At 41.0% G+C, this 144,179-nt stretch overlaps 1 protein-coding gene across 1 annotated transcript; it reads right to left on the bottom strand.

The window, feature by feature from the left end:
* Positions 1-70,518: 70,518 nt before the first annotated feature.
* On the bottom strand, positions 70,519-122,583 carry LOC131234500 (5'-3' exoribonuclease 3-like). The gene is made up of 20 exons (XM_058231430.1): positions 122,159-122,583; positions 119,509-119,571; positions 118,651-118,803; positions 117,652-117,822; positions 116,593-116,670; positions 116,125-116,235; positions 93,001-93,066; positions 92,825-92,905; positions 92,600-92,665; positions 92,191-92,286; positions 90,015-90,085; positions 89,794-89,922; positions 89,644-89,720; positions 88,906-88,934; positions 88,705-88,779; positions 88,448-88,605; positions 88,220-88,324; positions 87,880-87,955; positions 71,378-71,451; positions 70,519-71,282 (listed from the first exon to the last, which is right to left on the bottom strand). Exons 1-20 carry the CDS (start codon positions 122,228-122,230, stop codon positions 70,769-70,771), a joined length of 2,265 nt encoding a protein of 754 aa, XP_058087413.1. The 5' UTR covers positions 122,231-122,583; the 3' UTR covers positions 70,519-70,768.
* Between the last annotated feature and the right edge of the window lie 21,596 nt (positions 122,584-144,179).

The raw sequence follows: 144,179 nt of genomic DNA, 5'->3' as shown, positions 1-144,179 counted from the left end.
TTTTAATTGATAAACCAGATACTTCATCAAATCAAACTAACTCTGAATTAAGGACTGTCAAAGATCATCCAACCACTTAAATTCTTGGAAACCCTCTCACTAGTGTGAGCACTCGCAGTCAACTAGAAGATATATGTAATTACATGTGTTTTATATCCCAGATAGAACTGGCTAATGTAAAAGAAGCTCTTACTGACGAACACTGGATTGTTGTGATGCAAGAAGAGCTTAATCGATTTGTTACAAATGATGTTTGGAACTTAGTTCCTAGACCTAAAGATAAACATATTATCGAAACTAAGTGGATTTTCAAAAATAAGCCTGATGAACTTGGTAATATAATTCGAAACAAGGCTAAACTGGTCATACAAGGGTACACTCAAATTGAAGGCATCAATTATGATGAAACTTTTACCCCAATAGCTCATCTTGAATCAATCAAACTATTTATATCCATTGCTTGCTTTAGAAAATTTAAAATTTATCAAATGGATGTAAAAAGTGCCTTCTTAAATAACGATCTGCATGAAGAAGTTTATGTTGAACAACCAACGGGTTTTGAAGACCCTAAGAATGCTGATCATGTCTATCGCCTAAAAAAGGCTCTCTACGGTTTGAAACAAGCTCCCAGGGCATGGTACGAAGAATTGACTAAGTTTCTACTAAGTCATAATTTTCAAATAGGTAGTGTTGAAAAGACTCTTTTTGTTAAGAAACATAATGATCTATCTTAATAGTGCAAATCTATATTGATGATATTATTTATGGATTTACCTGTACTAACGTGACTATTGAGTTTGCAGATTTAATGAAATCTAAGTTCGAAATGAGCATGGTTGGGGAATTGAATTATTCCTAAGGTTACAAGTAAAACAACAACCTAATGGTATTTTTATTTCTCAAACCAAATATGCTCTGAACTTAACTAAAAAGTTCGGATTTAAGAATGGAAAAATTTTTAATACTCCTATGAGTACAACTTTAAGACTCTCAAAAGACTCTATAGGTAAAAATGTGGATCCTAAATTATATCGTAGTATGATTGACAGTTTACTTTATTTAACTACAAGTAGACCTGATATTGCTTTTAGTGTTGGTATTTACGCTAGATATCAATCTAACCCTAAAGAATCTCATCTAACTACTGTTAAGCAGATTATACGATATGTTGCAAGTTCAGCTAATTTGGTCTCTGGTATCCATATGATACTAGTGTTCAGTTGGCAGGGTACACTGATGCTGATTGGGCTAGAAATATCAATGATAAGAAATCAACTAGTGGTGATTGTTTATATATCAGAAATTGCTTAGTTTCTTGGTTTAACAAGAAGCAAAGTTCTGTATTGCTCTCAACTGCTGAGGTTGAATACATCGCAGCTGGAAATACATGTACTCAGCTTGTATGGATGAATAGAATGTTAAGTGATTACAGAATTGTACAGGATTCAATGGTTTTATATTGTGATAATTCCAGTACGATAAATATATCTAAAAATCCAATCCAGCATTCACGAACCAAGCACATTGACATTAGATATCATTACATTCGTGAATTAGTGAAATAAAAAATAATTTCTTTGGATTACATTCCAACCGAGACTCAACTTGCTGACATTTTCACTAAACTGCTCGACAAAAGCAGGTTTAATAAATTAAAATTTGATCTTGGTATGTGTAATTTAAATTGATTATTCATGCATTTCTGTATTATAGTTTATATATTTATTAAATTATAATTTTAAATTTCAGAATTATGTGAAAAATGCATGTTTTTGTCTTTGCACGACTAGTCGAGGACGTACTCGACCAGTTGTGGCACGATCGATCAAGGACGACCCACGACCAGTCGTGTAGCGCGCTGGACCTTTTAATTTAAGAAAAACCCCTTTCTTCCTCATTTCCTCTTTCTTCTCCAACGGGCCGTAGTACGACTAGTCGTACCCAACTGTTTGATTCATCAAGGTTAGTGCATTATTTCAGTTATTCTTGTAGATTCAAGCTCTAATCTCTTCATTTTCTTCCTTAGAGTGCTTGATTTCAAGTTTCCTTGAAGATTTTAGGGTTTTCTTCACTTAAATCTATTTTTGAGAAAATTCATTCCACATCTTTTGCAACTCCTTGCTTCTTTGATTTTCTTGTTGCACATGGATGCCAGAGGGAAAAAGAAAACTTCCCATGGTGCTTCCTCATCTAGATTGACTCCTTTAATAAGGCGCCATCTTCAGTCACTCGAAGATGATCCCTCATATGTACGAGATTTAAGAATGCGCAATGTTATTGTTGAGCGACCTGTTGATCTTGAACACATTGCTTCTTTTGGTCTCCTTCCACTTCTCCAATCTATAGATTGGGGGTGGGCCAGCATACCAATCTATTGCACAGGCTATGTTTGCTTGCATTTCTGATTTTTTGACTAATAATTTAACGTTTAAAATAGCTACTAGAGAAGTTCCATTTGATATAGACTGTCATCTGATTTCGGCTCTAATGGACATACTTGTTAATGACGAGGGTATTCCTATTCATACTTTAGTTGAGAAACCCTCTGAATCAGAAAAACATGTACTAACTAGAGCATTATGTAACATGGATGTGCAATGGACTCATAAAGGGAATACGCTTGCTTCCAAGTACTTGTTACCCAAATACAGGGTTCTTCATCAAATATTTATTTCAAATCTGTATCCACGTTCTGGTAATAAAATAGAATTGACTTCCTTTATGGTTCGGGTTTTGCATTCCATCGTCTCTGGTACTCAAGTTTGTATTCCATCTTTGATCTATCATTTTATCATTCAATTTTATCTTCATCCTGGACACAATGATATTCCATTTGCCTATCTCATGGCTGTGTTAGCTACTCACATGCTACTTGCTATGCCTGTTGGAGAGGCTCCTATTCATCATCTTATTTTCAGCAATTCAAATATAAACAAGATGAAATTGGAATTGGCACCTAGACAAGTGGATGTGGGTGATGGTTGAGCTGAAGCAGGGAATGTAGAAGAAGGTGACGATCTTCCCCCTGATGATATAAATATTAATGACATTTTTTATGAAATTGAATCAGACTCTGCAAATGATCTTGACTATGAGCCATCCAATTTTGATGCTCGTTTTTGTGCACTTGAGGAGAAGGTAGAGAACATGAATGTTGCCCACGATTTACAATTTAAATATATGCGCAAGTATCTTAGGCGCTTAAACAAGGGCCTTCATCAACTTGATCCTACCATACCTGTCACGCCCCAAACCCGGAAATCGGATTCACAGGAATCCCGATCGCCGAATCTGGTGCCGACAGCCTCCGTAGTACCCCATTGTCGGCTCCTAGTGTCCATGCACCAGATTCCGATCGTGGGATCCTACAAGGAGGATTTTATATATATATATATATATATATATATACATTTAACTCATAATAAGCATAACCACAAGATTACCCAATTCACAAAGACAACATCATCATCACATATCCACTAATATAAACATTTGAATACAATACTGAAAGGGAAATACGTAAATTGAAAGTCAAGCTCCAGAAGATCGCTGCACGCTCCAAGCTCAACACTACTGCAACCTATCATCATTTGCACGCATCTATCGTGCATAAGCTTATAGAAAGCTTAGAGGGTGGTGTAAGTGTGTGCATAAGGTAAGTACCAGGTATTCAATATAATGTTATTGTTATATAATACCGAAAATACTGGTAATCCATAAATCGTACAATGTCGAAATGAGCAGGAATACTGACAAGATCATGAATTATCAGAGTAAATAGAAATGCTGACAATGCCACGAATCATAAGATAACAGAATAAGCAAAACTATCGACAAGTCCATAAGTCATACAATATTAGAATACGTAATACGAATCAACTATGCGAATGAGAAGTCATGAAGAGTCAAATATCAGATGCCGCCTCTAAACTATATAAATACACAAACACAGTTAACACAAAATGCCATATGCCGCGGATGTAATGCAATATGCGGTGCGAATGGAATGATCATGCTGGAGTGTGAAGTTGGGATGATAGTACGTAGTATTGCAGGCTATGGGGTCCATCACAAGGGACTTCTATCCAAACCAGTCCCATACCTAAATTTGGATAGTCAGACTCAATGTGGTAAACTCCCGATCTCAGGTTAGTCGCGCGCCCCACCGAAATCTTGGCCATTGCGAAGGCACACGTAACAAATAGTTGCGCACCACCAACCCAAGTGGATAGTGAATAAATGAATGCATGAATGAGTATGCAACTCCTACTCACTAAATCCACATATCAGTATAGTTCATCTCTAGGATCATCACCGGGGTTTAATACACTCCAAATGGCACTGTCGCTCTCCTAGCCGCACAGTCCAAGTGAGCATAAGAAACCTCACTATCCGCCTTGCCAATAGTCTGCCAATACCTATCCGGCACGTCAATAGCGGACCTATTCAAGAGCTGGTCAAACTCAGCCTAGTATTGCCCCCTACCCTCGGGCGAGTAAGGCCACACCCCCTCCCAACCAACCACGACACAGTGGGAGACGCGACCTCCTGGTATTTGGCACTCGGGAGCTCATGTATCCACTCGGTCTCGACATTGGGGCGTCTCTTGGCCATGGAGGTTTAGGGATTTTCACCCAGGGACATCTATGACGCCCGTATGCTAGAACCAAACATTTCCGGTGTCCTATTTGGCCATCCACAATATGCCTGTGGAGGCTACGGCCCTGATGTCGCTAGGGCATACAGTAATCATAATGCGAGATGCATGAGTCATACAATCCAGTCATGCATCAGTCCTGCACATACCGCATGCTCATGTGAGATAACCTCCACCTATCAGGGAGTCTCGTAACAACATGCTCAATGACATATGCAATGATCAACCACCTCTCATAACAAACATGCAGATGATGCGTATGGGCATGTATCATGATGCTATGCTGTCACATACTCATAACCGGTATCCACAACCAGCCTCGTCAATCGACCTCGACAATGTGGACATTTAACCAACATTGCCCCTAAGGAATGGCCCACATAAAGCTAAACATATAATGGGTCCACGGTCTCACACAAAGGCCCGATATACAACACAGTGGGCCTTACTCAAGGGACACATATACACAATAGGCTGGCCCTGCTCATGGGCCTCACATACATCACATCGAGCTCCATACAAGGGCCTGGAATGTATTACAATGGGCTACGCCCACGGAACTCGAATACATTACAATGGGCCTTGCCCATATACCACGAATACATCACAATGGGCCTTGCCCATGAGCCTCAAATACATCACAATGGGCCTCAACTACGGGTCGCATATGCATCATGTAGGCATCAATAATAGGCCTTGACAATTGAAATTGGCCTTAACAATCAGGTTCAACACTCGGAACCGGCCTCGATACTTGGCCTCGGCAATCAGAATCGGCCTATACAATTGGCCTTGACAAATCAGAATCGATCGATAATCGGAATCGGCAAATCGGTCACGTCAATCGACAATCGGTCATAACAATCGGGGTCGATCGATAGTCAGAATCGGCAAATCGGTCATGTCAATCGGTAATCAGTCACAACAATCGGGGTCGATCGATAGTCAGATCGGCAAATCGGTCATGTCAATCAGATCGATCAATAATCAGAATCGGCAGATCGATCGATAATCAAATCTGCAAATCGGTCACGACAATCGGGATTGATCGATAAGCAAAATCAGCAAATCGGTCATGATAATCGGATCGATCAATAATCAGAATCGGCAAATCGGTCACGATAATCGGATCGATCGATAATCAAAATCGGCAAGTCGGTCATGATAATCGGGATCGATCGATAAGCAGAATCAGCAAATCGGTCATGACAATCGGATCGATCAATAATCAGAATCGACAAATCGGTCGCGATTATTGGATCGATCGATAATCAAATCGGCAAATCGGTCACAACAATCGGGATTGATTGATAATTAAATCGGCAAATCGGTCACGGCAATCAAAATTAGCAATCGATCATGACAACGTGGACATTAAACCATCATTGCCCAACAATGTGGCCATTTAACCAACATTGCTCCCAAGGAGTGGCCCACTTAGAGCCAAACGATGGTGGGCCCATGGCCTCACACAAGGGCCTAATATATAATATCATGGGTCTCATACACAACAGGTGGGCCCTGATCATGGGCCTCAAAAACATAACATGTGGGCCCTATACGTGGGTCTCATATGTATCAAATGGGCCACGTATTTGGACCTCGAATACATCACAATGGACCTCACTCGTGGGCCTTATATACACAGATGGCCCTGCACGTGGCCCTCAAATATATATCGATGACCTTCATTACATCATGTGGGCCGCATCTCATGGGCCTAATTATATCATATTGGGTGGGCCCTGCACAACCAGTAGGTGGGCCTGTACCTTCCAAATGGGCCCACCAAATGAACAGCATGGATGCACAACACATATATCATGATGTCCCATGAGGCTGAGTACGACGCAGATGAAATAGATGTACAACGTGGCTTAAATACATGCATCAAGGTGGGCCATACGTCCATCAAAATGGACAGACGGTGGGGATATATCCATACATCATGGTGGTCCTCACCGCACTGTCTAGAATGGATTGTGTGGAGACATGATACATACATCAAGGTGGATCCATGTGGTGGCCCACAAGATTTTTAAATCAGTCAGGTATTTGTAATTTCCCTCCATCAGTAGACATATACAGTACACATACCATCTGGGCTCCACATCCAAGCCATGGACGGTGTGGATGTTGTTCGTAAAACATACATTATGTGGGATCCAGAATTTGTTGACGTCAATTAGCATGGTGGGTCCCACGGGATGGACGGCTTGGATTCCATACCTACATCAAGGGTGGCTTCCAACGGCCAAGCATCTGGATGTGTGGCTACAAAAAAATACATCACGGAGGTCCTCACCATCCAGATCACTAGACGGTGCGGATTCAACACATACCTAATGCATGGGTCCCGCAGGACCGTCCAGGCACATATGGACGGCTTAGATATGAAACACATATATCATGGTGGTCCCTACCAACTTGCTGATGTCAATACATCAGCCAATCGGCTTTCTCATAGGTGGGGTCCACTGCACGGTGGACCAACATGCACATCATAGTGTAAACCCACCGTCCAAATAACATCCAGCACCGTCCAAACATTGTGGACGGTGTGGATCAAGACATACATCATCAGGTGCCCACAGCACCATCCAACCATAGTCCAGCACTGTCCAAATGTTGTGGACGAGGTGGATGAACTACGTGCGTCACGTGGGCCCTAGCTGCCATCTCAAAATGGCTGGACAGTGAAGGTATAAAGATACATTAAGGTGGGCCACGTCAGAGTGGATGGACGTTGCATATACATCACATACAACCAAGGTGGGACCTCACCGTCCAGGAATGCTGGACGGTGTGGATGAGACCCAAACGTCATACAAGGAGGGCCCCGCGAGCTGCAACACGGCGGCTGTATGACTGGTGTGCGGCAGATCATCCAGTCCGTTGCCATGCAAGGTGGGCCCCATGTCCCTAAGATGGATGGTTGGATGTAAGGTCCATACATCAAGGTAGGCCCCACGGAACTTGGTGACGTCAGCTGCTGATGGGACCCGTGGAGCTTGCTGCGTCAAAGCAGCAGCTGCAGCTGCTGGAACACCGCCAAGTGGATGGATGGGAGGTAACATATACGTCCGGGTGTGGCCCACCGTCCAGATCTGATGGACGGGGAGGATCTACACATACATCACAGTTTGGCCCACCGTCCAGCCATCTGGACGGTGGGGATTGCAAAACAGGTGGCGGTGTGGAGTAAAGCAGATGGACAGCGTTGATACAACGCATGCACCACGTGGTTTTCCACGTGCGCGTGGGTCCCACGGCTGTAGTGCAGCCTTGATAAATGAATATATCACAGTGTGGTGCCACGTGGGTGGCCTACCAGCGTCCAACCCATGTCCAGCACCGTCCAGCTTGTTGGACGGTTTGGATATAGGCAGACAGTCAGTGGGTCCCATATCCTGATGGACGATGGTGGTGCACCATATCATGGTGCGTCCCTCAAGAACGGACAGTCCAAGTAAATCACATACAACATGGTGGTTTCACGTAGTGGCCCACCCGAGCCTAGATCAAGCTGGTACTTATGTTTTTCTCCCATCAATCCAGGCACTAGATGTCCAGCGGACGGGCAGCCAGGATGGAATAGTACAACATGGTGGGCCACGTCCAGGGGCTGGGTGGACGGACTGGATACATTTGTATTTGGTGGGCCACACATCAAGAGAGAGAGAGGGGGAGAGAGAGAGAGAGAAAAGTCGGATGGTGGAGGGACCCCGCCACTATGGGTCCCTCAATACAATACACACATCAAGATGGGTCCCACCACAAGTAGGCCCTTAAATCATCAAATCATACAAATCAAGCCTTAAGAAACACCCACCTCAAGATTTCTTCTTCCTTCTTCCATCAACGCGTTATATAGCTCCAAAGAACGTTATCCATCGGTTGAGATGAGACTTTGATGGTAGAGATGAGAGGTAGGAAGGTGGGCCACACATGGCATTCTCTCATGGAGGTGGACGTGAGTTGCTTGGGAGGAAAAATGAGAGAGAGAGAATGGAAGAGAGAGAGAGAGAGTGATGGGATGAGTGATGGGGGTGTGTAAGAGATGGGATGGGAAAGTTGACTTTGGAGATGGTGTTGTGTACTTGGGAATGGGATAGGGTACTTGGTTTGATGAGTTGTGTACTTTGATTGATTGATGGGATTGATTTGACATTTGGTGAGATTCTCTTGAAGTTCGCAACGTGCGGTGTTTTCCTCGAATTGAACGCAGGCCAACATCTTCTAGCCTTGGTATCGGGTCGGTGCATGAGTCGCAGCGTCAGAACCGTGGCGACGGTGCGGTCACACTAGTATAAGTCTTGGGTCAAGCCGACTCTGGAATACAAAATACGAATCGAGGTCGTGCGCAACTGCCGATAAAAGATCGCGGGTCGCTGAAATTTGACCGGAAAGACCGCGGAAGCCTACGGAACGGTACGAGCTAGGACACGGGTCTTACAATACCTGCTCCTCCTTTAGGATCTGATTAAGTGTTTTTATCTTATGATCTGTAATAACTCTTATATAACTTTGGTTTCTTTCAGTTTGTGAGACTGACTTTGGTTGACTTTGGTTACTGATATGTGATCTCTGAATTTGCTTATAGATCTTTCATATCTTGCCTAATTAACTCCTTTATTACTCTCTTGTTAAGTCTTCCTCTTCCATTTCTTCTTTGCTTCCTTTGTCATATTGTGACAAAAAGGGGAAGAAATATTTCTTTGGATTGATTCTTTATGGATATGGAATGGATATGGATGTGGGGTAGTAGCATAGCATAATTTGCATAATTTTTATAGATTTATGTGTGCTATTTTTATAGATTTATGTGTGCTATTCAGGGGGATTAAGTAAGGAGGTGTTTTGCCTACTTCATGATGATGTGTGCTAGTTGATGATAACTGGTGCATGATTCTTTAACCAGGCTGTAACTAGTTTTCTTTTATAACCGAGGCATGATTCTTTATTGAGATGCTTCTCTTATTTTGAGTGTGTTTTGTCACAAATTTGACAAAGTGAGAGATTGTAAGTGCTATGGTTATTTGCTCATTTGATTGTCAAATTTTGTTGTGCCAAAACCACAATCTGTGTCTTGTGTAGCACGTTGATATATATGTTCAAGGCAATGCATCTCATGCTCAAGGACAATGCTTCAAGTCAAGTATAATGATCTACTTCAAGAATTGTAAGATCAAGTACATTATTCTCTTCTCTAAAGCTTCAGAGTTTTTAAGCTACGAGATCTTATTTAAGACTCAAGGTGAAGCACAACACAAGAACTATAAGTTCAAGCTTCCAAAGATCTCTAAAGTACAACTCAAGAACTACAAGTTCAAGCTTTCAAGCTTCATCAAGCGTCGAGATCTCAAGCTTCATGATCTTCAAAGATCATCCATCATCTAAAGAAAAGAATGTTCAATGTTCATACTTCATGTCTTAGGTATAAATGACCTTAGATTGACCTTAGGGTAGGTCATTTTGTATACATAATTCAAATTGAATTATTTTATAAGTATTTGGTCTGTTCTTAGACTAGTCCTAAGTTGTTGTAAAATTTTTAGAATTTTTTGATTGAGCTATGACCAATCCTGGAGTCTGCTCGACAGGTCCTGTGAACAGTGCCGACTCGTTCACAACCAGTCCTGCAGCTACGACTCAAACTCCAACAATGAATTCTGGCTTCTCACGACCAATCGTGGGCAAGTCACGACCAGTCGTGGAGGATTCACGACCAGTCGTGGAACAGTTTTATCCGATTGCGCTCAAAATTTCAAAATGTTATTGGTCCTACAACCAGTCGTAGTGTCCACAGGACCAGTCGAAGATGTGATTTCTACAACTATAAATAGAGCATAAATTTCAGAGTTTTATATCCAATTAAAGTAAAATTAAGGCATCACTCTGAGAGATAAGTTTGTGTTCTTTTTAAGCTACATTGTGCATATTTAATATTCTCTTTTGTTAGTTTTTTATATTGGATTTTGTTTTTGCATTCCAATCTGATTTGAAAGAGGAATTTTGATATTCCACTTTTTGGAATCAAAATCAAATAGAGCTAGCCCAACTTGATTTAATTTAAAATCAATTAGAACTTAGAACCATTTCAAAGTGAGTATTGGACATTAAACTTCTCTATTCAAACTTCTACTCCGATTTGGTTCTTTCGGGCTGCTACAAAAGGAGAAATACAGGTATTTTACATTTGCGGAAATCTTCTATGTTTTTGGTTTCTTTAAGATTAAGCCAAAAAAATCTCTAAGTGTTGGTTATCTGAGAGAGCTAGAAAACTCTGAGTGTGGGGTTTTTGAATTGTGTAAGCCCATTTGAAAGACGCAATTGTGAGGGTTTTAGGTGAACCTGAGAAAAACCTATTTTCATAGTGAATGCTAATATCCCTTGTGTGAGGATATTAGGAGTGGAGTAGCAAGCTGTGTGGCTGATGTTTAACAGTTGATGAACACACAGGTAAACCACTATAATTCTTTGTGTCTTGTGATTTGAATGTTTGTTTATTTGTTATATCTTTTATCATTCAAAGTTGTGGGATGTATGTATGGATGTGAATGTTGTAATATTTACATTTCAAGCATTGTGGGAATGATATAATAGTTTAGACTTCCATTCTTGCTATTTACTTTTTATTCCTCTTCAGTTTAAGATATTGATACTTAAACCGTTCTAGTAAGGTTGTCCTACCATAAACCTTTGGTTTTTATGGTGCAAGGTTGTCCTTAGAACAACATTTGTATCAACCTCTCAAGACTTGAATTTTGAGGTTGCTTTACATTTCCATACTGTGATTTGTTTAAAGTGCTATCTTTCCTTTATTCATTTAAATTCCGCTATTAAAGATTTAATTTGGCATAGTCCTATTCACACCCCCCCCCCCTCTAGGACATATAGCTTGACCTTTTCATTGTGATGTAGTAATAATCTCGATAAGACTGACGTCGAATCCATAGGGACTGAACCTTGTACGTATTCTGAAAGTAACTAGAACTAGAACTAGAAAAAGATGTAATGTAAATCAGAAAAAAATTAAGAGAATAATGGTGAATTATTAACTAAAACTTGAAAAATATAAAGGTAGGAAACTAGGGATTCCAAGGATCCACTTGTAGATATCAAGGAGATTTAAGCTTGATTCATAAACACAACTAGAATCAGAGTCCTATCTTCATCCAGTTTGAAGATATTTCATTAAAACCAATCTGAACTTTCTTTGATCTAGCTTTCAAGAGATGAGAGATATATGAATTAGAATTAATTTCATCACAAAACCATGCCCATGAGACAAAGCAAACAACAGAATTTAGCTAATCCACATCCGATCTAAGGGAGTTATGAATGTTAGGAAGGGTTTCATCATCCAACCATGCCCAAGAGACGATCATGAACAACATGGCTTCTTAACTTCACAACCTCTATAATGAAAGAACATACCCAAAGCTATTGCAGATCTACTTGTTGAGGCACAAAATAAAGAGAAAAGGTAGAAGAATCATTGTGCGCAAACTGTTGTGCACAAACTGTTGTGCGCAAACAGTTGTGCACAAAGTACTGTGCGCAAAATGTTATGAGCCAATCATTGTGCGTGAATCATGCTGCAGAAATAGATCTTGAAATGCAGATGACCGCACAATAGCATCTGCATAAAAGATTTCGCACAAGGAGTTTCGCGCAATAGTTTGCGCACAAAAGGTTCCGCACAAAGGAGGATCACACAAATGGTTCCGAACAAAGGAGGCTCGAGTAAAGAGGACCGCACAACGATGACGTGGCATGTTCACACGTGTGAGAAGGCTATAAATACCCTCGACCCATCAGTAAGGGGTCATTGGCAACCAATCGCAGAGAGAGAAGAAACTGCAGAAGAAGAAAGGTAGAGTCCGCAACTGTTGTGCGGAACAGGCGTTGTGCGGTGCACAACACTGCTGGCGCACAACAGAAGCCAGCGTATAACAGAAGCTAGTGCACAATACAAGGCAGTGCACAATGGTCTCCTCCAGCGCACAATGGTTTCCTCTAGTGCACAATGGTTTCCTCCGACGCACAACGGCTTCTATCAGCACACAACAGCTTCTGTCAACGCACAATGGCTTTTGACAGTGCACAATGACTTCTAGCACAATGTTCAACATTAGGTTTTAATGTTTTATACATTTATGCATGCTTTGGGAGCTAAGTACTAGATGTATATTATAATTCATAAGTATTCTATTTAGAATCAAAGGAGAAAGGGATGTGAAGAACTTAAAATATATAAATAAAGTGACTGTCTTTCTTTTCTTCTTCTGGTAATCAATCCAATGAATGAAATTTCCCAAACGAAATGCATTTGTTTCTTGTTCGAAACACTACTGTAATTTAAGTTACAATAAACCATTAAAAACTGAAAGCATATCCCCATAATCAAATTAGAATCAAAAGAGAGTTCATAAACACGAATCAAAGTCATAGAAACTACCCATCCCGCAACAAGCTTCACTAAGAGGTTTAGTTGATCATCACCATGATCAAACTAAAGATCTCAGAAAACATTAATAGGAAAGAAGAAACTAAAGAAGAAGAGGAAAAAAAAACTCAATGGAGACGGCCTGCTCCACGACTCTCCTTCTCTCTCTCTCTCTCTCTCTCTCTCTCTCTCTCTCTCTTTGCTCTTTCTTACCAGGTACACGGCCTCCATGACTGCTTGTATCTAATCAAAAGATGCCCTCTCTCTCTTTCTCTCTCCCTTTTACAATGGCAGCAAGGATAGGTCGGTCGGTCGGAGTCAGTGGTGCGTGCATAAATCCTCTCCTTTCGCAGTGAAACCGCGAAACTTCTTTGCACAACAAGAATGCAGCAATGTCTTGGATGGCCTTCTGATTTTTCTTCCAAATCTGTCTCCATGTTTGGGGTAAATGGCCCCTTTCTGAGCTTCTGGACGGTCCAGATCAACCATGTGACTGTGATCGTGATCACATAACCGGCCCACAGCATCTGGTCGTGCAGACTGCATAACCAATGTAAGGGAGCTGCACTATGATGCTCGATGGGCCCCACATTGATGTTTTTGGTGAAATCCACCCCATCCATTGGATTCCTAGCGAAATTTCAATTGGGAAGGAGTGGTTTTGGTCAAGTTTTGGTGCAGTCCATTGTATCAACTCACTTCGTCATTCAGCCTACGTTTTCTGACGATCCACGTGTGTATGTGCACAAGGGGACCAAAAGCCCACCATGGCGAGGGTCTTGCCTCTCCTCTGGAGCATATGGAAGGTTCGGATCATTCGTTTGGATGATGGGTGGGGCTCACTATCAAAACCCAACCGGACGTGGTGCGTCCACTGGCTTTTTTTGAAGATTTGAGGAAGTAGTCGGTCAGCGTGCGTTGACCGACTTTGGGTTTAATAGTGCATGGCCGGTGCACTTTAAGTGGTGTTCATGCAGATCCCCATGTGGGGTCCATCATGATGTCTATGTAAAATATGCTCCGCCCATTCGTTGTGCCTTCTAATTTGAAGGGTTGAGACCAAATTCGATGCATATCGAGATATTAAGCAGGCCCCAAATCAGAGATTTGGTGGTTGATCTGTCCATTGGATCACTTCCACAAGGATTTAATGGCTGAAATTTGACGTGTACGGTTAATTTATGGTCCTCAGGTCGGATATAAAGTTTTAAGCCGAACGGATGGTGGGAACCCTGTAATCTTGCATTCTTGATGATTTTCAAGCCTCTTTAACCTAAATGACTTGATTTTCTCGGATCTCTGGCGTGTAAATTCAATGATCTCGGTCCCCGGGTTTCGTGCCTTGCCTTGGTGATTTTTGAGTGTTAAATCCATGCATTTATTACCCATTTTCAGTCCAGGCTCTTAAATTCACCTTGCAATAAAAACATGATTAAAATAAGACATTAAACATTATCATGTTCGTAAATTTAGGTAATAACTGGGACCTAATATGCAATATTTGACCCTCAACACTTATAGGCATGATCATTGCTCATAAGAACCAAGCCACCATCATACTTTTTGTATGTAGTGAACCAACTCTGATGAGGACACATATGATACTATGTTCCCGTATCCAAAATCTACTCATTTTATGTAAGACCCGTAACCGCGCGAGACCTTTCGTACACTTCTACTTAAAAAATTATATGTTCCCAGTAGACCAGATCAATGAGTTTTGATCGTTACCCTACTTTTATATAGCGATACCCCTGAGACTTGTACCCTAGTGACCGCATGGGCGTTACGATTCCAACGCCACGTGGCTATAACATCCTAAAAAAATTTGTACAATGACCCATGTACAACCTCAGGCAGAACAACCCAAGGACGGCATCTTGTCGTATAATGTAGACGAGATTTTGGTAAGTACTAAATAATCAGTGGATTAAGCTTGGGCCATCATTTTCACAAATGGGAAGGTCTAGAACCAGGAATACCACTGGCTCAATGTCATCTTAAGACCTAGAAGAAATCCCAAGGGCCTGTCGCCCTCGGGAGTATATTGAAACTCGATAATGGACCTAGACCGCACGTCGAGGGTCCGATGATCGCAAAATTATAGGAAGATGTTCGTCCTGCTGGGCTTCACAACCATCTTGGGAATCAAGCCCAGATAGTGTCTAGAAATGCCCCAACTTGAGCCGTGAGTTAAGTGCATGGGAAACGCAAATACCTTAAGAAAATGAACTGAAACTTAAGTGAATTAGGTTGTTCGCTCTTACACAAAGTTGAGGATTTCTGATCGTTGGTTTGTGACCAAACTTCACACATGGAGAAAGGAAATTTTCCTGCACACATCCATATAACCATGCCCCCGATTAAACACGTATGACTGTTGATCTGACACGGGCTCTTCACGGTCGATTGGCTCATCCGATTGCACCGAAATCATGTCCTATCATGGATCCATTGTTAGGGAGTGTACCCCATGACGTAGATGAGTAGTGGGCCTCCCTAAGAGCCCTGTTCGTCAAAAACGGCCGCCCACAGGGTAGAAACATAGTATAAAGTGGCCCTAGGGCCATTTACACCACATCTGGGGCTATAAATGCTCTCATTTCACCCTCTCTCTCTCATATACGAATTTTGCAAACCCTAGGGGAAAAGAGAAGAGAAAAGAGGAAGGGAAACTTGGGGAGATCACTGCAACTGTGGAAAATCTTCTCACACGCATCCACATGCCTAAGCACTGCCTCCTTTCACTACCCAAACCTCTTCCGACTACGATTTTGGATAAGAAATACCAACCCTAATGTCAATGTAGAGCTCCTGGATAGTTTTTCACCAACCTATCTAACCAGTTTCATCGTTTAAGTGCCTGATGTTTCATTTTTGGAAATGTAGAATTTGGACCGAGTCCGAATCGAGCATACTAACGAAAGGTGCAGACTATAAATGCTTAGGTTACAGTTTATCAGTGCTTTCATGTCAGCTAATGATTTATCCTTGTCATGATTGCTACCGTATTGTCTTAAATACGTTAATTTTTGTATGAGATACGCCTATGAATTGTGATAAGTAAATGATGGAACCTATGTGTTTGTTGAAATGTCTAAATGGGAAATAGAGAATGATTAGTGCTTGCTATGATTACTAATCTAGGATTCATCATTGTCATATGCATATAGATTTCTCTATATAAAGAGTTGATAAAACATATGTTGTAACTAACATAGTCTATGTGTTCGATAAATTGTCTAAATGAGAAATTGTTGATGATTTGTATTTACTACGAGTATTAAGGTAGGATTCTTTATTGTCTTATGCATATGTATATTTTCCTCTATGAAATCAATTGATAAAATGCAAGTTGTATTTAACATGGTCTATGTGTTTAATGAAATGCCCAAATGAGAAATCCACTTGGATTGTATGTTGAATGCTAGGATAGATATTACACGTGGTTGTAGCAGCATTTGGATAGGATTGGGACTACAATTGTAGTCCAGGCAATCGGTAAATGTCAATGTTTGGGTGGCCGAATTAGTTAAGCCACCTTGGGCAAACTCAATGAATACGAGTCGTATGACAACTGCCGGCAGTGGTTAGGCCACGAGGGGCGCTTATGCGCTCCATGTTGATTAAGTCAATGTACGCCCGTACCAATCGAGCTTGCCTAACGAACCAGTTATTGTGTGTTTATCATGTACGGATGCGACTGTTCGAATCTAAGGTACCCCTCACCAATGTAAAGACTCACCTTTAACCATGGTACCATGATCCTTAAGACGCGTGAGCCGGACATGGTGGTATGTGACACCATGCTCGTGCTGTCGGCCTAAGCTGGGGTGACGAGTCTCCCTGTAATGACCACGAGCACAACTTCTTGCAACTTACCTTTCATATGTGTTTAACTAGGAGTGACGAACCTAAATGGATCCAAAACATAGGAGTAGGACCACTGCGGTTGTTCGATGCCTAATGTTCGATTTGTGTCAATGTAAAAAAAGGGAGGTACCCTAGCTTCCCAAACTTGCTGTGTGAATGAGCATAATTAATCACTTGGCTAACATGACCATGCATCACACTACATTAGTTTGGATGTGGTAAAAGGCGTTGGAGTTGCACATTTGAGGAAGTGTTGTCATATGCGAAATAGGCTGTCGGAGTCGCGTTTTAAGGGAGCATCGATGGGTGAGGGGATGCATCATTGCTTACACTCCATTCCTACATTAAAAAGAATAATTAGGAAGTGATTGTTATGATTGTCTTATCATTACTACTTTGATTGACTTGATAACATGTGTAACTTTTGCCTTATAGAACCACTAAGTTGATCACTCACTCCCACTTTGGGACGGTGTTTTAAAACACCAACCAGATGCTGATTTAGATGCAAGTATAGATGACATCTATGCTCTGGAGCAGGACTTCTTGGATGAGGAGGAGAAATTTTCCTACTTCCAACTCTCGGGCGGGTCGATGTAGACCACGTACCATTACGCAAGGATCACTGGGCATCTGGGCTTAGTTAAACACATTTATATTTCCACATTTTGTTCATTTTAAAATTATACATGTATATATTGAACCCAGTTACGTACTCATACTCTGGAAGAAATTTGGTGAAACATCTGTATAATTACATAGACATGTTTTAGAATTCCGCGCAGCTTAATTTCATTAAATCCGGAGTATAATGTGTTGTTTAGTATAATCCCATGCATGCTTAATTCATGAATATGAAAGAAATCTAAATATCATTATCCATACAACATAAGTGATGTTCAGAATCTCGGGAGTCGAGCTTTGCTCGACCCTCAAAATTCAGGGCGTTACAAGTTGGTATCAGAGCATGAATTAGATTAAACTGGACCTAGGGTAATAGGTTACCATGACACACTCTGACGCACTCTGACTTAGAATCTCAAGGTTTCACCGATAAACGAGACCGAGCACTGTAGCTTCTGAGGGACTTAGATCATGAGTAGTGACCTAAGTTGCCTCTGGGTCGTCAATTGACGAATTTCGAACCAGAGACGGATCTAAAAGACGTGAATAAACGCCCATTGGACCACGATAAGTGGACCCAACCCGCTTAAAACTCAAACCAATGAGTGTCGAGGGGCCCAGGGGACCCACAGAGTGTAAACACCCACCAGAGGTGGGTGGCCACCACCGGAATGGCCAAAGGGACGCGGTGACACAGCGGGATCGGCGGCACACTGCCGATGGTTCCAAATGGGTGCGGCAGCACCGCGGGATCGGCGCCGTGCCACCGCCGGTCCGAGTGTGTGGGCCCCTCTCACGTGTGGGGGTCCACTTATACGACCCCACCTCCCCTCCCTTGTTCATTTCTACCCATTTCCAAACCCTCTACCCTTCCTAAGCCCCTCCAAACCCCATTTTCACTCTCAAATCCTCATTCCCAAACTCTTAAATCCCATCTCTTCATTACATTTCCTATTCACTACACCCCTCCACCTCTATATCTCCAAATCATCCTTTTTCATTTCTCCCTTTTTGCTCATTTGAGCACAGATCCATCACCCAGGGCTCCCAAAATACTCATTATCTCAAAAATCCCTTCTTTCTATGTCCCTTCCACCTCCATGGCCCTTTTCGAGATAGTGGCTGCCATTTTCTCCATTTCTACACTCCTTTCCCTTATAGGGAAGAAGTGAATAGCCCCGGACGAGGCCGGGCCAAGCCATCTGACCCGTTCTAAGAAGAAGGCTAGTGTCGGAGCATGTTCGAGTGCCGAACGGAGGTCGAAGCGGGACCTTGACCCTCAAATCCCAATAGAGAAGTCTCTATTGGTGGGCATTGAACTTGGTAAGTTCTACCATCGTCGAGTTGTTTTTGAACCTCACGTGGATGAGAAATTGTTTGGGATGTATCCAGTGATCGACCACCTCCTGGAGAACAGATGGGGCCCCATATTTGAAGGAAAGACACATGCTAGTGAGGGCACCGTGGGGGCCTTCTACGCACACATAAGGGACCCAACTCTTGATCCTCACCAATTTACCATCCCTTTGGGGAGAACAGAAACCAGGGTTGATGTGGACATCATGGCCTGCATCATGGGAGTGGAACGCGGTGTTGTGCATGCCAGTGAGACTAATCTCACTGATGGGTGAGAGAGAAATCGCCGCACTCGCTTCCTTTGTGGCCAACTTGTTAATTGGAGGTGAGAGAACAACCTCAAAATGATGCGCATGATGGATGATTACCGCCTACTCCACCATATATGCACATACAACATGTATCCCAGATGGAGCAACCGCACGGAGTGCACGAGATTCATGGTTAACTTCCTGTACCGTGTAGGATAGGGAGATAAGGTGTGCCCGCCAACTCTTGTCTTAACCCAGATAGTTAAGGCAGCACAATCCGCTCGGGGAGACTCGTCCCTCCCATTCGGCAAACTAGTTTGCAAGATTGCCCGTAACTTTAGATTCAGACTCCACATCGATAATCTCGCCCCTGTCCATTTCATCAACGAGACTACCCTCAACAACATGAAAATAGGTCCCAGACAACGCCAGGCTAGACTTGAGGAATTCGGGGACGAGATTGAGGAGGAGACAGAAGAAGAGGAAGAAAGTGAAGAAGAGGAACAGGAGGAAGAAGTGGAGGCTCAGGACTCCGACTGGGAGCCTCCCACTACTTATGACGACCGCTAGGACTGGGCCACCCACGACGCCCGCCTGGCCAAGGTTGAGGAAAACTAAGAATATTTGAAGAAGAAATTCAAAAGGATGTCCCATACTCTGAAGGCCCTCCTGTGCTACATGCAGGATAAGGGAGCACCTCCGCCTTCAACAAAATCGGAGGATTAGAGTGTAGTTTGTAGTTGTTTTTTTGTAATAGCCTTGGATAGGCTTAGTTTAGATGCTAGGAAGGTAAATGTTGAAGTCTTTTATTAGTCAGCTGTCATGTGTTCTCTATCATAATACATGTAATGCCATACCATGTGTAACTGTGACAAATTTTGTTTAATGAAATGCATGGAGCTCCTTTTGTTTAGTAATGTGTGGAAGTTTGGGAAGAGCTGATGATGTTACCCTAACTCTATAAATACTGTACCCTATGTTGTATATAGGGAATGCCTCCTAAAACCACTCGGAACATGGCACGTCTCCCACCTGGCAAGTTGGTTGACGGAGCCCCTTTTCCGAATGATAGCCAACAGGGCCCTAGTTTGGGTCCAGGTAGTGAGACAATGCTGGACTCACAACCGGCCACCAGCCCCACAAATGGGACAATGCCAAGCGCGCCATCGGTTCTAGGTCAGAACCATGCTTCTTTGTCAGTGCCACATATACCTCAGATAGCCCCTCCCCCAGATAGATTGGAGCAGATGATGCTCTTGATGCAACAACAACAACATGTCCTAACGACTATAGTGGGGGCCATCACACAAAATATGAATGTGGCCCTGCTGATGCAACACATGCAGGCCACCAGGGCAACGGCTACATGAGGGCTTTTTGAGCGTTTTCAACGCCTCCGTCCTCCCACATTCATGGGTACCCATAGACCCGAGGAGGCCGAGTATTGGTTGGATAGAATATCCAAGATGTTAAGGCCATTACACTGCTCTGAAGTAGAATAGGTTGAGCTTGTTACATACATGTTCAAGAAGGAAGCTAGCCTATGGTGGGACAGTGTCCTACGAACCGTCCCTGTGGGGTTTGTGTGGATGTGGGACGGGTTCGAGGTATGCTTCCACGAGAAATACTTTCCCCTCACCTATTGCAATGAGAAAGAGGGCGAATTCCTCTGCCTCAGGCAAGGGGGAATGACGGTAGCAGAGTATAAGAACCGCTTCACGGAGCTAGCTAGATATGCTTCCCTGATTTTGGCTAATGTGCCGATAAGAATGCGGCGATTCTCGGAAGGGTTACGGGCTGACATCTGCACCAAGATGTGTTGTGCTAGCATTCACATGTATGTTGAATTGGTGAACATGTCCCTGTGAGCTGAGCAGGATGTCACGCCCCGAACTCGGAAACCGGGCTAAGGCTTAGGCCCGAATTACAAACCCGGCCGTTCCTCAGTAAGAGGCTGCGTATGAACTCGCCTCCAAGACCAATGGCTCCGCCGACTCAGCAAAGGTGTTCTAATCTTATGTGCACCTATTATGATAGAGCGGGCCACACTAACCCCTTCTGCTTTACCAAGATGAGGGATAACGGCTACACACCGCCTCAGAGGGTTAACCGCCAGCCATCGCATACTATTTCAGCCCCACCTCTACGAGTCGTGGCACCGGCGCAACCATACAATTGACCTCCTACATCTTAAAATAGACTGCCTCAACTGCCTATGACAGCGCTGCTTAACTGCCCGCAACAAGCTCGAGTACATGCACTTGCCGCCGAAGCAACTGAATCAGCGGTTATAGTACTGCTAGCATTTGAAGTCACTGCCCACGTCCAAGGTATACCTGTATTCCTTTTAGTGGACACTGGGTCCACTATTTCTATGGTAGCATGCTATACAGTCAAGCGATTAGGGTTGCACACTACCCCTATGATTGGGGTGAGAGTCATCGTCGTAGCAGGAACCTTCTCAGACGTCACTAAGCTTTATAAGAGTTGCCCGATAGACTTAGGGAGCAGAGTAGTGTACATTAACTTGATTGTAACCAAGATATATCATTACGACGCCATCCTCGACATGAATTGGCTCACCAAAATGAAGGCAGAGATTGACTGTGAAACCAGATTGGTGACAACCCATGAGCTTGATGGCACGACCTTCACCTTCCCAGTTCAGGTCAGTTGTCCCTACCGCATTCGTTGTTACGCTTCCTTATTGGAAAATTGTGATGGTCCATCACTTGGGGACATGACAGTGGTCTAAGATTTCATGGATGTATTCTGAACGATCCCTAGACTACCTCCTCAGCACGAGATCGATTTTACCATCGACCTTGTGCCAGGTGCGACACCTATCTCCTTACCGACGTACCACATGCCTCCGTGTGAAATGGAAGAATTGAGGAAGCATATTGATGATTTATTGGACTCGGGTTTTATACAGCCGAGCGTATCTCCTTGGGGAGCTTCTGTGTTAATTATGAAAAAGAAGGATGGATCGTTGCAGTTGTGTATAGACTACTACAAGCTAAATCACGTTAAAGTAAAGAACAAGTATCCTCTGCCCAGGATAGAAGACCTGTTCGACCAATTGAAGGGGGCTCAGTATTTTTCTAAGATAGACTTATAGTCTGGGTATCATCAGTTGCGTGTCAGGAATGAAGACGTGCAGAAAACAGCTTTCAGAACCAGCTTCGGGCACTACGAATTCCTCGTGATGCCGTTTGGACTCACTAATGCACTGGCCGTATTCATATATCTCATGAAGCGGGTGTTTTCAGCTGTATCTTTACTAATTCATCATCGTATTCATAGACGACATTTTGATATACTAAAGAGTTGGAAAGATCACGAAGAACACCTGCAAGTAATCCTTGATACTCTTAGGCAGAATCAGTTGTTTGCACAGTACCGAAAATACAACTTCTGGAAGGAAGAAGTCAAGTTCTTAGGACACGTGATTTTCAAAGAAGGAATCACCGTAGACCTTGCCAAGGTGATCACGGTACAAGACTAGGAGTAGCCCGGCTCAGTTACAGAAGTGAGGAGTTTCCTCAGACTTATCGGATATTATCGTCGATTCATTAAAGATTTCTCCAAGATAGCCTGACCATTGTCCCAACTTACTCAGAAAGATCTTAAATTTGCTTGGAATGAGAAAGCAGAGACAGCCTTTCAAGAATTAAAGGACAAGCTAACATCTGGGCCGTGCTAGTGCTGCTAGAGCAAGGGGTTAAATATATTATTTACATCGACGCCTCTCGAGTCGGTTTAGGGTGTGTACTTATGCAGAAAGATAGGGTGATCACCTATGCCTCATGACAGTTGAGAAAACATAAGAAAATTACCCCACTCATGACCTAGAGTTGGCGGCAGTCATTTTCGCATTAAAGCTTTGGAGACATTACCTTTACAATGAGGAGTTTGAGCTCTTTTGCGACCATAAGAGCCTTAAGTACATCTTTACACAGTGGGGCCTGAATATGAGGCAGCGCCATTGGATGGAAATATTGAAAGACTTCAAGTTTGAAGTCTCTTACCATCCTGGCAAGGCCAACCTTATAGCTGATGCGTTAAGCAGCAAGAAAACTATGGAATTTGTAGCCCCACTGTTGGTAGGAGAGTGGAATATGGTGGAGTTCGTACGAGATTTTGAATAGAGGCTAACAATAGAAGAACCATTCGAGAGCGTCGCACACCTCCATGTACAACCACTTATTAATGATCGAATCATTATGGCTTAGAAAGAAGATGAGCTGTTGTTAAAGATGAGAGAGCATGCAAGCGACAGTGAAGAATCAGAATGGAGGATTGGCTTAAATGGAGGTTTACGATATCATGGCCGCCTATGCGTCCTGAACCTTCATGACTTGAGGAGAGAAGTTTTAGAGGTCACTCACAATTCAAAGTTGGCGATGCATCCGGGTAGTACAAAAATGTATCAGGACGTGAAGCGTTCGTACTGGAGGGACAACATGAAGGCTCAAATAGCAGACTTTGTCTCCTGATGCCTCACGTGCCAGCAAGTCAAGGCCGAGCATCGCCAACCCCCTAGTTTACTCCAACCCATGCCCATAGCCGAGTGGAAGTGGGATTTCATATCTATGGATTTCATTTTCAGGTTATAAAAGATGAGAAAGGGGCATGACTCCATTTGGGTGATTATGGACCAGTTGACAAAGTCAGCCCATTTCCTCCCGATTCGGGTTTCCAATTCGGCAAACGACCTGGCCAAGCTATACATTAAGGAGATAGTATGGCTACATGGAGTTCCTCTAAAGATTGTTTTGAACCGAGACACAGATTTACGTCTATGTTCTGGACTCAAATCCAAGAGGCGATGGGGGTGAAGCTGAAATTTAGTACCATGTTCCACCCATAGACTGATGGACAGATGGAACGGGTAAATTAAATACTCGAGGACATGTTCGAGCATGCATACTTGACTTCAAGGACAGCTGGGATGATTGTCTCCCTTATGCTGAATTTGCATATAACAACAGTTTCCAAGCAAGCATTGGCATGGCTCCTTACGAAGCCTTGTATGGATGCCCATGTCGAGCTCTGCATTGTTGGGCGGAAGTTGGCGAGAAGAGCTTGGTTGGCCCAGATCTGGTTCAGGTGACCTCAGAAAAGATCGATATTATCAGGTGTCGACTCCTTACGGCCCAAAGTAGGCAGAAGAGCTACGCTGATACGAGATGGAGACAGTTAGAATTCGAAGTTGGGGTCCATGTTTTCCTTAAAGTTTCCCCAACGAACGAAGTACTTCGTTTTGGCAGGAAAGTGAAACACATGTCAAGGTTCATTGGGCCTTTCCCGATTTTAGACCGAGTGGGTGTGGTGGCATACCATCTCGCCTTGCCCAAACTACTCACAAGTATACACAACGTGTTTCATGTGTCAATGCTAAAGAAATATGTTCCTGACCCCACTCATATTATCAGGTGGGAGCAAGTACAACTAAGGGAAGACGCTACCTATGTATTGCAGCCTACGCGTGTTCTAGATAGGAAAGAGCAAGTATTGCACAGCAAGGTCATCCCACTCGTGAAAGTGTTATGGACACACCACACCGAGGAGGAGGCTACTTGGAAAACAGAAGCTGAAGTCCGTAAGAACTACCCACAAATCCTCAAGTACGAAAAGGTACAAATTTTGAGGATGAAATTTTTCTTTAAAGGGGGTAGATTGTAACATACCGAAAAAATTCGTACAAAGACCCAAGTACAACCTCAGACAGAACAACCCAAGGACCGCATCCTGTCGTATAATTTAGACGGGATTTAGTTAAGTACTAAATAATCGATGGATTAAGCTTGGGCCACCATTTTCACAAACGGGAAGGTCTAGAACTAGGAATACCACTGGCTCAATATCATCTTAAGACCTAGAAGAAATCCCAAGGGCCTATCGCCCTCGGGAGTACATTGAAACTCGGTAACGGACCTAGACCGCATGTCGAGGGTTCGATGACTGTAAAATTATAGGAAGATGTCTGTCCTGCTGGGCTTGAAAATCATGAGAATTAAGCCTAAATAGTGTCCAAAAACGCCCCAACTTGAGCCTTGAGTTAAGTGCATGAGAAACGCAAATACCTTAAGAAAATGAACTGAAACTTAAGTGAATTGGGTCGTTCGCTCTTATACAAAGTTGAGGATTTCTGACCATTGGCTTGTGACCAAACTTCACATATGGAGAAAGGAAATTTTCCTACACACATCCATATAACTGTGACCCTGATTGGACATGTATGACCGTTGATCTGACACGGGCTCTCCATGGTCGATCGGCTCATCCGATCGCACTGAAATCATGTCCTGGCATGGATCCATTGTAAGGGAGTGTACCCGTGATGTAGATGAGCAGTGGACCTCCTTAAGAGCCCTGTTCGTCAGAAACGGCCGCCCACAGGGTAGAAACATAGTATAAAGTGGCCCTGGGGCCATTTACACCACATCTGAGGCTATAAATAGGTCTCATTTCACCCTCTCTCTCTCTCATATATGAATTTTGCAAACCCTAGGGGAAGGGAGAAGAGAAAAGAGAGAAAAGAGGAAGGGAAACTTGGGGAGATCGATGCAACTGTGGGAAATCTTCTCACATGCATCCACGTGCCTAATCACCGCCTCCTTTCACTACCCAAACCTCTTTCGGCTACGATTTCAGATAAGAAATACCAACCCTAATGTCGATGTAGAGCTCCCGGATAGTTTTTCGCCAACCTATCTAACCAGTTTCATCGTTTAGCTGCCCGACATTTCATTTTTGGAAATGTAGAATTTGGACCGAGTCCAAGTCGAGCATACTAACAAAAGGTGCGGACTATAAACGCTTAGGTTACGGTTTATCAGTGCTTTCACGTCAGCTAATGATTTATGCTTGTCATGATTGCTACCGTATTGTCTTAAATACATTGATTTTTGTATGAGATACGCCTATGAACTGTTATAAGTAATTGATGCAACCTATGTGTTTGTTGAAATGTCTAAATAGGAAATAGAGAATGATTAGTGCTTGCTATGATTACTAATCTAGGATTCATCATTGTCATATGCATATAGATTTCTCTATATAAAGAGTTGATAAAACATAAGTTGTAATTAACGTAGTCTATGTGTTTGATAAATTGTTTAAATGAGAAATTGTTGATGATTTATATTTACTACGAGTATTACGGTAGGATTCTTTATTGTCTTATGCATATGTATATTTTCCTCTAAGAAATCAATTGATAAAATGCAAGTTATATTTGACATGGTCTATGTGTTTGATGAAATGCCCAAATGAGAAATCCACTTGGATTGTTTGTTGAATGCTGGGATACATATTACATGTAGTTGTAGCAGCATTTGGATAGGATTGGGGCTAAATGTCCATGTTTGGGTGGCCGAACTAGTTTGTCATCTCGGGTAAACTCAAAAGATTCGAGTCGTACGATGGCTACTAGCAGTGGCTAGGCCACGAGGGGCGCTTATGCGCTCCATGTCGATTAGGTCAGCGTGCACTTGAACCAATCGAGCTTATCTAATAAACCGGTTGACCTATTGTGTGTTTACCATGTATGGATGCGACTGTTTGCATCTAAGGTACCCCTCACCGATGTAGAGACTCACCTTTAACCACGGTACCACGATCCTCAAAACTCGTGAGTCAGGCATGGTAGTATAGGACATCGTGTTCGTGCTGTCGGCCTACGCTGAGGTGTCGAGCCTCCCCGTGGTGACCGCGAGCACCACTTCTTACAACTTGCCTATCGTATGTGTTTCTCTAGGAGTAACAAACCTAGATGAATCTAGAAGATAGGAGTAGGACCACTGCAGTTGTCTGAGGCCTAATGTTCGATTTGGGTCCATATTAAAAAGGAAGGTACCCTGGCTTCCCGAACTTACTGAATGAATAAGCATAATTAATCACTTGGCTAATATGACCATGCATCACATCGCATTAGTTAGAATGTGACAAAAAGGTGTTGGAGTTATACAATTGAGGAAGTGTCGTCATATGCGAAACAAGCAGTCGGAGTCACATATTGAGGGAGCATCGATGGGTGAGGGCATGCATCATTGCTTACACTTCATTCCTACATTAAAAAGAATAGTTAGGAAGTGATTGTTATGATTGCCTTATCATTACTGCTTTGATTGACTTGATAACATGTGTAACTTTTGCCTTATAGAACCACTGAGTTGATCACTTACTCCCACTCAGGGACGGTGTCTTAAAACACCAACCAGACGCTGATTTAGATGCAGGTACAGATGGTGTTTATGCTTTGGAGCAGGACTTCTTGGATGAGGAGGTGGAATTCTCCTACTTCCAACTCTCGGGTGGGTCGATGTAGACTACATACCATTACGCAGGGATCACTGGGCATCTGGGCTTAGTTAAACACATTTACATTTCCACATTTTGTTTGTTTTGAAATTATACATGTATTTATTGAACCCAGCTACATACTCATACTTTGGAAGAAATTTGGTGAAAGATCTGCATACTTACATAGACATGTTTTAGAATTCCACATTGGCTTAATTTCATTAAATCCGAAGTATGATGCCTTGTTTAGTATAATTTCATGCATGCTTAATTCATGAATATGAAAGAAATCTGAATATCATCATTTATAAGACATAAGTGATGTTTGGAATCTCGGGAATAGAGCTTTGCTCGACCCTCAAAATTCAGGGCGTTACAGTGGCACACCCCATTTTGACCCTTAGATTAGAAGTTACAATTTTGGCACAATTTGAGATGAGCCACACAATACACGCAGGCTCCACTTGCACAAATCCCCATGTTGTCAAATCAATCAATCCATCAATCCATTAACCTATCCATCAATCAAATCATCTATCACTCATGTCACTCTCTCCCCATTAGTCAAACAAACTCATGCCATTCCCATGCAACCCATACCCCTACTTATGCTAGCTATCTTTCTTTTCTTCTTTTTCTCCCCATTTTACCCCTCCATCTTCCCCTTATTCCCTCCCTCTCCTAAAATCTCTACCATAAAAACTCCCTAACTCTCTCTCATTTTTACCATTTCCTAGCAAGAGTAGAGAGGGATTAAGAGAGAGAGAGATAGAGAGAGAGAAATATTAAAAATATTAGGGAGAAATGTAACGTCTCGGATTTTTGCCTACTTGGAGTTAGACGTCCTTAAGCAATGGGTCGATTATAACCCGTTATTGACTTCTCAGAACTCAATCCCAAAGTCTTAAATTCCCTTTCAACCCATTTCCTTTAAAATCTCACCTTTCACCACCTTATTCTTTAAATTTTTCTAAGTACTTTTATATTAGACACAAATCTTAAAGTTTAAATGATGAAGAACAATACTTAAACTAAAATTTACTATAAATAGTAAATATATAAATAAAATAAGTTTTTAACCATTAAAATTTTGTTATATCATGAAATAAATAGGTTATTTGGATAGAACAACTTCTCCTACCCCAAAATCATATATTATACGTCGAATAACTCATTTCGGTTTGTAAAATATACTCATTTCAAATATCAGATGGCCAAACCACCACCGGACAACACAACCGACCTTGATGCCATCGCGCCGACCACGATGCATCGCCAGTGTACCGAAATTCTGTGGACCCTCGCTGCAGTTTTCTACAGTTTTAGACCGACTTCAAAAAATCATATCTCCCTTAATATAATTCCGATTTAGGTGATTCACAATCCAGATTGAAGCTTGATAAGTTTAAGTTTATATAAAAATAAGTAAAAAATATAATAAAAATTTTAATATAGTTAAATCTAAGTTGGTGTGACAACTATCCAAAAATTATTAGTTCAGACAACTGCTACTTTTAGATTTTTTAGAACTTTTTTATAATACGAAATCTAGTGAAATTTGGTAGAGATAAAGTAGACTTAATGATAAACTATTAGAAAAATAATTAAAATAATATACAAACTAAAAGTGTCAAAAAGGGGAATAGAACTACTTTAGGAGCTTATTCTGTCGTAATTAGGGCGAAATTTAGTTAAGTACTAAACTAAACAATCGATGGATTTGGCTTGAACCACTTTCTATACAAACTACAAGACTTAAAACTATTAAAATCACTAACTCAATATTACTTAAAAACCTAGGAGCAACTCAAAACCCAGTTGATCTCGGGAGCACATTGAAACTCCATATCGGACCTGGACCACGCGTCGAAAGTTCAATTATCGCAAAACTATAAGGTTATGACCACCATACTGGGCTTGACAAGTAATGTGGGAGTTTAGTCTAAATAGTATCTAAAAATGCACAACTTGAGCTTAGAGCGAAGTGTATGAGAAACGCGCATATCTTTAGAAAATGAACTCAAACTTAAGTAAATTAGGCCGTTCGCTTGCAGGCCAAATTTAAAGTTTCAGATCGTCTGATTCTGACCCAACTGCACCCTTAGATCAAGGAAATTTCCCTGCACCCATTAGTACACTTGTGGCCCTGATCGAGCAACAATGACCATTGAACTGAAATGGATCCTCCATGATCGATCCACTAATCCGATCAGAACGAAATCTTAACTTGATGTAGATCCATTATCAGGAAACTTTCTTCAGACCGTATGTGAGTAATGGACCTCCAAATGAGTCCTGTTTGCCCGAAACAAACATCCTTTGGCTATAACCTAAGTATACCATGGCCCTAGGGCCATTGACATCAGTTCTGGGCCAATATAATGCCCTTAAACCACCCCTCTCTCATTCCATATGATTTTCTCAAACCCTAGGTGAGAGAAGAGTGAAAAGAGGAGGAAAGAGTGAGGAGAAGAGAGAGAGATAGGGAGATCATTGCTGGGATTCACTCCCACGACTCCATACGTCGAATCACCACCCCACCATCGTTACACCGTCGATTCCAACTTCAATTTGGGTAAGAAATCCTAACCCTAATCTTGATTTAGGAATTTAAATAAAGTAATCGACATAATAGCTAACCTATTTCGTGAATTAGGTACTCGTTGTTCTGTATACGGGAGTGTAGGATTCGAATCGAGTTCGAAACAAGTTAACCGACGAAAGGTGCAGACTATAAATGTTTAGGTTATGGTTTTCAAGGCTTTCAATGTCAACTAATGATTTATGTCTGACTTAATTTCTTCTATATGATCTTAGTTACGACGCTTTCCATGAATTATACATGTGTAAACTATGTTGAATATATTATGCATTCCACGTGTTTGTTGAAATGTTTGTATGAACATGTAAATATGATTTGTGTTTGCTATGACTATTAAACTATGATTCATCATTGTCTTATGCATGCTAACCTCTCTGTCTAAGAATTTGCTAAGATATGTGTTGTAACTAACCTAATCTATATATTAGGTAAAAGGGTAGCCTAAGTGTTTGATAAATTGTTTGAATGAGTGTGAAATCTTGATTTGTGCTTGTCATGACTATTAATCTAGGATTCATGTTTGTTATATGTATGACAATCCCCTTATGAAAGGATTTGCCATAATATATGTCGTAACTAATTTAGTCTATGTATAAAGTAATGTGTAGTCTAAGTCTTTGATAAAATGTCTAAATGAGAAATTGCTTGATGAATTGTATTTAGTAAGGGTGTTGAGATGGGATTCTCAACCACCTTATCAGTATTTATAGTTTCCTTCATGTAATCTAAATTGCTACTACGCGATTTATGGATGAAATGCATATGTATAATAATATGTTCAATGTGTCTGTTAAAATGCTTAAATCGGATTTATATTTGAATTGTTTGGTAAATCCTGTTATGACTATCACATGTGAATACCTATTGTAATTGAGTATGATTAGGACTACTACGTAATCCAGGTAATCGGTAACAATTCCTGTTTGAGTGGCCGATTTAGTCTCACCACATTTGATGCGTTCGGTGAATGTGAATTGTACGATGATTATTGACAGTGGTTAGCCCACGTGGAGTGCTTATGCGCTCCATGTTGATTAATTCAGCGTACGCTCGTACTAGTCGAACTTGTCTAATAAACTTATTGGCCTATTGTGTGTTTACCATGTATAGACGCTACTGCTTGAATCTAAGGTACCACTTACCAATGTAAAGCCTATTCAACCATGGTACCACGATCCGCTAAGACTCATGAGCTGGGCATGGTGGTATGGGACACCGTGGTCGAGCTGTCAGCCTACGCTGGGGTGACAAGCCTCCCCGTAGTGACCAGTGAGCAACTCAAACTCGTGAACTGAATACGGTGATATGGGACACTGTATTCGAGCTGTGAGCAACCCAAACTCGTGAGCCGAATACGGTTGTATGGGATACTGTATTCGAGCTGTCGGCGTACGCTGAGGTGACAAGACTCCCCGTAGTGATCTCAAGTATAATCAATTGAACTTGCCTATCCACTGCTTTCATTAGGGGTGATGCCCTACAACTTGCCTATCGTATGTGATTAACTAGGATTGATGACCCTAAATAGATCCCCGTTGGGTTAATGATATAAAAGGAGGTACCTTAGCTTCCCGAATCTGCTGTATGAATAAGCCTAACTAAGTACTTGGCTAACACTATCATGCACCGCACTGCATGTGTTTTGGCGAGGAAGTGCACAGTGGGAGTTGCCATACACGACCGTGAGATGGTGTCGCTGAGGGAGTACAGGAGAGGGCATACATCATTTTTGCATATCATCCCTACATTAATAAGCGTAGTTAGGATTGTTTAATGTATTGCTTTATCATTACTGCTTGACTGAATTGATAACATGTTAACCTTTGCTTTATAGCTCCACTGAATTAGCTACTCATTGCTATCTAGGATGGTGTTTTAAAACACTAACTAGACTCTATTGTAGATGTAGGTAATGACGAAGTCTATGCAACTGAAATGGACGTCATGGATGAGGAGGATGAATTCTCCTATGTTTAGCTATCAGGCGGGTCTTTGTAGACCTTGTTCTGATTGGGCGGGATTTTAGGGTTACATGGATTAGTTGGACAGTTACATTTTGATATTTTGTAAATTTTGGAATCATACATGTATGTATTCAGCCCTGTTACATTATCATACTCTAGAGGCAGATAACCGCTTACTTAACTCAATACATATATTTCAGTCTTTCGCTTGCTAAATTACATTATCTCTGGAGTATGATATGTTGTTTTAGTGTAATCCCACTCATGTTTAATGCACTAATGTGGACAACATGTAAACATCAATATCTATGTTACATAAGTGATGCGTTGGAACTCGGGAGTTGAGCTTTGCTCGACCCCCGATTTTCGGGGCGTTACAAGAAATTAAGAGAAAGAGAGAAAAGAAAGAAAGAAAGAATAGGGAGAGATTAAGAGAAAAGAAAGAGAGATTGTGAGAGTATTAGGAAAGATTAAGAGAGTAAGAGTAAGAGAATAGAGAAAAGTGAGATTAAAGAAGATTAAGGGTGAAGAAGAGCTTGGTGTGACATCCGATCGCCGATCCGAGACGATCCAACCGTCCATCCTTCTAAGTGAGTGCATGAGAGGGTCAAAACCCTCCCCTTCTTTGTGATTTCTCTATTTTGTTGGGCCCATAAGGGTGGGACCCACCTTGATCATGTATTGAGTATGTGGTAGACCCCATAGTAGCGGGGGGCCACCCCGATGGCTGGATATGTTTCCCTTCCTTTCCATTTCTTTTCTTATTCTCATGGTGTTATGGGACCCACAAGTGGGCCATGCTATTGGAGAGTGTGTCCCGCATGTTATCATAGCGTAGACTACCTTGTGTGGCCCACCATGATGTTTAATTTCTATTTAAACCAGTTGATTGTGTAAGCACACTTGGATGGTGAAAATACACTTAAAATGGTTGTGATCTAAAGCTTCTTCGCCCCACCATGAGTTGGACATTCAAATGGATGAAGTGGATTTCTTAGGTGGGCCCTACCTCAACCTTAAAATACAAGAGATGAGAGGGGTAGTGGCACCATCTTCGGTGGACACAACAATGTCCAAAGACATGTCTCTGTCTTTGCCACCATTCACCTTCCAAAGCATGTGGGCTTCTCTCGTGGGCCCCATCACGATGTATATATATATATATCATCCACACTGTACGTCCATCCAATTTCCCTTCTCATTTTAGGCGTTGAGCTAAAAAATAAAGCTAATATGAATTCCAGGTGGGGCCATACCACAAATACCAGAGGAGTTGGGTTACCCACGTCATTTCTTACTTTAAATGGGAGGTTTGGAGTGAGTTTTCACTCGTGGGAACCATATTGATGTATTTCTTAGATCTACACCATCCATCCATTTGCTGGCTCATTTTAGCCGTGGAGCCCAAAAATCTAACCGATCCAACAATCAGGTGGACCACACCACAACCGATGGTGGGAGTGGGAGCACCCCCTCACGTCAACCATGCAGAGGTGGGGTGGGGGTGTCCCAACCATGGACCCACCTTGATGTATTTGTTTAATCCACGCCGTCCACCACCTTTTCCATGTCATTTTATGTTATGAGATGAAAACTGAGACATATCTGAGTTCCTAATGGACCGCACTAAGGGAAACAAAGTCACACTGTTGGAACTTTCTAAGGCCAACTGTTGTCTGTGTAGGTGGTGGACCTACCCATCATTGGACTTCTTTGGTCCATAGGGAGCTGACCAATATGATGGACAGAATGAATTATCCACTAGTTGACCCCACATATTAGAAAATTTAAAAAAAAGAAATAGAAAGAAAGAAATAGAAAAAAGAACAAAAGATGTCACTGGGAGGACAGAGACCATTTGGGCTGCCCCCACATGTGGACCCCACTATGATTAATTTGTTTAATCCACACCGTCCACTATCTTCTCTGTCACATCCCAAACTCAGAAAACGAGCTCACAAAATTTTCGATCGCCAAATCCGGCGCCAACAGCCTCCGTCGTGCCCCATTATCGGCTCCCGGCATTCATATGCCAAGTTTCAATCCTGGGATCCTACAAGGAGGATTTTCAGTACGATTTTTTTTTGTAATGGAGCATAACCACAAGCATAACCAAGTCATAAAACAACATCACCACATATCCACTATATCAAAAGCTTTAAGTACAATACAGAAAGAGAAATACAAGGTGATCAAAAAGCTCCAAAATAATCCGATACGCACTCCTGCCTCAGCGCTGCTGTGATCCAATAACACCTGCATGCAACGGTCGTGCATAAGCTTACAAAAGCTGAGAGGATGGTGTAAGTGTGTGCGCAAGGCGAGTACCAAGTATACAATATCAGACTAATGCGGAAATATGCGGATAAGTCCATGAATACTATCAGGCGTACCAAGGCTATGTGATGCAAGGCATGAATGCTATCGGCCATACCAAGGCGATGCGATGCGAGGCCTATGTAGCCAAATGTCATATGCGAGATGCAAAACAAGCATGTCAGTCCTTATCAAGTACACATATCAGTACAATTTCTCTCTGGGGTATCACCGGGGTCTAGTACACTTCACATTGACTGCCGCCTCCCTAGTTACACAGCCAGCGAGTGGAATAGACCTCACTATCCGCCTGACCAGTAGTCTACCAATACCTATCCGGCTCGTCGATAGCGGACTCATTTGTGAGCTGGTCAAACTCAGCCTAGCTTATAGTCCCATCACTTGGGTGGATAAGGCCACACCCCCTTCCAACCGACCACGACACAGTGAGAGACGCAACCTACTGGTATTCGACACTTGGGCACTCGTGTATCCACTCGGTGTAGGCGTTGGAGCATCTCCTGGTACCAAAAAGGTTCTGGGACTTTTACCCAAGGACATCTAAAGTGCCCACAGTGTTAGAACCACGTATTTCCGGTATCCAATACGGCCATCCACGTTGTGCCTGTAGAGGCCACGGCCCTGATGTCACTAGGGCATATAATGATCATGTCACACATATGCAAAATGCATGAGTCATACTATCCAGTCATGTAGCAATCCTGCGCGTACCGCGCGATCATGTGGGGCACTCCGTCACATAAGGAGTCCCGTAAATGTCTCTGCCCAACGGCTTATGCTATGATCAAACATTCCTCATATCAAGCATACATATGATGCGTATGGGCATGAATCATGGAGTTATACTAAGCATGTTATATGGTGATGAACTATCCTTCCAACGAGGATGGGCCTAGATGACCTACATACAACAAGTATGGGCTTATTAATGGGCCCTAGGGAGATTCATAATGCGGACATTTAACCAACATTATCCTTACAATGTGGGCGTCAAACCATCATTGCTCCAAAGGCATAGCCCGCTATAAACATCATTCCATAAACCATGGTAGAATCACACATTGTAATGGACTTCTGTACATCCCATTGGGTCTCACCCCATGGGCCTCCAATACATCAAATGGGCCTCATAACATGGGCCTCATATATATCAAGGTGGGCCTCAACGGACGGCCACAAATACATCAAGATGGGCCTAATCATATGGGCCTTATACATATACCAAGGTGGGCCTCAGTAATTCCCAAAAAAAAAGTCATATTGAAGGACCATTTGGACCATACCCTAAGTACAATGGAGATAATAATTTTCACTGTTTAAACAATTCACAAGGCCCAATATAAAGTTTATTTTCCAACCAATCTAATCATAGGTCATAAAGACCTGGATTAAGAGGGAGAACAATTCCCCATTGATCCAGAACTTCCATGACCCAAATGGGTTTCAATGTTAGACGTTTAATCCTCCACTATTTCTCTCATGTGGCCCACCCGATCAATGGATGATCATATCACGGAGTGGCCCGCAGTGATGTGTTTGAGATCCAACCAATTCATAAGTTAACATAGAGATAGATGAAGTGAAAATAAATATCAGCTTTATTTAAAACTGCAGTGGCCCATAGAAGTTTGAACGGTGGAGGTCACTGCCCACTATTTTAAATGGTGGGGTCCATTTGAACCTTAAATCTGACTCATTCCTTGCCTCATATCATAAAACGATATGTCAAGATGGTTGGACAGATTGGATGCAACACGTGCATCATCGTGGGTCCCACCATCCAGTGGTCTGGACGATGTGGAGAGAACACATACATTATAAGGGGTCCCACCGTCCAGTGGTGTGGACGGTGAGGTTAAAACACATAAACCATGGTGGGTTCCACCGTCCAATACTTTGGACGGTGTGAACAAAACACATACATCATTGTGGGTCCCACGTGGGGCCCACAATAACATTTATCTGCCATCCAATCTGTTCATAAGGTCACGCAAACCTGGATGCAGAGGAAAAACAAATTTCATATGGATTCAAAACTTCTGTGAACCCAAACAAGGTTTCAATGGCAGCCATCCAATCCCACTATTTCCTGTGATGTGGGCCACCTGAGTGTTGTATACGGCTGATTTTTAGGAGGTCCACTGTCCAAAGGGGGGCCACCAAATGCACGGCGTGGATGTTCAGCACACATCACGGTGGGGCCCACGGCTAGGACCCCATCCCTGCCTCAAATGCAGCAGTGTCCTGCTACAGCGTCAGCAGCAGCAGGCGCTGCACATATATTTTTTTAAATAAAAAATAGTATTTCCATGATTTTTTGTACGTGGGGCCCGCATCAAGTGGATCCACTCCAGCCATTGCATTCCATGGCTCAAGACAAACCAAACAACCCTAATATGCGATATGTTTTGGTGTGTAGAAAAATTAGAGTAAATTTTAACGGTAAGAACCAATGTTTTCTATGAAATGGCCCGTCAGATAATCGGATTAACTTCATTTCTCGGCTCAACGCCTAAAATGAGTTGGGAAATAGGATGGACGGCGTGGATTAAACTAATACATCAAGGTGGGGCCTGCATAAAAAACCCACCTAAAAGCTTGTTGAATCAAGCAATATTTTGGTTTTTAGTTCACGTCCAGCGTCCTTGAACACTGGATGTTACGGGCATACACATAAATTTAAGGTGGGCCTTGCTCAGGTGGGCCACCAAATGCATGGATAGTGTGGATAAGACATACAGCAAGGTGGGGTCCATCTGAGTGGGTCACACATTACACAAAAATAAAAGAGAGAGAGAGAGAGAGAGAGAGAGAGAGAGAGAGGGGCCCTCCCTTTCATGCATTTAATCCTACATCAAGTGGATCTTAATACAGGTGGGCCCACCTAATCAAAAATCAATGGTGGAGATTCCTTTTCCACCAAAATGAAAGGTCTAGATGACCTCTTTTCATGCAAGGAAAATAAACATCATGATGGGGTCCATGGAAAATGGCCCCATTATGGAATGATTATGAGGATTAAGGTGGGCCATCGGCCACACCTAGGGTCCAAAGTGAGATCCATACCATCAATCGGTAGCCCTCACTTGGTACATCATCAAAACATGAAAATCTAGCCTATAAAGCACCCACCATTCGATCTTCTTGGCCCGATGGAACGCCGATCTCCTTGTACTTCTCTTTGATGGAAGATGATGAGAGATGAATGGCTAGGATGAAAGATTTTGGGGTGGGAAGCGGGTTACACACACTCACTTTTCTCTCAAAGAATTGTTGGACATCCACCACTTCTTTTGCTTGGAATTTTTGTTTGAGAAATGAGAGAGAGAGAGAGAGGGTTGTAAGGAGAGAGAGTGATGGGTGATGGATATGAGGTGAGTGATGGGTGAGGTGAGAGATTTATTGACTTTTGGGGTAGATTGCTGTAACGCCCTAAAATTCGGGGGTCGAGCATAACTCAGCTCCCGAGTTTCAAAACATCACTTATGCAACATATGCAATGATGGATGTATGTTATCTGTATGAGTGCATAAAACATGGAGTAGATTAAGCTAAATTGCAAACATAATCCAGGGATAGGTGAAATCTGCAAGCGGAAGACTAAAGAAATATATGTGTACATGTGTAAGTCCCTGTGATATGTATGCTCTGCCAGGTCATAATTACAAGTGTTTGTTTAAAAATATAAGTATCAAAATGAAATTATCCATTACAAAAGAAAATCCAGAATCCCCGTAGATCAGGACACGGCTTACAAGAACCCGCCTGAGAATTGTATAAAAGAAAACGCATCCTTGTCATCCTCATACTCCTGCTCTACCTCGGGGGTCGCATCATCATCTGCATCTAAGACAGAGTCTGGTTGGTGTTGAAACACCGTCCCAGAACGTGGGAGTGAGTGATCAACTCAGTGGAACTATACAGTAAAAGTTAACATATGATCAATTCAATCAAGCAGTAATGATAAGGCAATACAATTAAACACGTCCTAATTACTCTTGCTAATGCAAGGATGTATGTAGGAATGATGCATGCTCTCACCTGCACTCCCTTAGCGTCTTCATCTTACGATACGCATGACAACCTCCCGCAGTGCCCACGACACCAAAGCACATGCAATGCAGTGCATGAACATGATTACCAAGTTGTTATTAGTCCTTTTCATATAGCAGGATTGGGAAGCTAAGGTACCTTCCTCATATTAATTCCCAAATAGTGATCCATTCTAGGGTTGTCAGTCCTAGACAATCTCATACGATATTGTGGTTCTAGGTCACTGCAAAGGGCTCGTACCAATCAATGCATGCCTATCATACTTTAGTTACTACCCTAAGGCTCGTCGCCTCAACGCAGTATCAAAGTATGCTCGAGGTCACTACAAAGGGCTCGTCACCAATCAATGTAGGCCGACAGCGTGAATATAGTGTCTCATACCACCATAATCGGCTCACGAGTCTAAATTGCTCACTGGTCACTATGGGGAGGCTCGTCACCCCAGTGTAGCCCAACAACTTGACCACGGTGTCCCATACCACCATGCCCGGCTCATAAGTCTTAACGGATCAAGGTACACTGGTTAATGGGATTGCATTGTTAAGTTTGGTATCATAGATTCAAACAATAGTATCCATACATGGTGTACATCCACCGGGACAATCGGGTTACTTGACGAGCTCGACTAGCACGAGCGCACGTTGAGTTGAACGACATAGAGTGCGCTAACACTCCGTGTGGCCAAACCACTGCCGACAACCCTAATACGACTTGGGTTCGTCAAATACGTCCTACGTGGCGAAAATAACCTCGGCCACGAACTCAAGGTTTGTTACCGATTCCCTGGACTATTTCATAGTCCCAAACATATTCAAGTATAACACATATTCATACTAACAATTTAGAACAATAAAGTAACAACAATTCTAATCATACAGTATGTGAGCATTTGTTAAATATCAACTTAACATGGATTTACCCATAAGTAGTGCTTGAATTTAAACAACAAAGAATGTAAACTGCATGTGGGAAATCATACACACCAATAAGGTAGTTGAGAATCTCTTCTTAACGCTCGAAAATAGGATAACATATTACACACTTGATCATTCAGACATTTCTACAAACACTTAGACTACATATTCCAACATACATGATGTATGTTGGTGATAACACACATTTGGACAATTCCTTTCACCAAGGAGTTGACACACATACAACTAGCACAAATACACGACAATTAATCATGGCAAACACATGTTTGTATTTCATACATATACAATACTTTCTACATATACAAGGAATACACAAATCTCAATACAGTTCATATATATCAGGAACGCAATACAAACATCGCATTTAACATGTGAAATTGCACCCACAACAATAATAAACCATTAACCGACATTGAAAGCCTTGAAAATCATACCTATACGAATATAGTCCGCACCTTAAACCAGAAAGTGCACAACAGATCAGATTTAGACGATAGGTCTTCGTCAACGGCGACTAGAAAACCTAAGGCATGAATAAAATGAGCTACATCAAACTTAGACTATTCTAAGCTCAAAAACAGGTTAGGGTTTGATTAACTAACCCAAGAATGAACTCAGAATCGCCGGAATAACGATTTAGATGTGATGGTTTAGGTACATAGAGTCACAGGGAAGAATCTCAAGATGATTCACCAACTTCTCTCTCACTCTCTCTTTTCCTCTCTCTCTCTCTCTCTTAGCTAGGGTTTAGAAATTCGTATGGAGATGAGAGTGAGGGTTTTAAGGTCTCATATAGGCCTAATATTGATGAAAATAGCCCCAGGGCCAAGGTATACTTAGGTTATAACCAATTTGGGTCTATTTCGGTCCAATGGAGCACTTCTGGTGGTCCATTTTCCACTTGCGGTCGGACTAAAGCTCACTGACCATGGATCTAGGTCAGACTGAGTTTTTGTACGGATCGAATTTACAGATCAGCCGTGGCGGACCAGTTTCAATTCAACGGTCACCGAAACTCGATCAGGGCCACAAGCACCTTGACATGTGTGGGCTATCTTCCCTGATCCGAGGGTAAATTTGGGTCAGAATCCAACGGTCAAAATGCTTAAAATTAGTGCGCAAGCGACATGACTCAGATTTCATAAATACATATTTAATTTCTCACCTTTCTCACACTCTTCACTCCGGACTCAAGCAAATCGCCTTAGGACATCATCTGGACTTGATTTTCAAGGTGAATGTCAAGCCCAACAAGGTGATCATAATTGTCTAAGATCATCGCTATCAGACTTTCGACGAGCGGTCCAGGCCCGATACAAAGTTTTCAAGTACTCCCGAGAGCAACTAGATTTAACGTTGAATCCTAGATTTCAAGATAACATAACACTAATGATTCTACAGGTTTTGGGTCCCGCAGATCAAATTTAAAGTGATTGGTACTAATTTCACAAGCAATTGAGTTTAGCGCTAATGAACCCACAAATAACTTCTAAAGAATTTAAGGTAGTACTCGGGTCTTTGCACGAAATTTTTCGAGTCATTACAATCTACCTCCCTTAAAGAAAAATTTTATCCTCGAAATTCATACACTCTTATACTCCTCAAGGATCTGAGGGTAGTTCTTTCTAACCTCAGCTTCAGTCTCCCAAGTAGCCTCTTCTTCACTATGATGCGTCCACAGTACTTTCACAAGAGGGATGACCTTGCTACGCAATACCTGCTCCTTCCTGTCTAGAATACGCATCGGTCGCAGTACATATGTGGCATCCTCGCTCAACTGCACCTGCTCCCAACTGATAATATGCGAAGGATTAGAAACGTACTTCTTCAGCCTAGAAACATGAAATACGTTATGCACGCCTGCAAGTGGTGTGGGCAAAGCAAGGCGGTATGCTACCGCTCCCACTCGATCCAGTATTTGAAATGGACCAATAAATCTCGGCTTGAGCTTCTCCTTCTTACCAAACCGCAGGACTCCCTTCATAGGGAAAACCTTAAGAAATACATGGTCTTCAACCTCAAACTCAAGCGGTCGCCGCCTCGTATCAGCGTAACTCTTCTACCTGCTCTAGGCTGTCAGCAGTCGGCGTCGAATAATGTCAACTTTCTCTGAAGTCGCCTGTACCAACTCTGGGCCAATCAAACTACGCTCACCAACCTCTGCCCAGCAATACAATGCTCTACACGAGCGGCCATACAATGCCTCGTAGGGAGTCATGCCGATACTCACGTGTAAGCTGTTATTATACGCGAACTCTGCGTAAGGGAGACAGTCATCCCAACTGTCCTTGAAATCCAAAACACAAGCTCGCAAAATGTCTTTTAGAATCTGATTCACACGTTCCGTCTGTCTGCGGATGAAACGCAGTGCTGAACGTCAATTTCACACCCATCGCTTCCTGGATACGAGTCCAGAAAATAGATGTGAATCGCGTGTCTCTGTCAGACATAATCTCCAAGAGAACTCCATGCAGATGTACAATCTCCTTGATGTACAACCTAGCCAACTCATCTGTAGAGTTTGTGACTCTAATCGGTAAGAAATGAGCCAATTTCATCAGTCGATCACCGATCATCCAAATGGAGTCATATCCCTTCCTCGTTCTCGGTAGCCCTGAAATAAAATCCATAGAGATGAAGTCCCACTTCCATTCTGCTATGGGCATGGGCTGAAGCAGTCCAGGAGGTCGGCGATGCTCTGCCTTGACCTGCTGGCACGTGAGACAATGAGATATGAACTGAGCAATGTGAACCTTCATGTTATCCCACCAGTAGGATCTCCTCATATCTTGATACATCTTCATGTTACCTGGATGCATTACAAGCTTTGAATTATGGGTTGACTCGAGAACCTCTCGTCTCAAGTCAGGAACATCGGGGACATATAACAGGCCACGATATCGCAGGCCCCCATCTGAACCAACACTCCACTCGGAGTCCTCAACTGTACGAACCCGCTCTCTCATCTTCACCAAAAGCTCATCATCTGCCTGAGCTGTAATGATCGTCTTGTCAATGAGGGGTTGTACTAGAATGTGCGCGATGACTTCATACGGCTCTTCCACCGTGAGTTTCTGCTCAAAGTCTCGCACAAACTCCATCATGTCCCATTCAGCTATCATTAGCGGAGCCGCAAACTCTATAGCCTTCTTGCAACTCAACGCGTCTGCCACAAGGTTTGCCCTACCTGGATGGTAAGAGACATCAAACTTAAAGTCTTTCAATGTTTCCATCCATCAGCGTTGCCTCATATTCAAGTCACGCTGAGTAAAGATATACTTAAGGCTCTTGTGGTCGCAAAAGAGCTCGAACTCTTCTCCGTAGAGGTAATGTCTCCAGAGCTTTAGTGTGAAAATGACAGCTGCCAATTCCAGGTCGTGTGTAGGGTAATTCTCTTTGTGTTTCCTCAACTGTCTCGAGGCTATGCAATCACCCTGTCCTTCTACATAAGGACACAACCCAGACCAATGCGAGAGGCGTCAGTATATATCATATACTTAACCCCTTGCTCTGGCAATACTAGCACAGGGGCGGACGTCAACTTGTCTTTTAGCTCCTGAAAAGCTATTTCTTCCTTCTCATTCCAAGTAAACTTCAAGTCTTTCCATGTCAACTGAGACAATGGTCTGGCTAGCTTCGAGAAGTCTTGTATGAAGCGTCGATAATAGCCTGCTAGACCCAGAAAGCTTCTCACTTCAGTAACCGAACCAGACTGCTTCCAGTCTTGAACTGCAGCTACCTTAGCGAGGTCGACTGCTATCCCTTCCTTGAACACCACATGTCCTAGGAACCTGACTTCCTCCTTCCAGAAGTCACATTTCTTGAACTGCGTAAAAAGCTGATTCATCCTAAGAGTATCCAAGACCGCTCTTAAGTGCTCCTCGTGCTCTTCCCGACTCGCAAAGTTTATCAAAATGTCATCGATAAAAATAATGATGAATCGGAACAAAAACGGCTAAAACACCCTGTTCATCAGATCCATGAACACGGCCGGTGCGTTCGTAAGACCGAACAACATCACAAGGAACTCGTAATGGCTGAAACTAGTTCTAAATGCGGTCTTCTGCACGTCCTCATCCTTGACACGCAACTGATGATACCCTAACTGCAGATCAATCTTTGAAAAGTATCGTGCCCCCTTCAACTGATCAAACAGATCATCGATCCTGGGCAAGGAGTACTTGTTCTTCACTGTCATCTGATTTAATCTGCGATAATCTATACATAATCGCAAGGAACCATCCTTCTTCTTGACAAACAGAACAGGTGCTCCCCAAGGGGACACACTAGGACGAATAAAGCCCAACTTCAACAAGCCATCTATTTGCTTCCTCAATTTCTCCATTTCACTGGGAGGCATACGATAGGTGGGCAATGAGATAGGTGTCACACCAGGCATGAGATCGATAGTAAAATCAATCTCGCGCCAAGGGGGTAATCCAAGAATCGACTCGAATACGTCTCTAAAATTCTGAACTACTGGCGTGCTTTCAAGCGCCGAACCAGCAATACTCTCCAACAGAGAAGTATAACAACCAAAACGGAAAGGGTAACTGACCTGAACAGGGAAAGTAAATGGTTCGCCCTCAGGTTCATGGACTGTCACCAGTCTAGCTTCACAATCAATCTCTACTCGCATCTTCGTGAGCCAATCCATACCCAAAATGATATCGTAATGATATAGAGGTGCGACAAACAGGTCAACTAGAATCGATCTGCTCCCTAGATCAATCAAACAACCCATACAAATCTTGGTAATATCAGAGGAGGTCCCTGTAGCGGTAGTGAGTGTCACTCCCTTCATAGTAACAGTGTCTAAACTCAGGTGCTTAACTATCGCATACGATATAATAAAGGTAGTGGACCCGGTATCCACCAACAAGGAGACGAGAATAACTTGGATGTGAGCTGTAACCTCAAAGGATCTCGGTGCTATATCCACATAATCCACCCACACAGCATTTACATCATAACTCAAGGAAAACAACATGCATTTCATTTAACAAAATTGTTGCAATACAAGAAGTGCAGCATTGCATGGATCGCGATAGAGAAAGCATGTGAGCTAAAACAACTTAAGCTTCAAACCACAAAATAACTTCTAAACTACTACGCCTCTAACAGCTACACACAACAACAAGCAAACAAACAGAGCAAGGGACGGCTACATCAGTAACTACTCGTCGGAATCAGGAGATGGAGGAGGGGCACCCTTATCCTACAGGCAACACAGGATAGACTTTAGTGTGCGAGACATCTTCTTGAACTTATACTTCACGAGGCCTCGAAGATCCATAATGTCCTGCCGTAGGACAGCCTGACCCTCCTCAAGTTGAGCTATACGGGCATCCCTGGCGGCCTGATCTGTGCCCTGCTCTGGTGCCACAAGAGGAGAACTCTCACTCGTGTCCTGGACCTCCACTTCTTCCTTATCCTGCTCTTCTTCTTCTTCTATTTCAGCTCCACCTTCGTCATTACTCTCTTCTTCATCGCTCTCAGTCTCATCCTCACTTTCTTCAAGTAAGGCTTGACGTCGACGAGGCCCAATGTCCATCTGATTAAGGGTCATCTCATTAATATAACGGACAGGTACCGACTTTTTCGCCCCGAGTCTGCAGCCAAACTCATGTGCAAGCTTACAGATGAGTCGGCCAAATGGGAGCGATTTGGTCCTCCTATTCGAATAAGCGATGAGGACAATCTGACGTAAGATGTACGTTGGTACACACAGCTTCTCTCCTTGCCCCACCTGATACAGGAAATCTACCATCAAGCGCGTACACTTACTGCGGTTGCTCCACCTTGAATAAACATTGAATGTGCAGATGTGGTGAAGCAAGCGGAAGGCTTCTATTAGGCTGCCATTCAACCAGACGACCACACAGGAACCGCATGCGGTGATCCCTTTCATGAGCACTATTCAGATTCTTCTCACTGGCATGAACCTCGTAAAGCGGCACGTTCAGAAGTCGGGATATCAAAGCAACATCGACCATGGCCTCCCGATCTCTTCCGCAAGGGATCTTAAACTGTAATGGCTCCAGATAAGGCTCTTGAATGTGGGCATAAAAAGCTTGGACAGTACCCACATTGGCGCAGTATTCGCCCTCAAATAGCGGACTCCACCTGGCCTCCTCTAGGCACTCAAACAAGAGATACTCTCCAAATAGCCGCGCATCTACATGAGCTTCAAAAAGGACCCTACAGCCCTCATAAACTCCATGAGATAGCTCCGCCAACAGAGTTCTTCCAATGGAAACTTGAGGATCGAGGTTCCACTTTGTCTGATACTCTCGAGTAGCAGTCGTGCTCGCGGCAGCACCTCTTGGCCTCCGTGCACGGGTTGGGCGGCTAGGCCCGGCTTCATCAACGAGAGCTCTTTTCTTCCCCATAAAAGAGAGAATAGTGGAAATGGAAAATATGGCCGTAACAAGCTCGAATAGGGCCATAGAAAATGAGAGAAAAGAGGGAAATGGGAAGAATGGTGAGGCTTCCATGAATTTGAGACTCAAAGGAAGGATTTGAGTGCTCAAATTGAAAGAAAAGAGAGGGAAAACAGCAATGGAGGTGGGTTTTAAGAGAAACTTAAAGAAAAGAAAAGCATGGGAGGGTATTTTATGAAGCAAAGAGGGTTTGGAAGGGGTTTTAATCGACCAACCCTAAATAAGTGGGCCACACTAGTCCCCACATGCGTCGGCCCGAGCCGGCCCACCCGGCCTGGCCCGCTGAGCGGCGAGGGCTCTTCTAAACTGATTTGTGTAAGTGCTATAGTGTCTATCCCTGTGTGTTGTCAAATTTGTAGTGACAAAATCACTGTTATGTTTTATATAACTTGCTTAAGTGAAGCTCTCTCAAGGATCAACATTCATGACTTCATGAACAAACTAAGCTCACATCAAGCAAAGCTCTCAAGTACAAGACTCAGGATCTTGAATGAAAGAACTGCTCACAAGACTCAAGCTGAAAAGAAAAAGAAAGTACAAGGCAAGACTCAAGCTGAACTCAAGACTCAAGTTGAAAGTCAAGCTGAACTCAAGACTCAAGCTGAAACTCAAGCCACTTTCATGATTGAGCTACTTCAAGGTTTAGTCTACATCAAGACTTCAAGGCTCATTCTTCATGGTCTCTTGTTTCAATGTCCATACTTCATGATTGAGGTTTGTTTGACCAGAGGATGACCTTAGAAGTAGGTCATTTCGGATACATAAGTCGAATGTTATTTTTCATGTGATTGGTCTGTTCTTCGACCAGTCTTAGGTCTGCTTCGACTAGTCCTAGACTTGCTTCGACCGGTCTAAGAATTCCTGGATCGATCGTAAGTTTGTTACAAATTCCGGATAAAATCTGCTAGCCTTCGACTAGTCCAGGAATCTTTAGTCGTAGGAACAGTGTCGACCGCATCTTCGACTAGTCGTAGAATCTACGACTCGAAGTCCAGCGAACCTTTGCAGGACCTACGACCAGTCGAAGGAAACCTACGACCAGTCGTAGGTGACCTACGACCAGTCGTAGGAGGGCTACGACCAGTCGTAGAACGGTCTGCGCTTATCCCGCCTAATCTTTCAAATATCTGTTAGAGCTTCGACTAGTCGTAGAGCACTCTAGACCAGTCGAAGACAAGATCTTTTCACCTATAAATAGTGCACGAATCTCAGAAGAAATCATCGATTTAATTATAGTATTCAAGCCAATCTTCGTCGAACTTCTGAGAGATAATTTTGTGCTCCATCTAAGCTAAGTGTGCTTATTTAATATCTTCTTTCCTTAGCTTTATTTTAATTGATTTTGTTTCTTATATTCCAATCTGATTTGAAAAGAGGAATTGTTATTCCCTTTCTTTGGAATCAAAATCAATTAAGGCAAGCCCTGTTTGGTTTAATTTAAAATCAATTAGAACTAGAACCATTGTAATCGAGTACTGGACATTGAACTTGGACATTCAATCATCTACTTTGATTTGGTTCTACCGGGCTGCTACAACGAAGAAGATATTCAGGTATTTTACATATTGTAAATTCCTTTCTATTATTTTGGTTTCTTTCAAGATTTGCCAGAAAAATCTTGTTATTTTGGTTATCTGAGGAGAGCCAGGAAAACTCAGAAGTGGGGGTTTTTTAATTGTGTAAGCCCACATACAAAGACACAATTGTAAGGGTTTTGGGTGAACCTGGGAAAACCTATTCGTTAGTAAACGCTAATATCCCCTGTGTGAGGATATTAGGAGTGGAGTAGCTTTTTGTGTGGCTGTTGGATAACAGTTGGTGAACACACAAGCGAACCACTATAAATCCTTTGAGTTGTGGTTGATTGATTTATTCTTTTAATTGTTTTTATTCTTTTTGTGGGATGTATGTATGGTGGTGAATGTTGTAATTATTTCAAGCTTTGTGAGAATGTTGTAATAGCTTAGAATTTACTTTCTGCTATTCCTTTATAAGCTTGTTTTTCAATTTCATTTTGAAAGTTGTTCCAGCAAGGTTGCCCTGCCATTTTTATGGTGTATGGCTGTCCCTAGAACAATACATCTTTAATTACAAGTTATTTCAATTCAGTTCATATTTGTTTTTGTATTCCTCTTCGATTTGAGACTTGATACAAAGACCTTTCTAGAAATAAGGTTGTCCTACCATAAACTCTGTTTTTGGTGTAAGGTTGTCCTTAGAATAACGTTTGTATCAACCTCTCAAGATCTGAATTTTGAGGTTGTTTTTCTTTCTTGCATTATTATTTAATTTGGCTATCATTTTCTTTATTATTCCGCTGTTATAAGTTTTTATTTGGCATTGTCCTATTCACCCCCTCTAGGACATATAGCTTGGCCTTTTCAAGTGGTATCAAAGCCTAATAGCTCCTTTTAATTCTTGGATTTAATTCTTAGCTAACGATTTAAGCTATTTAAGATGTCAAATTTTGATAGCCTTTCAGTCACTAGGCCTCCACCCTTTGATGGCTCCAACTATGCCTATTGGAAAGCCAGAATGAGGATCTTCCTCAAATCAATGGATGAAAATGTGTGGCAAGCCACAGTGACTGAATGGAATCCTCCTATCATGGAAGTTACTGGGGTTGATGGTTCAAAGTCTATGAAAACCACACCATATTACCAATGGACCACCCTTCAGAAAAGTGAGAGTAGTGCAAATGCTAAAGCACTAAATGCAATTACTTGCGCACTATCACCGGATGAATTCAAAAGAATCATCTCTTGTGATACTGCAAAGCAAGCTTGGGATATATTAGAAATGACACACGAGGGTACTACAATTGTCAAAAAAATCTAAAGTCCAACTCCTCACAACCAGATTTGAAGAAATTCATATGGAGGAAAATGAAATGTTTATGGACTTTTACACTAGATTGAATGACATTGTAAACTCAATGTGGGGTCTTGGCGATAAAATCCCAGAAAGTAAAGTGTGTGCAAAAATACTACGCTCACTTCCTGAACGGTTCAATTCTAAAGTAACCGCAATCCAGGAACTTCGTGATACGGATAATATGAGGGTTGAAGAACTAGTTGGTTCTCTACAAACCTACGAGTTAAACTTTAAAGCTCCTAAAGGTAAATCTTTCGCTCTAAAATCTTCTAAATGTAGTTCAGAAGAAATTCTGATTCAGAAGATGACATGGCTCTTTTAGCTAAAAAATTTTACAAAATTTTCAAAAGCAAGAAAAGAGTTGATTTTCAAAAATCAAATGACAAAAAGAAGTTTAGACCCAAATCTCGAAAATCTTTGAAAGATAGTCAATGTTACAACTGTCTAGAATATGGGCACTTAGCAAATAGATGTCCTAAAAGGGACAAACCCAAGAAGAAGGGTATGTTGGCTACATGGGATGAATCATCTGATTCTGAAGGTTCTCCTGAATCTACGCACTATCAAATCGAGTCGGGCAATGAGGTCAAAGCTCTTATGACTCTAGCCAAATTCACATTTTCCAGATAATGACTCTACAAGTGAAGAAAATCTGAATAGTGAATGTGAAAATGAAGATGATCTTCAAGATGCTTACAATGCCCTATATAAGGAAAGTTGTAAAATTGCTGTCAAACTTAAACTTCAAAAAGAAAAGTTTTCTAAACTCAAAAATTGTTTTGAATCGCTTGTCTTAGAAAAATCACAAATTTCAGATAATTTTGAAAAATCAAAATGCGATTTGGAATTTAAAAACTCTCAAATTGTTGATTTAAAATCTGAAATTGAGAAACTTAAAACTGAAGTTTCCTCTCTTCTGAGTTTAAAGGACACATGGAAATATGCCCAAGGTGATCTAAAGTTAGAAAAATTGTTATCCGGATCAAGAAAATGTGGCGATCGATCCGGGTTGGGCTATGATAAAAATCAACCTCCTAAACAAAAGTATACTCCTCCTATGTTTGTTAAAGGAGAGTCCTCAAACTCAAAAGGGAAAAGTACTTATCAAGATTTTTCTAAAAATTCAAAAACTTTTCAAAAACCTAGAAACAGCCATGTCAACTTTAATCAGAATCGAAATCCACTAGCTGAAAAGATAGTTGATTTACTCAAGGAGCTATTAAAATCTAACTCTATAGGTCATTCCTACAAATATACACAAAAGAAGACCAACTATGTTCCTAAACCCAAAACAGTTATGAAATGGGTTCCTAAAGTCACCTGCTTGGTTGCTCACACTGCTTTCAAAGCAACAAGTCATTCAAAGTGGTACCTAGACAGTGGATGCTCCAGGCATATGACAGGTGACAAAGCTTTATTCACCGATCTGAAAGATATGACTGATGGTTCAGTCACATTTGGTGATGGTAGCAACTGCAAGATTATAGGCCAAGGTACGGTTCAACTTTTTAATCTTCCGGTGTTTAAAAATGTTTTATACGTTGAAGGCCTAAAGCACAACTTGCTTAGTATATCACAAATATGTGATAATAACCATAATGTTCGGTTTTCTAATCAAAGCTGTGAGATATTAAATAATAAGGGTTCTGTAATATTAACTGGACGTAGAACGTCTGAAAATTGCTATATTATTAGTGAATCCAGCTCATCTAATCAAACATGTTACATGGTCCATACAGACGAGACTGATTTATGGCACAAACGTCTTGGACATGTACATTATCGAAATTTATATCGATTGAGCAAACGAGAACTTGTAAGAGGTTTACCCAAACTTCAGAAATTAGATAAAATATGTGGTGAGTGCCAGATAGGCAAACAAACAAAGAACTCACACAAAAAGGTGAATTCAAATACCACATCAAGACCACTCGAACTTCTCCACATGGACTTGATAGGACCTACCAGAACGGAAAGTCGTGGTGGTAAAAAGTATATCTTGGTAATAGTTGATGACTTTACCAGATTCACTTGGGTAGTCTTCTTAAGGGATAAATCTGAAACCCTTGAAGAAGTAAGAAAAGTTCTCAAAAGGATTCAAACTGAAAAATCTTCTCAAATCAGTAAAATTCGTAGTGATCATGGATCTGAATTTGAGAATAGCAATTTTGAGAAGTTCTTATTCCGACCAAGGAATATTACATGAATTCTCTGCTCCCAAAACTCCACAACAAAATGGAATTGTAGAAAGGAAGAATAGGGTGCTTCAAGAAATGGCTAATGTCATGTTGAATAGCATGAAGCTCTCTAAAAATCTTTGGGTCAAAGCCATAATACCACTTGCTATATTATTAACCGAGTCTACACTAGAAAAGATAATAATAAAACGGCTTACGAATTGTGGTTCAATAAAAAGCCTTGTTAAATACTTTCGAGTTTTTGGCAGCAAGTGCTATATTTTACGTGATCGTGAAAATTTGGGAAAGTTCGATACGAAGAGTGATGAAGGTATTTTTCTAGGATACTCTTTAAACAATGAGCTTATAGGGTCCTGAACAAAAGGACTGGTGTGATTCAAGAATCCATTAATGTTGTCATTGATGATAATTTAAACACACCAACATCTAATTCAGATAATGATGAAGTACTAATCATTGATAAAAATGATACTTCATCAAATCAAAGACTGATTCTGAGTTAAGGACCGTTAAAGATCATCCAACCACACAAATTCTTGGAAACCCTCTCACCGGTGTTCGCACCCGTAGACAACTTGAGGATATATGTAATTATGTATGTTTTACATCCCAAATTGAACCATCTAACGTAAAAGAAGCGCTCACTGATGAGAACTGGATTGTTGCGATGCAAGATGAACTCAACCAATTCATAAGAAATGATGTTTGGTATCTCGTACCAAGACCTAAAGATAAACACATCATTGGAACAAAATGGATTTTCAAAAATAAGTCTGATGAACGTGGAAATATAATTAGAAACAAGGCTAGACTGGTGGTACAAGGTTATACTCAAATTGAAGGGATTGATTTCGATGAAACCTTTGCACAAGTAGCACGTCTTGAATCTATCAGACTATTTATATCCATAGCATGTTTTAAAAGGATAAAGAGCTATCCGATGGATGTAAAAAGTGCTTTTCTAAATGGCGATTTACATGAAGAAGTCTATGTTGAATAGCCAATGGGATTTGAAGATTCCAAAAATACTGATTATGTGTATCGGCTTAAAAGGCACTTTATGGATTAAAACAAGCACCTAGGGCATGGTATGAGAAACTAACGAAATTTCTTTTAACTCATAATTTTCAAATGGGATCTGTTGATAAAACTCTGTTTGTTAAAAAACAAAATGATCATATCTTAATGGTACAGATTTATGTTGATGATATCATTTATGGATCAACTTGTATTGACTTGACTACTGAGTTTGCAGATTTGATGAAATCACAGTTTGAAATGAGCATGGTTGGGGAATTGACTTATTTCCTTGGATTGCAAGTAAAGCAACAATCTGAAGGAATATTCATTTCTCAATCTAAGTATGCCTTGAATCTAATCAAGAGATTTGGATTTGAGAATGGCAAGAATTTCGATACTCCTATGAGTACTACCCTGAAACTATCAAAAGACTCTAATGGTAAAAATGTTGACTCAAAACTTTATCGGAGTATGATTGGTAGTTTGTTATATCTAACTGCTAGTAGACCTGATATTTCTCTAAGTGTTGGTATTTGCGCAAGATATCAATCTGATCCAAAAGAATCTCACTTGATTGCTGTCAAGCGAATTATTAGATATGTCGCAAGTACTGTAAATCTCGGTCTCTGGTATCCTCATGAAACCAATGTTCAATTAGCTGGGTACTCGGATGCTGACTGGGCTGGTAATCTAGATGATAGAAAATCAACCAGTGGTGGTTGTTTTTTCATTGGAAATTGTCTAGTTTCCTGGTTTAGTAAGAAACAAAATTCTATATCACTTTCAACAGCTGAAGTTGATCGCAGCTGGTAATGCATGTACACAGCTTGTTTGGATGCAACGAATGCTAAGTGATTATGGAATTAAACTGGATTCTATGTTATTACATTGTGATAATTCCAGTGCGATAAATATTTCAAAAAATCCTATTCAGCATTCTCGTACTAAGCACATTGACATTAGATTTCATTATATAAGGGAATTAGTAGAAGAAAAAGTTATATCTCTAGAATATATTCCTACTGAAGATCAACGTGCTGATATTTTCACAAAACCTCTTGATAAAAGCAGGTTCAAAAAGATGAAATTTGATCTTGGCATGTGCATTTTAAATTGATAATTTATGCCTTCTTGTATATTATTGTATATATTTGCTAGATTGTATTTCAATTTTTGTTTAAATTGCAAGATATTGGATTTTTGGGGTTTGTACGACCAGTCGTGAGTATACACGACCAGTCGTACTACGACCGGTCGTAGATACCCACGACCAGTCGTGGAGCACGGGTTTCACTTAAATGGTTTATGGTTCGTGTTATCCATGCTATCTCAAATGGTACTCAGATTTGTTTATCTTCCTTAATCTGTCATTTCATTCTTCAGTTTCGACTCCATCCTGGTCATAGTGACATTCCATTTGCATACTTTATGACTGTATTGGCTACTCATATGTTAGTCGATATGCCTGTTGATGAAGCACCAATCCATCATCTGATCTTCAACAATACAAATATTAATAAGATGAAGTTGGATCTGCTTCCTGAACAAGGTGGTGGTGTTGATGGTGGTCCTGAAGAAGCTGGTGTTGATATTAATATGGATGATATTTTTGAGGAACTGGATTCTCACTCAACAAATGATCCAGATTTTGTTTCTTCATTTGATGCACATCCGAGTGCATTAGAAGATAAAGTTGAGAATATTAATGTTAAGTTGGAGAACATGTCTGTTGCTCATGATTTGCAATTCAAATACATGCGCAAATACCTAAGGCGCTTGAACAAAGGCATGCACCAACTTGATCCTTCTATTCCTGCTCCATCTTCAAGTTCTAATTCTGACTAGTTTCTATGAGACTTTTGGTATGTAATATCTTTATTACTTAGCTCTTGTTTGCTTGAGTTTGAGTTGGATTCTATGCTGGATGTTTGTTCTTAATGTAATATTTATGCTGGATATCTGTGATGCTATCTTGAGTATCTCTATGATTCTTTTGCTATACTCTATTTCCTCCTCATGTTTACTCTCATTCCTTTATTTAGTTCTCCTTTGTCATCTTGTGACAAAAAGGGGGAGAATGGTTTGTTGTTAATGTGATTGTGTGAGGGGAATAGCAGTGGTTATGTTACCCAGGGGGAGTTAGGGGGAGTATATGTTTGATCTTGTTGATCTTGTTGAATGAAGCTGAGCTGGTTGAATGTTGAAACTGGTTGAATGTTAAATGTTGAATATTGATTTGCATGTATTAACCAGTTGATTTACTTTTGTTTGGTTATGTGTTTTGTCACTAATTTGACAAAGGGGGAGATTGTAAGTGCTATAGTTTATATCCCTGTAAGTTGTCAAATTTGTGGTGACAAAATCTCTGTTATGTTTTATATAACCTGCTTAAGTGAAGCTCTCTCAAGGATCAACATTCATGACTTCATGAACAAACTAAGCTCACATCAAGCAAAGCTCTCAAGTACAAGACTCAGGATCTTGAATGAAAGAACTGATCACAAGACAAGACTCTTGAATGCAAGAACTGCTCACAAGACTCAAGCTGAACTCAAGACTCAAGTTGAAAGTCAAGCTGAACTCAAGACTCAAGCTGAAACTCAAGCCACTTTCATGATTGAGCTACTTCAACGTTTAGTCTACATCAAGACTTCAAGGCTCATTCTTCATGGTCTCTTGTTTCAATGTCCATACTTCATGATTGAGGTTTGTTTGACCATAGGATGACCTTAGAAGTAGGTCATTTCGGATACATAAGTCGAATGTTATTTTTCATGTGATTGGTCTGTTCTTCGACCAGTCTTAGGTCTATTTCTACAAACACTTAGACTACATATTCCAACATACATGACGTATGTTGGTGATAACACACATTTGGACAATTCCTTTCGTCAAGGAGTTGACACACATACAACTAGCACAAATACATAAAAATTAATCATGGCAAACACATGTTTGTATTTCATACGTATACGATACTTTCTACATATACATGGAATACACAAATCATAATATAGCTCATATATATTAAGAATGCAATATAAACATCGCATTAGCATGTGAAATTACACCCACAACAATCATAAACCATTAATCGACATTGAAAGCCTTGAAAACCATAACCTATACGAATATAGTCCGCATCTTAAACCAGAAAATGTGCACAGATCTGATTCAGACGATTTGTCTTCGTCAACGGCGACTAGAAAACCTAAGGCATGAATAAAATGAGCTACATCAACACTTAGACTCATCTAAGCTCCAAAACAGGTTAGGGTTTGATTAACTTACCCAAGAATGAACTCAGAATCGCCGGAATAACGATTCAGATGTGATGGTTTAGGTACGCAGAGTAACAGGGAAGAATCTCAAGATGATTCACCAACTTCTCTCTCACTTTGTCTCTCTTTTCCTCTCTCTCTCTTAGCTAGGGTTTAGAAAAATCTTATGGAGTTGAGAGTGAGGGTTTTAAGTTCTTTATATACGCCTAATATTGATGAAAATAGCCCCAGGGCCAAGGTATACTTAGGTTATAACCAAATCGGGTCTATTTCGGTCCAACGGAGCACTTCTGGTGGTCTTTTTTTCACGTGCGGTCGGACTTAAGCTCATTGACCATGAATATAGGTCAGGCTGAGTTTTTGTACCGATCGGATTTACATATCAGCAGTGGCAGACCAGTCTCAATTCAACGGTCACTGAAACTCGATCAGGGCCACAAGCACTTTGACATGTCTGGGCCATCTTCCCTGATCTGAGGGTAAATTTGGGTCAAAATCCAACGGTCAGAAAGCTTAAAATCGGCGCACAAGCGACACGACTCAGATTTCATAAATTCATATTTAATTTCTCACCTTTCTCACACTCTTTACTCCGGACTCAAGCAAATCGTCTCAGGACATCACCTGGACTTGATTCTTGAGGTGATTGTCAAGCCCAACAAGGTGATCATAATTGTCTAAGATCATCGCTATCAGACTTTCGACGCGCGGTACAGGCCCGATACAAAGTTTCTAAGTACTCCCGAGAGCAACCGGATTTAGCGTTGAATCCTAGATTTCAGGGTAACCTAGCGCTAACGATTCTATAGGTTTTGGGTCCTGCAGATCAAATTTAAAGTGATTGGTGCTAATTTCACAAGCAATTGAGTTTAGCGCTAATGAACCCACAAATAACTTCTAAAGAATTTGAGGTAGTACTCGGGTCTTTGCACGAAATTTTTCGAGTCATTACAATTGCTTGACTTGTGGAGAAAGAAAGCATTTGTTGTGTACTTGACATGAGGTGATTGATTGATTGATCGAGTGATTGATTGATTGATTGATTGATTGATGGGACATGTTGTAGAGATTCTCTTGGGATTTACAACGCACGATGTTTTCCTCAAACTGAACGCGGGCCCACATCTCTTGGCCTAGGTATCGGATCGGTATGCAAGACGCGGCGTTAGAACCGCGGCGACAGTGCAGTTGCAATGGTACAAGTCTTAGATTAAGCTGACTCAAATCTATGGGATACGACTTAGGGTCGCGCGCAAATGTTGATTATAGGTCGTAGGTTGTCGAAATTCAACAGGAAGAATCGCGGGAGTCGACGGAATAATACGGGCTAGGATACGGGTCTTACATTCTCTATATAATTTTAGGCCATGTGCTAAATTTTGAGGCAAATCCAAGTCTCAAGTGGGTCATACTAAGTGTATTAATGGTCATATGTTAAAATACTCTAAGGCCTACTTTAGAGTCCTTGATCATCCAAATAGCCCAAACTAAAGTCTATTAGACTCCAGTCGAGCTGGCAAAGATGATGAACGGATTAGATTAATAACTTGGGGCCCACCTTAATAGTGTATGCAAAACATACAACGAATATAATAATAATATATATAAAAAATACATGAATGTCATGCACGTGGGCGGTAATCCATTCTTGGCCAATTTTGGGTCTCACAAGTGGGACCCTGTTCTGATGTTTATATTGAATCCACACCGTCCACCGACTTTTCAAGATCATTTTAGGCCATGGGCCAAAAGATGAGACAGATTCGGATCTCAAGTGGGTCGTAATGAGGGAAACGAACTATTGTTGTTGAAATCTTCCAAGGCCCATCATGGAGTCTCTGTTCATCCAAATCAACCCAAATCAAAGCCCATTAGACCCGCTCGAGATGGACTATGTAGTGAACGGAGTAGAAGATCCACGTGGGGCCCGCACTGATAGTGTATATAAAAAAAAAGAGAAATAAAGAGAAGGGAGGGAGGAAGCCTCCTTGGGCTGCCCCCACATATGGGACCCTACATGATGTATGTATCATATCCACTTTGTTCATCCATCTTATCAGACCATGTTAGGCCATGAGCCCAAAACTCAAGTTGATCCAGATCTAAGGCGAGTTGCACCATAGGGTAATGTGGGGGTAGAAACCTCTTAGACTTGGGATTTCTTGGTTTTGGGATCCCCTGGACTTGCGAATCTCTAGTTTTGGGATGTCTTGGACTTGGGAATCCATATAATCAAGATCCCTTAGGTATTTGGTTATATTTAACATCTTAAAGCCAAATCCTTAAATTAGTTGGTGTGTGAATGTTGAAACTATGTTTTTATTAAATCCATTTAAGCATATACTTTGCCTGCACTAACGAAATCCCAAGACTCAGATAGGTCGTGAACATATGATCACATCCTAGTGACTAACCAATGATCCGTAACCGTCAATTTACATTAACAATGATTAGATAGTGCAGATCATTCTACTAAAGTAATTACAGTGACGTCATTGGTAATATAATTATTTTAGGACATCATTAGTGGGCCATGTGCCCAAATGGATTGGTAGCCCAGTGACACATGTGTTGTACATGTGGGTGTCCATTCAGGTCACTCCCAGTGTACCCTGCCTTGTTATATATATATATTCGATTCATGCCTTGCAGGCTACATGAGGAGCTGATATTAGTTTAACGTGGGTCATACCACATAGACTTCTATATTTCTAGTGGGGCATGTCGTTAGTTCCCACTCTTTATATATGATGTGCCAATTAAGGCCGATTATTGTTTGATATGTCTGATAACTTGCTAGTATACTTAGCCCGGTAAGACACACTAAGAACCCGCTTAGTATAATGACATATGCCTAGACATATGCCCATACGCATCATTCGTATGCATGTTGTGGGTGGTGATTGATCATAGCATATGCCATTGGGTTGAGATACTTAGGAGGACTACATATGAGATAGGGTTGCCCCACATGGTCACATGGTACGCCTAGGTTTGATGCATGACTTGGATGGTATGACTCATGCATTTCACATCTTGTATGTCACAATCACTTTACGCCCTGGTGACATTAGGTTTATGGCCTCCACAAGCATATTATGGATGGTCAGATTGGATACCGAAAATTTATGTTCGATCATTAGGACGTTATGAATGTCCTTGGGTGAAAGTCCTTAAACCCTTGTGGTACCAATAAGATGCTTCAACGTCAAGACCGAGTAGATAAAATGAGCGTTCAAGTGCCGAATACCAGTTGATCGCATCTCCCACTGTGTCGTGGTCAATTGAAAAGGGGTGTGACCTTATTTGCCCGAGGGTAGGGGCTGTATGCTAAGTTGAGTTTGACCAGCTCATAAATGGGTCCGCTATCGATGAGCTGGGTGGGCCTTGTCATATCACTGGCAAGGCGGATAGTGAGGTCTCTTCCACACACTTGGTCATGTGCGCGATGGGGTGACAGCCAGTGTTGGAGTGTATTAGACCCCGGTGATGTTTCCAGTGATGAACCATAGTAATACATGGACTAGTTGAGGATTGGCATACTTGTGTTACATCTTTAGCATATGACATTCGGCCATGTAGGCCTTACATTGCATAGCCTTGCATTGGCAAACATCATTTATGGACTTGCCAGTTTAGCCTTCCATCATTTCTGCTTACTCTAACATTTATATGCTTGGCACATGCATTGCTCACACACATACGCACTCTCTAAGCATCGTAGTAAACTTATGCACGTTCATTACGTGCAGGTTATGCTAAACCGCAGTAGCATTGAGGCAGGAGCATATGCCCGATCTTTTGAAATTTTGTTATATGATGTATTTCCCTTTCAGCAATGTACTCAAATATTATATTAGTGGATATGTGGTGATGATGTTTGGTGACTTGGGTATACTTGTGATTATGCTCCTTTATAAAAAAAAAAAAAAAAAAAAAAAAAAAAGACCCAGGAGAGGAACCATTGTGCCATGAGAGCTGGGAGCTGAGAACGGGGTACCACGGAGGCTGTCAATATCAGATTTGGTGGCTAAAAATTTTATAAGCCCAGTTCTCGAGTTAGGGGCATGACATTCTACATTCATCGTATAAGTGTTCGACCTTGGACACCGATGACAAATCACAACCACTCATACCTACATCAGATTTTGCTAAATTGGCCTCCCTTAATGAATCCTCTGACTTCTCTATTTTATGGGTTTTAAGATGTCGACAATACTTCTTCATATGTCCCATTTTTCCATAGTTCCAACACTTCATTTTTCCTTTTCCCTTAGATTTGGACATAGATCACGGATTTTCCTTCTCCCGTTCAGAATTTCTTCCCCTATGTACCAATGCATCCATAGAGGAACGTTTGCCACTGCCCTTTTTCCTTAACTGCTTTGAATGAAGGGCTGAGATAACAATTTTGACGTCTATGGTCTACCTACCATATCACATAGTATCTATAAGACTCTTGTATGACTCTGGAAGAGAATTTAATAGATTTAGGGCTTGATCTTCTTCATTAATCTTCAACTTCACACCCATTAATTTACAAAATAACTAATTGAATACGCTAATATATTTATTAATATAAGATCCTTTCGCCATCTTCATATTATAGAATTGCTTCTTCAGATACAAACGATTTAATAGAGATTTTGTCATGCATAAGCTTTCTAACTTCATCCAAAGTCCTGTGATGGTTTTATGATTAATGACATTATCAAGGACATTATCCACCAACATAATTCGATTGAGGTTTTTGCCCTCTCATCCATTTCTTCCCACTCTTCATCGCTCATAGTCATAGGATACTTCCCTATACCAAGGGGTGACTGTTGCAGTCTTTACTGAACTAGAAGCCTCTCATATTCACCTTCTATAGTTTAAAGCTAATTTTTCCGATAAACTTCTCCATCTCATACTTCACGTTATATCCTTTCATCATCATGTTTTAGATTTAAACTCGAATCCCAACATATATATCTGATACCAACTATTAGGGAACCACAGAAGCAAACCACAAATTCGAATTACACGACGAGAAGCAAATGCAAATAAAGCATGCACAGGAACATGCGATTTGATGTGGAAAGCTCTTGGGAGAAAAAACCATGGTACAAAGTGACAAGCTAATCTACTATGAAAATGAATTACAAGTGATTAGATGAACTTATAGATGCGAAAACCCTTGTTTTCTCAAAATCCCAACCTATCTCTAGAACAAGCCCCTCGATACCCTAATCATGTTTAAAGCCCATATATATATATATATATATATATATATATATATATATATATATATATATGGGAAACAAATCACATAATTATGTAAAATTACGTGCACTGTCGATCTAAGAATCAATTGATCAAGAAACCCTCGATCGATCGAGCCTCTACATGTTCGATCAATTGAACATGCTCAAAAGTGTCCAGAGAGTTTACATGATTTTTTTTAAATTTTTTCAATCGCTCGAACCCCAAGGTTGATTGATCGAACATGTCCAAAAACGTCTAGAGACTAATCTGTCTAATCTGGGGTTCACTTGATTGATCAAGCAGGCTGTTTGGTTGATCAAACTCCTCTGTTTCTACACAGATTGAAGACATCCAGACGACATGTGACATGTGTAGGATCTACCTAGGATCTACCTACATGGATGGTGTGTGTTCCCTTGACCCCCTCAAGGGTTGGTGTGTAGAGCTCCCACCTCTCCTTCATCTCAGATAAATTTGGGAGATACTTCCAAGGATAAAAGATCATTATTGACAAAACCATGTGTTAGTGCTAGGATGTCGAACACATATAGGTTGTCAAATTTCATGAGACAAAAGCACTTTAAGATTGACTTAATGTTCAAGAAAAGATCAAGCTTATGATCGGCTAATGTTCAAGAGGAAAAGATCGGCACAGCTTCTCAAAGAAATCGTCACCCAAATTCAAGACAAAGTCCAAGACAAAATCCAAGACAAAGTTCAAGACAATGTACAAGTCAAAGTGACTCAGATGTTTGATATATCTCAGGTGGTATAACCCTAGAAAGACCTTAGGACTAGGTACTTTCAAAAATCTTTATCATAAGTTTTTACATGTGTTTTTGCTTGAAATTTGGCCAGCCTAACTTTTGGTTTGGCCAACCTAAGCTTCCTCGACTAACCCAACTTGAAGTCAGAAGCAAATAACAACTTTTATTGGAAATTCGAATAGCCCAAGCTTGAAATTCCGCCAGCCCGAGAAAGTTTGGGTGAAATTCCAACAGCACCATCTTTTGGAATTCACGGGAATTTGGTCAGCCGAACTTGACCTCGAGCCAGCCAAATTTTGGATAATTCTTATCCCACGCAATCCGAAATCCGTTGAACAGAATCTAATGAACTCGGGTTAGTCGAAGCCTATCTTGGGCTAGTCGAAGTTCTAACTTTTTTGCTATCAATTGAGTCCTTCTCTCATTCCGAATTACACAAAAAATTATTATCATAATTCTTCTAAAAGAGAGAGAGAAGCTCAAGTCCTCGATAAAGTATTTGTTGGTATTTATAATTTATTTTAATAGCTTATTCAATTTCCTTTATTCTCAGATCTTTTAAGCTTTAATCTAAGAGAGTAAATTATATTCATCTTTGAGATTTAAGAGAATTGAATTAAGTAGCATTTGAGTTTTCATAATTAAAATCTATAGAACCCTAGACTTTTTTTATCTAATTGAACACTTCGTCATCTACGTTCAAGAAAGAAGTCCTTCTACTATGAGCTTCTGCTACGTCTTCTACATTTGAAGATAAGTATACATTCTAAAACTCTGTTTAGATTTTTCTAAGATATCTTATGAAAATCTCAGTTGAGGTTTTGTTTAATATAACCTGTGAAAATCTTATTTGAGTTTTTATTGTGATAGCCCGTAAAAATCACAAGGAATTATATTAAGTTATTGAGGTGACCCTGTGAAAACCTTTTTATAGTGAAGGTCAAAATTACGAGGGTAGCAATTTTGGGAGTAAAGTGGGTGTGGCTATTTTTAAGTATCGAACCACTATAACTCCTTTTGCCATGTGGTGAATGCTTTATTATTTTTGGTGATTGGATGTAATTTATTTTATTTCAGTAGTGAATGTTGTAATCCTTTTTATATACTCTTGCAAGTTTGAAAGATTGATTTCAAAAGTTATTCGTGAAATAAGGTTGTCCTGCCTAATATTTTAGGTGAAGGTTATCCTACGAAGTATTTGGAATTAAGATTTCAATACTCAAGCAATTGAGATCTTTGTAATATTTACATATTCCGCATTTATTTTAATTATTTGGCATTGTCCTATTCACCCCCCTCCGGGACATTGCTAGCTCTCCATTTCACAATGGTTTCTCAACAACTTAAATTAGGTAAATCCCATCATTTAGATTTATGTTTTATTTTATAAAAACTTAGGTATATCTAAATTGGGATCCATAAGGCTTAATATTATAATATAGTTTTTGTAAAGTTTTAATTTTATCGTGTTTCCTCAAATCCGAACAAAAGTATTATCAAAGTAGTTTTGTTCTTAGATATTGTTCAGTTTTTTTTTATTTAATCACATTAATGAGCATATCTTTTATTATTATTATTATTTTTAATTATTTTTAATTTTTTAAATGAAAGATATATTCATACCAAAATGGACTTTACATGAACTAGACAGCATTTAGGCTCCCACACAAAAACAAGGGAGCCTATCATATGACTAAGCGACAAAACTAGCCCACTGACCAACCCTTGCGGATTCTCTCTAATAGCCCCTAACCCAGTTTTATCCAATAAAATTAACCCTTTGATTTCTCTTGGGAGATCGGCCAAGATAAAATAAGCCGAGTTGCCTTGAGAGGCACTACCTAACCGATGCAATCCATCACTCGAGCCATTTACCTCCCTAGGAATGTGACAAAAGGAAAAGGATCCACTGATTTTAAGCTCATCAATCCTCTTACTCCAATGATCCCAAACCCAACTAGGATGAGATTCCCTATTCACAAGATCCACCACAAATTTCAAATCAGATTCCACCATGATCCTGGAGAGCCTCAAACTCCTACACATGAAGAGGCCATTCCATATGGAACGTAATTCCGCTCTGTTGCTTGAGGCCACCTTGAACCCCACCGAGAAGCCAAAGATGAGGTCTCCGCCTGAGTTCCTGCAAATCCCACCACCACCGGATGGGCCCGGGTTGCCTCTCGTTGACCTGTTAATATTCAGCTTGGCCCAACCAACCTGCGGCTTGATCCACCTCACCACCTCGAACCATGTTCTCTGCGAACGGTTGGCCTTGTTTGAGCAAAGGGAGTCTAACTACCATTTCACCCTGGCGATGGTGGTAGCATTGGAGACAGCTTCTTTTAAGTATCGAACCACTATAGAGTTTCTAGCCCTCCAAATCTCCCAAATTATGAGGTTGGGCACCAACTTTCTATACTCCATGTTGTTGTTTCCATCCAACACTACTAGCCACCATTGTTTAAGCCTAGCTTCAATCGAATGGGCCAGAAGGGCCGGGATCCCAAATGAGTCACCGAAAAATTTCCAAACCTTAGAGGCGAGCACTTCGTGGAGGAAGAGGTGGTCTAGATCTTCAATGTTAGGGCAGCGGCCAGGCTCTTCAACACAGCAAACGCACATGGAGGCCAACTTCACACCTTCATATTGGATACGCTCATCCACAACGACAGCCCCATGAAGCAATCTCCAGAGGAAAGTGGCTATCTTAGGGGAAAGCTTGCCTTGCCAAACTCCATTAGCCCAGCTCCTCCTCTGAGCACCAGATCTACAAAGATCCCACGCAGATTTTATTAAGAAACAGCCGGACGGATCCTGCAGCCAGAAACAACGGTCCTGATCGCTTTGACCAACCAAATCATAGAATCCTTTGTGATGATCGTCCATATAATGTTTAAGTGCCAAATGGATACATGAATTGAAAAGATCCAATACAATCAAATTAATGCATCATCTAGGATTAACATTGAATCCATGATTAATTAGGATATATGGAGGTTGTTTTACAAGTTTTTCCTTTTATGGATAGTATGTTATGTAACAGTGATTCACGTGTTTGAATGGTTTGACAGTGCTGATTTGATAGTTTAAATTGAAGGTTGCCTGTTTGTACAATTATAAAGACATGATCATGCTCGATCTTTTTATTTATTTTTTCATGATAAAAAATTACATAATATTCACTTTTATTGGAAAATTTATCTTCTATAGCCTATTAGATGGCCTGAATTACTTGAGGCGCATGGAACGTCTACATTGCATGTGTGATGCCCACATATAGTCCATTGTGTTTTTAAGGGCTGCACATATCCAAGCACGCTAGATTGTATGTGGGGTCCAAGGGATTGTAGTTATGGCCCACACAATCATGAGATCTAGACTATTTAAGGCAGTGGCTCACTTTTTTTTTCATCATCATCGAGGATCCATTGGACTGATATATAATTAATTGGGAGTGTCCAGCGCGTTGTAGAGTAAACCTGATGTGGTCGTCCTAACTATATAGCATGCGAATCGCTAGAAAATTGGACCATATTGATTAACCAACATTGATCAGGCCATATCTGACTAATCATATCAGGGTTTGACCTAAAATCAGTTAGTGTGGACAACTCGACTGCTTTATGAGATGGATTAGTTGCATTTGATGATATACGTCTAGATGCCGATCAGCGTTTATTAGAAGAAACACCGCGCGTTGCGGATTTCGAGGGAATCTTAGACAATTAGTCCCATCAGTTAACCATAAATGCAACCATACCTCAAAGTACTTCACCCATTCCCTCTTTTTCCAAAAGTCCACCATCTTTCCACCTCACCATTCCTCTTTTCTCATTTTCAACCTCAACCATCCCTCTTCTCCACCAATTTCAAACTAAACCATACCTCTCATCACTCCTTTCTTACAACCATCACTCCACCCATCCCTCCATCCATTATTTCTATCTCTCCCTCTCATTCTCTAGCAATTTTTCCAAATCCCATGAGAAGTTTCACACATCCAACACACACTCTCTCAACTTCAAGTGTGGCCCACCCTCTCATCTCCAATCTCAACCATTCATCTTTCATCAACCTCCATTAAAAGTGAAGGTAAGGAGCTAAGGAGTCCAAGGGAGCAAGGAGAAGGAAGATAAGGTGGGTGTTTTTCCATTAATTTAAATTTTAGGGCCCACTTGTTGGTGGGACCCATTTGGATGTATGTGATTTAATCAAGAGGGCCCATAGTGGCGGGGTTCCTCTATCTCACCGTGTATCTCTCTCTTTATCTCTCTCTCATTCTTTCTTTGTAATGGTGTGGATCCCACCGATAGGTGTTACATCTCCTCCGTCCATCTACATCAGACGGTGTGGCCCACTCTATTATAGGTGATGATCCGCACCCTCTACTGTTGGGATGGGTCCAATGCATCTTTTTATATGTATATATATATATATATATATGTATGTTATATTTTATATAATATATATATAATATATAATATAATATGTACTTATATATATATACAATATAAGGTAAATATTAGATGTATATGTATATATATATATTGGTGGGCCACATTCACGTGGGACCCACCACATTCTTGTGAATATATACAAACCGTCCAGCGTCCCTGGACGCTGGACGTTGCAACAATGGATTTTTTTTTTAAAAAAAAAAAAGAGAAGAAAGGAGTGGTGAGCCACTCATGCAGGCCCCACCTTGATGTATATGTAAGATCCGAGCCATCCATGTTGTTCCTCAACTCATTTTAGGCGTTGAGCCGAAAAATGAAGTTGATCCCATTTTCTGGCGGGCCGTACCATAGGAAACAGTGTCCCTACCTTTGATTTGCTCCCTGATGCTCCTGTACATCTGAAAAAGCTCAATATTGGACTCTGTGGGTTGGTATCAAGCCACAGAGACCAATGGATGGAGTGGATCGTACTGAAGCGGGCCCCACCTAGGAAAAACCGCAAAAAAACCCTTTTTCAAAAAAAAAAAAAAAAAAAACAAGCAACGAAGCAGCAGCGCTGCTGCTGCTGCTACCGTCAGCGCTGGCCGCGGCTGACGGACGGACGGTCGGGCTGGGCTCACGGTTCCTTTCGACCATCAGCACCGTGCATTTGACGGGTCCCCTCAGTCTACACGTCCACCCCGAAAATCAGCCTTATACGGAACTCAGGGGGGCCACACCATCTAAAATCATATGAAGACATGTCTAAACATATAAAAGCACTTGGTGGGGCCTACCTGAAATTCGGATGCGGCTGAAACTTGGTCTGTACCCTCAGTCAAGTGGGACACACATAATGAACGGGCTGGATTTGTGGACCACATCACAGTGGGCCCCAAATCATGACCCTATGAACGTTTTTTTTTTTATAAAATAAAATAAAAAGAGGGTTCCGTGACCCTGTGGCAGGTTGGATGGCAGCAGACATCAATGTGGGCCCTACCCTCCTATGGTCCACGTGGACTGTTTGGATGGCAAACAAACATTTCAGTGGGCCTTACCCAAGGTCCAAGTGACCTTATGAATAGGTTGGATTTCAAATAAATATTATGGTGGGCCCTAGGCCCATGTGATGGAGCCATATTGATGTATTTCTGGCCGTTGGAGAGGCCCACCTTGATATATATATATAAAAGGCCCATGAGATTAGGCCCATTCGACGTATTGGTGGCCCGTTGTCGAGGCCCACTCTGATATGTATAAGGCCCATGTTACGAGACCCATTGTGATGTTTTCAAAGGCCCATGGGGTATGACCCATTGCAATGTACATGAGGCCATTGATGCGGCCCACTTGACTTATATAAGGCCCATATGAGGCAGCCCACTTAATGAACCTAAGGCCGCTGGGACGAGGCCCAATAAGATTTATGTGATTCATGGAAGGCTATTCCTTGGGAGCGGTGTTGGTTTGACGTCCACATTGATAATGTTGGTTAAATGTCCGCATTATAGCTCTCCCTAAGGCCCACTGATAGGCCCAAAATTATGGTAAGAAGGCCGCCTAGGGCCATCTCCATTATATCCAGAGCCCATCTCTTTATTCATGTTTAGTATAGATCCATGATTCATGATCATTCGCACCATATGTATGCCTGATGTAAGGAGTGACCGATCATAGCATATACCTTTGGATAGACTGTTTATGGGCTCCTTGATAGGCAGAGTTGTCCCATATAAGTGCATGGTACATGCAGGACCGTTGCATGACTGATAGTGTGACTCATGTACTTGTATTTGTGTGATTGTAATTACTGTATGCCCTAGTGACATCAGGGCCATAGCCTCCGTAGACACATCGTGGATGGCTGGGTTGGATACCGAAAATATTTGGTTCTAGCATACGGGCGCCATAGACGTCCCTGGGTGAAAATCCCTAAACCCGATGGTACCAGAGGATGACTCCAACGTCGAGACCGAGTGGATATATGAGCGCATGAGGGCCGAATACCAGGAGGCCGCGTCTCCCACTGTGTCGTGGTCGGTTGGAAAGGAGTGTGGCCTTACTCGCCCGAGGGTAGGGGGCAATACTAGGCTGAGTTTGACCAGCTCGTGAATGGGTCCGCTATCGACGTGCCGGATAGGTATTGGCAGACTATTGATCAGGCGGATAGTGAGGTTTCTTACGCTTACTTGGACTGTGCGGCTAGGAGAGCGACAGTGCCATTTGGAGTGTATTGGACCCCGGTGATTATCCAGAATGAGAACTATGTTGAGGTTTGGCATGCTTGAGTTGCATCTTGCATCGCATGGCCGTGTTATGGCCGATAGCATTCATATCTTGCACTGCATAGCCTTGGTACGGCTGATTGCATTCATGTGCTCATCACCATGATTCCGCATCACTCTGACCTTGCATTTTGAGCACGTTTATATTGCGCACACACTTACACCACCCTCTAAGCTTTCCATAAGCTTATGCACGATTGATGCGTGCAGGTGACGCCAGGACGCAGTCGCAGCCATAGTCTCGCCGTAGTTGGACCGTGCAGACGAGCTTCGGGAGTTTTGTTTCTTTTATCACATTGTATTTTCCTTTTCTATCGCATTGTACTCAAAAGTTTTTGATCATAGTGGATTTTGTGGTGGTGTTCTTGTGGTTATTGTTTGTGGGTTATGCTTTTGTTATGCTCATTATAAATCAGACTGATGACTTGAAATCCTCCTTGTAGTATCCCAGGATCGGAACCTGGTGAATGGGTGCCGGGACCTGAAAATGGGGTTCTACGGAGGCTGTCGGCGCCGGATTCGGCGATCGGGAATTTTGTCCAGCGCGTTGTAGAGTAAACCTGATGTGGTCGTCCTAACTATATAGCATGCGAATCGCTAGAAAATTGGACCATATTGATTAACCAACATTGATCAGGCCATATCTGACTAATCATATCAGGGTTTGACCTAAAAATCAGTTAGTGTCGACAACTCGACTGCTTTATGAGATGGATTGGTTGCATTTGATGATATACGTCTAGATCTGAATCGGATTCTACAAGAATTATTTATATTATTTTCAGTGAATCTCATTCGTTTGAGACCAGATTAGGCTGAACTTGAATACTAGCCCAATAAAGTATGCCGAAGACATTTAATGGCTCAGATCAACCAAGGGTCGAATCTAGGAGATCTGATAAAACAGTTCATAGATGTCGCACTGCGACATCCAAGCTGCACATTATTTCCAAGTTTGTTTTGGAGATGATATTTGTGCTTAGAATTCTCTGATATGTGTAACACAGTTAATGAACGGACAGGATCTTTCACAGAGTGAGTGGTCAGGCTTGTGCTCTGGGCTTTGCAAAATCATCACAGGCTGGTCCCATGTCTATTTGTTCTGGCACTTGGGTGAGGCTCAAGCCAAGGTTTTACTTTAGGGCCGGACTTGCATTGATCTTGGCTCGGACCAACACAGCCTATGGACAGCCAACTATTCACACATATGACATCTTCAAGATTTTGAAAATCTTGTCATTTTTAAATTTCTCACAATTTTATCATGGAATTATTTTATTTTTAACGTAAAAACATTTAAAAGTTAAAATAAATTAATTTATAAATATATGTTTGTATTTTATATTTACATTAAAATTAATAATTATTTTTTTAATTTTTTATTTTCAGTGAGATTTATCCAATAATATCTTGAGAAAAACGTTAAAATATGGAATTCTCTTGAGAAAATGCCAATAAGGAGATTTGGCACTGCGGTTAGGAACTACACACTGATTTGTTTGTGATACAAACGTATTTTAGGGTTACAGTTGTTCCATCTGGGAGATTTTGGTCCATGGATCGTCTACATTGGGGCCCATCATACCAATGGTTTGGATCACTTGACCAAGGGCTCCACTTGTAGAAAGTCCCAATCTAACCGTACAAACATTTGGCCTGAGGAAGGTATGATTCATCTTTTACAAAATAGGTAGCACCCAAAAGGCCGCATGGTACACGTGTAATAGATCCTAGCTGTTTTCCAGGTGGGTCCCACTAGAAATCCATTATCCAACTAGTTCATTAATCAGGTCGGCCTACTCAACTAGAAATGTACTGCTAAAAGTACTAGTTACCGTCCACATTCAACAAACATGTGCAGTCCAACTGATCGTGGTTCAGGTCTGACTTGAAAGTTAGGATATTCACTGAATGGGTGGGCCACCTGATGGACGTCCTAGATCTCCCAAACATGCACCCAATTGTCACATCTCATGCAACTTTAAATAGAGCAATGGATTTTTATAGGATAGGGTGCAAACCACCTGACCAGTAAAAATGTAATGGACAATTAAAATGAAAATTAGTTAATGGTCCGAATAAAGAAACCGATGTCAAACAGATAGTAGATCAGGACCATCCAATCAATATAAAGTTGTGGTTATGGACCAGATCAGAGTAGGTCCCATGATTTGGACGGCCTAATTTGAATTATCCATATGAAACGTTCCACTCAGCCAGAGAATCAAATAACTCCTTGAATTAACATACAAAATGCTACCTTTCCTTTCATTAAACAAATTGCCAATGGAGTGACATTGTTAGTGCTATTCAAACATGCAACTTTCAAATATGTCCTTACCATCCGACGGCCCAGATTGACCCATTCTAGTAAGGGTGCTTGAGATACACCATAAAAAAACGGAATCATAATCACCTAGCAACAGTTTTCATTACTTTCCCTCCAAAAATAAAAATAACAATAAAAGATAAGGGCGCATTTGGTTGAACCAAATATCATGATATTTCATGAAATAGGGTGCAACCAAACACATCCTTAAACCAAAAAACAAAAAAAACAAAAAACACTGACAGGATCCCCAGAGTAAATGTTTTAACTACCAATGATCACCCAAAACAGAGCCACGAAGGGCGTGTTTGGTTGTACCAAATATCAATATATTTCGTGATTTATCAGTCTTTATCAATCCAATTTAGTGCAAATTTTCATATTTCATGAAATAGGGTGCCAAACACACCCTCAAAACAAAATGCAAAACACCCTATCCAAGGTCCCCATAGAAAATAACTGTCATAACTACCATCTTCGGCTTGAAGAAGATGGCTCAGAACAGCCTCTTCCTCGACCCCGATAAGTTGGTGATGCCGGAAGCTGAGAAGTGGATCTCCAGTTATCACTCCTGTCGGCCCTCGAGCCATTTCCTGATTCGTTGAAACCACCATTTCTAGCCTGAATTCCTCTAACGGGCACCGAAGTCTGACTGAAACTCTGTTCTTCAAAAGACCCATTTCCTCTGCCTCGGACTCGACCATGCAAATCAATGTCAGGTGGAGTATCCTGCTGCCAGCTTCCACTCCCGTGGGCGCACGTAGCATTTCTAGGTTGCCCAAAACCGCTGTTTCTCCCCTCAATTCCCCTAGAAGTCTCTGAACTCCAACCAAAATTCGACTTTTCCAAAGACCCTTTTACTCTCCTGTCATCCCTACATGACCCCGCCCCTTTCCATGTCTCTCGATCCAATGATGGGTCAGATAAACTGGGTTTTCCAATGTTTACTGTTTCCATCGCATACCTTTGCTGATTTTGAAATCTGCAAAGTTTTCAAACACAAGTTAAAACTGATATAACTGAATTTCCAATTTCATTATTTCTTGCAAAGGCATCATTTTGAGAAAGAAAATTCACCTATTTTTCCTCGATTGACCACCATTATATTCATGCCAAAGCGTTCTTTGTTTTATACCTGCTTCGGTGATTGTCTGGACCAGACAATTTTAGTCGAGTGGAATTTAAACAGATGAATTAGATATGAGCAAAATGAAACTACATTAGATAAGAATCCCAAAATTGAGTAAACATATGGTAATTACAGGCTGTGGGGCCCTCCATGATGTGCAAGTACTATCGGACTGTTGGAGCAATAAAATTAAGAAGGAAAAAGAAGAAAGAACAATAGAATTTGAGAAAAGAAGAAGAAATACTGGTGTCCACGCAATGGAGGGCCATTGCGCAGCGCGCAACAGAAGAAGTTATAATATCTGACAAAGATCCATTGCGCAGAGCGCAGTGTTTATTTTGCACTCGCATAATGAGGGACAGTTGCGCGGAAATGGGTTCCGCACGTGTGATTGCCTATAAGTACCCCTTCCCCTCTTTATTTGGTTCGATCACAAACTCCGGAGCTCAAGGACTAGCAGAAATCCAAGATTCTTCCTAGGTATTCCACGAGGAGAAAGAAGGAAGAGGTCCCTGGAGACATCTATTGTGCCGCACGCAATGAAGAACCATAAGTCCATTGTGCGGCGCGCACCAGATCTGTTGCGCGTGCAATAAAGTTCCAAAGATCGATTCAAAGCTTCTTTCAAACGGCGATTTCTTGATAGTTCTTTCAGATAGTTGATCTATCCATGGGTTTTTGGATTAAAGAAAAGACAGAGGAATTCTGAAGAATTACTGAATCTGCACAATGATTCTTTCGTTAAGAGGAGTGCATTCGAAGCTGGAATGCTGCCGAAATTGATATTTGAATTATAACATTTCATTATAATTGTACATTCTATTTCTATCTTGGAATCAAGGGAAAAAATGAAAATGCAAACGAACTTCTGAATCAATAAAATATTTAACGATGATAGTTCTTTACTTTTCCTTTGTTATTATAGAATAAATTCTCCAATTGAGATACTTTTGTTTCTTGTAGAAAAACTGACCCATTCATTAGATGCACCCCCAAATGTTACCCAGTTCCCAAAATATAGCTTATCCATTGCTCAGGTGGGTACCAGAGAAGAATGGGGGAGATTGGGGAGGGGGATGCCCACCACAGAAACTTCCAGATAGAATTTGGGGTCTGCTGTGGCGGTGTATACGTCATCCAACCAATTAATTAGGTATATGAATATGATGTCTTATTCTGCAATTTAGACTACATATATTGAGAAATGTGAAGGCGACCATCAAGAAAGATGTGCTTTATGAATACGATGTACCAATAAAGCTTAGAGGTTATTGTGATACAGGCGGACACCCATCCACACATTCAACTTCGGGTTTCTATTTCAGCCTTGGTTTGGAAAGCATGTCATGGTGAAGCAAGAAGCAAACTACTGTTGCATTTTCTGCCATAAAGGCTGAATATCGATTCACGATGCTAGCTACATGTGCAAGTGTGTGATTGATATAACTATTGAGAGACTTTGGAGAAAAAGACAACTATCACATTCTTATCAAAATGACCATGAATGTAACGTCTCAGAAAAAAATCCGTACAAAGACCCGAGTTCCACCTCAGGAAAAAATCGCTCGGGACCAAATCCTTTAGAAATTAGACAAAAATTAATTAAGTGTTAAACTAAATTATCTATGAAATTAGCTTGAACCACTTTAAATACGGACTACAAGACCCAAAATGTGTAGAATCGTTGACGCTTTATTACCCTGAAACTTATAATCAATCTCAAAGCTCGGTTGCTCTCGGGAGCACACTGAAACTCCGTATCAGACCTGTACCACGCGTCGAAAGTCCGATTACCATGAGACTATACGAATATGATCGCCATACTGGGCTTGATGACCATCTCGAAAATCAAGTCCATATAGTATCCAGAAATGCACAACTTTAGCCCGGAGCGAAGTGTGTGAGAAACGCGAATATCTTTAGAAAATGTAGTCAAATTTAAGTAAACTGGGCCGTTCACTTGCGGGCCAATTCTAAGGTTTTAGACAGTCAGAATTTGACCCAAATACACCTTCGGATCAGGGAAAATTTCATACGCAGGTCAGTGTACTTGTGGCCCTGATCGAGTGGCGATGACCGTTGAACTGAAACTAGTCCTCTGTGGTCGTTTCGTAAATCCGATCGGACTGAAAACTTAACCTGACCTAGATTCAATGTCAGAGAACTTTCCCCTGATCGTATGCAAAAAAGGGGTCTCCAGATGTGCTCCGTTGGACCGAAATAGCCACTCTTTGGCTATAACCTAAGTATACCATAGCCCTGGGGCCATTTCCTTCAGTTCTGAGCCTATATAAGGGCCTTTACCCACCCCTCTCTCATTCTATACGAATTCTAAACCCTAAGAGAGAAAGTGAAGGAGAAAGTGGAGAAGTGAGAGAGCGAGTGTGAGATAGTTCCTGGGATTCGATCCCACTACACGTACGTAACTACCGCTTCTGTGTCGCTATTCCAGAGATTCTAATTCAGTTCTTGGGTAAGAAACCCTAACCCTAACCTGTTTTAGGAATTAAAATACGTAGATTGGTGAAATATCTAACCTGTTTTATTGATTAGGTATTCAAAGTCTAGTTTACAAGGCGAGGGTGTTCAAACTAAATCCGTTACAAGTTTACTGGCGAAAGGTGCGGACTACGAATATTTAGGTTATGGTTTTCAAGGCTGTCAATGTCGGTTAATGATTTATAACTGACTTGGTTGCCATTCCTCATGCTAGATACGATGTTTTCCTCGCTTTACAGATATATATGAACTATGTTGAATAAAGTGTAATTCAAGTGTTTGTAAAAATGTTTGATTGGGTAAGGAATTTGGATTCGTGCTTGCCATGATTATCCATTGTGGATATATGATTGTTGTATATGTGACAACTCCTTGGTGAAAGGATTTGCTCTAATACATGTTATGACCAACATACGTCATGTATGTTAAAGTGTGTAGTCTAAGTGTTTGTAAAAATGTTTGAATGGGTATGGAATTTGGATTTGTGCTTGCCATGATTATCCATCGTGGATTTATGATTGTTGTATATGTGACAACTCCTTGGTAAAAGGATTTGCCCTAATACATGTTATGACCAACATACGCCGTGTATGTTGAAGTGTGTAGTCTAAGTGTTTGTAAAAATGTTTAAATGAGTATGGAATTATGATTTGTACTTGCTATGATTATTAATCGCTAATACATGATCATTGTATACGTGGCTACTCCTTGTGAAAGGACTAGCTATAGTATGTGTTTTTAACAAATTTATTACCTGTATGCAATATGTGTGGTCTAAGTGTTTGAAAAAAATGCCTGAATGAGAAAATGCTTGATGTAATGTACTTACTGAGGGTGTTGAGATAGGATTCTCAATTCCCTTATACATAGTTACAGTTTCCTTTATGCAACCTATCTTACTACTATGTGATTTACAGATGAATGCCTATGTATGATGACATGTGTGGTATGTGTTTGTGGAAATGCTCGAATGGGATTTATGTTTAGATTTGGTTGTCACATGCTATCTTGGAATATCACATGTGGATGCTATTGGTTGGAGTGTGATTGGGGTTACGATGTAGTCCAGGCAATCGGTAATGGTTTACGATCAGTGGCCGTACTGCTTAGCCACAATGGATACGCCCGATGAATCCGAGTCGTACGCTGTTTGTCAACAGTGGTTAGGCCACGCGGAATGCTAACGCACTCCATGTCGATCAAGTCAATGTATGCTCGTACCAGTTGAGCTTGTCAAGTAACCCAATTGACCCAATGTATATTCACCATGTATGGATGCTATTACTTGAATCTAAGGTACTAAACTTACCAGCGAAAGGCCCGTTTAACCTTGGTACCTTGATCCGCTAAGACTCATGAGCCAGGCATGGTAGTATGGGACACCGTGGTCGAGCTATCAGCTTACGCTGGGGCGACGAGCCTCCCCGTAGTGTCCAATGAGCAACTCAGACTCATGAGCTGAATACGATGGTATGGGACACTGTATTCGAGTTGTTGGCCTACGATCAGGTGACGAGCCTGTAGTGACCTCGAGTATACTCTAAGACTACGTTAAGGCGATGAGCTTTTCCGTAGTGACCTCGAGTATAAACCAGGCCTGCGCTGAGATGACAAGCCGCTCTGTAGCTACCTGGAACTGTTCTTCGTATGTGATTAACTAGGATTGACGACCCTGAATGGATCATTCAGGGGGTCAATGATATAAAGGAAGGCACCTTGGCTTCCCGAATCTGCTGTATGAATAAACCAAATTAAGTATTAGCTAACACGATCATACACTATATTACATGTGCTTTGGCGAGGAAGTACATGTGTCCGGAGTGGTGCATGCCACGATCGTGAGATGGTGTTGCTGAGGGAGTGCAGGCGAGGGCATGCATCATTACAGCATATTATTCCTACATTAATAAGAGTACTTAGGATATGAGTGTTGTACTGCTTTATCATTACTGCTTGACTGAATTGATAACATGTTAACCTTTGCCTTATAGTTCCACTGAGTTGATCACTCACTCCCACTCTGGGACGGTGTTTTAAAATACCAATTAGACTCTATCTTAGTTGCAAATGATGGCGCAACTTATGAAGCGGAGCCTGATTTTTATGACGAAGAGGAGGAGTTCTTGTATATGCAGTATTCTGGCGGGTTCATGTAGACTGCATTCTGATCGTCAGGGCTATAGGGATTTCATGATGTAGACGGACCTACACATTTTGATATTTTGTATTTTGAAACGATACATATAATTGTTTAACCTGGAACATGATTATACTCTAGAGACGCACCACTACTTATATGTTTTATACATACCTATCATGGTCTTCCGCTTGCGTAATTTAATTGTCTCTGGGGTATGATATGCTGATTTGGTATAATCCCACTCATGTTTAGTGCACTAACACGGACAACATTTAATCATCATTATCCATGTTGCATAGGTGATGCGTTGGAACTCGGGAGTTGAACTTCTGCTCGACCCCCAATTTTCAGGACGTTACAAGTTGGTATCAGAGCATGATTTGGATTAAACTGGACCTGAGTTATGGTCACATGACGCACACTGACATACTTTGACTTAGGAGGGGGCGTTAAAACGTAGAAATGATCATAAGACTCCCAGTTTCACTGTCAGGTGAAACTGACAGTTGAAATCGGGGCCCGTACGCTTCCGAGATCATGCGTGGTGACCCCAGATCTTTCCTAGACCATCAACCGATGGGTTTAGATTATGAATTGACAGATCCCATACTCGAACAAACTGAAAAGTGCGAATATACTCGAAATGGGACCCGAAACGACTCAAACGGAGTCGGGGGCCCAAACGACGAAAATTGGGGGGAACTAAAGTGGACCCCACACCCCTACGGCACCCCGAGGACTATCCTGTGCTGTGTGAAGGACAAGGGTGCACCCCCACCACGTCGGGTTCTGATGACTGGTCATATATGTAGTTGTCTTTTAGTATGCCTTGTTGCTGGTTTGTTTTGTTTCTATGTATGGTCTTACTAGGTTTGGTTGTATGATAAAGTAGGTTATGTGCCCTAATGTTTAAAGTTGTTTAGATTAGTTCACATAGATCTTCTGTCATAATCCATGTAAGGCATCTCATGTATTGTGACAATTTTAGTTAAATGAAATGCATGAAGTTGTTTTGTTATGGGATGTGTAAACCACTTGAGTAATTGGGTACTGTTATGCTAAATCTAACACATGTTGCACCCTGTGTTGCATATAGGGCATGCCTCCGAGGACTACTCGGAACACTACCCGTCTAGCACTCTGTGGATTGCTTAAAGGGGTACCTCCCCTGAGCGATAGCCGCACGGACCCCAGCTTGGGCCTCGACACGAACATGATGTTGGACTCACTACCGGCCACTGGCCCCACTACTGGGCTGCCACCTTATATACCCCTGGTTCTCAAGCAGAACCGTGCGTTTACCTCGACACCTCACATACTACAGTCGGCTCCTTCTCCTGATAGGTTAGAGCAGGTGATGCTACTGATGCAGCAATAGTACCTGCAGCACCAGCACCAGCAGCAGTAGTTTTTGACCGCATAGCACGGGCTTTTGCCCAAAATATGCATGTGACCACTCCGTCACCACCTGTGCACCTTGCTGGGAACACTAGTGCTAGCGGCGCATTCAAGCAATTCCAGTACTTGCAACCTCCTACCTTTGCGGGTACTCACTAACTTGAGGAAGTCGAGTATTGACTTGACCGCATCTCTAAGATGTTGAAGTCGCTGCACTGCATTGAAGCGGAGCAAGTGGAGTTGGTCACCTTCATGTTTGAGAAGGAGACCGGTCTCTGGTGAGACAGTGTCCTTAGGACTGTGGCTGCTCGTTACGTGTGGACATGGGATGCATTTAAGACGCGTTTCAATGAGAAATATTTCCCTCTCACCTACCGTAATGAGAAGGAGGGAGAGTTTCTTCACCTCCGATAGGGAGGGATGACCGTGGCTGAGTATGAAAACAAGTTCATGGAGCTGGCTAGGTATGCTCCGTTGATATTGGCTGATGAATCGATGGGTGTGCGACGATTTTCTGAGGGTCTGTGACCCGAGTTACGTTCGAAGATGTGTTGCGCTAGGATACCCAGTTATGCTGAGCTGGTGAGCATATCTTTATGAGCTGAGCGGGATAGGCTCTGCTCTCTCGTGACCCCTACTCTAATCGTGCACCCGTGGGTCCTCGGCCCAACCTTGATTTTCTGACCACGTCATTCCTAGGCAAGAGGCCACGTGTGGATTCCCCTCCTAGGCTTGCGGCATCACCGACTCAGCTAGGGCGAGCAGACTTGCGGTGCGACTACTGTGGGAGGACAGGCCACACGGATAGATATTGTTTCAGAAGGATGAGGGACAATGGCTTCTCGCCGCCTTAGAGAATCAACCTCCAGCTTCCTCAGATTATTGCAGCTCCACCTCTACGGTCAGCACCTATGCCTTCATCTTTTCGGCCACCTGCACCTCGATTCAGGCTGCCTCAACGGCCTATGGTACTGCAGTTGAACCGTCCATGACAGGCTCGTTTGCACTCACTTACACCTGAGGCATTCGAGACAACAGTTACAGCATCGATGGCTTTCGAAGTCACGGTACATGTTCAAGGTACTCTAGTTTTCTTATTGGTGGATACCGGGTCCACCATCTCTATAGTATCATGCACAACAGTTAAGTGACTAGGGTTGGAAGCTAGTCCTATGATTGGGATGAGACTCCTTACCGCCACGGGGACCTTCTCAGACTCCATCAAAATGTGTAAGGGTTGCTTGATAGACCTAGGGAGCAGTACAGTACTCGTCGACTTGATGGTTGCCCCACTATGTCATTATGATGTGATCTTCGACATGGATTGACTCACCGAGATGAGGGTCGAGATCAATTGCGATACCCGACTGGTGACTACCCATGGACCGGAGGGCATGACCTTTACATTTCCAGTGCAGGTCAGTTAGTACTACCGCATCAGTTGCTACGCCACCTTACTAGAGCATATTGACGGGCCGACGTTGGGGAACACGCCAGTAGTCCAGGATTTTACGGATGTGTTCAGGATGATATCGGGATTACCTCCTCGGTGCGAGATCGATTTTACTATCGACCTTGTGCCTAGTGCGACACCCATTTCATTGCCTATGTATCGCATGCCTCCATGTGAGATAGAGGAATTGAGGAGACAGATTGATGACCTGTTGGATTCAGGTTTCATACGGCCGAGTGTATCTCCTTAGGGAGCACCCGTGTTGTTTGTGAAGAAGAAAGATGGATCTCTGCGACTGTGTATCGATTATTACAGGTTGAACCAAGCGACGGTAAAGAACAAGTATCCCTTGCCTAGGATAGATGATCTGTTTGATCAATTGAAGGGGGCACAGTATTTCTTGAAGATCGACTGACAGTTGGGGTATCACCAGTTGCGCGTCAGCGATGAGGACGTGCAGAAGACAGTGTTTAGAACCTGCTTCGAACACTACGAGTTTCTTGTGATGTCGTTTGGACTCACAAATGCCTTGGCCGTGTTCATGGACTTGATGAACTGGGTGTTTCGGCCGTATCTATTCTGATTCGTCATCGTGTTTATAGATGACATCCCGATATACTCCAAGAGTCGGGAAGATCATGAGGAGCATTTGCAAGTAGTCTTTAATACGCTCAGAAAGAACTAGTTGTTTGCACAGTACAAGAAGTGCGACTTCTGGAAAGAAGAAGTTAAATTCCTGGGACATGTGGTGTCCAATGAAGGGATAGTTGTGGACCTTGCTAAGGTAGCCACAGTTCAGGACGGGGAGGAGCCCGGTTCGGTTACTGAAGTGAGGAGCTTTCTTGGTCTAGCAGGTTACTACCGTCGATTCTTTAGGGACTTTTCCAAGATTGCCAGGCCATTATCACAGCTAACTCGGAAGGATCTTAAGTTTGCCTGGAATGAGAAGGCAGAAGCAACTTTTCAGGAGCTAAAGGACAAGCTGACGTCCACCCCTGTGCTAGTATTGCTAGAGCAAGGGGTCAGATATATTACATATATCGACACGTCTCGTGTTGGGTTGGGTTGCGTCCTTATGCAGAAGGATAGGGTGATTGCCTATGCATCGCTATAGTTGAGGAAACATGAGGAGGATTACCTCACGCACGACCTGGAGTTAGCAGCCGTCATATTTGCATTGAAGCTCTGGAGACATTACCTCTACAGAGAGGAGTTCGAGCTCTTTTGCGACCACAAGAGCCTTCGCTATATATTCGCCTAGAGAGACTTGAATATGAGGTAGCGCCGATGGATGGAAACCTTGAAGGACATCAAGTTCGAGGTCTCCTACCATCCTGGCAAGGCCAACCTTGTGGCAGACGCGTTGAGCCGCAAGAAAGCGATAGCATTTGTGGCTCCGCTAATGGTTGAGGAGTGGAATATGGTGGAGTTCGTGTGAGATTTTGAGAAGAAGCTCACGGTAGAGGAGCCATTTACGAGCGTCGCACACGTTTGTGTGCGGCCACTTGTGGATGATAGGATCATAGTGGCTCAGAAAGAAGATGAGTGATTGGCCGAGATGGGAGATCTAGTGAGCGACAGTGATGACTCTGAATGGAGGGTTAGTTTAGATGGAGGTTTGCGATATCATGGCCACCTGTGCATCCCGAATCTCCATGACTTAAGGAGAGAAGTTCTGGCAACTGCTCACAATTTGAAGATGGCGATCCATCCGGGTAGTACGAAGATGTATCGAGGCATGAAGCGTTCGTACTGGTGGGACAACATGAAGACCCACATAGCTGACTTCGTATCCTGTTGTCTCACGTGCCAGCAGGTCAAAGCCGAGCATCGCCGACCTCCTGGTCTACTTCAGCCTATGCTTGTAGCTAAATGGAAGTGAGACTTCATCTTTATGGATTTCATTTCAGGGTTACCGAAGACGAGAAAGGGGCATGACTCCATTTGGTTGATTGTGGACCGATTGACGAAATCGGCTTATTTCCTCCCGATCAGAGTTACAAACTCTGCAGACGATTTGGCCAGGTTGTTCATCAAGGAGATAGTATGTCTGCATGGAGTGCCTATGGAGATCGTGTCGGATCGAGACAAGCGATTCATATCTATCTTCTGGACTCGTATCCAGGAAGCAATGGGTGTGAAATTGAAGTTTAGTACCGCGTTCCACCCACAGACGGATGGGCAAACGGAACGGGTAAACCAGGTGTTAGAGGGCATGTTGCGAGCTTGCGTGCTTGATTTCAAGGACAGTTGGGATGACTGTCTTCCTTATGCCCAGTTCGCTTACAACAACAGCTTTTATGCGAATATTGGCATGGTTCCCTACGAAGCACTGCATGGGCACCCATGTAGAGTACCGCATTGCTGGGCGGAAGTTGGCGAGAGGAGTTTGATTGGACCTGAGTTAGTACAGGCGACCTCGGAGAAGATCGACATTATCAGGCGTCGACTTCAAGCAGCACAAAGTAGACACAAGAGCTACGCCAATACGAGACGGTCACCACTAGAGTTCGAGGTTGGGGACCATGTGTTTCTGAGAGTTTTCCCTATGAAGGGAGTCCTTCGGTTTGAAAAGAAGGGAAAGCTCACGCTGAGATTTATTGGTCCATTCCAGATACTAGACCGAGTGGGTGTGGTCACGTACCCCCTTGCTTTGCCTACACCACTCATGGGTGTGCACAACATATTTTATGTATCTATGCTGAAGAAATATATTCCTGATCCTTCCTACATCATCAAATGGGAGCAGGTACAGTTGAGTGAGGATGCTACTTATGTTCTGCGGCCAACGCACATCCTAGACAGGAAGGAGTAGGTGTTGTGTAGTAGGGTTATCCCGTTGGTGAAGGTGTTATGGACGTATCACACTGAGGAAGAGGCTACTTGGGAGACAAAAGCTGAGGTCCGTAAGAACTACCCGCAAATTCTCGAGGAGCACGAAAAAGTACTAATTTCGAGAATAAAATTTTTCTTTAAGGGGGGTAGATTGTAACGTCTCGGAAAAAATCCGTACAATGACCCGCGTTCCACCTCAGGCAGAAATCGCTCAGGACCAAATCCTTTAGAAATTAGACGAAAATTAATCAAGTGCTAAACTAAATTATCTGTGAAATTAGCTTGAATCACTTTAAATACGAACTGCAAGACCCAAAACGTGTAGAATCGTTGATGCTACATTACTGTGAAACTTAGAATCAATCTCAAAACTCGATTGCTCTTGGGAGCACACCGAAACTTCGTATCGGACCTATACCGCACGTCGAAAGTCCGATTACCGCAAGACTATACGAAGATGGCCGCCTTACTGGGCTTCATGACCATCTCGGAAATCAAGTCCAAATAGTATATAGAAACGCACAACTTGAGCCCAGAGCGAAGTGTGTGAGAAACGCAAATATCTCTAGAAAATGAACTGAAACTTAAGTGAACTGGGCCGTTCGCTTGCGGCCCTATTCTAAGATTTCAGACCGTCAGAATCTGACCCAAATACACCCTTGGATCAGGAAAAATTTCATACGCAGGTCAGTGTACTTGTGGCCCTGATCGAGTGGCGCTGACCGTTGAATTGAAACTGGTCCTCTACGGTCGTTCCATAAATCTGATCAGACCGAAAACTTAACCTGATCTAGATCCAATGTCAGGGAACTTTCCCCAGATCGTATGCAAAAAAGGGGACCTCCAGATGTGCTCCGTTGGACCAAAACAGCCACTCTTTGGCTATAACCTAAGTATACCATGGCCCTGGGGCCATTCCCTTCAGTTCTGGGCCTATATAAGGGCCTTTACCCACCCCTCTCTCATTCCATACGAATTCTAAACCCTAAGAGAGAAAAGAGAGAGAAAGTGAAGGAGAAAGTGGAGAAGTGAGAGAGCGAGTGTGAGATAGTTCCTGGGATTCGATCCCACTACTCCACGTACGTAACTACCGCTTCCGTGTCGCTATACCGGAGATTCTGATTCCGTTCTTGGGTAAGAAACCCTAACCCTAACCTGTTTTAGGAATCCAAATACGTAGATCGGTGAAATAGCTAACCCGTTTTATTGATTAGGTATTCAAAGTCTAGTTTACAAGGCGAGAGTGTTCAAACTGAATCCGTTACGAGTTTACCGGCGAAAGGTGCGGACTATAAACGTTTAGGTTATGGTTTTCAAGGCTGTCAATGTCGGTTAATGATTTATAACTGACTTGGTTGCCATTTCTCATGCTAGATACGATGTTTCCCTCGCTTTACAGATATATATGAACTATGTTGAATATAGTGTAATTCATGTGTTTGTAAAAATGTTTGAATGGGTATGGAATTTGGATTCGTGCTTGCCATGATTATCCGTCGTGGATATATGATTGTTGTATATGTGACAACTCCTGGGTGAAAGGATTTGCCCCAATATAGATTATGACTAGCATATGTCATGTATGTTGAAGTGTGTAGTCTAAGTGTTTGTAAAAATGTTTGATTGGGTATGGAATTTGGATTCGTGCTTGCCATGATTATCCGTCATGGATATATGATTGTTGTATATGTGACAACTCCTTGGTGAAAGGATTTGCCCTAATACATGTTATGACCAACATACGCCATGTATGTTGAAGTGTGTAGTCTAAGTGTTTGTAAAAATGTTTGAATGAGTATGGAATTATGATTTGTGCTTGCTATGATTATTGATCGCTAATACATGATCGTTGTATACGTGGCTACTCCTTGTGAAAGGACTAGCTATAGTATGTGTTTTTAACGAATTTATTACCTGTATGCAATATGTGTGGTCTAAGTGTTTGATAAAATGCCTGAATGAGAAAATGCTTGATGTAATGTACTTACTGAGGGTGTTGAGATAGGATTCTCAATTCCCTTATATATAGTTACAGATTCCTTTATGCAACCTATCTTACTACTATGTGATTTACAGATGAATGCCTATGTATGATGACATGTGTGGTATGTGTTTGTTGAAATGCTCGAATGAGATTTATGTTTAGATTTGGTTGTCACATGCTGTCTTGGAATATCACATGTGGATGCTATTGGTTGGAGTGTGATTGAGGCTACGATGTAGTCCAGGCAATCGGTAATGGTTTACGATCGGTGGCCGTACTATTTAGCCACAACGGATACGCCTGATGAATCTGAGTCGTACGCTGTTTGTCGACAGTGGTTAGGCCACACGGAATGCTTACGCACTCCATGTCGATCAAGTCAACGTACGCTCGTACCAGTCGAGCTTGTCAAGTAACCCGATTGGCCCAATGTATGTTCACCATGTATGGACGCTACTGCTTGAATCTAAGGTACCAAACTTGCTAGAGAAAGGCCCGTTTAACTTTGGTACCTCGATTTGCTAAGGCTCATGAGCCGGGCATGGTGGTATAGGATACCGTGGTCGAGCTGTTAGCCTACGCTGGGGCGACGAGCCTCCCCGTAGTGTCCAATGAGCAACCCAGACTCGTGAGCCGAATACGGTGGTATGAGATATTGTATTCGAGCTGTCGGCCTACGATCAGGTGACGAGCCCGTAGTGACCTCGAGTATACTGTAAGACTATGTTAAGGAGACGAGCTTTTCTGTAGTGACCTCGAGTATAAACCAGGCCTGTGCTGAGGTGACGAGCCACTTCGTAGCTACTTGGAACTGTTCTTCGTATGTGATTAACTAGGATTGACAACCCTAGATGGATCAATGTTTGAGTAAATGATATGAAGGGATAGCTTCCCAATCCTGCTGTATGAATATGCCTAATTAAGAACTTGAATAATCACGATCATGCACCGCACTGCATGTGCTTTGGTGAGGAAGTGCACGTTTCAGGAGAATAACATGCACGAACGTAAGATGAAGTCGCTGAGGGAGTGTAGGCGAGGGCATGCATCATTACCGCATACCATTCTTGCATTAACAAGAGTAATCTAGGACATGATTGCTGTACTGCTTTATCATTACTGCTTGACTGAATTGATAACATGTTAACCTTTGCTTTATAGTTTCACTGAGTTGATCACTCACTCTCACTTTGGGACAGTGTTTTAAAACACCAATCAGACTCTGTCTTAGTTGCAGATGATGGCGCAGCCTATGAAGCGAAGCCTGATTTTTATGATGACGAGGAGGAGTTCTCGTATATGCAGTATTCTAGCGGGTTCATGTAGGCCGCATTCTGATCGTCGGGGCTATAGGGATTTCGTGATGTAGACGGACCTACACATTTTGATATTTTGTATTTAGAAACGATACATGTAATTGTTTAACCTGGAACATGATTATACTCTGGAGACGCACCACCACTTGTATGTTTTATACATACCTATCATGGTCTTCTGCTTGCGTAATTTAACTGTCTCTGGGGTATGATATGCTGATTTGGTATAATCCCACTCATGTTTAGTGCACTAACACGGACAACATTTAATCATCATTATCCATGTTGCATAGGTGATGCGTTGGAACTCGGGAGTTGAACTTCTGCTCGACCCCCGATTTTCAGGGCGTTACGCAATGTTAACTCGATCATGCTGGAATTAAATCTGACGTTTCATGGCCATACGAAGGACGTGGTGGTCCTTACCACTTTATTCATTACTTACCACTTTATTCATTAAAAGGTCATGACCAAAGAGGTGAGTTGATGTATAGTCTCTATAATTGGCCAAGTGCAGAATATATTCATCAAAGAACTCAGTGCAGATAAGTTTGATGTCTTCAAAAGAAGTTTAGGAATTATATATGCAACTCGAACTTAACAATGAGTGGGAATGTTAAGAATCCTTGCTAAGTCCTAATTTTATTTGGTTACTTAGTTATTAACCATACTTTAGTTGAGTCAAATTAAGAAAGTGGTTAAGAAGTTTCCTTCTTAGAGTTGTGGTTTCAGTTGGATTGAGAAATGATAGCCATCTTACATATAAAGGCCTATCATAGTACATATACAATAGGATGTTAGAAAGCTCTCTCTCTCTCTCTCTCTCTCTTATCTACACCCTCCCCTCCTATCTTTTTCTATATTCTCCATTGATGCCAAGACCCTTCTCTTCATAGGGTTGCCTGTGTGATTTTCTACATGGTAAACCTCAATGCACTTTGTTCTCTCAAGGAACTCCTAGTAACATCTCTCTCACAAGACCCACTACCTAAGAAAGTTTCAGATCCATCCAAATAATCATTTCTACTATAAGTTTCAACTGATGTTTTCATTTTCATAAGAAAAGGAACGTATGTCGGATAAATGCTTATGAGAGATACTGTTAGGGAGGCAGCTTGGCTAGCTGAATTGCGGCATTGGGAAATCACACAAATTTAGACAAGACTGAATCCACCATGACCTGATGTCTAAGTATTAGTCAAAGCTAGAGCATTATCAAGATGAACTAATCCAGTCATGAAGGTGTTCCTGACAAGAGACTACATGCATCCTCCAATGAAAGTCCTCAACCAAGCCTAAAAAACAAGAACCTGCATTCGGTGAAGAAAATGTCTATGAGATAAAATGTTAGGTAAACAGCTTGGCTAGCTGAATTGTGGCATGGGGAAATCAAACACAGATTTGGACAAGATTGAGTCCCACCATGACCTCAAGTCTAAGGATTAGTCAAAGCTAGAGCATTATCAAGTCGATTTGATCTAGGCATGATAGGTGTCCTAGACCAAAGACAACATGCAATCCTCCAATGAAAGTCCTTAACCAAGCCTAAAACAAAGAACCTGAATTCAGTGAACACTTACACTCGTAAGTATGGTAGAGCCAAGGCATATCTAATCCGATGGTGGAGACCTTCCATCCCAACTCATCGTTGGTTCCTTCATACAGGATGACTAATGAACCTTTCATAGATTGTACAAATCCGCTACTATGGTAAGGAATTTAAGGTACCATGAAACACAACTCTCCCTTGGCTACTGGTCGTTGTCCAAACTCATCCTCCCCTAAGACAACTAGAGGAATCCCTCACAATAACCCACAAAATAATAGATAGATTAGGTTTCCCACATATTTAATTATGGCATACAAGGTGGACACCAAATAAATGTGGCTATCAAGGTACATGATCAAGACAATCATTTCTCGCTTTCTGGGGCACACAAAACTAACATCTTTGCCTCTAAGGCCAAAGAGTACAGCTCTACTCCTTGCAGTAGTGACACAAGGATCCGAAAACCTTTGGAAGGAGAAGTGATCTTGTGCTTTTCCTTCCTCATTTCTCCTAGAAGGACAATGTAAGACCCTCGTAAGATTTTGATGACACTATCAAGGAGATCAAGTTCCTTTCCATCTCAATTCCACGATCAAGCAACGAAGATGAAGGAGATTGCTTGAAAGCCACTATGCCACATTCCCCTCCATCTTCTTCTTCATAATCTAACTTCTCATTTTCTTTTCTTATTTTTCTTCTGTTTTTTGTGACCTTTTGGGGTCGATGAACCATTCGACGAAATTCCGACTAGGGATTTCATTCTCCTTGAGCAGAGACCGCAATATGGCAAGTGGAGTAGGGTGTTTGCCAGGATTTTGGTGAAAAGACCTTATCTGAGTCAAATTTCCAAAAATCAAGAGAATCATTACTTTTGATTTTTGGGCCATAAACAAGGATTTTAGCCTCTACTTGAACCATACACAAAAAAGGGCTACATTGACACTAGATTGAAAAAACTAGCTCTACCCTCTAGGTGGGGCTTTGTCCCTACACTGACACATGGTTAAAAAGAAAATGATCAGCAGTCCACATTCAAAGGCCGATATCAGAAGATTTAGATTTTTGTATCATTCTTTGGTTCAACCCATTTATAATGTGCAAATGAATAAGCTGAACTAGACTGATATGTGTGCATCCCAAACTTACACTGCAGGAATCATCACCAATTAAGAATCGAGAATATTCTATCTAATATGAAGTTTATGATAAAATATAACGAAGAACAAAATAAGTAGAAAATGACTTTTAGACAACTTATAGCAAAACATAAGAATACCTTTTCAGGCATTGTAACATTTTTAGGTAGCTCAGGAATATGATTATCAAACAGTGGGTTCTCGAACAGTGCACATCTGCATCAAAGTAAATATTCTATCAAAAAAATAATAATAATAAACAAAAGAAAAAAAAATTCCTCAGATATTATTTCCCTGCACAAGGCAGCCCAATGTCAATGTACACACAGAGCTGAGTGACAATCCAGCATCTATTTCCAAATGCATGGGATTTCAAATGCCATTTAGAAATGTGTTTGGCTTCCGGCATATCGCCTTGGATGGTGGGAGATGTGTGCACCAATTCATTATGCACACTCAAGCTGACAGAAGGAAACTTACAGAACATCATTCTTCATACTGTATTCCCTCCCCTTCACAAGAGAGCTGCTATCATCCATGCATGATTGCTCATCACATCTCATAAGAAAACCATTCAAGCCACCGCTACAAGGAAACATCAATGTAATGTAAGTAACACGTCCAATATGCAATAAGTGGGTGTGTGCCTTAGAAAAGAAAATTCATGCTTGGCATGCAAACATAATGTACACAATGCTGGCAAGAAACCTTTTCTCACTGTCAATGCTCATTTTGTTTACGATCTGCTCATGCCCTGATTCACGCACGCATCGGCAACAAAGAGAAGAAACTTGCAATCCTAAATCATGACTGGCCCGAACAAAAATCATTTCATGTGCCACAGTATTCCTTCGAACTTCTTCATCCTACAATGGTTGGAGAAGATAAAACACAATGTCAATATCAAGTACTGACCAAAGGTTCGTGTAGGGTAATTCCAACTTCTGAATTGCCACTAGTCATACTTTTAGTTTGTTTTCTAGTTTCTCAATCTCCGGAAGAAGGCGTTTCACATCAATAAATTTCAGCAGTGACATAGCCTGTAAGAAGTAAATTTCATGAAGATTCTTAAAGTCCAAACGTTTATGATTGATACTCACGCGAGTGAATTAATAACTTTAAAGATTGCATTCATAAACATGTGACTTCAGTCAAATGCAACGTACCCGCGCTCCATCCGTGTCAACTTCAAAATCTGATCCATGCAAGATATTCAAGTTGTTAATTACTCTAGGTGTATGGCATGTATGTGGAGTGAGGAGAGGATAGAAAAAGAGAAGGGGGAGATATTCAGAGAGGAAGGAGAGAGGCAGAGGAAAGGTGCGGTAATGGGATTGTCCATAACACGTTTTATCGTAGCATGTAAAACACCCAATCTCTGTAGGGCCCACCATGGGTGTAAAATTGTGCCTAAAACCTCCTTGTTCACGCATTGTGGCGTGCTTGAGTTTTCTTCTGATCTCTGTATCTTCACTTCTTCCTGGTGATTCACACCTGATGAAGGGGTTTGATGAAAGATAAACACCATGATGGCCGCATGCACAAACCTATGGTTGGCATTCCCACTGTTACCTGTGTTGAGGTCCAGCTGAGCTATAAATGTCTGATTTTTTGCTGCAGGGCCTAGGATCTAGGAAAGCACCTGATGGACAGAGCGGATTTTGCATAGGCAACATGGTGGGCCCACATAGCTTTAATGTTATACGCGGTGTAATGCATGCCATTCATTTGTACGGTAAAATCTCAATTGTTCCCTCCCAAACAGCTACATTTTTATGACGAATTTAGCCTCACTCAACCAATGTTGTGAAGATTAAATGTGAGAATAAAATTGTCCAACGGTATTGGTGTTATATATAGTAGAGAAAACTAGTAAACTTCCGTGAGTTTTTTAAAGGTCTTACCAGTGGGGTAAAAATCTATGATATTTGATTCCGAACAAGTCATTAGAGACCTGTATGCTTCGGGAACTGCATGGGCACTGCACCAGAAGATGTTTAGTCATGTCTAATGAAACACAGAAGAATAGAAGAATCCCATAAATGGATGCTTACCTTCTTGGTGAAAGGATGGCCATAAGCTGAGCTAACGGTTTTAATGGAGTTCCCAGCTGAAAGTTTATCTGTGATCCATCAAGGCCCTTGAAATCGGAAGCAAATGGACCAAAATGATGATTGTAAGACCTGAAAGCCCAATATCCAACTTCTTTAAACTGGATAACATATGAGAAATCTGATCAATGTCTAGGAGAGCTCCACTCAACAACCTATCTTACCAGCTCCATGAGCACACTCCTTCAAAATAACAGTGTAGTACCCAACATAGGCCTTCCACATATTTTTGAACCTATAAATTAAAACAGAAAATTAAAGCAATGAAATCAGACAATGTTAATCTAGGACTACCACCAACATCCAGCAAGCTGATATAGCATTGGGATGGAATAACTATATTAGCTACATAGCAGCAACAAGGACAATGTTTCAATGATAAATTCTAATCAACCATAAAATTCTCCTAAATTGAGAAGAAACAGATCACAATCAGTAACACCTTTTTATTGAAATTGGAGGTTTTAGATGGGGAAAAAAAGTATAGACTATAGAGTACTTTATAAAACACGTTCGGTTATATCTAGCTTTCGTAAGCTAGGAGGTTGGTTGGCCCACATGGCAAATGATCAGGAAGTTGGGGTTGCCGGTCAATAGGTCCAATGCTAAATAACAACCCAGCATAGTTCCCTAACTCAACTCATACTCGGCCAAGTCAGCTCGACTCGGCTAGATTTCAAGCCAAGTTGCTGGGAAACTCGAATTGCACTCTGAGACTCTTTGAGTCAACTCGACATGACTTGGTGTGACTCGAACCGAGCCTCTCGGTTCCTGAGTGGACATTTCATTAAAAACAAAGAAAGCAGGTAAGTGTTTCATACACCCAACCTTACCTAAGGAAAGCAATGCCCTTTACCGATGAGGCATCCATGCTGTTGGTACTTTGAGTTATGTCCTATTTTACTTGCAATAAATTCAGCTATTTTAAATATCTATTTACGTTCCCAATATTTTCAATTTAGGATAACTAAATATTGAAATGATTCGGGTCAAGTCTTTGAGTCAACCCAACGCAGAAGAACTTCGAGCTGAGTTTAGGGGTTTTTGAACTATGGTTGGAGGCCACAAACAGCTTGTGAAATTAGTTGCCTACTCAACAACAAGGAGTTTGCTTCATCGTAATATGACTGCTAGATGGGATAATTGTCAAGATGCATATATTTGAACAAGAGTCATTTCTGTACTACAAAACATAATATTTTTATTGATGTAACCATTTTTGCCTGTTATTTATGAAATAAAACCCAATAGGCGTCTATTATTCTCAAGCCCCAAAGTTCTCTTCATCCTATTATGTTGTTCAACGCAGTTTCGAAGCATAAAAGCGTGAGTGTTTTTTTTTCATAAGCTTTTATTCAATTTGGACGTCTTGTAAGCATTTGGATAAGGAGTAAAGAGTAATTTGTTTATCTATCTATATATCGACATGATATAGGGCACAGGGACATTAGCAATATCCCCAATGCTTTTAAATGATTCGTTGAATCATTGGCAGGGACGTCAGCAATGATCCCAATGGTATTAAATGACTCATGGAATGGCCAAACAAGACTTCAAATGGTTGAACCTATAGTTGCACAAAGCGTGAAGTCAAGCTGCAATAGATTGAGGTGCTGGAGCAAGGAAGCACCTGTTTCAAAATGTTAGTAAATATAAACAACTAGGAAGCAAAAAGCGCGAGTACGAGTCTGAAGCACAAATTGTAGCGGTGTGAGATGAGTCGACGTACAGGATCGATGGATCAATGAACCCTGGCATTTGATCACAAAATAAAACAAGGGAAGAAAAGGGAGAAGGGAATTCAAGTAAAATCAGGTAGTATTTGGATTGAAAATTACAATCCATACACCCACCCAAATTCAAGACAAGTAGCTCCCAAGCATCTTGCTCCATGAAATAAAATTTTAATCAAATTCAAGCCAAAAGTTCTTTACAACTACTGATGAAAATAGTGATGCCAATCATCCATTATTCCAAGCACCATATGAATAAGTTGCAGTACAAAAATGTTGGACCTACATATACAATACATTGGGACAGCCCCACGGAAGTGCACGCAAAACCTATTTGTATTGGTCAATGAGAATTGTTCTCTGTTGGGTCAGCACACAGTAAGTGATCACCATTTGATTGAGAAATCAAGCCAATTACAGCAGGAGGTTGGCAAAAGAAGCAGAATAGAACAACATTATTTCGAATTCTAACGTGAATGCATCAAAAGGAACACCAATGCACAGGACAGAAATGAATGGAACTTCTAACAACTAAAAAATCACGGTGAACGAACAGTTACAATAATTCAAGGTACCAACGTCCAAATATCAAGGCAGCTTAACATACGATTTCTTCCCGTTTGCTTTCAATTTCATCAGGCTTTTCTACATAAAATTTCTCCTTATAATATTGAGCTTTCCAACCTTCAGAACCAAGATTGACCTGTAGCAAAGACATACACAAACCCATGATCCGTTAAGAGAAACAGAAGACGGTTCTAGCTTTCATGAATTAAAAATCTCATATTACAACCAATACACCACATTGAAAGGGGGCCTAGTTGAACGGTTAGAATCAGCCAATGTAAGAAATTTATGTGATCCAAACCATCCATCATTCCAATAGGTCGGCCCCACATATACAGTATATTGGGATGGGCTGACCTAAGACAATTAAGTAATGCAATTTTCCTGACATCAGGCATTGTATGATTCTTCATATGCATGCAACCCACCTGAAACCAAACGAAACTAACCTTATCTGATTTCTGTTGATGCAATTCCTTTAACTTTTGTATGAATTCCTTGGTATTGTTATAAAACTAGAAGAGAAAAAGAATCATGAGAATACAATTAATAAGTTAGAACACATTTCTAAAACAATATCTACAGCCAGACTGATAACTGTTTCACAATGATGTGCCAGTCGATATACAATGCAGAAACCAAAACTTGTAAGATCAAGAAAGAGACGGACGTACATCAGTTATTGAACATCTGAAAGTTGAAAGACCATTAAACTCCACTGAACGAGCATTTGGTTGGTATTTTGAGTCTTCTTCCTGTATGAGAATGTATTGCAACATTAGTTCCGTGACACCATAAATGAAAGGGAATGGTCTAATAGCATGGCAGGTGAGGGATATTGGATCCTCACCACATTATCTAAATCTTCTTCACCCATGGCTTCAAGTGTCTCGCGCAGGTTCCGATCAAGCTTACGCTGCAACACCCAAAAGAGAAAAAAAAAGCATGGATGACCCAAGCAGTTCAAGAAAAAGTCTTTTAGCAAGAATCGTGTTATGCGGTATGTTGCGTAGCACGCCAACAATGCAGTGAACCGAGATCCAATCTTCGGTCTCACCCACAAACGATAAACAAGAAGAAATATAAACTAGAAGAAGAATTAAAGCATTCCAAATAAACCACAAGACAAGATATACGTGGAAAGACCCCAAACAAGGGTAAAAAATCACAAATGCAAAATTCCACTATGAAGAAAACGAGATTACAAGCAATATACTAACTTTTTTCCTTTGATATATAGAGAAAACCCTTTGACCACACTTTAGAATAACTCCCAAAACCCTAGAAAAGCCTTAGGGACCCCTATTTATAGTTTTGGTAACTTTCCTTTCGCACCTCTGCGAAAACCGACTCAAAAATCCACAGTCCGTGCAAAATCCGAAAATGAATCTGCGTAACCTCGACTGGTCGAGCATGGGCCTCGACCGGTCGAGCACCTCGGAACCAAAAAATTGATGCTCGCTAGACTTTGAGTCGAGCCAGCCCTCGACTAGTCAAGTAGGCCACTCGACCGGTCAAGTAGGGCACTCGACTGGTCGAGCGGCCCTGTCCAGATGTGGCTCCACATCTCAACAATCTCCCAATTGGAGACACATCACCATAAACCTTCGTCTTCTATATGCGGAGTGCACCACCTCCCCGTCTTCAAGCCCGAAGACCAATCAAAGCTGAACAGAGCTTCAGCTTCCCCCGTATGACCGCCTTGGTCAGCATATCCGCAGGATTCTCACTTGTATGAATCTTCTCCAGAGAAATCAATCCATCTTCTAGTAATGAATATATGAAGTGATATCTGATATCAATATGCTTGGTCCTTGAATGAAAGGCTGCATGCTTAGCCAAGTGTATTGCACTCTGACTGTCACTGTACAGCTTGCAATTTGCTTGCTCCTTACCCAACTATTCCATGAAACCTTGCATTCACACCATCTCCTTGCACACTTCTGTAATTGCAACATATTCTGCTTCCATTGTACTGATAGGTACTATCTTCTGTAACTGAGAGACCCAACTGGCTGCAGCACTACCCAGAGAAAAAATATAACCTGTAGTGCTTCTTCTACTGTCGATATTTCCTACCAAATCTGAATCCACGTAACCTTGTAGCTTGATTTTTGATCCTCCATAAAACAGCCCTACATCCTTAGTACCTACCAGGTATTTAAGGATCCACTTCACATCTTCCCAATGTTCCTTCCCGGGGTTGTTAATGAACCTACAATAACTCTCACTGGTTGAGTAATGTCTGGACTCGTACATACTATAGCATACATGAGACTCCCAATAGCTAACGCGTATGAGACTTTAGCCATGTAGTCCTGTTCATCCTGCATCTTTGCACCTTGCTCCTTAGATAGCTTGAAGTGGTTGGCTAATGGTGTTCTAATCGGCTTAACACCTCCCATATTGAATCGATTAAGTACCTTAGCTATGTATTCTACCTGTGATAAAATCAGTTTCTTGTTTTTCTTGTCACACTTTATCCTCATGCCTATGATTTATTTTGCAGCTCCTAAATCCTTCATAACAAATTATCTAAACAATTGTCTTTTGAGATATGAGATGTCCTTCATGCTTGAATCGACCACAAGCATATCATCAACGTATAGAAGAAAGATGATGTATGACGTATCAAACTTCTTCAAATAGCAACAATGGTCAACATGACATCTCCTGTAACCGTTTCCCGACATGAAACTGTCAAATGTCTTGTACCATTGCCTTGGGGCTTGCTTCAGGCCATATGCACTCTTTTTCAGTCTACATACCTTGTTTTCATTTCCTGGTGCCATGTATCCTGTCGGCTGATGCATATATATCTCTTCTTCAAGGTCTCCATCAAGAAAGGCTGTCTTGACATCTAGTTGCTCCAGATGCAAGTCCTCTTTAGCCACTATACTCAAGACCTAGGAATCATAGACATTTTCACCACTGGTGAAAATATTTTAATGAAGTCGATACCTGCCTTTTGTTGGAACCCTTTCACAACCAACCTAGCCTTGTACCATTTCGAACCATCATGCTCCTTCAGTTTGTAAACCCACTTGTTATGAAGAGCTTTCTTACCCTTATGTAGAGTGACTAGCTCCCATGTACGATTAGACTCAAGAGAGTCCATCTCATCATCCATGGCCTGCCGCCACTTAACCCGTGTATCTGACTGTAATGCCTTTTTAAAACACTCTGGTTTACTATTATCTGTCAGCAGTAGATAATGTAAGGAGGATGAGTATTGGATTGTGGGTCTCCTCTCCCGAGTAGACCTTCTCACAACTGGTGTCTGTGGCTCTACCTCATTATGCTCCTGTGCATGTTCATCCTGTGGTACTGTAACACCCATGTCCGCTAACTCTTCCAATTTTACAAATTCTTTCTCCTTGGCCTTATTTTACTGCACACTCATTATGCATCACTTTTTCATTGAAGACTATGTCCTTGCTTCTGATGATTTTCTTATTTTCTGCATCCCAAAACCTATAGCCAAAATCATGCTGCCCATAGCCTATAAACGTGCACTTCCTGGACTTCGCATCCAGCTTGTTTCTGTGCTCTGCATCAATGTGAACATATGAAGTGCAACCGAACACTCTGAGATGTGCAAGGTTCACTTCTTTCTCAGTCCACGTTTCTTTTAGTAGCCCACCATCCAATGGTACTGAGGGACTTCTATTGATAAGATATGCAGTAGTATTCACAGCATCTGTCCAAAAAATCTTGGGCAACCCTGCATATAACCTCATGCTCCTAGTGCGCTCAAGGATGGTCCTATTAATGTGCTCAACCACACCATTCTGCTGCGGTGTCCCTGGAATCATTTTCTGATGTTTGATTCCATTTGCTGCACAATACTCCTCAAACCTCTTATCACAGTACTCTCCCCCATTATCAGATCTGAGACATTTTACTGTTTTACCTGTCTCATTTTCTACCATAACTTTCCACTTCTTAAATACATCAAATACATCAGATTTATGCTTTAAGAAATAGACCCACAGTTTTCTACTAGCATCATCAATAAAAGAAACAAAATAACGTGAGCCACCAAGAGATGATACCTGTGCCGGTCCCCACACATCAGTGTGTACAAGCTCCAACAGATGTGTCTTTGGAGCGCGTCCTGTCTTCTTGAAACTTACCCTCTTCTGCTTGCCATACACGCAGTCCTCGCAGAATTCCAAGTCAATAGACTTCAGCCCTGGTAGCTTCCCTTTTGACAATAGCACTTTCATCCATTTCTCACTCATATGTCCCAACCTCTGATGCCATAACTGCCCATTCACTCCAGTTGATGCGACTGCGAGTGAACTATACGATCCTGAAGTCACGTACAAAGTACCTTCCTTCTTGCCTCGAGATATCACCAAGGCACCTTTTGTGATCTTCCAGGAATCACTAGTGAATGTCGTCACATATCCGGTATCGGCCAACTGCCCCACTGAGATCAAGTTCCGTTTCAAACTCGGTACATGTCTGACATCCTTCAATTTCAAAACCATTCTGTCTTTCTGATTTATATGAACGTCTCCCCTTCCAACAATACTTCACGGCTCATCATCACCTATGTAGACTCTCCCGAAGTCACCTGACACATAATTACACAGAACTTCCTTACACGAAGTGGCATGAAACGAAGCACCCGAGTCTATGACCCAAGACTCATTCCTCGCATCAAGAGACAAGATCAATGCCTCTATGTCACTCTCCTCAGATAGATTCACTAAATCCTTCCCGCCTTAAGAGCTTCTTCTTATTTTTTAAGCGCCCTGCAATCACGTTTCATGTGCCCCTTCTTACCGCAATGCCAACACCCGTCTTTGTCTTTCGGTCCCTTGGACTTCCTCCTTGACTTAGAACGTCCGTGTTTATTGCCTCCTTTGTTCAACGATTTTCCTCTTCCTTCAACGTTTAGAGCACTCCTTGAATTTCCTAAAACTTCTGATGATTTTCTTTTAGATTCTTCGTTGAGAATTAGACTGGCCACATCATCAAATTTCAGTTTTATCAACCCTGAAGAATTTCTAGTCTTTCCTTCTTCCGTCATCGCTCCTAATAGAACTAAACCAATAGCTTTGATACCAGTTGTTGCGCAGCACGCCAACAACACAATGAACCGAGATTTAATCTCTTGTTTCACCCACAAACGATAAGCAAAAAGAAATATAAACTAGAAAAGAATCAAAGCATTTCAAATAAACCACAAGATAAGATATACGTGGAAAAACCCCAACAAGGGTAAAAAAACCAAGGATGCAAACTTCCACTATGAAGAAAAATGAAGATTACAAGGCAATATACTAACCTCTCCTTTGGAAGTACATAGAAAACCTTTGCCCACACCTTAGAATTATTTCTCATTAATTTCCAATATACTAGAAAAGCCCTAGGGACACCTATATATAGTTTAGGCAACTTCCCTTTCGCACCCTTGCAAAAGCTGACTAAAAAATCCGCAGTCCGCATCAAATTCGGAAACGAATCTACGTAACCACGACCGGTCGAGTAGACTACACGACCGGTCGAGCACCTCGGAACCAAAATACTGATGCTCGCTGGACTTTGAGTCGAACCAGTCCACGACTAGTCGAGCAGGGGCCACGACGGATCGTGCGGCCCCCAGATGTGGCTCCACATCTCAACAATTTTCCACTTAGAGACACATCGCTGTAAACCTTCGTATTCTACATCCGAAGTGCATCACCTCCCCGTCTTCAAGCCTGAAGACCAATCAAAGTTGAATAGAGCTTCAGCTTCTCCCGTGTGACCACTTTGGTCAGCATATCTGCAAGATTCTCACTTGTATGAATCTTCTCCAAAGAAATCGATCCATCTTCAGTAACGAACGTATGAAGTGATATCTGATGTCAATATGTTTAGTCCTTGAATGAAAGGCTGAATTCTTAGCCAAGTATATTGCACTTTGATGGTCACTTTACAGCCTGCAATCTGCTTGCTTCTTACTCAACTCTTCCATAAAACTTTACATCATACCATCTCCTTGCATACTTCTGTAGCTGCAACATATTCTACTTTTGTTGTACTGATAGATACTATCTTCTATAACTGAGAGACCCAACTGACTGCTGCATTTCCCAGAGTAAAGACATAACCTGTAGTGCTTCTTCTATTATCGATATCTCCTGCCAAATTTGAATCTACGTAGCCTTGTAGCTTGATTTCCGATCCACCATAGCACAACCTTATATCCATAGTACCTACCAGGTATCTGAGGATCTACTTCATAGCTTCCCAATGTTCCTTCCCGGGGTTGTTCATGAACCTGCTAACAACTCCCACTGCTTGAGCAATGTCTGGCCTCGTGCTCACCATAGCATACATGAGACTCCCAATAGCTAACGCGTATGGGACTTTAGCCATGTAGTCTCGTTCCTCCTGCGTCTTTGCACCTTGCTCCTTAGAAAGCTTGAAGTGATTGGCTAATGGAGTGTTAACCGGCTTAGCACCTCCCATATTGAATCGATCAAGTACCTTGGCTATGTACTCTGCCTGTGACAAAACTAGTTTCTTATTTTCCCTGTCACGCTTTATCCTCATGCCTAGGATTTGTTTTGCAGCTCCTAAATCCTTCATGGCAAATTCTCTAGACAGTTGTCTTTTGAGATCTGAGATGTCCTTCATGCTTGAACCGGCCACAAGCATATCATCAACGTATAGAAGAAGGATGATGTATGACGTATCAAACTTCTTCAAATAGCAACAGTGGTCTGCATGACATCTCCTAAAACCATTTCCCGACATGAAACTGTCGAACTTCTTGTACCACTGCCTCGGGTCCTGCTTCAGGCCATATAGACTCTTTTTCAGTTTACACACTTTGTTCTCCTTTTCTGGTGTCACGTATCCTGTCGGTTGATGCATATATATCTCTTTTTTAAGGTCCCCATGAAGAAAGGTTGGCTTAACATCTAGCCGCTCTAGATGTAAGTCCTCTGTAGCCACTATACTCAAGACCATGCGAATCGTAGACATTTTCACCATAGGTGAAAATTTTTAAGTGAAATCGATACCTGCTTTTATTAGAACCCTTTCACAACCAATCTAGCCTTGTATCATTTCGAACCATTGTGCTCCTCCTTCAGTCTGTAAACCCACTTATTATGAAGAGCTTTCTTATCCTTAAGTAGAGTGACTAGCTCCCATGTACGATTAGACTCAAGAGAGTCCATCTAATCATCCATGGCCTGCTCCCACTTAACCCGTGTATCTGACTGTAACGCCTCTTCAAAACACTCTAGTTCACCATTATCTGTCAGCAGTAGATCATGGAAGGAGGATGAGCATCGGACCGTGGGTCTCCTCTCCCGAGTAGACCTCCTCACAACCGGTGTCTGTGGCTCTGCCTCATAATGCTCTTGTGCATGATCATCCTGTGGCGCTGTAACACCCGTGTCCGGTAACTCTTCCAATTGCGAATTCTTTTTCATCGGCCTTATTTTCTTGCATACTGTCCTTATGCATCACTTTTTCATTGAAGACTACGTCCTTGCTTCTGATGATTTTCCTGTTTTCTGCATCCCAAAACCTATAGCTAAAATCATGCTACCCGTATCTTATAAACGTGCACCTCCTGGATTTCGCATCCAGCTTGTTTTTGTGCTTTGCATCAATGTGAACATATGAAGTGCAACTGAACATTCTGAGATGTGCAAGGTTCACTTCTTTCCTAGTCCACGCTTCTTCTGGTAGCCCACAATCCAATGGTGCTGAGGGACTTCTATTGATAAGATATGTGGCAGTATTCATAGCATCTACCCAAAACATCTTGGGCAACCCTGCATGAAACCTCATGCTCCTGGCGCGCTCAAGATGGTCCTGTTAATGCGCTCAGCCACACCATTCTGCTACGGTGTCCCTGGAATCGTTTTCTAATGTTTGATTCCATTTTTTGCACAATACTCCTCAAACCTCTTATCACAGTACTCTCCCCCATTATCAGATCTCTGTTTTACCTGTCTCATTTTCTACCATAACTTTTCACTTCTTCGATACATCAAATATATCAGATTTATACTTTAAGAAATAGACCCATAGTTTTCTACTAGCATTATCAATAAAATAAACAAAATCACGTGAGCCACCAAGAGATGATACCTGTGCCAATCCCCACGCATTAGTGTGTACAAGCTCCAACAAGTACGTCTTTGGAGCGCATCTTGTTTTCTTGAAACTTACCCTCTTTTACTTGTCATACACGCAATCCTCGCAAAATTCGAAGTCAATAGACTTCAGCCCTGGTAGCTTCCCTTTTAACAATAGCACTTTCATCCATTTCTCACTCATATGTCCTAACCTCTGATGCCATAACTGCTCATTCACTCTAGTTGATGCAACTGCGAATGAACTATAAGATCCTAAAGTCACGTACAAAGTACATTCTTTTTTACCTCGAGATATCACCAAGGCACCTTTTGTGATCTTCCAGGAATCACTGTGAATGTCGTCATATAACTGGTATCGGCCAACTGCCCCACTGAGATCAAGTTCCATTTCAAACTCAGTACATGTTTGACATTCTTCAATTTCAAAGTCGTTCCATCTTTCTGATTTATATGAACGTCTCCCTTTCCAACAATACTGCACGGCTCATCATCACCCAGGTAGACTCTCCCGAAGTCACCTGATACATAGTTACGCAGAACTTCCTTACACGAAGTGGCATGAAACGAAGCACCCGAGTCTATAACCCAAGACTCATTCCTCGCATCAAGAGACAAGATCAACGCCTCTGTGTCACTCTCCTCAGATAGATTCACTGAATCCTTCCCACCTTGAGAGCTTCCTTCTTGTTTCTTGAGCGCCCTGCAATCACGTTTCATATGCCCCTTCTTGCCGCAATGCCAACACCCGTCTTTGTCTTTCGGTCCCTTGGACTTCTTCCTCGACTTAGAACGTCCGTGTTTATTGCCTCCTTTATTCAGCGATCTTCCTCTTCCTTCAACGTTTAGAGCATTCCCTGAATCCCCTGAAACTCCTGATGCCTTTCTTCTAGATTCTTCGCTGAGAATTAGACCGGCCACATCATCAAATTTCAACTTTGTCGACCCTGAAGAATTGCTCACAGCAATCACCAAACCATCCCAACTGTCTGGCAAACTGGATAAGATCAATAACGCCCTGACCTCATCCTCAAAAACAATGCCAACAGATTCCAACTGGCTCGTGACTGTATTGAACTCGTTTAGATGTTCAGCCACGCTCCCACCATCTGACATCTTCATGTTGAATAGTTGTTTCATAAGATAAACCTTGTTAGATGCAGAGGGTTTTTCATACATGGTGGTTAGGGCTTCCATTAATTCTTTTGTAGTTTTCACCTTGGATATGTTGAAGGTAACGCTCTTAGACAAAGAGAGTCGGATCATTCCTAAAGCCTTCCTATCTAGTAAAAACCATTCATCATTTATCATCTTTTCTGGTTTCTTCTCTTTTTCTTCTAAAGGAATATAGAGGTCCTTTTGATACAGATAATCCTCCATCTGCATCTTCCAGAAGGCAAAGTTTGAACCATCAAACATGTATCAGTCCCTGTGGATTCGACCTCGGTCTTACCGAGTTTATTACTACGTCACAACCCTGCACTTGGGGAGTGAACACGAACTGAGATCCAATCTCAAGTCTCACCCACAAACGTTAAACAAGAAGAAATATAAATTAGAAACAGATCAAAGCAATCCAAACAAACCACAAGACAAGATATACGTGGAAAAACCCCAACAAGGGTAAAAGACCACAGATGCAAACTTCCACTATGAAGAAAAACGAAGATTACAAGGCAATATACTAACATCTCCTTTGGAAGTACATAGAAAACCATTTGCCCACACCTTACAATTATTTTCATATACCCTAGAAAAGCCCTAGGGACACCTATATATAATTTAGGCGACTTCCTTTTTACACCCTTGCAAAAGCTGACTCAAAAATCCGCAGTTCGCATCAAATCCGGAAATGAAACTACGTAACCTTGACTGGTCGAGTAGGCTACATGACTGGTCGAGCACCCTGAATAATTGCTCACGCCAATCACCAAACCATCCCAACTGTCTGGCAAACTGGACAAGATCAATAACGCGATGACCTCATCCTCAAAAATAATGCCAACGGATTCCAAGTAGCTCATGATTGTATTGAACTCATTTAGATGTTCAGCCACACTCCCACCGTCTGACATCTTCTTGTTGAATAGTCGTTTCATGAGATGAGGATGCTGAATGTTTCTCATACATCGTATCTAGGGGATACATTAATTCTTTTGTGGTTTTCACCTTGGATATATTGAAGGTGACGCTCTTAGACAAAGAGAGTCGGATCGTTCCTAAAGCCTTCCGATCCAATAAAAACCATTCATCATCTGTCATCTTCTCTGGTTTCTTCTCTTTTCCTTCTAGAGGAATATAGAGGTCCTTCTGATACAGACAATCCTCCATCTACATCTTCCAGAAGGCAAAGTTTGAACCATCAAACTTAGTCTTCCCTTCTTCCGTCATCGCGCCCACTTGAACTAAACCAATGGCTTTGATATCAGTTGTTGCGCAGCATGCCAACAACGCTAGTGAACCGAGATCTAATCTCCGGTCTCACCCACAATGATAAACAGAAAGAAATATAATCTAGAAGTAGAATCAAAGCATACCAAACAAATCACAAAACAAGATATACGTGAAAAAACCCCAAACAAGGGTAAAACAAACCACGAGTGCAAACTTTCACTATGAAGAAAATGAGATTACAAGCAATATACTAACATTTTTCCTTAGATGTATAGAGAAAACCCTTTGCCTACACTTTAGAATAATTCCCATTACCCTAAAAAAGCCCTAGGGACCCTTATTTATACTTTAGGCAACTTCCCTTTCGCACCTTTGCGAAAACTGACTCAAATTTCTGCAGTCCGTATCAAATCCGGACTCAAATCTGCATAAGCTCGATTGGTCGTGCAGAGTCTTCGACCAGTCGAGGCTCGATGGACTTTGAGTCGACCCAGCCACTCAACCAGTCGAGCAGGACACTCGACTAGTCAAGCGGCCCCCAGATGTGGCTCCACATCTCAACAATCTCTCACTTGGAGACACATCACCATAAACCTTCGTATTCTATATCTAAAGTGCACCACCACCCCGTCTTCAAGCTTGAAGACCAATCAAAGCTGAACAGAGCTTCAGCTTCTTCCGTGTGACCACCTTGGTCAGCATATCCGCAGGATTCTCACTTATATGAATCTTCTCCAAAGCAATCGATCTATCTTCCAGTAATGAACGTATGAAGTGATATCTGATGGCAATATGCTTAGTCCTTGAATGAAAGGTTGAATTCTTAGCCAAGTGTATTGCACTCTGACTGTCACTGTACAACTTGTAATCTGCTTACTTCTTACCCAACTCTTCCATGAAACCTTGCATCTACACCATCTCCTTTCACGCTTCTGCAGCCGCAACATATTTTACTTCCATCATATTGATAGATACTATCTTTTGTAACTAAGAGACCCAACCGACTGCAGCACTACCCAGAGTAAAGACATAACTGGTAGTGCTTCTTCTGTTGTTGATGTCTCCTGCCAAATCTGAATCTATGTAGCCTTGTAGCTTGATTTCTAGATCCTTCATAACACAGTCGTACATCCACAGTACCTACCAGGTATCTAAGGATCCACTTTACAACTTCTCAATGTTCCTTCCCAGGGTTGTTCATGAACCTGCTAACAACTCCCATTGCTTAAGCAATGTCTGACATCGTGCTTACCATAGCATACATGAGACTCCCAATAGCTGACGCGTATGAGACTTTAGTCATGTAGTCCCATTCCTCTTGCGGCTTTGCACCTCGCTCCGTAGAAAGCTTGAAGTGGTTGGCTAATAGAGTACTAATCGACTTAATACCTCCCATACTGAATCGATCAAGTACCTTGGCTATGTACTCTACTTGTGACAAAACCAGTTTCTTGTTTTCCCTGTCACGCTTTATCTTTATGCCTCGGATTTGTTTTACAGCTCCTAAATCTTCATGGAAAAAGGGGGAAACATGGAGAAAATGGTGAAATTTTTCAGTGAAACTTTAGGACATGCCTAAATACACATATTTACATATTCAGGAATAAAAAAATTGCAAAAAGATTGCATTAAATAAGATGTTTCCATTTAATAGGGGCCAAAAGGCATGCGTTGTCGTAAGAAATCACTCAAATAGTAACCAAAATGAGTTTATATAATACAAATGTAAGCTTATAACAATGAAGACATGCAAAAGTAAATGAATTAAAAAAATACACATTTCTTGCCATATTTCATCCCCACATAGAATGACGAGGTGGCTCGTAATCATTGTCCGGATCCCGCAACAGTTGAGAGTACTACTGTTACCCAACATGTTGGGCCCACCATCAATGTGCGTGGGTTATCCACGCTGTCCATCCGTTTTTTCAGCTCATTTTAATGGTTGTTTCGAAATTTGAAGCATGTCCAAAGATCAAGTGGACCACACCATATGAAACGGTAGTATTAATGATTTCCACAGTTGAAACCTTGGTAGGGCCTACAATGTTGTTTATTTGTCATCCAACCCATTCATAAGATCACAAAGACATGGATGAAGGAAAAACACAAATAACAGATTGATCCAGAACTTCTTTGGCCTCATGGAATTTTAGACGGTATAATTTCAATTCACACTGTTTCCATGGTGAGGTCCACTTGAGATTTGGATATACTTAGTTTTTGGGCTAAAGCCCTCAATTTATGTGATAAAATGGATGGACAGAGTGGAAAAAATATGTAAATCACAGTGGACCCACATAAATTACTCGGTATTCATATCCACACCGTCCAACCATTCGAAGATATCATTTTAGTTTACAGAATAAAGAATAAGTCAGATCCAAATCTCTAATGGACCACACTACATGAAAACAATAATGATTGGATATCCACCATTAAAATCCTACTAAGGCGCACTATACTATTTATTTGACATCCAATATGTATGATTAGGTCATATAGACCTAGATGAGGGGGAAAATCAAATATTAGCTTGATCCAATACTTTTATGGGCTCAAAAAGTTTTCAATGGTCCACGTTCATTCAACATTGTTTCCTTTTTTTCTTCTCTTTTTTTCATTTTTTCTATTTTTTTTATTTTTTATTTTTTATTTATTATTATTATTATTATTTTTACAGCACACACACCATCACACACTCACGCCGCAGTGAGATTTCACCACCTATGTGTACTCGAACCCTCGACCAGGTGTTGAAACTCCCGCGAGTCTACCACCAGAGTAAGAGCAAGGACCCAACACTGTTTCCTGTAATGTGGGCCACTTGAGATTGGGATATACCTCATTTTTGGTCTCATACCCTAAAATGGTCTAAAAAAATAAATAGACGGTGAGGATACAACACATACATCATGGTGGGGCCTACAAAACTAGGTGACGTCACCAGCGAGTCTCCCTACTTAACAACTAATCCGCGTCGTGGACGGTGATTTCCTTCCTGCACTGAGATGCTGACCATCATAATGTTTTTAAAAAATCCACCCCGTCCATCCGTTTTTTTAGATCATTTTAGGACATCAGATAAAAAATCATATGGATCCAAAACTCAGGGCAGCCGGACGAGAGAAAATAGTGGAGATTCAGTGACCACCGTTTAAACATAATTTGGGCCCACATTGAATGTATGTGGTATATCCATGCTGTCCATCTGTTTTTCCATCTAATTTAAGGTGTTGAGCCCAAAATTGATTCATATCCAAAGATTAAGTAGATCATACCATTGGAAACAGTGGGGATAATGATTTCCACCGTTGAAACCTTTCTAGGCCCCACAATGATGTTTATTTTTCATCCAACCTGTTCATAAGATCATACAGACATGTATGAAAGGAAAACACAAATATAAGCTTGATCCAAAACTTCCATGGCCCTCCCAAGTAATTTTCAACGGTAGACATTCAATTCAATTGTTTCTTGTGGTGTGGTCCATTTGAACATTGGATATGCCTCATTTTTTCCTAAAGGCCTACAATTATCTATTAAAATGTATGGACAGAGTGGATAAAATAAATAAATCACGTTGGACCTCACCGAGTTTACTCAAGTTCCAACCCATACGACTTACTCACGTACGCAATCTACTACCTTAAACGGATTGGATACTCCCTACGACTAGCGTGGTCGGTGCTTTGTGGACCTCAAACATGATGTATGTGTATCATCCATACCGTCTAATTCATTTTAGAGACAATTTTATGGTAAGAATCCAAAACTGAAATGGATCAAAATCTCAAATGGACCACACATCGTTGATTGAACTCTTACCATTAAAAACTTCCTGGAGCTACAACAATTTTGGATCAAGCTGATATTTGTTTTTTGCCTTAATCCAGGTCCGTATGAACTAATCTGCATGCCGTGTGACCTAATCCACAGGTTAGATGTCAAAGAAACGTTACAGTGGGCCTAAGAGGTTTTTAATGATAGACGTTCAATCATTACTATTTTCCCATGGTGTGGTCCACCTGAGATTCTAGTCAATCTCATCCATAAGAAAATTAATTAAAATGACCTGTAAAAATGAATGGACGGTGTTGATAAAACACATGGATCATGGTGGGCCCACATAACATCATGACCGTGTCACTAGTGAAGCCGCATCACGCGCGACTCACGCTACGTATCTTCCTCTCTTCTTCTTCTTCTTCTTTTTTTTTTTTTTTAAAAAAACAAAACGTAAAATCTCACCGAAGAGAAAATGCGGCCGAAGAAAGGGGGTTTTTGGAGGTGGATTGTTGCCGAAGAAAGGAGGATTTTCTTACATGTAAATCCGGCGCTGTCGGTCGGCATTCTTCCGATGTTGATCGAGGCGATCTTCGGAGCTCCGATTTCTGATCAACAAGTAAGAGATCTCTCCCGTTCCGATATTTTTTCTGATTTTTTGAAAGAGGGGTTTTCTTACCTATTTATTGGATTTTTGGTCGGCGATAATCCAAGATTTTTGCCGATATCTCCGATATTTCGCCGATATCGCCGATATTTCACCGATAATCCGAAGAGAAACAAAAAAATGGGGTTTCGGTGTCACTGGGCCAGCGACACCGATATTATCGGCGATAATTTCGAGATTTCGTCGACAACTCGAACACGCTTGTGACAAAACTAGTTTCTTGTTTTCCCAATCACGCTTTATCCTCATGCCTAGGATTTGTTTTGCCAACTCCTAAATCCTTCATAGCAAATTCTCTACACAGTTGTCTTTTGAGATCCGAGATGTTTTTCATGCTTGATTCGGCCATAAGCATATCATCAACGTATAAAAGAAGGATGATGTATAACGTATCAAACTTCTTCAAATAGCAGTGGTCCGCATGACATCTCCTAAAACCGCTTTCCCAACATGAAACTGCCGAACTTCTTGTACCATCGCCTTGTGTTCTGCTCATGCCATATAGACTCTTCTTCACTGCACACCTTGTTCTCTTTTCCGGTGCCACGTATCCTGTTGGCTATGCATACATATCTCTTCTTCAAGGTCCCCATGAAGATAGGCTGTCTTAACATCTAGCTTCTCTAGATGTAAGTCCTCTGTAACTATGAAAGTGCACCAGAAACTTGTTCACTCCCCAAGTATAGGGTTGTGATGTAGTAATAAACTCGGTAAGACCGAGGTCGAATCCCAAGGGACTGATACCTGTACGTTATCTGAACCCAAGTAGAACTAGAACTGGACTAAGATGTGATCTAAACCAAATAGAATTTAGGGAATAATTGTGGAATAATTATCTAATAACTTAAGGAATTCAAAGGAAGGAAACTAGGGATTCAGAGGATCCACTTGTAGAGATCAGGGAGATCTTATGCCTGCATCAAGAATTATTGAATTTAAACTGAACTTACTTGATCTGGTTTTCAAGAGATGAAAGGTATACGAATTAGAATGGATTACATCATCTAACCATGCCCAGGAGACAAAGCAAACAACAGGATTAAACTAATTACCAACCAATCAATAGTGCATGAAAGTTAGGAAGGGTACCGTCATCTGACCATGCCCATGAGATGATGGTGAACAACAGGGCTTCCTGACGTCATAAACATAAAAGGAAAGGAACATGCTCAAAGCTATCTCAGACCCATTGTAATTTCAGTCACAATAGACCATTAAAAACTACAAACATCCCTTAATAATTAAACCACAATCAGGTTCAATTCACAATTAAATAATTAAATCAACAAATAGAGTCTCCCATCTCACTACAAGCTTCACCTCTTAGCCCTAGCTAAGAGGTTTAGCCCGTCATGATGCGGCTAACCTTTAACAAAGCAAACAAAAGAAATATCAAGGAAAAGAAGAAACCGGCTGCCTTTTTCTCTCTATCACGTTCCAGCCACGTCCCTGCCTCCCGTCTCTTCTCTTTCAATCCCTTCTTCAATGCTTTCTCCAAAAACCCAACTGACCCCCCTCCCCCTTTCTCCCCCTTCTTTTTATCACCCTGAAGGTCGGCTGCAGGGTCCTCCCACGCAAGAGGCGGTGTTACAGGTTTCGCAGCCGGAATGCGCAACCTGAGGAATTGCAAAGATGGGTTGCGATTGGACCGAGACTGAGATGAAAGATCCTCCAGTCCACGAAATCTGACCACATAGGAAGGGTTTAAATCCCCTGTTTCAAAGCTTGAACAGTTTGGATCATTGTTTTGATCAGCGATGATGGCCCACCTGGATTGACCGCAGCCTCTGCTACGGAACAGAGCTCGCGCAGGCATTCCGCTGTGCCGTTAATGGGGTCCATAAATAGACTTATCAAGGAAATCCACACAGTCCACTGGTTTCCCCTCGGAATTTAAAGAGAAGTAATGATAATTAATATTATATTAATATAATATAATATATAGGATATAGATGGTGGTGGGCCCTACGTGGGACCAAGGTCACCTAGACGTGGGTTACACCCACCCTCTGGATGCAATGGATGGTTCCGATCTTCGAACTCGCTGATGAGTGGGGCCCACAACGCAAAACCGCAACGCACGGCGTAAACGCTATTGCGTTTTGGTTTAAATTGGAAGAAGAAGCCAGTCAAGGGTCGGATTGACCGACTTTTCATTTCTGTGCACAGCCAGTGCACTTGTGCACTATGCACACGCATACTCCAGTGGGGTCCATTATGATGTTTTTGAGAAATTCGCTCCGTCTATTTGTTTTGTTAGCTCATTTAAACAGTTGAGACCAAAAATGGAGAATATCTAGATATCAGGTGGGCCCCACTTAAGGTTTTAAGGGGTTGATCTATCCGTTGGGCCACTTTCACAGCGGTCCAATGGTTGATTTTTGATTTGTACGACTTATTTAAGGTCTTCAGGCCATATATAAAGTTTCGAGTTGAACGGATGGTGGGAACCCTATGATCTTGTATTCTGTACCAATTCTTATACCTGCTTCAGGTCATATAGACTCTTCTTCAGTCTGCACACCTTGTTCTCTTTTCCTGGTGCCACATATCCTGTTGGCTGATGCATATATATCTCTTCTTCAAGGTTCCCATGAAGAAAGGCTATCTTAACATCTAGCTACTCTAGATGTAAGTCCTCTGTAACTATGAAAGTTCTACAACAAACTATAAGAAGATTCGGAAGTATATGACAGATGGTAATTTTTCTTTTTAAAAAAATCCATCTTTTGAGCTTTACATTGTGGGTTGAACCGATGCCTTCATGTCCAAAAGTGTGGGAGGACCCAATTTCACGTAGAGTTCAAGCATTCACAAGGATTGCAATTGCAAATAAAATTTTCACCCTACATGTACCAAAAAAGTGGCCTGGTTCTCCTAATATGTGTTTTCGATGTCAAATTGTAATTTCTGCATTGCACCGTTGCCCGAGATATTTGGGACCACTACTTTGAGCTTGTTGGTATGAGGTGGATGTTAATTATGTTTATTAAAGATGAGATCAGAGTGTTTTGTGAATAATGACTCCCTTGGCTATCCTATTACGACCGTTGAAGGAAGGAAATAAAATCAGAATCATATACCTATGGAAAACCAACTATATAAGGTATGCTAGCTATACAAGGTATGTTTCAGCCTGTCTAACATCCCCCTCAAACTAATGCGGGTCATCGACAAGTAATAGTTTGCCAACGAGAAATGAGTGACGTGCAGAAGTTAGGGACTTGGTGAAAATGTCTGCAATCTGATCATGGGATGCAACATGTGGTAGAGAAATGAGCCCAGATTGAAATTTCTCACGAATAAAGTGACAGTCAACTTCAATATGCTTCGTCCGTTCATGAAAAACTGGGTTAGAGGCAATCTGAATGGCACTGAGATTATCAACATGGAGTGGAGTAGGATTCTGCACAGGAATGCCCAAGTCGGAAAGAAGTCCACATAACCAAACAAGCTCACTACACGCAGCAGACATCGCTCGATACTCGGCTTCTGTGCTTGATTTGGAAACAGTGGCCTGCTTCTTACACTTCCAAGAGATGAGAGAAGTGCCGAGAAAAACACAGTAGCCAGGTGAGAGCGCAACCAGCCCAATCGGCATTCGAATATCTGAGGTCCAGAGTCGCCGTGGAGGAGAAGAACAGTTGATCGATCTAGAGTTCCACGCAGTACCGTATGATGCGTAACACCGCAATCATATGAAGAGTCCGAGGAGCGTAAACAAATTGGCTGACAACTTGGACCACGTAGGCAATATCAAGACGAGTCATAGTTAAGTAAACCAGACTTCCAACCAAACGACAGTATAAGTCGTGCAAGTAGATCACCATCGTCGCGCCCATAATGAATGTTAAGTTCTAAGGAAGTCTGAACTTTTGATCCGTCAATGATGCCAAAGTGAGAAGATCCTTGGCATATTTACGCTGGCTGACCAGGATCCCACGTTTAGAACGTGAGATTTCAAGCCCAAGAAAGTATGTGAGATGGCCGAGGTCTTTCATCTTGAAGGAGGATTGCAGAACTTCCTTTAAAGCCGAGATGCCAGCAGTATCGCTACCAGTCAGTAGGAGGTCGTCAACATAGACCAGAACAATGACAATTCCGTGAGCAGTGGTATGCAAAAATAAGGATGGGTCATGACCACTTTGAGTAAAGCCAACACCCGTAACAACATCGTGAAAGCATTGGAACCATGCCCGAGGTGCCTGTTTGAGGCCGTACAGGGCTTTCTTTAGGCGACATACCTTATTGTCAGGGATTAAGGAGCCAGGAGGAGGTTTCAAATACACGGTTTCTTGAAGATCTCCATGAAGAAAGGCATTTTTCACATCCATCTGAGCGAGTGGCCATGAGCGAACAGAAGATATAGCCAGAAGAGTACGAACAGTTTTCATCTTGGCCACGGGAGCGAAAGTCTCATCATAATCAATTCCGTATTCTTGTTTGTATCCCTGAGCGACAAGTCGAGCCTTGTATCGATCCAATGATCCATCAGACTTGAGTTTGACCGAATAAATCCATTTGCTACCAATTAGCTGTTGAGGGTCAAATATTGCATATCAGACCCATTTATTACATAGATTTACACACATGATACCGCTTAATGGCCTGATTAATCGTGTTTATAATGCAGAGTGTATGTACGAGCTTGGACCGAAATGGGTGCTTAAAGCATGGACATAGAGCATATCAACCGATCAGGCGCTCGATGTTCACGAGCGGAACGACGGATCGAGGTAAGTTCGGGATCAGCAACGGGTACAGTAGGTTCGGGTTGAGTAATAGGTGGTGGATCTGTACGTGGTCGACGTGAGTAAACCTGCAACGGACGAGGGAGAGTACTTGAGGCAAACGGAATTTCTGGAAAGGCAGTTAGACCAGGAGAGTTGGGAGTGTGCGGAGGAGGAAGAGATGAATGAAAAGCAATGTGCTCAAGAAAAACAACATGTCGTGAAACCCGAACACGACGAGAAACCGGATCATAACACCGAAAACCCTTCTGAGTTTCCCCAAATCCCAAGTACATACATTTGACTGATTTTGGAGATAGTTTGTTACGTTCACGTGAAGCCAGGTGAACATAACAGATACAACCAAAAACACGAAATGTGGAATATGCAGGAGGTAAGCCAGTGAGAACAGAGTAAGGAGATTTACTGTTCAGAACTTTGGTTGGCATCCGGTTAATCAAGTAGACGGAATGTAACATTGCTTCAGCCCAGAAAGAACGAGGAACACTCATAGCCGTCATCAGGGTGTTGGCAGTTTCAATAATATGACGATTTTTTCTTTCAGCCACCCCGTTCTGTTGTGGAGTATCAGAACAGGTGGTTTGATGAATAATTCCATGCCCTTGAAGAAATGTACGAAAATCAGTTGAGAGATATTCCCCCCCTGAGTCAGAGCGGAGAGTTTGAACTGAAACCCGAAATTGAGTCTCCACCATAGAGTGAAATAACTTGAATTTTTCAAAAACCTGTGACTTCGATTGTAGAAAGTAAATCCAAGTGTAACGTGTGAAATCATCAATGAATATTACATAGTATCGTAACCCAGAGAGAGACATAATTGGTGAAGGACCCCAGACATCCGTATGCACAAGTTCAAACATAGAAGATGATTTTGTAGTACTTAGGGAAAATGGAACACACTTACTTTTTGAAAGACAACAGGAAGAACAAGAATAATCCAAATCATTTTTATTAAGAGAAATATTCCCTAACATGCCAGACGAAATTAACTGAAGTAACCGATCGGAATGTGGATGACCTAGGCGAAAGTGCCATAGTTTCCACAATTTATTTGCTGAAGAAATATCTGATGAAGAAGGAGAAAAGAAACAACGGGCCGGAGTGACAGATGGATCAAAATCCAGCACGTACAGACGACCATGCCGCCTACCCCTCCCAAGTACCTTCCCCGTCGCCAGATCCTGCACAAAACAACAGTTGGGAAGAAATATGACTAAGCAATTATTTGATGTGAGTTGACCAACTGAAATTAAATTGGAGGAGAGGTTAGGGACATGAAACACATCACGAAGGGTGAACTGGCGATGAGCAGAAGGAGAGAAAGTCAATGATCCAACAGACTGAATAGGTAGTCTAGTGCCATCCGCAGTAGAAATAGCCTGATTGCCGGTGTAGGGACAAATGTCACGAAGATGGGATACAGCACCGGTCATATGATTGGAAGCACCCGAATCGAAGAACCATGTAGAAGATGGGGATATACCTGACATACCGGCCGCAGAAAGGGCCTGAACGATTTGCTGGAGCATCGCAGGAGTCAACGGAGATGAAAGACCTTCAGCAGAAACAGTAGATGTAGAATCAGTAACAGTCGGCTCGGAAGAAATAGTGGCAGCAGTAGCAGAAAGAGCACGACCACGGCCACGACCACGACCACCACGTCCACGGACGGAAGAAGATGCATATGCACGTGTACGGCAGTCTTGAATGCCATGACCAGTTCGTCGACAATAAGCGCACCATTCTTTGCATTGAGCAACAACATGACCCACCTTGTTGCAGCCGCGACATGTTAAAAGAGAGGAGCCACGCGTTGATGTAGTGGTGGACACAGCAAGCACCATATCAGAGGATCCCGGAGTCGAGGAAGGAAGTGATAGAACTTTCAGTCGTTGTTCCTCAGCCAATAGATCATTAATAACCGAATTCAATGAAGGAGTAGGGCTACGGTTCAAGAGAGCAGCTCGACAATGCTCGAATTCCGGACGCAGTTTCATAAGAAATTGGCGAACTTGCGCACTCTCGCGCATAGTTTGGAAAATCCTGAAGTCATAAGGAAATATTGGATCCATCAAGGCCATCTCAGTCCAACTTGTGACAATTTTAGAGTAAAATGATTGGATGCTGTAGTCACCCTGAGTAAGGTTAACGAGATCCTGTTCCAGACGATATGACCGGGCCGCATTACTTTGTTGATAAATTGTCTGAAGATGCTCCCACATTGCCTTAGCCGTGCGATGAGGTGTGAGGCCAACAGCAATGGACCAATCAACCGAATCGAGAATCCAGGTAATAATCCGTCCATTGTTCATTTCCCAATCAGCCAATTTATCGGCATCCGTGGAAGTGGGAATAGTAACAGATCCATCAATTAGTCCCCACAAACCACGACCCTTCAGGAAGTTCTGAAAATGGATGGCCCATAGTGAATAGTTGGTACCATCAAAACTACACCTTGGGGCCTCTGTACGTGATGAGTTCTTGTCCATTGATCGGAGTTAATATAAAGCACGCAAAGAGTTGCAGCAGAAGAAGAATAGGAACAGCAACAGGACAGCAACAGTTGCAGCAGAAGAAGAATAGGAACAGCAACAGGACCTGTGGATCTGGAAAATGTAGATCTGGCGACGCAGCAGCAACAGCAACAGATCGGGCAAAGCTGGGGGTGGTCGGATCTTCAACAGGGGTGGTCGGATCTTCAACAGGAGTGGTCGGACGCGCAGGGGGTGGTCGGACGCGCAACAGGGGGTGGTCGGACGCACAGGGGGTGGTCGGACGCGCAAGGGGTGGTCGGACGAACGGTCGGACGCGCAGGAAGTGGGCGGATCTTCAACAGGGGACGTTCGGACAAGCAAGGAGTGGCCGGATCTGCAACAGGGGACATTCGGAAGAGCAGGGGATAGTCGGATCTGTAACAGAGGCGCGGGACGAGCAGCAGATGGTGCTTGGACGAGCAGAGGGATGATCGGACGACGCAACAGGGATGGCCGGACGACGCAGGGGTGGTCGGATCTGACAGGTGGTGCCGAATTTGGATCAGTGATGCTCTGATACCATGTAAACCGAGACGAGCTGAAAGCTTTTGTGTATTTGAGACAACCCAAAGGGGTTGAATATAAAGAGATTACAGCATCTATACAAGGAAAGAAATAAAATCAGAATCATCTACCTATGGAAAACCAACTATATAAGGTATGCTAGCTATACAAGGTCTATACAAGGTATGTTTCAGCCTGTCTATCACAGCCTGTCTTGTTTATTACAGATGAGATCAGAGTGTTTTGTGAATAATGACTCCCTTGGCTATCCTATTACGACCGTTGAAGGAGAGAAATAGTAGGACATTTGGTGAAAGAAACTTGCCTGTGGGACTGATTAAATGGCAAAATTACCTTGATGGTTACAAATTGAGATCTATATAATCTTCAGGGTAATGACCTATATGGAGATTTTAACAAAGTGGAAACCCAGTTTTAAAGATGAAGGTAAAAATTAAAATTTTTGAAAAGAAAATTGCCTTATTCTACTGAATTTGTTCTACTAGATCAAACTATCATTATAGGTTAGACGGCAATAGATCACCACTTGTTCTGCTACAGTTGGAATCCAATAAATTGTGGACCCAATTACTTGTAAATGCAATGTGTTATTTCCAACAAAGATTGACATTGTATTATTTCTATCAGTCATAGTTCTAAACCTCAGCCTTGGCAAGATTTCAGGCCAAGTGCGCATGAAAATCAGTTGCAGGCATTACTTGGCCTCAACCCTCTCTGAATAGACTGAATCAACTCAATGACTACGTTGCCTTAACTCTCCGTAACTTGTTGAGTCTACTTGATGACTCCATCGGCTTAACTCCCGACAAGACCTCTAGTAGAGGTAGCACCATCTCTCACTAACAAGAACTGCAATAAATATGCATCTTTTTCCATTATTTTTATATTTTAGCTACACACAACATTAATTTAATTTTAAAAAATCAAGTTAAGTCAATTAAAGACTCATCCTAGTCTTCAAGTCAACCCGACATGGCTAGACATACATCGAGTCAAGTAGAGTTTTTGAAATATGCTATCAGTAACGAAAAATTTAAACACATGAATTAGTGCCAGAACACAACTCCAATTGCCAACAAAATAGATGAATTGGATAACACAAGGCATCAAAACAGAAGTGCCAAACATGAATCAGCAAAAATAAAATGCAAAAAAAAAAAAAAAAACACACATCACGCAAAAAGATCTGCATATATGGTATACCTTCTGTATCTCTGATCTTTTCTTGAAAATTTTATCTTCATAAGAACCAACAGCAAGGATAAGCTGTTCTAGTCTTTCAAAATTTATATAGGCAGCATTCTCATCTTGCAACTGACCATGAACAGAAGTAATATCAATCAGTATTTTCAACTACTTGAAATCAATTGCATACAGTCCATTAACATTCCATGCCAGAGCACGGAATGAGTGAAAATGTAAAAGTATGCCCACTCAAACAGTGCCACCAAGCATCATAAAACAGGATTAAGTCCGTAGCCTTTACCCGTTTTTTTTGGTAGTGGGAAAAAGTCCATCAAACTGGTGTGAAATAGAAAGTGGGCTCACTACAGCAAATGGCCAAATTGACCAGATAGGATATTTCAGCAACTGTCCCTACTGCTCAATGCAAATATAGTAATTATCATGCACGTCTTATAACTACAAAGCAGATACAGATCAGTATTTTACTCGGCGTGTATCGATGAGATATCCACCCATGCTTTTGAACTCCTGTTTGTAAACAGCCATTAGCAAATCCATAGCGCCCTAAACAATGCAACACAGCATGCCATTAAATATTCATGAAAAAGGTAAAGAAGAGGAGAAAGTTGACAAATTCAACATTTGACCTAAGTCAGCTGCTTGCCATTTTTCTGCATTTCCACCATGAAATAATAATTTCAAAGGTTTGCTCGACTACATTCCAATGTATTGCAATGTGATATGTCGGGACTTTAGTCTTTGAATATAAATTGTCTTCTAACAATCAAAACTGTTTATACGATGAGTCCCAACTCGTTTGGTGGACAGAAAATAAATAAATATCTTAAACTAGATTATTTCAACCAATTGAAATTTGGCTCTTTTGCTTTCCAAATGGACAGTCACCATAACCCTTGTGTAATCAAGGGGTTGAAACTATTTCGAGGAGCCCTATCACATAAATGATCTGTAGTTATTGAAAGAACCCCAATTCCGATGCATAAAGTCCCAAAATATCATATTGCAATACATCGGGCTGTATTCGAGGAAACCTCCTAATTTCATTCATTTTTAACCTCATAAGCAATGTTGAGCGCATTTATTCAATACACGGAGCTGCTGATCTAGAGATTGCCACCTGATAAATCATGCCTTCTTTCTTTCAATTGGATTATTTTTGCTTCCTCTTAACAGTTAATGTACTTCATACATGCCTGGCCCGCTTGATGAAGGTATTGACTAGAATATTTAAAGAAGCAATCTAAGCAGCGGAGATCGCTTAAAGAGCAGCTCAGATATATTACACACATCTGGCTCATTTCCACGTGCACCAAGTGCACTTACAAAGTGCAATTGATAAGTTGTATGTGCACTCAAGCAATTGCAGTTGGCGTTTCACGAAAGGCATTACACCCAACCTAATCCGCAAGGAACTTCTATACAGGCCCTTATATGAGAACTTGGTACATTAAGAATAGACGTTCCAAATTCTTCTTCAAAATGCATTAGTACCAAAAAAATGTAACTACAGGCTAATATACATACCTCATGAGTTCCCAACAAAGCAAGATTAGGCACAAAATCGTTTCCCAAGAAGAATGACAGGAAGATGAAATCGTCTATGATTCGCTCGAAATTTATCAAGAAATCTTTGGGAGGTTCAGCAATTGTCATGTCGAGTTCCAAATATTCTCGTAATATCCAAATATTCAAGAACTGCCGAAATGTAAAAGAAAAAAAAACATGTCAATGAAGAACGACACTAAAGAGTTCACACTCGCATTCAAAATTAGATGAATTTAGGGTTATAAGGCTCCCAATTCTATACTCGTAGTGGGCCATGGTGATCCAACTTGTTATCTAATGGGCAGGCAGTGTAGGGATGTACCAAAAAAATCCCTGATTGGAGCATCCAATACCTTTAGCTTTTGGTGTTTTTCCTACTAAGGGCGTGTTTGGATTGGGGCAAAACAAAGAGAAAGGAAAAGAAAAGTGTAATGATTTTCTAGTGATGGATACACAAGGATTCCATGGGACTATTGATACATGGATTCCATTTTTGAGAATCTTGCTTGGATGGCAAGTGGAAATCTCATTTTTGTGAGACAATGCTCACCCGTATCTTGAGCTGGGAAAATTGACTATTAAAAAATGTAGCAATTTGCTATGCTGGTGGTACAATTTTGCTATCAAAACATTGTGAACTGTCCCATCATGGGAAAAGTGCTTCCTTTCCTCTTCTTTTCTTCTGTTTTCCCTTAATCCAAACATGCCAAGATGTCGATAGTCAATGTACACATTTTTCTTATATGTGTATTAGGTTAGAGTTCAAACAGTCACAAACTTCCAATCTGGGAGACATTTAGGGAAATACCCATACATTTGAGGCCCACAATACCGAAAATCACAGGGTTTGGGTGCCTCATCAAATGATACACATCACGTGTAATATTTTTTTTTTCTGAAAGTTATAGGAAGAATGAAGCAATGGTATTGAGAGAGAGAGAGAGAGAGAGAGAGAGAGAGAGAGAGAGAGAGAGAGACCTGATACGGCGTCTTAGCTAACGAAGCACTATCTTTGGACTGACGGAAATTAATAAACCACTCTCTTGATCTTATAGAATATACATTCTGCTTAGGAAGAGATGTTTTGGGGGACAATATGAAGCTTACTTCCTGCTCCCTGGAAGCTGCATCCTGGTGTATCAATAGTAAAAAACAATAAACACTCACTTCTTAATAAATGGGTTCGCAATATTTCATCTCTAAGAATCCATACCAAATATATCTTTGCGACATGGGTTTCCATAATTTCATGCTCTTGTTGATTTTTCCTAATCTTTTTACTTCTTTCTAATTTCAAAATTTTTTGAATGATTTCAGAACGTGTCCAATACAAGATAAGTTGTATCGGCATCTGCAATACAACTCATTCCTGTACCTTAGCAAGTCCCACTCTGAAACTTAGACCTTGAATTATCAATGAGGGCGTCTCAATATTGGCAGATCAAAATCCAGTCCACAAGGGAATCGGATTTGGCACTATCAGATTTCAATACTGGTACCATATGCAAATTGGCAGATCAATTTCCAGTTCGATTGGGATATCCCATGGGGTCCTGTCAGGTCTAATTTCAAGCACGAATTAGGATATAAAAACTTTCGATTTGGAAAGGTTAAGGTCTAGAACCGAATTACAACCCTATGCCAAAAGATTGCCTGTGCAAAAATTTCCAACATTATGTGAAGTTTTTGCTTGCTTAAAGAAGAAAAAAGGACATGCAACCCACCAAACTTTAATGTAAACTAGTCACAAAAATTTTGGTTACTTAAGACATTGCTTACAAACTAGTTTTCACTTCAACATAAGCAAGTTTCTTAAAGAGTAGACACTAAACTCACCTCCCCCAATATAGAGAAATAAACTTCATGTGTGGCTAAAGCCAACATTATAAGATCCGTGTCCTGCAAGCCAGAAAATTCAGAACTTCAGTGAAGAGAGTAATTGCAACTGAAACTAATAACCAATCAAATAATGAGGCGCTCTCTAGTGGTAACAGTACCACCGAAAGCTTACAGTGTTAACGGGCAAATGTGTGGTCCACTGAAGAGGCTGAGTGTCTGAAGGACTTTAGCCTCATTAGCAACCCTTACACGATTATTGATAAAATCATAGTGCAGAGGCTCCGCAAGGTGCTTCCAAAGGTTATTTTGACTTCCCAAGGTGCTTTCACATCCGGGAGGCAAATTCTAGATAATGCTCCGGTAGCTCATGAGTGTATTGACTCATGCCATCGGGCTGGTGTTGAAGGCAATGCTTCCAAGCTTAATTTGGAGAAAGCTTATGATCATGTTGACTAAAAATTTCTTGACTAAGTGTTTCTACATTTGGGTTTTGGGTCTCAATGGAGAAAAGGGGTCCATCCTTGTGTCTAATCTACAAGATTCTCCATCCTCATTAATGGTTTCCCCTTTGGCTTCTTTAGAGCTTCAAGGGGCCTTCGACAGGGAGTCCCCTTTCCCCTTTCTTGTTTGTCATTGTTCCGGAGGCTGTCAACAGAATGCTGAGCAAAGGGAAGTTGGTGGGTCTTTTTTGGGGCTTCAAAGCGGAAAATGTAGAGAGTAGGATTTCACATCTCTAGTTCGTTGACGACACCCTTGTTCTTTGCGAGGCTGTTGAGTCTATGGTCAACAATCTGCGTAAATTTGTGAGATGTTTTTTAAAGTTGTTTTAGGGTTAAAAGTCAATATTTCTAAAAGTGAAATCCTTGGGATCCACTTCTTTCCAGTCGAGGTGTCTGTCTTGGCTGATGTGTTTAGATGTAGGGTTGTGTCCTTCCCATCTTCTTACCTTGGTCCGCCTCTTGTGGATCAGCAACCACCCTTACACCTCTAGGATAAGGTCATTGAGTGTATGGAGAGGAAACTCTCTTCATGAAAAAGTAGAAGCCTAACATTAGGAGGAAGGATAACGCTAATCAAAGCTGCCCTTTCTAATCTCCCTTTTTATTTTATGTCATTGTTTAAATGCCCAAAATATGTCCTGGGTAGGATAGACAGACTGAGAGGGGATTTTATCTGGCAAGGTGCTTTAGCCAAGGGTAAATTCCATTTACTTGATTAACAGGAGGTTTGTAGGCCTTATTGTGAAGAAGGTGCAAAGATTAGAAGCCTGGAAGACGTCAACGATGCCCTTTTAGGAAAGTTGATTTGGAGGTTTGATCTGATGAGGATAGACTCTGGAGGTCCATTATTGATAGCAACTATGGTGTGTCTGATTTAGGCTAGGGGTTCAAGCCAGCCTCTCTTTATAGAGCATCTTCCACGTGGAAGGCGATCACCCAACTGGCTGGGAGAGTGGTTGAGGGGGTTGGTTTTTCCATCGGGGAAGGTACAAGAATTCGGTTATGTGTTGATATCTGGTTGGGTGAGGTCCCTTTGAGATTGGCGTTCCCTAACTTGGCTGCCCTTTCCCTCGACCTAGATATCTCCATTGCTCCTTTTGTTTTTGGTCTGGTTTTGATGGGGTTTGGGTTCCTCTGTGTAGACGAAAACCTTTTGATATTGAGATGGACGTGTTAATGGGCCTTCTTTAGTTTCTTCATGGTGTCTCTCCGTCTCCAGGTTGTCTAGATACTTTGGTTTGGCGCAAAGATAAATCTAGTTGATTCTCTATCAAGTCACTCTTTTACCATATTTCTAGGGTTCTTCTTCGGTTTGTTGTTCTCAAACTAGGCATTTATGGTTTTAGAGTGCTCCCCTAAGGTTGCGGCTTTCGATTGGCTTGTTGGGAGGAATAGAGTCCCCATGGCTGATAATCTAAAAAAAGAACAATTGTGCTTCCTAATATTTTCTTGCTCTACATGAATGGCATGGAATCCATGGATCATCTTTTCATCTTTCATTCTTTTGTAAAGGACGTGTGGGTTCACGTTTTGGAGGTCTTCAAAATTTCTTGAGTTATGCCAAGTTTAATTGAGCAGTTGTTCTCTTTTTGGCATGAAGGTGTCCTAGGGTCTTCTCTTAAGAAGAAATGGAGATTGGCCCTGCTTGCTAATCTTTGGTCTATTTGGGATGAAAGGAATAATCTTTGTTTTAGGAACAAAGTGGTTCCATTTTAGGGGTTTCAATAAAAAAAAAAAAAAAAACTCGTATCTTAAGGAGTGGCTCAAAAGAATCTTAAGGAGTGGCTTCTTAAGTGGTTGGGGCGGTGTTTGTGATGGTTGGGTGTGTGTATTCTTTGCCTTCATGCCTTATCAATAAAATTCTTTATTTCCTCTTTAAAAAATAAAAATAAAAATAAAAAATTGATGTGTTCACAAAATCTAACCCGGCATAAGATGCTTCACCTCAAAAACATCCAAAGCCCAGAAATCATACCAATCCAAAACAAAGATGGGCCACAACACAGGGACACATTGAGAGATAAAAATGCCCACTATTGATATGCATAGGGGACACATCATGTTGTGAGCTTATGGTGGTACCGGAACCACTCGAGAGCGCCCCTCAAATTTGTAGCTCATTCAAGTAGCACTAAAATCAGTCATACCAAGCCATACACGCAGTGATGAGTATTTGGATTGTATCCATCACGATTCCGTTGTAGCCGTATGAATGACATAATCTTATGCTCTCCCTCGCCAGGAACATTTGCATCAGACAATATAACCTAAGAAAAAAAAACAATTTGAAGAAAAAATAAATAAATCAGACATAATGGGCATATGGAGATATTTGAAGGTGAACAATGAAGGTCCAATTCGGAAATCCTACTCTCGCCACATCTCAATGACTGTTTAACATTCAGGCTGTTCAATGCATTCATCATGCGTAAATGGGATGGAAAGACGGATCATCAGGCTGGCCAAAAGTATAAGAAAAAAATGCATGATGTGGCCCGCCCGATGACCTGAATGGCCAGATTTCCAAGCTAAGGAGCAAACACGACGTGGTCCATTGGAAGAACTGCATAGACCTCATAGAGTAGACACATTACCACAAGAACCTTAGGGCCCATTTGGATGCAATTGCGCAAAAAAGGGGTTTCCAGAAAAGGAGTTTCAAGCCTGCTTTTACCATCAACTTGACAGAAATCAATTGGATTGGTTTTTGTCAAGTCGGCATTTTAGTGCCTATTCTGTCGAGTGAGATGATGAAACAGGGGTTTGCAAAGTGCATCTAAACACAAACCAAAATCCCCCGGTTTGTCTCAAAAGGGACTTTATGCCTCAAATGCCCCTTTTGATGGTCCATCCAAATGAGCCCTTAGTAGGGCTCATTCAAACAATCTCTTACCAACAAAGAGTCCTGATTATTTCAAAATTTGAGGCTTTAACAGTTATTAGTAAGAAAAAGGAAGCAAATTACAGTTCCTAATACTATCTATGTAATTAAAAAATAATTTTCAATGAAATTCATCATTATACCTTAATGTCTTTCCAACCCGGGTCATTGTTCAATCTTGAATAAACATGGCATTTAACCTCCTCCAATAATTTTATCATGAATTTAGTTCCTGATCTAATAACACTTGAATCCGAAACCTCGCACGGAATTTCTTGAAAATCCTGCCCAATTTCCTAAAGAACAATAAAACTAATTCAAGATTATGAACACATGAAAATGATTTTTTTTTTTTTAATAAATATAGTAACACCTTTTGATCGTTCTCCTTATTTACTTTTGGAAGAAAAACTAACATCAAATGAGTGCAATTGTTATGGGGAATTGAAGAAAAAGACACCATAAGTTCTTTTAGCTTTGCAGATAAGAAGCGCCCACATCTTTGCTTCCTCATTTTGGCTATTGTTGCTACTCCGTCTAGATGTAAATTTAAGCCAGTAAACCAATATAACATGTACAATGTAGATAAATGAAAGCTGCAAGCGGTTCCTCAAAGAAAAGACAGTATAAAGCATAGAAATAGGATATTGAAAGAAGGAAAGAAGTGTAATGGTGACCATATGATGATGAGAGTGATTACAGTAACTCTACAATTACAGAAGCAAATAAACAATCTCTTGTAGCAACCAAATGATAAATGAGAAGATGAATAGGTGCTTCGTTCTGAAGAAAAATAAAGAAATTACGTAAAAGGATTTGCTTACTAGTAAGAAATGAACACAACTTGCAAATTTACCACTAATATAGTAAGAAGTCAAGTTTGTTATTTAGGTAGTTAAAAATACAGATTCATCTCAAATGGCTGCTTTCCTATTTGATTGCAAGTTTTTGTCACTACATGGGTAGTTTACTTGTTACCTCCCATGAAGGAATGCTGATTGCACACAACATCTAGCATGCATTCTTCTACATGGATACTCATGGGGATGGCCAAACCAGTCATACAATAGCCACAACAAATATGAGCCATGCCCAATAGTCAATTTAGCCAGAAAATCCTAAGAGCTCAATTTGAGTAAGGTAAATAGACACCCAACATTTTTTATTTTATTTTATTTTTAATATTTTGCCCTTTTTAGAACTAAGGGGATTGGAGCATCCAATCAGTCTGTTTTTGTGGGATGGCCCCTTCATGCCTTGGCCTACGGATGAGCAGTCCGGATCTCTTGAAGGTGCCATGTGTCCACATGGGGATTCATGTGCCAAAACATCGGCAAAAACAACTAGCCTGCACACTTAGCATTCCTCCTTCCAAGTAAGCCTAACCATTAGGACACAATCTTGTTTATAAGATCATTTATTTTGGAATTTTCACCACCATCATATTACACTTTTTGCAGCCCTATTTAGGCAAAAACCACTTGATTCGGATTGTAAACTTGTCAAATCTTAAAATGGTCTCCATCTATTGCATTGCTCATTTATAAAGATTGAGATATAGGTGAAAAGACCACTTTTCCCTTAAAATGATGTCCCTCACCGAACATGCAAAAAAGACCATTTTACCTTCGGGGTGATGCCATTCACCTAAAGGCAAGGTGATGGGCCCTCATTTCCAATGGTTCTAAAAGGCAACATAGGAGTAGTGACATCACCCACAGCCAACTCATCAATATCTCTTCTTTGGCACCAAAATAACCCCTTGTTGCATTGTTAAATTTACTAAAATAACCTTTCGGGCACAACTCATAATACCATGGCCCCCATCTATATATGCTAGCAAGCTAAGAACCCTAACCACGGTTTTAAATACCAGTCGAAATGGCCAATACGTAGTGTATCAGTACAAATGTGATAAATCGATACTTATCACTTATCATGTACAAAAGAAAATTCACTAGAAAAAAATAACAAAATACATATCATATTATTTACTTAATCCTTAAATAAAATATTAATGTCATTTATCAATCCATAGAAGTATTTTTAATTGAAAAAAAAAAAAAAAAACAAACAAACATATAAAAGAATATAATATAAAATATTAATTCTATATATATATTTTTTTACCTTTGAAAATTTCACATTGATACACCCAATAAAATTTGGTTATATCAGTGATACAATACACGTCGTGTCAAGAATTAGTGGTCACTGATATGGATATGATAATTTAAACCATGATTCTAACAACTCTTCCTCATTTGCAGCATGGAAGCAAACTCCTTAATTTTAGTATAAAAAACAATTTTCTAAAGCAAAATCTAACATTTCAGTATTGTTTCAAGAATCCTTATAGAAAACATTATGTATTTATCAACCTATAGAGTGAGTGACAACATGAAGCTGGAGTAAGAGCAATGGTAACAACTCAACAATGGCAATGTAAAACAACATCCCCGGTCTCACTATGTGAAGGAGCCAGTCGATATCTTCAAAAATGCTATTAAAGACTTCGTCATATGTTTTAGGAGGAGATGGATACAACAACATGACCAGAAATAAAAAACCACAACTCCGTATACAATTTTTTCTTTTGAACAATTGCAAATTGTATATGTGCAAACTTGCATGCTTTAAAAACTTAATCATGAAGATTATTATCAATTCTCTATCAACAGTGCATGCCTTTCTCCCATTTTAGGTGATAGTTACAACTATTTTTTTCAAAATGTAAGTTTCCTATGCGAGGCACAGCTTTTATCCTTAACCAGAGGTGAGTCAAATGGTGGTTGGTCAAATCTTTGTCATCAATTAGTTTAATTGGGCCCATATTGAAAATTAACAACATGATTAGATGTGTGATGAAGCCGAATGGTCCAATTTGGACAATAATGATGGTCAATAGACTAAATTGACCAATTCAAAGATGATTAGATTACCAATAATAATAATAATAATCAACCATCTAATTGAACTGATATTGAAGACAACATGATATGATTGCGCTGAAATTGGAGATGAATGGTCCAATTAATAAACAGTTTGAAATTGGAGATAATCAGTTTGATTGTGTTGAATTTGGAGATGAATGGTCCAAAGTTCAAAGGTCTTATTTGAAAGATACTGATAAACAGTTTGATTTGACAAATAACAAAGATGAACAGCCTAGTCAACCCAAATTGAAGATCCACATCTTGTTGGACCTTCATTGAAGATGAATTATCTGATTTGGTTGAAATTGGAGATGAATGGTCCGGCTGAGCTGATATTGAAAATCAAAGACCTGATTGACCAATGACAAAATCAAATGGTTTGATTCAAATGATACTGATGAACAACAATGTGATTTGACCAATATCATAGATGAATGGGCTTATCAGTCCAAAATTAAAGATCGAAGATATAACTGACCAATATTTAAGATATACAATCTGATTGTGTTGAACTTGGAATATGCATGGTCTGGTTAATCAAATATTGAACATCAATGATCTAATTGGACCAGTGTTAAAGCCGAATGGTTCGGTAGATTAATGTTAACAATCAACAGTTAAATTGGATCAATATAAAAGATAATATGATTGGTCTGGAATTAAAAAAGGATATCATTTGATTGGGCAGACCTGATAGTGAAAATAAATGGTCTAATTGGACCAATGTCGAAGCTGAATTGGAAAGTTGACTATCAATATCATCCCACTCTGACCATTCATCTTTAATTTCACCCCCAATTAGACTGTTAATATCATTCCACTCTATCCATTGATCTTCAATGTCATACAATTGAACCATTCGGCTTCAATATCAGTCTAATCAGACCAACCTTTGATATTTGCCCAATCGAAACATTCATATTCAATTTCAACACAATTAGATTGTTAATATTCAATATTAGTCCAATCCAACCATTGATCTTTAATTTTAGTCAGATCTGACCATTGATCTTTGATATCAGTCAAATCAAACTATCGAATCAGACGATCAGCTGCATCATCAGTCCAATTTGGTGTTGATTTTCAATATTAGACCAATCAAGGACAAAGACTACATCAACCATTTTGTGGGCACATCTATTTATTTATTATTATGGATCAAAGTGTAAACCCACATGGATTTGGACTATCAATCCGCATACAAATCAAGAAAAATGAAGGAGAGATAAAGAGAGAACCTGATAATCGCCACGGTAGCAGGAATGGATGATACAGTTCATGTCGAGATAAAAGTTATCGAATTCTATTCCATTCGGATTGGGCTGAGTAGTGTCAACACCATCTTCTCCTCCTTTCTCTTCCCATGCTTTCATCAATATCTTTGGATACTTATTTATCAACCACCAGTAGAATGATGGTATTCCCATTCTCTCTCTCTCTCTCTCTCTCTCTCTCTCTCTCTCTCTCTCTCTCTCTCTCTCTCTCTCTCTCTCTCTCTCTCAGAAAGAATCCAACTAACCAAGTTCTTGCTCCTGACTACTGTGATTTCTGTATTTCCTTTGTTAAGAAGGAAAAGCTACAGCTATAGAATCCAACAAACACACTCTCTCAACGAAGTTCTTCCTTGTCTGTAATATTCCTATTCTTTATAAAGATGATGGATTTCTCTGTTTACTTGGTTTGCTTAGTTGAGAAGGAAAAGCCACAGCAACTAAAGTTTCAATATCTAACAAGAATCCAGTGTGAGTTGAATCACATTCAGTAAATGGTATCAATTCCAAATAACGGATCTGGAACGTCCAATTACTGGAAAATATCTTGAATGATCCCTGGCCCAGAAAATGTAGCTGATCAACTGTTCTTAGCTACTTCTATATCTCAACCATCTTTCACTATCAATAATGCTTCAGCATTTTACAACGGTCACTCTATTAAAACCTCCCTAGGGCCCACCGTTATCTTTTTATTTTTCTGTCCAACCTGTTGATTGGGTCACAAATGGATGAAGGGAAAACACAAATATCAGCTCCATCCAAAACTTTTGTGGGCCCTACTAAGTTTTTAATGGTGGGCGTTCAATCCCCACAGTGTCATTTGGTGCAGTACACCTGAGATTTTGAAGTGCTTCTTCACCTTTTTTTTCTAGTGGCATGAAATGAGCTGGAAAAATGGATGGACAGCGTGGATATAAAATACATGCATCAAGGTGGGCCCCACAGTCACAGATCTACTGACCTCGGTGTTCCCTGATCCACCGACTCTGCGACTTCTTCTTTCCATGAAAAGCGGGAGATTCCACAGCTGCTACTTTATACGGAAGCAGTTGGGTCCTGCTCCCGCCTGGACAGAAACGGTTCAGACAAGGGTTATGTGCGGCGTACCGTGATGTATGGGTTTTATCTGCGCCGTTCATTTATATTTTCAGATCATTTTATAGTGTGATTGAAAATTTTATACAGATACAAAGCTCAAGTGGGCCACACAGTGTGGATTGAATATTCACCATTAAAAACTTCTTGATGGCCATAGAAGTTTTGGATCAAGCTGAAATTTGTTTTTTTTTTTTTTAATCCATTAATACAGGTATATATGAACTTATGAACATATTGGATGGAAAATAAACATTACAGTAGGAAGGTTCCAACTGTGCTCATCATTATCACGCTGCTTCCTGTGGTGTGGTTCCCTTGAGCATTGGATCTGTCTCATTTTTAATTCATTAGCCAAAAATGATCTGAAAAAAATGGATGAACGGCGTAGATAAAACCTATACATCATATTGTGGGCCCCACAGATCCCCTGCCTGGACAGATATCCGTTTAGGCGGGACAGGACGCAATCTGCTTCCACTTTATACACGCGGTACGGTCATATAGCTACTTTATGCCACACCTGCGACCAGAATTTTAACCCGAGAAGATACATTGGATGATGTTGGTCACTTAGAAATGGGATATGTCACAAGCCAGTAATTAAAATTGGACCGTCCAATTTATGGGTAATCACTTGGATGTATTATAAACAAGGAAAAAAAAAAAAAAGAAGAAGAAGAAGCAATCTTCTCTTATAAATCAGACAATCAGATTGGTGAAAATTTATTAGATGGATCAAAATGAAAATCCAGTGGTCTTGATTCAATTAACGAGTGCCTATCAATAAAAAGTTACTTCAGCCCATCTAATTTTCGTATTCGGTGGATGATATGCAAGCACTTAGAAATTGCAGATTAGGCATCATAGTAATTAAATTTGGACCGTTCAAGTTGTAGTTAGCCGATGTTAATGTGAGAAGATTTTCTATTTATACTCAACAAAGGGAATCTAACTAATAACAGGTTAGGATCTCCGAACCAAGTCCTAATTGTAGGCTTTGCATTATCTAAAGCAGGATGCTTGGGATTGATGATGTAGAGTGGGTGGCGGACACTTCCATGGCCTGGATTGATAGAAGGAAGGGACACTACAAGAAAACTGGCCTTTGCCGGCGGTCAAAACCGCCGGTAAAGGCCCAGAAAACCGCGGGCAAATCCTTTGCCCGCGGTTAGTTAACAGCCGGTAAAGCCTCAGTCGGTAAAGGCTTTACCGGCGGTCAGGACCTTTACTGACAGTTGTGCTGGACGCCGCTAAATTATCAGTTTTTTGCTACACTACCAGACTATAGGTCAAAAGCTACGGATAAAATCCGTAGCTAAAGATGACTATCTCACAGTACGACCGTAGCCATGGGATCTCACCCCTTTAAATCTTGTTACGGTTTAAATCCGTAGCTATAGAGATCACGGCTACCTAAAATCCGTAGCAATAGAGAAAATCTTTCTTATCAAAAAGTATTAAAAAAAAAAGAAAAAAAGAAAAAGAAAAGGTGACCCACATGTATCCTAGTTTTTTTTTTTTTAATTATACACCAATCTAAGCAGCTAATACCTTGGTTAATGTCAATGATCTCCTCATTGCCAATGATTGCCATTGTTTCCAAGGGACTGGTTTCTTCTGTCGATCTTTGGTGAGTTGTGTAGCTGCCATTGAGGTTCACTCTACTTGCCTTCAAACAGGCTGTAAGAGATTCTCTACCTTGTAGAGTGTTAACTGGCTTGCAGCGGGTGAGAAATTGCGGGTATGCCTCCACCTTGTAGACAACTCAGAATTTGGAGTTCTTGTTGAGCTTCCTTGGGAGTTCACCTTATACACATTAGTTGATGAAATGGATCTCTTATCAGGAGAAGACCAATCCGAGTCTACGGAACAAAAATCCGCTGAACTCTCAGCATTATCATTTGATAATTCCAGTTCATTGATTTTTCCTACAACAAATCAAAGGTAAAATGAGAATTGGTTGATGCCAATTCAGATCCAACAAAATTCAGATAAAACCAAACAATAATTTAATCAAAACCAATTGAGAAATATTATGCATTCATCTGGCTGCAAGCAAGATCCAATCGAACTTGCTCTGCTTAAATGAAAGAACTAAAACAAGCTCAAATTGTTTGACCCAGAAAAGGTTCGGTTTCATAGTCTGCTGGACTGCCAAAGAAAGATGTTTGAGTGGAACAAATGGACCAACTTATTTTCAATTAGAACCAGCATCACCATCATCAAGGTTTACTACTCAAGGAGGTCTGCTACTCTGCTTAGGGTGAATCAGAATCCAAGTGGCCAATTCAAAAAACCAGCATCACCATGAAGGGCACTATCCCAACAGATTTGTTTCCATTTTTTACCGGTCGGTTAGTTGTAGGCGCAATCCTACTGCCATAGGATACGTCTCCATTGAAATATTTTAACCCTCAGCATAAGCTACCATGCGATACTTGGAATTTCTCCATCATTATAATTTTCACTGCCCATAAATTTAAAAAGAAAAAAAAAAAGAGTCATCTGTCAGGTCTTGAGCAAGGGGAGTCAAGAGTTAGTTTTGCACCATTTAGAAAATGGTGGTGAGACTTTAGACATACACATGGCATGCTTGTATGGCAATCCAGACCATCCAAATCTATGGATGGAGCACAAGTGCATAATAAAAAATCTTCACTGAGAAGATAACATTAACCATCAGATTTGTCCTTCCAAATTTGGACCATTCACTTTTATTTTTAACCATCTATCCATATGATATACATTAATTGGATGGTTAGGATTGCTTGATCAGTGTAATTTAGAAATGTCTGATTTTAGAAATGCTCCATCAACAATGAGATCCACAATATGGATGGTGTGTATAGCTGTAAATCAATCTGATATGTAAGGTGGATGAGTCACTGCCAATTTTTAAATGGTGCCAAAAAAAAAAAAAAACAAATAGATGCAATAGCTCTATTGAATTTACCATTTTATCCTAGAAAGTGAATTGTCTATCAGTGGAAGGAGAGTAATATATATGAATTCCCTTTCTATTTTCAAATCAGGTGGAGAAAGAAAATGAAAAAAAAAAAAAAAGAAAAAGAAAAGATTGCAAATGCAAAATCTAGGAATTTCACAGCTTCACTTAAGTATTCGTTGCTCACCCTAAACCATCTAATGAAATTGGAGGACATGTCAAAAAATGCATCTTAACCAATGGGCCATAACAACTAAAAGTTATTGAGGTACCTTGACATACGAATCCAACTCTTATCCATCACTATGTTCCTTAGCCACTTCGAAAGACAAGTTGGTGGAAATACAATGTGGGCCCGACAAAGCTTCCTACGAAAGATTAACTAGAATGACTCACTTGAAGATTCACTATTGTCAAAGATTTACTAGAATTGACTAAATCAGTCATCCAACCAAGATCGGATAGATTGTAATGTTTTCATGTTCCCATTTAAATGCCCACATCGAAATTTCAATAGCATCTCCACATGTCTCTTCAGATATGTTAATCTCGCATTTTATTCTCATGTCAAGTATCCGCACAATGTGAGGATATTTGACATTAAAAATCAATTATAAAGATGCAATGCAGAACGAGCATGAACATTTAAATTAAGGAACCAAAAGCATTCTAATCTATCCAACCTTAAATGGTCATAACAGCGGTTCCCACCTTCCAGGGATCCCTATATTGTTGTCCATAGGAAATGGACAGCTTTGTCATGGTCATAACAGCGGTTCTCACCTTCCAGGGACCATCGCTCAATTAAATCCTAAATTAGTTACCCATCCAAGGTTGGATAGATTGTAATAATTTCATATTCCCATTTAAACGTCTACGCCGAAAATTCGACAGCATCTCCACATGCCTCTCTAGATAAATTGATCTTCTTTTACATTCTGATTCCAGTGAATAGATTTGACATTGGAAACGAAATGGAAGAAACATATCTAAAGAGAAAAAAGGAGATGGATCGCATATCAGAAATGAATATTTAAATAGATTATATGAAAGCATATTATCCATCTAACCTTAAACTATCGAAAATAGGATAATTTGATTTCTATACCACAAAAAAACACACTATATCTATGTATGACCATATAGAAATCTTCAAATGGGCAACTAATTATCTAACTCACAATTAAATCACAAGTCACAATTATAAATTAACAAGTCACAATAATAATTTAAGAAAAAAAATGTAATACATATAAAGCATACCGCCCAAATTTGTATTTTCCTATTGTGACTCACATGAGCACTGGATTTGCATAAATTTTCCTATTGTGACTCACATGAGCACTCACATATTTCACATGCAATTGTTTCTAGATAATGGTCAAGCTTTCTAGAACTCCATAAATACAACACCTCTTTTGTAGTGTAATTTGAATGTACTGTTATGCACATTATACAGAAACATTTTAAAGACTATCTAACTTAAAATATCAATGAGCAAGCAAAATCACCTGCAAACACATCTTTACACAGCACAAGTGCCAACCTGGCAAGTGCGTGGGATATCCAACAATGCATAAGGTGATCCCCACCATGCAGATGAATGCATACAACATAAGGATTGTATGGCTAAAAATACACTTGCCAAAGTGCCCATTCAACGTATAATTGTGGACCAATATGAATGCACCATACTGAATCCTAATTTTTTAGCACACGTGCTGCACATAAAGGTGCATCTGGAGAGGGGTGAGCATAGCAGCATCACCAAAACTCAGTAAACATAATATTAAAAACAAAAAAATATGAAGCTAATGAACAAGACCCTGCCCTATATCGGTTAAAAAGACACATTTTCCTCATGACGTTAACAGGTAACATAATGAGGAGAAATGAATGGCACTTAATACAAATCATATTTATTAATCTGTAACAAATCACTAAATTGATCAAAATCCCAATTGAATCAGTGCTGCAATTTTTATTTCAACAGAAAAGGACACAAAGTTTCCAACCAATTACAATGGGTCATGAATTCATCAATTGAAGTAAACCATAAAATTAATCCAGCAAATGTAAGGCAGATACCATTGATAGAGGCAAGTTCATTGGTTAAGATGGGATTTTGTAACTAATTCATGGAAATAGGTAGGTATTTAGCAATGCATACAAAGATGACACAGTCACATATCACTTAATCAATTTCAATGACCTCAACAAGCCCATATCGTCCAAACGTAGAAAAAAATAATAAAGAAAAAGAAAAGGGAATCAGGCTATCCAAAACACATACCCTGTTCTGCAATCAAGTCATCCACCACCTTAGCTATCTATTTTTTAAAACACAGCATAAACCAAATGTCAGCAGCAGCCAAAAGGTAAAAGAAGTGTTGACTAAAAGCCCGTAATATTTAATGTCTTTTTTTTCCCCGAACCTTATTAAAATGCTCATACTGCCTGTTTCCAAGCCCAAAAACACCATATTTGAGGTTCTGAAGCCAGTTTCCCCTCTCATTCCCCTAAAAAAACCCAGATTTCAAAATCAACCAAACCAACAACAGAAATAATCAGTGTCTAATATCAAAAATATCCAAAGCATCCCGAAACAAAGATGATCAGACTGGAGGGGGAAGTTGATTTTTGTTTTCTATTTTTTCTAAATTGTTGCAAGTCATTGAGAATGGTTTAGTTTGAATTAATTGCCTACAACATATAAAATTTTTGTATGAGGTTTTCCTTATAAGATAGTTCTTTATCTTGTTACTATTTCCTTTTAGATCATGGGCCGAAGCTAACAAGCTCATGGCATGCGTACGTCGTGCATTCACTTGCCGTTGGTTCTAGCAAGGGTAGCGGTAGCAGTGGCAATTCTTTATGAGACGGAAATTTTAGTTTGCATGGTGTGAGCTGGCACAACCATAACTTGCTTAGTTTACAAGACTAAGCAAGGCGAATATGTGAAGCCAATTCATGATTTCCAAACAATGGTGAAAAACAGGGCATTGTTCCATAACATAAAAGTCACCATTGAGGAAAAAGTGGACATCGTTTTGAAAATAATAGCCGTTATTTAATTATAGGCCTTTTTCTGTTTCTATCACGAACTAAAGTGACCCATCCTTCATAATGGGTGATTAAAGGATGACCATTGCAAGTCATTGAGAATGGTAAAATAATAGAAACACCAAAATTCAGCGAATGGAAAGTTCAGGTTTAATATGGTTTAGACAAGTAGTAGACAAAGGCATCTTGAGATTAGGGCCCACTGTAATCTTTATTTGCCATCCAACCTATTGATTAGGTCAAACAGACCTGGACGAAGGGATCCAAAACTTTTCTAGCCCCATATCAGCATCTTCATGCAAATGAACCTCAAATGATCCAGACAGTTGATAAGATGGACCTACCGTGGAAAGATAATGACCCTCAGATTTTACATATTAGACAATCCCATCCAGCTCATCCATGGATTTTATTTTGTACCATTGTTATCCCTAGCAATTTATTTGTAGGCCACTGATTCAAGGGTTAGAATCATCCGATCTGGGAAGTTTTAATAAAAAGGAAGAGAATGAGTCGATCCATTGGATCTTTCAGGAAAAATAAAATAAAATAAGAGCTGATCCATTGGATCTTTCAGAAAAAAAAAAAAAAAAAAAAAGAGCTGATCCAATGGAAAATGAACTGCAGAAATTAATTTTCACAATGAGCAGTCTATACACTGGACGGTCTTGTTACATCAAATGTGCACAAGTTCATCAAATGTGCACAAGTTCATAGACATTTTATTCCAAATATCAGTTCAATCACTCAATCATTTAAATCATTATTATGGACTTTCCTACCGCATCAAGTATCAGATCCACACTAATGCAAGACAATCAGAAAGGTTCAGCTCCAAACAAAACATCAATGCCAACTGATAGATGCAATGAGAAGGCAAAAAGGAATATAACCCTAAAAGATCCCTGGGAATAGTCATCTATTGCTCTACATAAATGCAATACTTCCAAAATTCAACTTCGGTTACATATCAGATGATGAGAATTTTGTCCAAATTTCATCACTTATTACATACAGAAGTACCAGTTAAGAAGCATGAAAAAAAAAAACAAAAACAGAGGAACCATTAAACCCAGTTAAAACCCACTGCTCATGACAAGCATAGAACCACCAAATTCACTCCCATGAGCTGAAGGATTGAAGGATAGAAGCCCACAATGGCTTTTATTTTAGGCAATGCTTGGTAGAGCTAAATCTAAATTACAGTAGGAACATGGCCTTCCCAGAGCAATTATTAAACCTTTTCCATGTTTTTTTTTTTTGAAACATAACAACAAGCTTCATTAAAGAGGCGTTGAGATAGCATCAAAAACTACAAACAAGAAGACACATGAGCATTGCCCAAAAGGAAAAAATACCTTGACTCGGCCAGATTGAAGGGTATGTCAGGGAGAAGCAAATCTCCAAGGCGCTGTCTTGTATGAAGGAAGCCGCATCAATCAAGAGGTTGCAGGTCTGGCAACCAAGACCCGACACCTAAAATTTTAAGACTTTGTTTTTTTGTCCAAAGAGAATTCCCACACAACGAGAATAGCCAAATCAAAACCAAAACTAGCAGAGTCTTTACACGAGAAAAGAATCAATAGTCGGAGATTATTCCCCTACAACAACACATCTTTCAAGTCAACAATCTAATTATTGCAAATTTGAAATTTTGAGTAAATCTAATTATTGAAACTAAATCAAATAGGATAGAGACTCCTATATAGCAATTAACAGAGGAGAAACAGAACCTGAGATTCAAATCGTAGCTTGCTGATGCACCAGCTTCACCTTCTCTCTCAGGAACTGCCGTATATGTTCACGTTTCCAGTTGTCAATTCTGCAAAATCAAATACAGAAACCCTCAGTGCACAGAAAATAGCCTCAAGTTGGAAATCGCATCAAGAAAACGCATCTACAGAAGATCCAGTGCAGAAAATAGAAAAATTAGGGCAGAGATGGGAAAATCACCTGCTTATGATGGAATCGAAGGAAGATCGAGATCTCACAGAAAGCGAGCGAAAGAGATCTAGGGTTTTTTTTTTTTTTTTACCAACTCCTCCGATCTCCGCCGTGGAGATGAAGGAACACTTGAAACTTCAAAGAGTGAGAGGACAGCGAGCGGAGAGGGAGAGGGAGAGGGAGAGCGCGCAAGAGGGAGTGGGCCGGAGAGGCAGAGAGAAGGAGGGAGATGGAGAGGGAGAGCACGCGAGAGTGAGAGGGAGAGGGAGAAGGAGAGCGTGCGATAGGGAGAGGGAGAGGGAAGGAGAGCGAGATGCAGTGGAGAGGGAGAGGCAGGGAGAGGGAGATACGGCGCAAGGGAGAGGCAGAGAAAGAGGGAGATACGGCTTTAGGTTTTTTTTTAATAGCAAGGGACCCTTTACCCGCAGCTGTTAAAACGGGCTGCGGGCAAAGGGTAAGCCCATCAGTCGGCTAAACCCTATTTTGTTGTAGTGTAAGATGAAAAATATGCGAACCGCCAGATTCTTAAGACAGGTGTATCTCGCAAACTAGAATGAGTTTTTTGACATACCATATATAAATTTAGGGTAAGAGAAGCTATTTTAGCCAACCAACCCCTCCATGCGGGGTTGCCCATACTGTATTTGTGAGATTTCATCAAATCGACGCTCAAAAATCCTTTTTAATTTCGTTTTTACTATTTATAATAAGTTTTAGTTTGATCATAACTCCTCATCCAATGAGTTTTAGAAGTCCTGCCCAACATGAAAAGGGCTTAGAAAAATTAGGAGAATAACGTGGTTAGGCTAAATTGGACACTTACTATTTTTGGTCGAAAACCATGAAATCTAGTAGAAATCATGACCGTCTATAAGTAGTAAGTCACATTTTTTAAGGAATTTGAGTAGGAGTTTGATTCTGAAACTTCTTCCTATATATCACTATTTAAATTAATGTAAATTCAGTTTTATCATCAATCAATTTATTTTTGAATTTATTAGAATTTATTTCTATTTTTCTCGTGGATTTGAGGAATCTCTGGATGAGTCCAGAGAAGCTCTGTGGATTCAGAGTAATTATACCCTGAGGAAGACAATGATCGACCTCATCACGTCCATCCCTACGTCAATTGATATCAGAGCGAGGACTCTCCTCGGGCCGATGGCAAATAACAAAGGAATGGACCAAAATTCCATGAACGGTGATCTAGGAATTTGTTATCTTTTTGAAAGAATGTAAGCTTTCCACCGGAAAAGTTAGCTGACCATACAAGGGCTATAGGCAACCTTTGACCGTTTTGCGGATATGTTAATTCCGCACCGAGCCCAAGGCGATGCTCAACCGCACGTGATCGTTATATGACATAACCTTGATTTTCGTAACCTTAATGTCCATAAAATACTTCTGGAGGTTAATCGTAGGGGTACCCCAGATGAGTTGAGTTTTAACAACGAGGACCTCAATGACGGCTTTACTCAAAAACCAGTCGATGGAGGCGATCGACTAGAGCGTGTTGAAAGAGACTATCGAGGTAAGGTCGAACTTTTCAGTTTTAATAGCTTAATGCATATAGAAGATTTCCTCGATTGGTTAGCCAAAGTAGAACGATATTTTGATTACATGGATGTGCCAGAACATAAAAAGAAAAAGTAAATTTAATAGCATTAAAATTTAAATATGGTGCTTCTGCATGGTAAGAGCAATTACAACTCTCACGTGCCCAACAGAATAAGGTGCTCATCCGATTATGGCCACGGATGAGATGCCTTCTTTGATTACAATTCATCCATAGTGATTACAAGAAGGTATCATTCCAGCAATACCAAGATTGTCGACAGGGAAAATCGTCACATATTACCGAAGAATTTCAGCGGTTGGCAACACGAAATGACCTATTGGAAACCGAATCACAGAAGGTAACACGGTTTATAGGTGTGTTACGATCAACAATTAGGGATTGAGTTCAGATGCACCCGGTCGAGACCATGGATGAAGTGGTTCAGTTGGCTGGTAAAGTGAAAACACAACTTGCAAGAGTCCCTACTTGGCCCTATCCTTCAACTTGGCCCCCCATGATGGGTCTTACGCAGGATTCATCACTAGTACGAAGAAAGGAACCAATAGGAGAACATCTTCAACCTCTTGCAACCGTAAACTGTGACATGGGGAGCGATCCATCTAGGCCTCAACGTGTGGCACCCGCTGCAGTGGGTCTGAGTAGGATTTCAAATCCTTATGGTCAGCTAAGGTCGAACACTTGTTACCACTATGGCCAACCGGGTCACTTATTGAACACATTCCCTTAATGCCCCGCAATCGACTTGACCATTAACGAATGGGGCATTGAAGGAGATGCAATAAAAGAAGACCTTGAATTTTATAAAGATGAAGAAGACATTGAGAAATGAGCTAGTGATAAAGAATGGTTGACTAGGGGTCATGGCGAATCCTTGGTTGTGAGGTGATTATTGTACACTCCACGGAAGGAGTTACATCCATAGCGACATAATATATTTCATGCGCGGTATACCATTAATGGCAAGGTTTGTGATGTAATCATAGACAGTAGTAGTAGCGAAGCATCATCTTGAAAGTGATGGTGGACTAGTTGCGGCTACATATGACAAAGAATCCTTCCCCTTACTCAATTGGTTGTATAAAAAATGTGAACGAGATTATGGTAACTAAACAATGCTCTGCCTCATTTTCAATTAGTAAAAATTATAAGGATCAAGTACTTTGTAACGTGATCGACATGTAAGCATACCATATGTTACTTGGTCAATCATGGTAGTTAAACCATGATGCGACCCACCGAGGATGAGACAATAATTATGTCTTCATCAAGGATAGTCGAAAGATGGTCCTTGCGCCTATGACACCAGAGAACTACCCTTAATCTTCTAAAGTGGAGGGGAATTCCATACTGACCATTCGGGATTTCATTAAGGAATCCAAGGAAACAAGCGAGGCGTACGCCGTAGTCATAAAGGACGAGGAATTAGAGCCCTTAAATATTCCCCTAAGTTTAAGGTTGTTGTTAAACGAATTTAAGGAAATCTGGCTTGAAGAGTTACCCAATGGATTGCCTCCCATGTGAGATATCCAACATCACATAGACCTCGTCCCTATGGCTAGCTTGCCCAACTACCCTCACTATTAGATGAGTCCGAAAGAGTGTCAGAGACTTCAGGCGTGGGTGGAGGAGTTGATCCGTAAGGGTCTTCTGAGACAGAGCATGAGCGCATGTTCCGTGCTAACATTGTTAACACCTAAGAAAGAAGGGAGCTGGTGCATGTGTGTCAAAAGACGGTCAATTAACAAGATTATCATTAAATATTGGTTCCCAATACCACAGTTGGATAACATGCTCGATATGGTAGAAGGTGCCAAGGTATTTTCTAAACTAGATCTGAGGAGCGAGTACTATCGGATTCGTATCCGGCCCGATAATTAGTGAAAAACAACATTGAAGACCAAGGAAGGATTGTATGAGTGGCTGGTCATGCCTTTCGGTCTATCGAACTCTTCAAGCACTTTTATGCGTTTGATAAATCAAGTGCTAAAGCTAATCATTGGCTAGTTTGTAATAGTATATTTTGATAAAAATCCTAATATATAGCCAGGATGAGACGGAGCACATGGAACATCTCAGGTAGGTGTTAAAGGTTTTGCACGTTAAAAAGTTGTACCTTAACTTGAAGAAGTACAGTTTTTAATGGACAGTCTGTTGTTCTTATGATTTGTTGTGATATCCATGGGCATCCGTGTGGATAATGAAAAGGTATGAGCCATCAGGGAATTGCCGATCCCAATGAATATTCATGAAGTGAGGAGTTTCCACGAGTTGGCGACCTTCTATTATTGATTCGTGAGGAATTTCAACATAATAATCGTACCTATTACAGATTGCATGAAAAGGGGATCGTTTCAGTGGACTAATGAGGATGACAAGAGCTTTGCTGAAATTAAGCATCGATTATCCACGATACTGGTCTTGGTTCTTCCCAGTTTTGAAAAATTATTTGAGGTTGAGCGTGATGCCTCATATGTCGGAATTGGAGGAGTCTTATCATAGGAAGGTAGGCCTGTAGCCTTCTATAGCAAGAAACTCAGCGAAGCCCGAAATAAGTGGTCGACATATTAGCTTGAGCTGTATGCAATTGTTCAAGCGTTGTGACATTGCGGCATTATCTAATTCAAAGAGAGTTTGTTCTCTACACTGACCATCAAGCCTTAAAGTTTATTAATAGTCAGGCTCACGTGAATCATGTGCATGTTACATGGGTTACATTTTGCAGGAATTCACCTTCATTATAAAGCACAAGTTAGGGCAACAGAACAAGGTGGCTGATACACTTAGCCTTCATGCATCACTACTTGTTATAATAAGCATGAGGTGGTCGGCTTTGACTGCCTCAATAAGCTACATGACAAGGACGAGGACTTCAAGGATGCATGGATGAGGTGCCAAGAGGTTAATCCCAATGACCTACATATGTAAGACAGTTTCTTTTTCAAATGGAAACGATTGTCCATCCCCCAAAGTTCTTTGAGGGTGCAGATTATTCAAGAGTTACATGAAGGTGGCCTTGGTGGACACATTGGGCGAGACAAGACACGGACTCTTGTGAAGGAGCGGTATTATTAGCCACAATTAGTACGTGACGAGGGTAAAGCAGTGTCACGCTGTCATATATGTCAGACCTCCAATGGGCAGTCTTAGAATATGAGTCTCTACACCCCGTTACCTATGCCTGACGTGCAACACCCCATACTTTTACATAGTTGAGTGTTATTATTATAATCTAGATTAACATATTTGTGTGAAGATACACATAACCTATGTTATTCACCATCATTTGATAAGTTACAATCCGCCCATTTCAACTATTGATTATGAGGATAAACCATCACATCATCAAATAAATCTTTTTTTTTCTTTTAGGATTTCAACCACCTTAGTAGACAGATCAAATCCTCTATTAGGTCCCCAAACTTCCCAACCCACCACTTAATTTCAATAGTTAGAATATCAATTTTTCAAATCCAACCGTTAATTTAAAATAAATCAATAACAATATGTTGAGACCCATGTATTGTGATCCACTTAGAAATTAAAATAATATAATCTTTTTAATTAAAGCTCGATTGGGGGGGGATGAATAAATCCCGCTAATCGGGGTGTGACCCACATAAAAAAAATTAGAGAAAGGTAGAATAAATTATAAATAATAATAATAATAATGATATAAATATAATAATGACCCGTGTGGATAATAATAATGATAGAACCATCAGATTTAAATATAAATATTTGATGATTGAAGATATAATAATAATAAATTTAATAACAACAACAACAATAATAATAATAATAATAATGTTGTAATAATGATATTTAATATTATAAATACGCATTAGGTCATATGATCCCTAATCTAGCCATTGATTTTTAGTTAAGTAGTCCCTTAGATTCTTTTTACCGTTGATGTTCAAATTCGGAATGATTCGACCATCAGACTAACAAAAATTCATAATTGGAGCTAAAATTTTTAAAGTATAACCCACCCGATCTATGGATCTGCCTCATCTATAGACCAAAACCCTAATAGGACAAGTAGGGACTATTAGACGGCATAGATCTCTCAACACATCACTATGGACCCCACACTTACTACACCAGTGGGTGGACACCCACGGTACATCACACCCCAAACCGAGTCAAATGGGAGATGACCCAATGAATTTTTGAAAAAGAGGAAATCCTCCTCCTTCCATTTTCCGCCAATGAATAGACAATGTCCGTTCATTTGAAATTGAGCCCACCATCATGGCCCATTGCACTAATCCAAACCATCCATCTGGCAGAGCACCCGAAGCCAACCAAAACCTGAGCAAATCTCATGTGCTAGACCGCCATATGTGCACACAATTGAGGGCATAAACTGGCTGTGTGCGGTTGTCTTTCTGAAAACGGAAACCACGTCCAATTCTCCTTGTTGCAGTGGAGTTTTCCAATCCTAACTGTTGAGCTATAAGCAATCTCAACCCCATATTCGCACTTAACGTAGTTTTAAGGTTGGAGTAGCTAGAGTCATGCAACGGAAGGAATCTTCCTATGTAGATACATGGTTCGATCTCAATCGCCCAAAAGCTTTTAGAAGCTCTTCTGATGCATCACGAGCATTAGTTCTAGGGCTAGAAATAGCCAAACTTGTTGGATTGAAGGTTCAACAAGAAAATCCTCCCTCGCACGAGATTTCATCTGCGGCCAAAAATATTGAAAGCCACTGATAAGTGGGGATAACAATAACGATTGGTGGGTCCCACAATGATCAATGGGCCCATCCGGTCCATCCAAAGGAAATGGATCAGAAAATGAGACTGTAATTGAAAGTTGCCATGATCAAATGCTTCATCTCCTCTGTCAAACCAAAAAATCCATCATCATGATATAGGCCCCACTTCCTAATCTGAGGCTCTCATTTGGTGGACACTGTTGGCAAAAGTCCATCTTTAATGGTGGATTACCCCCATGCAAGAAGATTCAGGGTTTATCACCGCATTTACTGAATGATTAGAAAAATAAACTGTAACTAATCCTCTAATTAGTTGCCTCCATAGGTTTAAGAGAGAATTTCCAGAGATATAAAAGCACCCTTTCTATTTCAAGAAGCCGACCTTAAAAATAGGAACACACAGAGAGAGAGAGAGAGAGAGAGAGAGAGAGAGAGTCAGATGCAAATCAGAACTCGTGCTACATCGACTCATTCGAGTCGTACCTGAGTCGAAGCCAAGCTAGACTCTGTCCAGCCACACCAAAATTGAGGGAAGAAGGAGAGGAACAAGGAGGAGTACCCTAGAGGAGAGGAAAGCTCGGTCATCTCTCTACCTTGATGTCGCATCCAGACGATGGGAGAGAAATCGGGCTACAGTGAGTCATTGACTCGCTAGCAAGTCGAGTTAGGGTTGTTGTCAAGTTTCAGGCTTGTTTCGACATGTCTAGTTGGTCTAATTAGAACTAGACTCCTTGTTGGTCTATCTAGAGACGCTAGGCGAGTCAAATCTCAGTATTCTTTGTCCAACAAAAGATGGGTTCCTTGGCTGGGTCGATCTCGGGTTGGAATCCAAGTTTGAGCAGGTTGCCTCTTAGCTCGTTTGGTTAGCTCAATAATCCAGAAAGCTAATTTTCTATTGGGCTCAGATCTGGTTTGAGTCATGTGGCTAGCGAAGCCTCCTGTTCGTCCACAAAGTCTAAAAGAGAGGAAAGAGCAGGAGGATATGGAGAGATGGGGAAGCGAGTGTCGTATGTCGAGTCTAGTTGGGTTGAGTCATGTTGGGTCAAGTATCCACTGTTGGACTTCCAGAAGAGGGGGAGAAAGTAGGATAAAGAAGGAAAGAAAAGGAAGAAAGAAGAAGGAGCCAGCGAGTGTTCGACTCGCTGAGTTAACTCAGCTAAGTCGACTCCGTAACTGTTGAGTCCATAGCCTTGTCTAGATATTTCTTAGTGCGTCCTTAGCCTAACAAGTCAGATTCAGGTCATGTAGTATAATGAGTTGTTATAAATCTTCATGTTTTCCAGTAACTCGACTTCTCATTGGGTTGATTTAAAATAGAGTTATCATCTTGCTGACTCGGTGGACTCACTAGTCGTGTTGTATTGGAATTTATTGGATCCGGATTTCTTTGTTGGTCTATCTAGAGGGAAAGAGAGCAATGGAGAAGAAAGGGAAGAAGAAGAAGAGCAAGTGGAGAGTCAATTTTTTTAGTCAACTCAGTCCAAAATTGAGTCAAGTCATTAACTCGATGACTTGTGGCGAGTTCAACAAAGTTCTGTAGATTTCATTAACCTTACTGGACGTGGTTCCTTACTGGATGTGGGTCCTTACTAGACGTGGGTTGAGCCAGAAGAAAAAAAGAGAAGAAAGAAGAAGAAAGGAAGAAAGAGAGAATAAGAAGTCTTTGTTAAGTCGAGTTGATTTGATGAATCACCAAGTCAATCTAAATCTTGGGTCTAATGTTAGT

Source organism: Magnolia sinica, chromosome 19 (assembly GCF_029962835.1).
Source record: "Magnolia sinica isolate HGM2019 chromosome 19, MsV1, whole genome shotgun sequence".
NCBI classification, from domain to species: domain Eukaryota; kingdom Viridiplantae; phylum Streptophyta; class Magnoliopsida; order Magnoliales; family Magnoliaceae; genus Magnolia; species Magnolia sinica.
Note: the sequence above shows the minus strand (reverse complement) of the source record. Positions and strands in the feature narration are given on the sequence as shown.

What these genes read in the sequence shown, in the direction of transcription:
- LOC131234500 (XM_058231430.1), bottom strand. Translation starts at nt 122,230, where the DNA reads ATGTCATTCATACGGCTACAACGGAATCGTGATGGATACAATCCAAAT. An exon ending in AAAGATCAGAGATACAGAAG is followed by an intron (nt 93,067 to 116,124) that starts GTATACCATATA and finishes TGGGTGTTGCAG; the next exon opens with CGTAAGCTTGATCGGAACCT. An exon ending in AGCATTGACAGTGAGAAAAG is followed by an intron (nt 88,325 to 88,447) that starts GTTTCTTGCCAG and finishes GTTTCCTTGTAG; the next exon opens with CGGTGGCTTGAATGGTTTTC.